Source organism: Schistosoma haematobium, chromosome 6 (genome assembly GCF_000699445.3).
Source record: "Schistosoma haematobium chromosome 6, whole genome shotgun sequence".
NCBI classification, from domain to species: domain Eukaryota; kingdom Metazoa; phylum Platyhelminthes; class Trematoda; order Strigeidida; family Schistosomatidae; genus Schistosoma; species Schistosoma haematobium.
The window spans coordinates 13,136,807-13,272,275 of NC_067201.1; the positions used below are offsets into that span (position 1 = coordinate 13,136,807).

The window sequence follows — 135,469 nt, forward strand, 5'->3', positions numbered from 1 at the left end:
ACAACCTCTGAGATATGAATCATTATATTTCAAACATACTTTGTTTATATACCAATCAAGCATACCACATCGTACCATAAAATAGAAAACAACATTCTGTACAATATTCAACAAGTGAACAGATATCGACCAGTAGGAAATGTCCATTTAAAGTCCAAGGACACCATTGGACTTAACATGATAATTATTGGTCTATTCCTCCGCATCCACAACACCTCCCCTTTTTTTGAAGATCCGGAGTTGATATCCGGATTTTGAAATTTTCTGGGTTCATCCTCCCCACGAAATAATGTTGGGTCCTCATATTCCCAAGTTAGAATTAATTTGACTTTATTTAACACATAATTGTCACATGGAACAGAGAAGTCACTAAAAGTGATTAAGTAGTGTGGACCAACGTCGCTTGATATGAGGTCATCAACGTTCGATTCTTCTGGAGCATTATCATAGAATTCCTTGAAAATCTCATTTGTGGATAGTTGATCACTGAGATGATCAATATCTATCAAAATTGTATTAGATTTCTGATCATCATTTGATGCATCTAACACATTTTCTGGTACAAGAGGATCTAGATAATAAGATTCGTCAGAATCTCCTGTTGTTGAATGATGAGGACCATTTGAAACAGCTGGATTCAGTGTACTGCACGATTTGTTCCCTGTTCCGTTGTGGGCGGGTACTGCAATTAATTTATGAGCATTTAATGAGAGATCTTCCTGTGAGCTGGATACATCATTGTCTGCACACGTTTCAGGAACAGTGGGATTTGAACCCACGACAGGGAATGTTTCCGAATTTGACATTTCTGGACAACTGGGCGGATCATGAATGACTTTCTCGTTTACATCACTGGTCGTCCGGGATTCACAGAGGCTTTTATAGGCAGCTTCATATGTTCTGCAGTTGTTTTCCAGCTCAGTCTGCAGATGAGAAATGAACTTACCAACTTCTGTTGCATTTCCGAAACATGGAAAATTTACCAACAGTGTGCGTAAATTTTCTAAAAAATTTAACTGGCTATTTTTGAAGCACTGCTGTTGTTGCTCAAGTAGAAGCTGTAATTGATCGGAAAAGGTAGTCATTTTTTTTCAGCACCTGCAATGACAATTAACTGTAGGAATAATGACCAATGTTGCTGAAGGACGCTGATGACAATCTGGATGCTGATTGGTTGAAACAATTAGCCTGAATCTCGTCCAATTACAAGGTTCAAAATTTTTCTCCACCCCGTCGCCAATTGTTATGACGGGTGTGACTGCAGGTTTTGATAAGCAGCGTTTATTGATCGATTCGGTGACAGTGACACGTAAACACGAACGGACGGCCTAGAGTCTCGATTGGTCTCGCTTCCCTGTCTAGCCCAGTTAGTTGAGTCCAGAACACAAGTCACAACCTCTGAGATATGAATCATTATATTTCAAACATACTTTGTTTATATACCAATCAAGCATACCACATCGTACCATAAAATAGAAAACAACATTCTGTACAATATTCAACAAGTGAACAGATATCGACCAGTAGGAAATGTCCATTTAAAGTCCAAGGACACCATTGGACTTAACATGATAATTATTGGTCTATTCCTCCGCATCCACAACACCTCCCCTTTTTTTTGAAGATCCGGAGTTGATATCCGGATTTTGAAATTTTCTGGGTTCATCCTCCCCCACGAAATAATGTTGGGTCCTCATATTCCCAAGTTAGAATTAATTTGACTTTATTTAACACATAATTGTCACATGGAACAGAGAAGTCACTAAAAGTGATTAAGTAGTGTGGACCAACGTCGCTTGATATGAGGTCATCAACGTTCGATTCTTCTGGAGCATTATCATAGAATTCCTTGAAAATCTCATTTGTGGATAGTTGATCACTGAGATGATCAATATCTATCAAAATTGTATTAGATTTCTGATCATCATTTGATGCATCTAACACATTTTCTGGTACAAGAGGATCTAGATAATAAGATTCGTCAGAATCTCCTGTTGTTGAATGATGAGGACCATTTGAAACAGCTGGATTCAGTGTACTGCACGATTTGTTCCCTGTTCCGTTGTGGGCGGGTACTGCAATTAATTTATGAGCATTTAATGAGAGATCTTCCTGTGAGCTGGATACATCATTGTCTGCACACGTTTCAGGAACAGTGGGATTTGAACCCACGACAGGGAATGTTTCCGAATTTGACATTTCTGGACAACTGGGCGGATCATGAATGACTTTCTCGTTTACATCACTGGTCGTCCGGGATTCACAGAGGCTTTTATAGGCAGCTTCATATGTTCTGCAGTTGTTTTCCAGCTCAGTCTGCAGATGAGAAATGAACTTACCAACTTCTGTTGCATTTCCGAAACATGGAAAATTTACCAACAGTGTGCGTAAATTTTCTAAAAAATTTAACTGGCTATTTTTGAAGCACTGCTGTTGTTGCTCAAGTAGAAGCTGTAATTGATCGGAAAAGGTAGTCATTTTTTTTCAGCACCTGCAATGACAATTAACTGTAGGAATAATGACCAATGTTGCTGAAGGACGCTGATGACAATCTGGATGCTGATTGGTTGAAACAATTAGCCTGAATCTCGTCCAATTACAAGGTTCAAAATTTTTCTCCACCCCGTCGCCAATTGTTATGACGGGTGTGACTGCAGGTTTTGATAAGCAGCGTTTATTGATCGATTCGGTGACAGTGACACGTAAACACGAACGGACGGCCTAGAGTCTCGATTGGTCTCGCTTCCCTGTCTAGCCCAGTTAGTTGAGTCCAGAACACAAGTCACAACCTCTGAGATATGAATCATTATATTTCAAACATACTTTGTTTATATACCAATCAAGCATACCACATCGTACCATAAAATAGAAAACAACATTCTGTACAATATTCAACAAGTGAACAGATATCGACCAGTAGGAAATGTCCATTTAAAGTCCAAGGACACCATTGGACTTAACATGATAATTATTGGTCTATTCCTCCGCATCCACAACACCTCCCCTTTTTTTGAAGATCCGGAGTTGATATCCGGATTTTGAAATTTTCTGGGTTCATCCTCCCCCACGAAATAATGTTGGGTCCTCATATTCCCAAGTTAGAATTAATTTGACTTTATTTAACACATAATTGTCACATGGAACAGAGAAGTCACTAAAAGTGATTAAGTAGTGTGGACCAACGTCGCTTGATATGAGGTCATCAACGTTCGATTCTTCTGGAGCATTATCATAGAATTCCTTGAAAATCTCATTTGTGGATAGTTGATCACTGAGATGATCAATATCTATCAAAATTGTATTAGATTTCTGATCATCATTTGATGCATCTAACACATTTTCTGGTACAAGAGGATCTAGATAATAAGATTCGTCAGAATCTCCTGTTGTTGAATGATGAGGACCATTTGAAACAGCTGGATTCAGTGTACTGCACGATTTGTTCCCTGTTCCGTTGTGGGCGGGTACTGCAATTAATTTATGAGCATTTAATGAGAGATCTTCCTGTGAGCTGGATACATCATTGTCTGCACACGTTTCAGGAACAGTGGGATTTGAACCCACGACAGGGAATGTTTCCGAATTTGACATTTCTGGACAACTGGGCGGATCATGAATGACTTTCTCGTTTACATCACTGGTCGTCCGGGATTCACAGAGGCTTTTATAGGCAGCTTCATATGTTCTGCAGTTGTTTTCCAGCTCAGTCTGCAGATGAGAAATGAACTTACCAACTTCTGTTGCATTTCCGAAACATGGAAAATTTACCAACAGTGTGCGTAAATTTTCTAAAAATTTAACTGGCTATTTTTGAAGCACTGCTGTTGTTGCTCAAGTAGAAGCTGTAATTGATCGGAAAAGGTAGTCATTTTTTTTCAGCACCTGCAATGACAATTAACTGTAGGAATAATGACCAATGTTGCTGAAGGACGCTGATGACAATCTGGATGCTGATTGGTTGAAACAATTAGCCTGAATCTCGTCCAATTACAAGGTTCAAAATTTTTCTCCACCCCGTCGCCAATTGTTATGACGGGTGTGACTGCAGGTTTTGATAAGCAGCGTTTATTGATCGATTCGGTGACAGTGACACGTAAACACGAACGGACGGCCTAGAGTCTCGATTGGTCTCGCTTCCCTGTCTAGCCCAGTTAGTTGAGTCCAGAACACAAGTCACAACCTCTGAGATATGAATCATTATATTTCAAACATACTTTGTTTATATACCAATCAAGCATACCACATCGTACCATAAAATAGAAAACAACATTCTGTACAATATTCAACAAGTGAACAGATATCGACCAGTAGGAAATGTCCATTTAAAGTCCAAGGACACCATTGGACTTAACATGATAATTATTGGTCTATTCCTCCGCATCCACAACACCTCCCTTTTTTTTGAAGATCCGGAGTTGATATCCGGATTTTGAAATTTTCTGGGTTCATCCTCCCCACGAAATAATGTTGGGTCCTCATATTCCCAAGTTAGAATTAATTTGACTTTATTTAACACATAATTGTCACATGGAACAGAGAAGTCACTAAAAGTGATTAAGTAGTGTGGACCAACGTCGCTTGATATGAGGTCATCAACGTTCGATTCTTCTGGAGCATTATCATAGAATTCCTTGAAAATCTCATTTGTGGATAGTTGATCACTGAGATGATCAATATCTATCAAAATTGTATTAGATTTCTGATCATCATTTGATGCATCTAACACATTTTCTGGTACAAGAGGATCTAGATAATAAGATTCGTCAGAATCTCCTGTTGTTGAATGATGAGGACCATTTGAAACAGCTGGATTCAGTGTACTGCACGATTTGTTCCCTGTTCCGTTGTGGGCGGGTACTGCAATTAATTTATGAGCATTTAATGAGAGATCTTCCTGTGAGCTGGATACATCATTGTCTGCACACGTTTCAGGAACAGTGGGATTTGAACCCACGACAGGGAATGTTTCCGAATTTGACATTTCTGGACAACTGGGCGGATCATGAATGACTTTCTCGTTTACATCACTGGTCGTCCGGGATTCACAGAGGCTTTTATAGGCAGCTTCATATGTTCTGCAGTTGTTTTCCAGCTCAGTCTGCAGATGAGAAATGAACTTACCAACTTCTGTTGCATTTCCGAAACATGGAAAATTTACCAACAGTGTGCGTAAATTTTCTAAAAAATTTAACTGGCTATTTTTGAAGCACTGCTGTTGTTGCTCAAGTAGAAGCTGTAATTGATCGGAAAAGGTAGTCATTTTTTTTCAGCACCTGCAATGACAATTAACTGTAGGAATAATGACCAATGTTGCTGAAGGACGCTGATGACAATCTGGATGCTGATTGGTTGAAACAATTAGCCTGAATCTCGTCCAATTACAAGGTTCAAAATTTTTCTCCACCCCGTCGCCAATTGTTATGACGGGTGTGACTGCAGGTTTTGATAAGCAGCGTTTATTGATCGATTCGGTGACAGTGACACGTAAACACGAACGGACGGCCTAGAGTCTCGATTGGTCTCGCTTCCCTGTCTAGCCCAGTTAGTTGAGTCCAGAACACAAGTCACAACCTCTGAGATATGAATCATTATATTTCAAACATACTTTGTTTATATACCAATCAAGCATACCACATCGTACCATAAAATAGAAAACAACATTCTGTACAATATTCAACAAGTGAACAGATATCGACCAGTAGGAAATGTCCATTTAAAGTCCAAGGACACCATTGGACTTAACATGATAATTATTGGTCTATTCCTCCGCATCCACAACACCTCCCCTTTTTTTTGAAGATCCGGAGTTGATATCCGGATTTTGAAATTTTCTGGGTTCATCCTCCCCCACGAAATAATGTTGGGTCCTCATATTCCCAAGTTAGAATTAATTTGACTTTATTTAACACATAATTGTCACATGGAACAGAGAAGTCACTAAAAGTGATTAAGTAGTGTGGACCAACGTCGCTTGATATGAGGTCATCAACGTTCGATTCTTCTGGAGCATTATCATAGAATTCCTTGAAAATCTCATTTGTGGATAGTTGATCACTGAGATGATCAATATCTATCAAAATTGTATTAGATTTCTGATCATCATTTGATGTATCTAACACATTTTCTGGTACAAGAGGATCTAGATAATAAGATTCGTCAGAATCTCCTGTTGTTGAATGATGAGGACCATTTGAAACAGCTGGATTCAGTGTACTGCACGATTTGTTCCCTGTTCCGTTGTGGGCGGGTACTGCAATTAATTTATGAGCATTTAATGAGAGATCTTCCTGTGAGCTGGATACATCATTGTCTGCACACGTTTCGGGAACAGTGGGATTTGAACCCACGACAGGGAATGTTTCCGAATTTGACATTTCTGGACAACTGGGCGGATCATGAATGACTTTCTCGTTTACATCACTGGTCGTCCGGGATTCACAGAGGCTTTTATAGGCAGCTTCATATGTTCTGCAGTTGTTTTCCAGCTCAGTCTGCAGATGAGAAATGAACTTACCAACTTCTGTTGCATTTCCGAAACATGGAAAATTTACCAACAGTGTGCGTAAATTTTCTAAAAAATTTAACTGGCTATTTTTGAAGCACTGCTGTTGTTGCTCAAGTAGAAGCTGTAATTGATCGGAAAAGGTAGTCATTTTTTTTTCAGCACCTGCAATGACAATTAACTGTAGGAATAATGACCAATGTTGCTGAAGGACGCTGATGACAATCTGGATGCTGATTGGTTGAAACAATTAGCCTGAATCTCGTCCAATTACAAGGTTCAAAATTTTTCTCCACCCCGTCGCCAATTGTTATGACGGGTGTGACTGCAGGTTTTGATAAGCAGCGTTTATTGATCGATTCGGTGACAGTGACACGTAAACACGAACGGATGGCCTAGAGTCTCGATTGGTCTCGCTTCCCTGTCTAGCCCAGTTAGTTGAGTCCAGAACACAAGTCACAACCTCTGAGATATGAATCATTATATTTCAAACATACTTTGTTTATATACCAATCAAGCATACCACATCGTACCATAAAATAGAAAACAACATTCTGTACAATATTCAACAAGTGAACAGATATCGACCAGTAGGAAATGTCCATTTAAAGTCCAAGGACACCATTGGACTTAACATGATAATTATTGGTCTATTCCTCCGCATGCGCAACACTAACTCTTGAAAATCTATGAGAAAATGCTTAGAATAGAATAGATGTAATATTTCCTGCTAATCTGGTTTTTTGCAAAATCATTTTTAACTGAGCTCTATATAATCAAAATGGATAGTGGATAGCAGTGGAATCCAGGGCACAAATTCCAACAATATACTGATAAATTGCAGTCCGAAATAACAATGGGAAGATACAAACAAACAATATCAAGTGAATTTAGTTTGTGTATATGTTAGCGCTTTTCGTGGTGGATTGATATCAGTTGGAAAAGCTTGGGCTACTGGACAGCTTTTTTGCCCTAGTTTCTGAATTTGCAGTAGTGCTCAGCGATGACCTCATTTCGAGATAGAGCCCAACCATTCTAAAGTGCACCTAATGTTTAGTTCAGTAAACTGCAATTCAATGGTCCAATTTTCCATTTAATTTGGTTTGTAATACTTATTTCTTTAAGAATAAGAAAATATCTAAATTCTAGATCGGGGCAATCCCTAGATTCAATTCCTACAGAAGCGGTGACCAGTAGAGTTCCAAAATGTTGGGTGTGAGACAGGTAACTACGGCAGACAATAGATGGTCACGCAATATCTTGAATTTATTGGGGTTGTACATTAATAACCATCGGGTGCCAGTTCAGTGGTCTAGAGGTTCTGGTTTCTCATACGAGACCGAAGCTGCTGGGTTAGATTTACAGGTGCTTGGGAGTGGATACGTGTTGTTGAGGAGTCCCATACTGGAATGAAACGGCCACCCAGCGCTTCCTAGTTTTCAATGGTGGTCTAAAAATAATCGGTTCTTTACTTAAGATCTATAAAAATTGGTAATTATTTTCACGAACGTTTTGATTCAGTTTAATTTTAACCAATAAGATACACCGTATTCCAAAATCGATGTTAACCAGTATGAATATATAAGCGAAAAATAAGATGACTTTTGTAGGTGTATCTTTTATTTAAAGGTACTTTTATCATAGAATAGACAGATAGACATGATCAAAACAGAGCCTGACTTAGATATGCGTTGACTCAAGTTACCATAACAGATCAACACGACGATATGCAAATAACAAAGAATATCGAAATAATGTAGTAGCAGAGATAAAAAGAACTGAATCTTGAGAATATGGTTTGAAAAGACAGAATGGAAAGGTATGTGCTATATCCTGACGAGAATTATGAATGGTAACTTTTGAGAACTATTTATGGACAAATACGATACCTAAATTTTTACTGCATTACTGTTAAGTAGCTAAACTATGGATATTCATGTTCTTCCATTAATTACAGTCTCTCACATTCACAGCCACTTTTGGTTAGATCATGTACAAATGTTGTTTTCTATTTTATGGTACGATGTAGTCTTTTTGGTTTGTATATAAACCCAGTATGTTTGAAATATATGATTCATATAGCAGAAGCTGAGATTGGTGTTCTGGACTCAACAGGCAGGGCTAGGCAGGAAGAAGGATCGATAAGAACACTAGACTCATCGTAAGCGTTTACGCGTCCCTGCTCCGGTCGATAAATCACTCTTCTGTAATTGGCGGTATCATTCCATCACATTGATAGGGGCACAATGCCACAAGATATAACAATTAAAAAAAGGATTGAGTAATTTACTTCTCCAAAACCATTCCCGTTAATCATATGTAACATTTTACTCACAAAAGCTCAAGTTGTTTATTTTAAACAATGAACACAAATATTCACTGTCTATAAAAAAACAGAGAAAAAAAAACGATACGTTGCACAAGTAGTTCCATTTTCATAGGTCACCATATGTACGCTTGTTTGTATGGATCCATGCACGTATGTTTGAGAAAATGCAAACTAACAATCAATAGATATATGTAAATAGTATCAAGACTATTTTAAACTCTGAAATGACAATTGACTGATTATCAAACTCTACTAATGCAAAACAATATGGAGGGAGAAAGTGGGGGATAGTTTGGGAGGGAATAAATTAATGTGAAAATGCGTAATTTGTAGATTACTAAATTGCATAGCTAACTGATATATATGACTACAAAACAGCATAGAAATAGAAATGTATGAGTTGAATGAAAAGGAAGTTCATTCAAGAAGAATAAACAAAGAAACCAAATAAAGAAAGTAAACAAATTTTTAAAAAAATTGGTTAGCAACTATCTCAAAAGGAAGGTAGTAAGTATAAGACGTTATATGATAGACAGAATTTAATGTTGTTTACTGCCTAATTCACGCATTCGATTTAAAGCACTTCCAGCTTTGAACCATTCAATTTGATTCTCATTAAATGTATGCAATAATTGAACTTCTTCAGTTTTACCATTTTCATGGTGGATTACACAACGAACAGGCTAAAAGAAATTATCGCATGTGTGAGTATTAAAAATATATGTAATTAATAATTACATTTATACTCAGAGTTATAAAGTAAAGTTAAATTCATTTGAAACATCATTCAAAATTAAAACAATGTGAATTTTTGGTCATGAAAAGATCCATCGAATGTACTGTATGTGTTATTGATAAACTGGGTCGATCAGACGTAGACCAAATGAGAAGTGATAGATTAAGATTTATTTAAACTTTCTGAGGAAATAAACATATACGCTACTGGTTAACAATCTGGTTTGACTTTCTGAGAGAGAGAATGATATATATCTATGAATGAGTCGTGCAAATATTCTGGATTCAGTAGACCAATAAAAGCTTGTTGTTCATTCTTGGTTTTCTCACTCAAGTAATTAGTTGGGCTAGAGAATAAGCAGAGTATTTCAGCAAGTGGAATCGGATGACCGCAGGACGTAACAGTTATAATCAGCTTGATTAGTGATGTGAGTATGAAACTATCGAGAAGTTGAATGCCTCTAGATTTTCAACAGTTGATGTTAATCTGTTAGTAAAACTACCCTTAAATCGAACAAATTTCAAAAAATTTCAATTTGAAAACATTTAGCAAACAATTGGTTGCAGAGAGAACAGAACCAATCACTCCTTATTTCAATCCGATTTTAACCTACAATACTTTTTGATACATATTTTGTCATTCTGTCTCTACCTTTGATCGCTCTCACTATAGTTATTACTATGATTATTCCAAATTCCTTTTTCAATTCATCTTGTAAATTGTAAATCATTGTACTGATATGATATAGGAACTTGGGCTAACACATATATCAGTGACTAATTGACAAACCATTCATCTAAACTATATTTCTACACTTCTAAATGAATAGATCAAACTTTAGCAGAGTATTCATGATTGATAAGCTTTCATTATTATCTATGATTATGGAGATCTCAGTTACGAAGGATATTTAATAATAGTCACACAATATTTTAAACTAACTGAAGTTTTACAATTCAGAATATTTACGAATTCCAACTTATTTTCCACAACGTCAGGAAATTTCACGGCTTCTGATTTATCTTTTTGCATTATATACAACGGATTGTATATTACTTACTTACGCCTGTTAACCCTTGTCGAGGAGCATAGGCCACCCAACCTTGTCCTGGGCATTCCTTTCCAGTTACTATTCATCCTTTTCATGTCTGCTTCCAATTCCAAGCGCAGTGTGTTCTTTGGCCTTCCTCTTTTCCGTTTCCCTTCAGAATTCCAAGTTAGTGCTGCAGTTCGGTGATTTCCATAATGTATGTCCTATCCAATTCCAATGTCTTTTCCTTATTTCCTCTTCAGTTCGAAACTGGTTTGTTCTCTCCCACAGAAGGTTGTTGCTGATAGCATCCGGTCAACGGACATTCAGTATATTTCTTAGACAACTGTTTATAAATATTTGTACCTTCTTGATGATGGTTGTAATAGTTCTCCACATTTCATTTCCATACGGTAGAACTGTCTTGACGTTCGTATTAAAGATTCTGACTTTGATGTTGGTTGGCAGTCGTTTTGAGTTCCATATGTTCTTCAATTGTAGGAATGAGGTTGTAAGTATGTATGCATCAGTCTATATATATATATATATATATATATATATATATATATATATATATATATATATATATATATATATAAAGAAAATAATAATGATATTCTTTTCACTCACTTTGCCAGGTTGAAGATTTTTCAAATCTAACAGGGAAATTTTATCTGACGGTTTAATTTTATCATAATCTGATGGGTTTGCAAATGTCAATGGAAGCATTCCTTGTTTTTTCAAATTTGTCTCTAAATAATAATAATAACAGATAGAAAAAAAGTGAAATCTTGTAAACTATTATCCATGCGAAGAAAGTTGAATTTCTTCTATAATCTACATTATGGTCTAGAGGCTAAGTGTCTGTATAAGCGCAAGAGACCAAAGTCCTAGGTTCTCTATCCCTACCCCAGTGGTGAAAGGTGAGAGTCATAAATATGTCTTGCTGAATAAAATTCTATACTGAGAACGACGAGAACAGTTGTCTAGTGCTCCCCGGTTTCCAATGTTTTTCTAACTAATATCAATTTATGATGAAAACTATGAATATTATCCATGATCTTAGAGTAAATGTGACCCATTATTGTAGTTATTTTTCGGAAAATTCTGCACTTTGTATTAGTGACCGGTGGAAACAATAAGGAAATATGAAATTTCACATAATCATGACTATGATTATTATTAACCTGGTTCATATAACCTACTTATAAGTAGCTTGTACATGTTTCATTTTTTGAAAAAACAAACAGTAGATTGGAATTACTCTACTGTCCAGAAAAAAACCCATTTTATTGAAAGATGAAAAAAATAAGGTAGCAAGTTTCAATGAATACTATCCATTACATACTTAACAACTCAAATGAAGTTGAAACATAACAGTGAAACTTTACTAATTTTTTGATTGAGATCATGAATCAATTGATGTTAGGACCACCGTTGGAAACCTGGAAACACTGGACGGCCGTTTCGTTCTAGTATGGGACTCTTCAGCAGTGCGCATCCATGATCCCGCTCCCTGTGGGATTCGAACGCAGGACCTATCGGTCTCGCGCCAGGTGCTTAACCAACTAGACCACTGAACCGGCATCCAATGGTGTTAGTGTCTATGCCTGGACGTGGTTGTATAGACCAGATATTCACACTACGTCAGGTTCTAGAACACAGACACACATTCAGACGCCCCACAATGGTAGTATTTCTCGACCTTAAGGCGGCATTCGACTCTGTTGATCGTGAGGTTCTATGGCAGTGTTTGTCACTGAAAGGAGTACGAAAGAAGTACATTAACCTTATAAAGGCTCTCTACTCGAACACAACTGGTAGAGTGAGAGCTTATGGCGAACTGTCATCAGAATTGATTACCTCAAGTGGTGTTCGTCAGGGCTGTCCACTCTCCCCATTCTTGTTCAACTTTGTGGTCGACGTACTTTTAGAGATAACACTCTCCTCATCTAAATTTCAAAGGGTTGAACTTCTACCGGGAGGTTCACTTGTTGACTTAGAATATGCAGATGACATAGTTTTATTTGGTGAAGACGATGACAAAATGCAGAGTCTTCTGACCACTCTAAGCAACAATGCAAGCATGTTCGGGATGCGATTCTCTCCCTCGAAATGCAAAATGTTGCTTCAGGATTGGGTTACATCGACACCCGAACTAGTGATAGGGAGTGAAGTAGTTGAGCGTGTCGACCGCTTCACTTATCTTGGAAGTCTCATCAGCCCTTGTGGTCTGGTGTGTGACGAAATCTCAGCACGGATACAGAAGGCTCGACTAGCTTTTGCCAACTTGCGTCATTTATGGCGTAGGCGAGATATCCGTCTATCAACCAAAGGACGTGTTTACTGCGCAGCAGTTCGTTCCGTCCTACTTTATGGCAGTGAAACATGGCCGGTAAGAGTAGAGGATATCCGTAGGCTACTAGTATTTGATCATAGGTGTCTTCGAAACATTGCTCGTATATCATGGGACCATCGAGTAAGTAACACAGTTGTTAGGAAACGGGTACTAGGTAAGGATGGCAAATCAATTGATGAAGTAGTGAAACTTCATCAGTTGAGATGGCTGGGACACGTGTTACGTATGCCCAACGACCGACTGCCTCGACGTGCTATGTTCAGTGGTATAGGAGTAGGTTGGAAGAAAGCTAGGGGCGGCCAAACCAAAACATGGCACAAGTCCATGAAGTCACTGACAAGTGGACTGAGTCATGTTGGTAGGTGTAGACTACCTGGTTGGGGATCGCGAGATGATAGCAACCGATGGTTAGAGACCCTGAATGACATGGCTCAAAATCGTTTGCAATGGCGCAGGTGCATCCACTCTTTGTGTTCTCCCAAATTCTAATCTTCTGAATTCTTCATGTCCCTTTTTTTCCTCTTTCCAAATTTATTTCACTGGATTATACTCTTTAAATAACATCTCCAAACCCTAATCTTCCCGATTACTGCTTATACTCTTATTACCTCTACCACTATGGGATTTGAATCGACAACTGCATCTCTGTGCTAATGTGGTGTGGCAACTCGAACTGATGTACGTACGTACGAAGTTCTACGTTGTTACTGACTGACTGACTGATACTAGAACGAAACGGCCGTCCAGTGTTTCCAGGTTTCCAACGGTGGTCCTAACATCAATTGATTCATGATCTCAATCAAAAAATTAACAATCTCCACAACCCCTATACTGATGTTTATTAAGTATTTATTATTGTCAATACTAACTCATCTACCATGTGCAAATTCACAAACTAGACTTTGAGCTGCATACAATCTAAGTGTGAGGGTTGCTGAAACCGAAGCGTGGCAGGGTCCGAACCTATGGCTCAATGACTAGAATTAATATTCCTTAACTGTGACCGTTCTAAAAGGTGAGAAAATTCTGATTTTAAATCCTGGGGATATATAGTCAGTCGACTTATCATTATATTAAACGAGGACAATCAGCCAAGATGAGTTGTTTCTCTATATATACATTATTAGAAATATATAAGTAGTCGTAAAGGAGATAAAACATAGAAACAATAAAATCTTATATCAATCCAAGTATTGTAAAAGGGAATGAGAAGAGTATTGACATGTTAGGTAGTCAGAGGGAGTCGGCAGGAAACCTTGTGTTGAAATTCTTCAGCAAAGCGTACATGAAATCTCAACGGGACTGACACCCTTTGTAGGATTTGAACCCGTGTCATCCAGTTTCACAGTTTGAGACCTAACTGTCAAGTTATTCGGGCTGCGGCTGACCTACTTCCAATAGGACAATAAGATTAAGGATTAACAGAAGAGACTTCAATTGAAAGCGAATTCTTCTTCAAACGCAGAATGATGATAGGTAACAGTTTCCAAACACCTTAATAATTCACCTCTGACAGTTTATTTCCACAATTTTACGGTAAAAATGAATACTAATTGATGCATTCAGTGTCGAGATGTTAGCTGGTTAGAGGTATTTGGTAGAAAGCTCCCAAGCTGTACTATGTGATCTCAAACCCCACAGGAAGTATTACTTCCCTCAAGACTGTAGGTATGTATTGCTGACGAGTAAAAACTGGCAGGAGATCTAGGTCAACAAGAGCTTTTTGTATACTATCTGTAATCACCTAACACATATCAACGTAGTAAATGTAATGTCGAGTCACTTAAACTAGTGGCCAGTACATTTCAATCTGATCAGCACTAAAAAGAACCAAACAAATATGGGGGAATTGGTCACAACTACTCAGTCAATCCAGTGATCAGTCAGTTAGATATTTCATTCAAATTCAAAACAATATAATGCAGATTAAATTTAACGGAAAACAAAAACCTACCATGTATACGTGCAAAACTTTTCACAATAATTGCACGACCACCTAAATGTCTAGGCTCCAGGGCAGCGTGTTCTCGACTACTTCCTTCACCATAATTCTCATCACCGATAACGCACCAATTGATACCGTCCGTTTTATATCTTCTAGCTACCATTGGAACAGTATCCCACTGACCAGATGGACGATGTAATACTTTATTCATTTCATTATTCTCTTCATTAATAGCTCTACAGGGGAAATATACAGAATTAAACTAAAGTTATATATAAGCCGATATATAGTAGGAACCAATAATGAAAGAAGCCTAATTGTGTTACACAATCTAGATAAAATGCTATCATGAGTAATAGTGTTTGTGAAGTTGTTTGACTAGTGTAAATGTTTCAATATCAAATTAAATAACATAAACGTAATATAAATAATCATGTCGATCATGATAGTGGAACAATATTTGAACAATGCAATACAACTTGATTTAAGAACACCCCATATAATCAGTAAATGACATCAATAATTTACGACGTGATTGCATAACAGTAACGGATTTCATAAACTTGGGTCATTGTCTATTCTAGTGACTTTCAGTGCGATCGTCAATTAATAATAACAATATCGATGTTACCATTTTCACTTAGGTCAAACAAATCATTTGGTTATTATGTATTGGAGCAATAGGCAAATAGGAAACGAGATTTAAATTCCGAAGTATTTCCGTTTAATAACAAACATGAGTCGCAGAACAATTATGAAAACAAGTGTACTGGATATATGTTTCGTCTTGGTTTAAGACACTCTAGTACATCTATTTTATCCTATTTTTGACATTTATTAGTGGTGTACTTTTGCTGATCATCAATAAAAAAAGATTTACCAGTCAAGTTGAGGTAAAGCAAACAAAATGAAGTGATTACTTTACATGTATGAAGTCAAGTTCTTGCTTTAGTTCAGTGAACACAGACAGACTAGAAATATCAAGAAGAACTGAATGTAAGTACCCCATTAATTCAACTGTAGTTGCTACCTTGACTTGGTGGTTGAGCTTGCATATCGTGATAGCCTGGATTGAGGTGTATTGGGAAGAAGACTTGTTCACTTAGGTCCTGGCGGACCGGGTAGATCGATTGAAGCGGTGCGACTAAAAGCAGTAAACATAAGGTTCAAGGATTAAGCTGTACTGTTAGCTGTATCGAAATGTGACGGTGGTGAGGTGATTCCCTCAAACGACCAGCATCTGGATTGATAGTGCCTTCCCATAAATGAAGGAGGGAATTAGAAAAGGGGAGTTCTAAAAATCGTACACTTTACTTTGATTGTACTAAAAATATTCTGGATTGTTTCCTTTGTACTAGTTAAATTTGTGTTAATTTTATTTTGGTTATTTATTTGCTCTGAAGAAGTGACTTAAAGTTATTATTATTATTATTATTATTATTAATGGCTTCATTCAACATTATATTTTGGTACAATATAGAATTCTCAGCACAGGGTATTTCAACAAGTTACTTACTGAACAACGAACAAAAAGGCAGTAGCAAATACAAAGAAATAAAAAAGGTTTTTTTAAAAAAAAAACTGTACAAACTTTTTAAAATTAAAGACATGTTAAGAATGTAAGTTATTGACTAGGTTAATTCTAACAACCTGTTCGTCACAGAGTGTATTTGCTAGGTAAGGTATTATAGAACCTTTATACTTTTCCTTGCGTGCTTGGATTTTAATGTAATTACGTCTCGTTCTACCAGAAGATATACAAGGAGAAAGATAAGAGTGAAGGGGATGGCTAGTATCTGATAAAATGACACCTGCCAGGAGTTTGCATGATTTTAAATGTCTATCCACAACCATATTAATTATGACCTCGAAAGATTCACCACACACCTTGCTAACTGCCTTCAGCACTCTTCGCAATACAGCAAAGTCTTTTCTCAAAAGCCCGGGAAAGAATAATGGAGAACAGTAAAGAATAATAGGTAATATGCAAGAATTGACAAATTGTAAGAGTAAATGACGAGTAATTCCAAGAGCATGCAATCTCTTTATGTAGTAGGTCAGACGGAAAACCTTCTTCGATAACGATAAAACGTGGGAAGACCAAGACAGATCGGAGGAAAAGGTGACACCAAGATAATTGACCTTCGACACTGAGTTTATCAAAGAGTCTCCGATGGTACAAGCACTATGGGATCTCAAAATAGTGTTTATATTCCGTTTATGTCTCATGCTAAAGTTAACAGCTTGACATTTAGACAGATTAAGTATGAGACCATTACCAACAGACCAACAATCAATACGAGACAAAAACTCATTCATTTCTATGGGATGTAAAGAGGAAGATATAGGCATACATACAGTGAGATCATCCGCATACTTCACAAAAGTGTTTTCTGTGGAAGATGGCAGGTCATGCAGAAAAAAGGAGAATAGAAGAGGTGAAAGAACAGCTCCTTGTGGTACACCTTCATGAGACAGTAGAGACTCTGAACTCTTTCCTCCAAACACAGTGTACTGTTCCCTTCTAGAGAGGTAGGGACATAGCCAGTTGGTTATCCAGCTGTCAGTGTTGACGCTGATTAACTTGTTAAGTAAACGTTGTCTTGCTATAGAGTCAAAAGCTGAAGTATAGTGCAGAAAAGCACATCGAACATACTTCTTACCCTTTTCTAAGTTGAACACTATGTTGTGATGCAGAACTGCAACAGCATCTAAAGTGCTTCTTTTGCGCCTGTATGCAAACTGGTATGGGTCAGTATGCTCTTTTATCGCAGGCTGAAGTGGAAGTATTAATAATTTTTCCATGGTTTTGAGGAAGGGTGAAGTTATTGCAATAGGTCTAAATTTTACATTCTTATCACCAAATGCTTTCTTGGGTACAGGAATTATCTTCATCTTTCTCCACATTTTCGGTATGAGATTAGATGAGAAGGATCTGTTAAATATAGTTGTGAACGGATGACACAGAACGTCAGCACATTTTTTAAAAAGGATGTTTGGGATACCATCAGGTCCCAAACATCGATATGAATTAAGCGACTGGAGACATCCTCGTACATCAGTTTCAGTGAACGTAGGAACACAGCTATTTTTTAAACCCGTGGATAGAGGGAGCATCACATCAGATGACTGAAGTACAAAAGACTTATTTAAGTCACAAACATTCAGCTGGTTATCGCTTCTAAACTTTTTCACCTGTAAGTTCTTTAAAGAATTTCCACATACTTGGAGAGTTTTTGCAAGATAAGAGCTTTTGAGTAAACATACAGTTGAGACGTCTAATCTCTAGGTTTATCAGACCATTTAGTTTACGAACTTCATTAGAGTTCTTCTCCTTGTACATGCTTTCTTTCATCCTTCGTAGTCGTTTTAGTTGTGAAGATGTAAGTCGATCAAAACTTACAAAAATGGTTTCAGTGGGACAACAAATATCAAAACAGAATTGAAGGTAACAAGTGATAACATCAGTAGTGTTTTCGAGTGAGACATCTGTAAATAATTCCCAGTTAGTCGTATGAAACATGTTTTTCAGATTTCGGATATTTTCTTCTGAGTAATTCCTATATTTGACTTTCCTGGTTTGACGTAAGAGTGTACTCTTCCCATGCTTTCCATATACTTTAGGTAGAACACGAATTATACAGTGATCTGAGCTAGACAATGGAGCACGTTTACGAGTCGCATATATACCCACATCATTAATGAAGACGAAGTCTAGATGAGCATCCAGGCGGGTAGGAAAATCCACTACATTTTGGTGACCTAGTGACGTAAGGAAGCTACAGTCACATGAATTGAAATCACCACATACAATTGAAAGTGAATCACTGAAGGCAGTAACAGCGAACTCAGTGAATTCATCAGCAAAAACAGATAGTGCAGATGATGTGCAATCTGGAGTCACGTAGATATTGGTAACATAAACATATTTGTATTTATTCAGATGTTTTGGACGACATCTTAGAGTTAGACAGTCGATAAAGTCATTTGAAAACTTAAAACACACAAACGAAGATCGACACCAGTTTATGTTTACAAACGTAGCTACACCGCCACCACACCTCTTTTTATTGTTCGATCGATCCTAACGATAAATTTTAAAATCACGTAGTGATACAAGGCAGTCATCCTGTAAATCATTCAACCAAGATTCTTGAATTGTGATGACACCACAATTACGATACGTATTTTGACTAAGTAGGAATTGCAGATAGTCCACTTTGTTGATTAGTGATCGGCAGTTAGAATTTAGTAGCTCGGGAATTGACATACGATTAATGTTCATTCTCTTTAACGCATATTGCCAACCACCACGATGCCTTTTATAGTACTTTTTCGTAACTTGTGCAGCGAAAGGTCGTAGGCTTTTCATAAAAGCGCCTGAATAGGTTATGCGACTTAATGGACATAATTATTAATTAAAACAAATGAAAAACAGATAACTTGTTGAAATAATCAGATGGCAGAAACAGGTAGCCCAGATATTCAAGCAGGAAGCGTCAGAAACAAAATTTTCTACTCACTGGGATATCAAAGATAGCATATTCATTATTTACTTTCTCCCTGATGCCCAATTTATTTGGAAATATTAAGTCCAATCTTGGCACTGATACCTACAAACTCATTTTATTTGTTTATCTAACATACATATATACCGGTACAACACCAAACTTTGTCACACAGATTTTCATCTCTGGCAGTAAGGACTCAAAAGTACACAATCGACATATCAAAAACCACTCAGGAATAGGATACGCGTGATCAAACCCACACAATTGTCCCTTGGGCTCGCATGTAAAGCTACCACGTCTATAATACTAACCCTAACCCAGTTTCTTCTTTAGATACCTTAAGAAGTATCCTTTCATCGTATGTGTAACCGGGAGGCGAAGACAACCATCATACGTTGCTTTAACAGCGTTCTACCTCTAAATTAATTTAGGATCAAACCTTTCCATAAAAAGGCGTTGCCTTCAGCTAGTCACACTGTTTATTGATGTTTACTGTGTTGATAGCCTGATGTTAAATAGATACCACTGGTAGTTGTAATCTTGGCTGAGAGATTACTTTCAAGCCAATAAATCAAAGATTGGTGTCTAACAAACAAGTGTCTTAAAAATAAATATTAATACTGATTCACTGGCATAGTTTGCACAAAATCCTTACCCAATGAACAAATTATTTGAAATATTATCCAAATGGCCTCGATATTTTAACCATTGCCCAGCAGCTGAAATATGATCTGTAGTACATTTTCCTTTAATTTTAATTAATATTGGCATTTCAGTTAAATCTTTACCATCCCATTTCTTAAATGGACTAAGTAATTGTAAACGTTGACTTGACGGATCAACTTTAACTGTGATTTTGGAAGTATCTGTCACCGGTGGTTGATATGTATCTTGACCAGGATCAAAACCTTTCTTCGGTAGTGTATCGCCTGATTTTTAATAGTGAGATAATAAAATTACAATAACCATATGGTAGATTTGAAGTTAAAACAAAATCTACTTCGGTCTAGGTGACCGGGTAGTGTTACTGGCCACCACGTTCAGTGCAGCTTGAAGGCAAGTACACGAATCTATGCCTGGTAAACGAGTATTCTTCATTAAGCTATGAACATGTTCATATACTTGTAATAATCATACACTACTTAGCTGTACAAGCCGAAGTTAATAGGACAGAGTACAAACTTGATAAGCGAATGTCTGAGACACTGTGATTAAATCACTTGATTTTCAATCGTGAATACCTATAAATAATAAGAAATATATTTTCTGGGTCCTACTATACTACTACTTCATAATCAGATGGTATTTTAAAATTGGAAAGCACTTTTTGAGTAGAAAGTAGCATCAAATATTATTTAAACAATTTGTTAGGATTAAATACCATGAAAGATATAACATATATCGAATGATTTATTCACCTAGATAATTTCATAGTTAAACCGGTCGTTGAAATGTATTGCATGTGTGTGTACACCCAGTGGGAAGGAGTAACCATGTGATACAAATAATAAACCAAGAAGTACTGTAAACATGCTGCGCCTTCTTTAAGGAATCCTCTTCAGCAATTGTCAGCCAAGAACTTACAATAAGATAAACTAATTAATACTGAGATTTTATGGGGAAATAAAATACACTGGAGAATAAGCTAATAAAACGACGGTTGAGATGACTTGTAGCTCAGGTGGACGATTTTGACGGAATTGCATTTTCTGCGTGTTATAACGATAAGTTGATCAATATCTAGCGAGGAAATTCGCCAATTAGAATTCTGTCATATTTATCTGCCTTGAGTGTACTATTTCGTTTATAGACTAGCATCTTAAGCTTTGAACAATGAAAGACTGCAACTGAGGTCGAAATAACATTAACTCATATTGGTCTACTGATATGTAAACTTTCTTCTATTTCTAGTCATGAGTTCGAACACGAGAACACAGTAGACAAGCTTTTATTACTTATATTTCGGGCACCCAGTGCTGTTGTCTCAAACACTCACTAGTTAGTAAACATTAATTATTAGATTACATGGATCAAAACAAGAGAATATTCTTTACACATTATCATGCCATGAGTGACAGAGAACTGGATAAAAAGTGCATAATTAATCAACAATCTATTAGGTAACAAAAAGTATAACAATAGTTAATAGGTCCCGACAGAAACTCACAATGTAGGGAATATAGAAGCGCAATAACAATTCTGTAACAAGACTATAAATAGTAATAATCTGTAAAATAATTCCAAAAGTTACAACATTCCTACTAATCAGTTCATTATAGCAACGAACTGGATGGTTTAATCATGAAGTTTTAGGCAAACCACATCTATTTGAAGTTTATCCTGACGAAGTAAGGTAGTGAAGACCTTAAGATTAAGTCATTTAGACTTAAAGAATGTAACTCCACCAAAATACAACGATAAGATGCAAATCCATAGACACACACACAAACACATACCTGTTGGTGGTTTAAATTTAAATTTTGATCCATCATCTGCAACTAGTTCATCTGTCAATGGATTAAATGATAAACTGCCACCGAATACTAAAGCTGTGACTAATTCCGGTGAAGTAACAAATGCATGTGTAGCTGGATTCGCATCATTACGACCAGTGAAATTACGATTGTACGATGAAACAATCGTATTTTTATCACCTTTCTTTGTATCCTAAAAAATAAAGATCAATGAATTAACACAGATTCAATAGAATGTCTAAATAATATTATACACAAATTAGTTATTACATTATAAGGTGGTTGGAGTCAATCGGCAGGGAACTCTCTTTGATCCCGATTTTCTGCTAGATGAAATTCGTCAGCAAGATGTACATTCAGTTTTGACGGTCGCTGATGCTTTCTGTAAGATTCTAACTCACTCCGCCTAGCTTTATACTTAGAGATGTTACCCGAATAGTTTTGTGGCAATAAGTCAGATTGTGAAGGTGTATGATATAACATTAGACACCACTCAGTGATCAATCATGGATATAAAGATGTGTTTGTTTATTCCTACTGATCAAACTACAATGTGACATATATATATCTGCACTCAGGTTCTAAACGAAGTATAATATAATCTTAAAACTCAAAAACTGAGGGAATACAAACAGCGAATACATCTTCACCAGTCAAACTGATTCTCAGACATGTTACCTAAGGTCCTCCGACCAAATGTTACAGTAATCGTGTGAACCTCAACTATGAAGTCACTCTGAACCTACCAACATGGCTTAGTTCAATAGTCAATGACTCAATAGACTGATGCAACGTTTTGGTTTGGATATCCTTAGCTTTCTTCCAACCTATTTCCACATCAGTAAAAATTGCCCGTTGAAGATAGTAGTGCATTAGCATATGTAACCCATATCCTTGATACTTCAATAGGTAATAATTTACAGCCTTATCAACCGATTTACCATCCTACGTCTAGCCTGAGTATTGTTAACTTGATAATCTCAATATAGATGAGTAATACTTCAAAGGCATCTCTATCAATGACATCTATTCAATAGTAAGTAAAATAACTAACTAGCCACCATCCATCATGGCTTATAATAATAATAATAATAATAATAATTATTATTATTATTATTATTATTATTATTATTATTATTACTATTATTATTATTTGGAATTACCAGTTTTTTGTGTGAGGGATTGGAGAGGAAATGCCCCCTCCCAAAATAGTAATTTACTTACCTTTCTAGACCACTGACCAATACATGGACCACATGCATTAGCTAATACTACACCACCAATAGATTGAAATATTTTCGTGATACCGTCACGTTCAATAGTTGCACGAATTTGTTCACTACCAGGTGTTATAAAGAATTGTGATTTAATTTTAACACCTTTATCTAAAGCTTGACGAGCTAAACTGGCAGCACGTGCCATATCTTCATAAGATGAATTGGTACAGGAACCGATAAGTCCAGCACTGATATGCAGTGGCCAACCTGCTTTGGATGCATGACTGGATAGCTAATAAGAATAACAATAATATAACAGTATGTATAACAGTCAACAAATATTAAATAAACTGTGTAAAATCTTTTTTGAACATACATACGTGTATGGATTAGAAAATCGCTTTATGTATGATTTGTTTGTTTCTCCTTATGAGTAAAGTTATCCACTCCCCTAATCGCTTAACTCTATGCATTAATGTGTGATTATGTTCATCTTTTGATCTGGTTGAAGTTGTTATTTGATTATTTTGTTTTAGATTAGATCCTCATCAGGCTTTACTCGAATATACAGTAATATTTATATGCATATACGAAATTATTAAATCAATCAAGGTAATTTGTGAGTCAATGATAACAATGGAAAAGATTACACAATCAGTGAAAAGTACAAGTGTGATGACAGGTGTACTAGTTTTTTCTTCGCTTACATATCTTGTTCTAAATTTACAATATAAGAATTTTTTTCATAATTTGTTTTAGCTATTGGGTTTTGATTATTTCGTTGAATCTGTTTCATTGTTTGTTAACTAAGATACTAATCTTAAATTCTGTGGTGGCTCACATATTAGACGACCAAATTCTTAATAATTTTTTAAATTTAATTTAAAGGATTTGATCTATTCATTAAGGATAGAAACTTTGACATTAAATACAGCTTCCCCAGAAAAAGTCAGATTTTTATTTCCTTAAAAAGTAAGATCAAATTCTAACCAACAATGCATCCGTACTAGAACCTCTCAAGTATATTTAACCTAAATATTTGATTGGCCGTGATTCAAATCGTCACTTTTATCAGAGATCAAAATGAGTTTCTCAAAGTTCTGGTAAGGAGCAGTGATCAGTGGCATGAAACTATATCGGAGGTGAAGAATTTGCTCCATAATAACACATGGTGATTTATCCCTGGGAATATATATATATATATATATATATATATATATATATATATATATGATGGGCATTACTTAAACAAGGATAGTTAGATTTGAGGAATATGTATTGATTTTGGTTTTACTTATGAACACTTGCACTTTATACTAAAACAATCAGTACGGTAGATCAATGGTCATAATTACATTAGTAATATTTTGTTGAATTTACAGCAAGTTAGAAATGTAGCATTAATTTGTTGTAAAGGAATACGAAAATCACTTGACAATCAACAAATGACTGATTGTCCAACTAGTAGAAAGAACAAAATAGTACTTATTGATCAAGAAAACAAAAACACGTGAAATAAGTACTAAAAAAAGATATCTAAACACAGATAATTTGAACACTGTTAGTACAAATATTTTAAGTGTTAACTTAGTTGTTAAAACATTCGATTTTCAATAAATAAACCAAGTGTTCGAATCCCTCTTTATCCAGTTTAGTTTGGATAGATATTTGAGAAATGGTATCACCAATTCAAACATAAGAAAGTCTGGCTTAAAGTTGGATAAATATGGCTCTATTTGATTACGTACCTCAGAGTAGATTACATCTTTTTAAAATATTTACGGTTAATAGTGAATAATGGATGAGATAGTTAATAATTGTGCAGTTCATAATATATATGCAAGCTAAATGGTTCGCTCTTTGTTGATGATTCGGTTGACTAACATTAAAACAGTATACATAACACTTTCACTAACGTAAATTAAAAAGCATGGTGAATTAAATCGTCTTACACGGATCATTATTATTATCTAGATAAGCAAATATTGATACAAAGGGGCACCAAAAAAAGCACTACATAGTAAGAAGAGATTGAAGGACGGTGAATATAAAGCAGAAAAAAGCAACAAATGGGTAAAACTAAGTGAATGAGAGTATTAGATAATGAGAGAAGCATTTCAAATGAAAAAAATACAACCCAAAAGAATTCTCCCAGTTGGAGAAGTCCTTTTCTCTTTTATGAAGTAAAAGCAAATTACAAATGTTGGTCCTGTACAATTTTGTTTCATATTCCGGTATCATGTCACAGAGTGACCACCTCTCCGATTTTTTTTAACCAGTTTCGACCTTGGCAAACAATGCACGATGTGAAATCCGCCGGGATGACATTCATAGCAAATGTTCAAGCCACTAAAGTCTTTGATACTAATTGAGTTATCGTCAATGTACCCGAACAAAAATTTTCGAACCTCAGAATTACTAACAAAGTGTTGCCACTGGACTTCAGCAATCTTTCGAAAACAATGATGGTCAGATACCGAGTTACTGAATATCTTCAACTCCAAGAGGCCAAGTTTCACAAGCATGGAGTTAAATTGCTTTTATTGACACCTTGTAAACCCGACCTTTTGCAGCCAGACTAACAACATTACGATGGAGCCAAAGATGGCCCAGATTGGCATGACCCGCTTCAACTTTCACTTTAGTTAAGCTGACCATACCAACCACGTCCTTACCCATACTTACATGGCTACCCAGATACACGATCTTTTCAACTACTTCTAACTGCTCACTACCAAGGGACAGGCTCCTGCCAGTCTTATAAAATTACATTGCATTTAGAAGGCAAAAAGTACATACTAAACCTACGAATACTGGTTATCAACTGCTTAAGTGTGAATTGCAAGGCTTGGGTATCATGGTACAAGTAAGGTAATATCGTCTGTATACCCCAGGTAGAAGTCCTTCTCTAGGTGACAGATTTACGCCACAAAAATACGCTTCCATCGGAGCTGTTTCCAGAGTTTAAAAGATGGCAAAGTTGAAGAGGAACAGTAAGGTCGAGGAACTCTGTCTGACTCCACTCTTCGGATGAAACAATAGGGAGAGGTAGTTATTTTCCTCCTCTGGTTGAGGTGTTTGAATACAGGTACTTATAACCAGGTATTTATAACTAGTTGACTCGATCTGAATAGAGTGAAGAGTGATGCATGTACATGATGTATAAAATTTATGGCTTTGAAAAAATCCTCATTATTTTATAGAAACGAGGAAAAACCCAGCAAATAATTGCTTATCATTTTAATGATACCATAGATAATCTGTACAATTCCAAACGAACATTACATATGTTAATTAATATGAGTACTTTGATCTATAAAATATTGGGGAAAAAGTCTTCGGTAGTATTTTATACAAACTGCAAAGATTATTAATCAATATACGTATATAGCTCACATTATAGTAATCTCTACTAGTTGGGTTATTTTTTCATTTAATAATATCATTATTATTTTCATCATAACATAAACCGACAGTTCACAGGCTCGAATTCCACCCCAGTAACTTCGGTTCTGGCAACCTACCTGGCAGTATGACTAGCTAACACATGAATGAAAGTGTATCTCATAGTTGAGTGCATAAAACTTGAACTCGGTAAAAATTGAGTGGCAGTCAGAATAACAAGCTGATGAAGATTTCAAGTAACATAATGAGTATGTATCGGTGTCAGTTTAGTACTAATTAAAGTTTACGGCAACAAAGTTAGACTCTACAACTAATAAAGGCATTTTAGTTCCCAAATATCTATTAGATGGAATTCTATGGACTTTAATGAACTGGTACCATGGACCAATATCATTTAGTATTTAACTTTTTTTCATGACACAACACATTACGTGTACCATTAATTATAGATACAATTTTTTGCAGGTGATAAAACAATACTACAGCATTGTAATAATTGGTTGAGGATTATACTTACATAGAGTATTGGTTGGAGTTGGATTCCAACCGAGTGATTTGGAAGTATTAGGCACTACCCAGAGTGATAATCGAAAGTTTTTTATTCAATATGGATATGGAGTAATGAGTGTGCAATGTCAAAGAATTACAAGGAAGACGAAATAGACGTATCCAGTACTCTATGGGTTTCCAAAAACTCTCTAACATCCATTCGTGATAAATATTACCGTTTACAATACTATGTAAACAAACATAATTCATTTAGGAATGAAAATTAGGATATACGGAGACTCACTTGTGAAATTGGATGTGCCAGATCTGGTGTGAACGGACCATTTATATGTGGTTCTAAGGTATCCAAATTTATTTCAATTATTTTATCATATTTACAATTTACATCTGATGTAAGTAAAGAAGCCTGAATAGAGAGAAATCAGAATGCAACACAACCAAAATGCATTAGTGGAAGTACATTTCAGATCATATTAATAACTAAAACTGTTTTTTTTGCGGGATATATAGAGTTTTGGTCAGCATTAGAAACCAGGAAACGTGTTTCATCTTATTTGGGACTCGCCAACTGTACCCCCTTGTTGATATTCCTATAAAGACTGGAACAAAGTAACCTTCCGTTTCAAATGCCTAACCCGTTATCCACTGGGCTATCGAGTTCATATATCACTACCGACAATGACATAGACTAAAAATGTTATTTTTAAGTAAAGTAAATTTCATTATATATACATAAGGTTAGCTCTGAAATGATCGATCACCTTATGCTTCGAAGCTAAATCTCCTATATCCGCTCTATTTGTAGCACGTAAATAATCCAGCATTCGATCGTTAAATGGAAAAATTGATGTTGTAGCACCGATCTCAGCGCCCATATTACAAATTGTAGCCATACCGGTGCATGAAATCGATTCAACACCAGGACCATAATATTCAACGATGGCTCCAGTTCCACCTTTCACTGTTAGGATTTCAGCTACCTAAAAAATTGCACAAGAAATGAGATGTGAAATTACAGTAACAAAACAAATATATTTCACATTTGGAGCATTAACTCAATATTAGCTAAAGGTTTTCAATTTTAGCCACTGAACCGTAAGTGAAAACCTCGCTCCATTCATTTCGACTGGCGTAATCCATGTATAGGTATCACTAGTCTGCACGCTTAGAATTCGAATCGAAATCAAGTACACAAGTCTGTAGCTGTCGGATAAGTTTACCAATGGAAAAAGTAAACTTTTGTTATTTATTCACTTATGTTTACTAACTTTGATTATAATGAAAAGATTTAGGTTTGAGTTAGGGAGAGGTGTTTATCACAAAAAAGGGAATATATTCGAACTTCGAATTCGAAAACTAGTTAGCTAGATAAAGCATTCAGCGACGCAGATAAAAATAACAAACTAAACGGCGTTTTAGAAGCAAGTATTTTTTAGTGCAGTCAAGAGATTTGTTAGGCATGAACAACCGCCACCGTCTACCCTGAAATGTCATGTTAGCTGAACAGATGATGACTGAAGATGTCCAGATCAATAAACGGTAATATTTTATGCAGCTCTCGACAATCCGAGAAAACGGCATAGTCACCTAACAAATCAAGAGTGAGGAATCAGAGGAACCTGATAACCTACCAGCTGAAGCACTGAAGTCAGGCAGAAAGGTAACTGAGAAGGTGCTCCACACTCTATTCAGAAGCATTTGGGAGGAAGAACAAGTTCCAACAAATTGGAAAGGGCACCTCATACAAACACCAAAGAAAGATCTGAGTAAGTGTGAGAACTACAGAGACATTACACTACTATCAGTATCCAAAAACGTTCTCAACACTTGTTGAAGCGGACGAAAAATTCAGTAGACGCACAGCTTCGAGACCAACAGTTTAGAATCCGTAAGGATCGATCATGCACAAACCAAATCGCGACACTACGGATCATTGCTGAGTAATCAATTGAATGGAACTCATCAATATATGTCAAATTCCTTAATCATAAGAAAGCATATGACAATATGGATAGGAAAACCTTATGGAACTATCTTCGACACTATGGTGTATCTGAGAAAATCGTCACCATCTGGGATTCATACGACGGATTACACTGCAAAGTCGTGCATGGAGGACAGCTGCATTCCAAGTGAGGACCGAAGTTAGACAAGGCTGCTTACTCTAGTCATTCCTCTTTCTTCTGGTAATCGATAAGATTGTGAAGACTTCCATGTTTCAGAGGAGGCACGGAATACAATGAACAGCTTACATGTAACTAGATGATTTGGACTTCGCAGATGACCTAGCTCTTCTATCCCATACACACCAACAAATTCAGGTAAAGAAAGCCAATGTAGCAGCAGATTCTGCAACATCAGGTCTCATCGTACACAGGGTAAAAAGTGGGATCCTGAAATACAATACACAGCACCAAACCAACCACACATGATGGACAAACTCTGAAAGTGGTGGAAAGTTTCAAGTACCTAGGTAGCATCATCGACAAACAAGGACGATCTGGTGCAGATGCAAGGGTAAGGATTGGCGAATCAAGGATAACATTCCTACAGTTGAAGAACATATGGAACTCAAAACAACTGTCAGCCAACATCAAAGTTACAATCTTCAATATGAAAGTCAGAACAGTTCTACTGTATGCAGCTGAAACTTAGAGAATAACCACAGCCATCAACAAGAATATACAGGTATTTCTACACAATTGTCTGCGCAAGATACTCAATGCCCGTTAACCGAACACCATCAGCAACAACCCACTGTGACAGAGAACAAGCCAGATTCCAGCTGAAGAGGAAATTAGGAAAAGACGGTGAAGGTTGATAGGACGTACATAGCAGAAATCATCAAACTGCATCATGAACCAAATCCTAACTTAGAGTACTGATGGCAAAAGTGAAAGAAGTGGACCAAAGAACACATTATGTCGGGAGTTGAAAGGAGACATCAAAAGAATGAATAGAAACTGGAAACAATCGTAAAGGGGAACTCACAGTAGAGATGGCTGGAGAATCCTGGTGTGAAACATATGCTCCTCCTCGATGAGGTAACAGTAAGTAAAGTAAAACAAATTAAGTAAGTAGACCTGCGCAGCGATAGGTTGTTTTCTTGGCCTGATGTCCAAAATGAGATCTTACTAACCAATCTATGCGGTAAAGGTTAGCTAATCATAGCATGGTTAGAGGTAAATCGAAAATGGCAACCAACATGAGTAAAGAGGCAAATTAAGCTAACAAAAAGTCTGAAGATAACCATTTGCAGGAAATTTTATCAAAACAGGTTGATTTGGTGCTATTGAGTTCAGTAAATATCTCAAATAAGCTCCGATGCTAAATCAACAAGATGAGGTGAAATTAACATGAATAACAAAGGGGTCTAAATAGTAATACCAATGGTATTAAAAAAACTAAAGATATCATGAAGTTTGAAAATAAGTAATGAGTTCGTAAAGTTAACATCAAGATATTATTGCAACTCATAATCTAGGAGAAAATAAATACCGACTATATTTACACCATTATGACTACTTTTGCGCCATTTAATCTAATTAAAATTATCTTATTGGCACTGTCTAAGCAGAATGTACCATCAATTCGTTTAAAACCATAAGAGACTGGTCAAGATCAATGATGGTTTATTTGATACATTTATCATTTACCTAACTTTGAGACTGGTGGAACCTATCATTTTTTAAACTGTTATTCTTTAGAATTTCACTTTTGATATTTGCCTGAATGCCACTTTTTTTCCTAGTTTCTTTGCACTGTGGTTTTAAATGTAAAAGACTTGAATTAATGGATTATTGTGTTAGTGATCTGTATATATTTGCAATTTATCTAATTCAGAACCGGGATATCTCACTCTTTGAAATATACAATTATTCTCATAGTTTACACCACCAAGTGATCTTAGACCACCACTGAAAACCTGGAAGTACTGGACGGCCGTTTCGTTTTAGTATAGCACTCCTTGGTAATGTACATCTACGATCCTGCTCACGGAAGTTGAACCCAGAACCTTTGGTCTCGTGCGCGTACTTCCAAATTTTTAATGGTGATCTAACAACGATCGGTTCGTGACTTAAAGCACGAAAATTCAATAATCTTCACGAATCCTCCTATTCTAATATAATTATTTGCTAAGCCCTTGCTTTTAGCGTTCCCTTCTTTGCGCTGTAGTCTTAACAGTAAAGAGGATTGAGTTTGGACATTATTTCTGTTTTACAGCCACCTAGTAGGCTATATTTTAGCGCAAAATATTACATGTAAAACTAATTTACACAAAACCAATCCTTAAAAAATATATAACGATCATACCTTTAATATGATATCTTTTGGACTTGTCCAACCAGATAATTTACCTGTTAGATGTACGCCAATCACTAATGGGGCCTTCAACTCCCATGGTAAATTGGCCATTACATCCACAGCATCTGCACCACCAACACCAATACACAAACCACCAAGTCCGCCACCATTAGGTGTATGACTGTCGGTGCCAATGATTAATGCACCAGGAAATGCATAGTTCTCTAAAACAATCTGCAGGGGAAAAATGCCAGATAGACAATTATTTTGAAAAAGAGTGTTGGACAGTTGATTTTCTTTATTAAAACACTTCAATTGTATAATATAGAATAGATTAAATATGACTAGCAGCGAAATTCAGGATGTTTTGTCCCATTTGGGATTTGCCAGCTGGAGTACCTGAAAAGCCCGACCGTTGTTGCTACCTTGATGTGGTGGTCGGGCTTGCCTATCGTGATGAAGCAACCGAGCTATATTGGCTGGAACAACCGTTCCTCAAGGTCCTACCATGTCAGACAGGTCGGTTGAAGAGCGGTAAGACTAAAAGCAACAAACCCAAGGTCCGAAGGCGAAGTTGTACTGCTGACTGTACAGAGGTGTGACAGCAGTAAGGTGTTTCCTTCAGACAACCAGCATGACAGCGATGCTGCCTTTCCACAAGGAGGGGTGGGGTTAGAAAAGGTCGACCCTAAAAATGCACACCTCACCTTACTTCACGGATTTCCGTCTCCGGCGGTAAGGCCCTTTGAAGAACGGAGCTAACACGTCAAAAACCTCCCACGAAAAGGCCGTGCGCGACCGGCCTCAAGCAGTTGTCCCTTGGGCACTGCGGTCACGCTCTCAGGTCACTGAGACCGCCTCTAATCCAATTTCCTTTTCAGATACCTCCAGAAGAACCCTTCCACGGTGTGGGCAACCGGGAAGTGATAACCGCCCTCATACCTCTAACAGCACCCAAGACCACTGTATTCATAATCAACCTTCCTCTTCAATTCCTATTATTCCCCCTACATCGACTTTCAACTCTATATTTCCTCTCTCGGCTTCCTCCTCAAGTGTCACCATAGCCAACGATTCTAGTGCTCAAAAATCTGTCCCAGGTTTACTGAAACCTCGCTCCAAACTACACATTAGAGCCTTCAACGTACGCACCCTATGTCAAATCGGTCAGCAGGCTTCCTTGGCTAAAACCCTAGAGTCTCTTTCCATTGATGTATGCTGTGTCTCCGAAACACGCATACAGGATTCCAGTGTGGTCATTCACTTGACCTCACCTCGGCAAAACGGAGAGCCAACGAGATACACCCTCCGTGTATCTGGTGACCCGATGGCCAGTTCTCGTGGACTGGCAGGTGTAGGCATAGCACTAAGCATGAGGGCGGAACAAGCACTGCTAGAGTGGATCCCCGTCAACAGTCGTTTATGTGCTGTTCGGCTAAACGGCTCCGTAAGAACTCGGAAGGATAGGGACACACGTCGTTGCCTTTTTGTCGTTTCTGCCTACGCTCCCACTGACTGCAGCTCAGATGAAGTGAAAGATTAATTTTACAGAAAGCTTTCTGAACTTCTTCAGAAAGCTAAACGCTCAGACATAGTACTCATAGGGGGTGACTTTAATGCTCAGATAGGTAGCTTAAACCAAACAGAAAGGCATTTAGGTGGATATTTTAGTATTCCGACACAGCGAACAGATAATGGTGACCGTCTGTTGCAACTGTGCTCAGACAATCGCTTATTTTTAGCAAACACAAATGTTAAGCATAAGGAGGGACATCGTCTAACATGGTGACCCCCTACACCAAACCAACGATGGACTCAAATAGACCATATTGCCATCAGTCATCGTTGGAGAGGGTCGGTAGAAGATTGTCGCTCATTCTGGAGTACCTGCTTGGACTCCGACCATGCCCTAATACGGGCACGCATCTGCTTGCGCCTCACTGGACGCAAAAAAGCCACATTAAAAAGACCCATTAGAACTGAGTTGAGTAACGAGAAAACCAAAAGTAGGTTCCAAGAACAACTGAGTTCACAATTAGGTAGTTCTGAAGACGAGGCTGACCCAGATGTTGCTTGGAAAGACATACAAGCAGCTGTAGAAACAGCAGTGACATCTATTAGTGACTTAAACCACAGAGTTACAAAGAGCCAGTGGATTTCCTCAAAGTCTATCACACTGATGGGTTCCCGCAAACTCGTCCCATCAGGTTCCGAACATGATGAAGAGCGACAACAAATCAGATCTAGGTTAAGAAAAAGTCTAAGAAACGACCGTGAGCAGTGGTGGGCAATGAAAGCAAAAGAGATGGAAAAGGCGGCGACTATAGGGAACACAAGACAGCTTTACAGACTAATAAAAGAAACTGGAATTAATAAGTCAGGTGTAAGTGAGATTATTTCAGAAAAAGATGATACTCTCATCTGCTCCCAGTCCAGACGTTTAGAACGATGGGCGGAACATTTCGGAGAACAGTTCAACTGGCCTTCAGCTACTCTACAACTACCCTCCATTCCCAGACAGTGTGAATGGAACATTGAAGTAGGTCCCCCAACTCTCGCTGAAGTTCAAAAGGCTATAGTTAATCTGAAACGAGGAAGGGCAGTTGGTCCAGATGGATTGGCTCCAGAGGTCTTTAAGGATGGTGGTCCAATTTTAGCGATTATGTTGACTAATATTTTAGCTAAAATCTGGGAGTTGGAGGTTATCCCACCTGACTGGTCACAATCACTTATCGTCCCAATATATAAGAAAGGGTCAAAATCATCCTGTGACAACCACAGAGGGATTAGTTTAACTAATATAATATCTAAAATACTAGCCTCGATAATTATCAGACGCCTAACTAAGACTCGTGAACTGCAAACACGAGAGACTCAGGCTAGCTTCAGACCTGGTCGTGGCTGCATCGACCACATATTCACCATTCGTCAGATTCTAGAACACAGGCATACTTATCGGCGTCCGACAATGGTGGTCTTTCTTGACTTAGAAGCAGCATTTGACTCGGTAGACCGCGAGATTCTGTGGCAGTGTCTGTCATTGAAAGGCGTACCCCAGAAGTACATAAACCTTATAAAGGTTCTTTACTCGAACACTACTAGTCGAGTCAGAGCTTATGGCGAACTGTCATCTACTTTTGAAACCTCAAGTGGTGTCCGTCAAGGCTGTCCACTTTCCCCATTTTTGTTTAACTTCATCATAGATCTACTGATGGAAATAACTTTCTCGTCGACTGAGTTCTCGGGTATTGATCTCCATCCAGGAGGTTCACTTAACGACTTAGAATACGCAGATGACATAGTCCTGTTTGGTGAAGACGCTGACAAAATGCAGAGTCTTTTGGTAGCATTAAGCAACAATGCCAGAATGTTTGGAATGCGCTTTTCTCCCTCTATATGCAAGTTGTTGCTCCAGGACTGGTCTGCGTCAACACCTGAACTAAGGATAGGGAGTGAAGTAGTCGAACGCGTTGACAACTTCACATATCTTGGAAGTCTGATCAGCCCTAATGGGTTGGTGTCTGACGAAATCTCAACACGGATTCGAAAAGCTCGCTTGGCTTTTGCCAACTTGCGTCACCTTTGGCGAAGGCGAGATATCCGTCTATCAATAAAAGGACGAGTATACTGCGCGCCAGTCCGTTCTGTTTTACTTTACGGCAGCGAAACATGGCCATTAAGAGTAGAAGACACTCGTAAGCTATTAGTATTTGACCACAGATGCCTTAGAAATATTCCTGGCGTCTGCTGGGATCACCGGGTAAGTAATAGTGAGGTCAGACGCAGGGTATTAGGAAATGATGGTAAATCAGTTGATGAGGTTATGAATCTTCATCGACTGAGATGGTTGGGCCACGTGTTACGTATGCCTGAACACCGATTACTACGACGTGCAATGCTAACCGATGTTGAACATGGTTGGAAGAAATTTAGGGGCGGCCAAACCAAAACGTGGCATCAGTGCTTGAAGTCACTAACTTCTAGTCTGAGCCATGTTGGTAGATGCAGACTACTTGGTTGGGGTCCGCGTGACTTTCGTAACCAATAGTTGGAGACTGTTGGTGACATGGCTCAGAATCGATCACAATGGCGTCGGTGTATACACTCCCTGTCTTCCCTTAAACTAAGAGATTAAAATCACTTCATATCTTTCTTTCTACGAACCAATTCTTTCTTCTTGTAATATATCTCTATATGCAATCTTTCTCTTATATATTACCACCTTTGACCTAACCACTGTTATGAATCCGGTGTTCATCTTGTTATGCTGATGCGGTACGGCAACCTGGACCGATGCACATATGTGCCTGGTCCTACGTTGTAGCTGACTGACTGACTGTACCTAAAAAGACAGAGTTGATTTCCTCTCTAGAACTCAAACCTAATACCGTTCGCTTTAAATGCCGACATGTTATTCACCTAGCCACTCACTTGTGGCAACCAAGACTGATTAAATGTCGACCAAAATACCAACAATGGAATGAAGCAAACCACCATAAATTAAACTGGAATTTAACAGTATGAATTGTAATAGTCCTCATGGGATCGAATCGAAGGTTAACAGGTTTTATGTAAGACTGGATTTATGTTGGATTCCAAGTCTGTAGTTTGATGGTTAACGTTATTTTATTTCAGTATATTTACAAAACATAATCTATATGATTGATTTTGCGAGTATGAACGAATCAACACAAGAAACGGACGATTGAATTCAGTTTATGTTGAAAGATTCTAAGTGAAAATCTCATCTACAGAACACCTACATGCACTTTGATTCAAACCTATTTTTATTGTTAGAAAAATTATGAACATTTTACAAATGACCGATAATCACCTCGACATATTCAGTAAACTATACAAGTGAAATAATATCATCCTTAGGAAGAACTGCCTTTCAGCATTATTGAGAATAAACCTTAATTGGAGAAAGAAGTTCAGATTATTCGAATATTGAGTTTAAAATATTGAGGTGAATGCATTAATTAGTGTGAATGAAGAGATTTCTGAACTTGACTACAGTATCTGTTAACCCAAATCTAAAACTTCCAAGTGCAAAGACTTACTGAGCAATAATCTCCATCTGTATATATCACTCATTCTTGGATAAGATGTAACTTTTGAAAGCCTTTGAGAATGATAATCAAATGTACTGAACATTTTGATGTTGAATTTTGTAAACTGGATGGATTAATTATGAAGCATTGTGTTTTTCCGCACATCCTGTAACTGCCGATCGATTTTATCACACAATACTTAGTTTATTCGACAAATGAACAATACAGGAGAATAATAATTTGGAGAAAGACATCAAATAACAATTACCTGGTGAATTATTCCTGATCCAGGCTTCCAAAATCCAATCCCATATTTAGCCGAAGCAGATGCAAGAAATTCGTAAACCTCCTTGTTGGTATCATTCGCACGATTAAGATCTGTTCCTGCACCATCTTTAGCCTCAATAAGATGATCACAGTGGACAGTTGAAGGTACAGCGACACGTGGAAGACCACTGCTAATAAACTGTAATAGAGCCATCTGTGCTGTAGCATCTTGCATTGCAACACGATCGGGCCTAAGCATGAGATAGCTTTTACCTCTTTCAATATTCTAAAAGTAATTTAGAGAAATCTTTTTGGAAAAAAGTGCTTACTGCAGTTTTTGGGTTGTCAAGATGAGAATACAACACTTTCTCGGCTAGTGTTAACGGATGTCCAAGTCTATAAATAACATCAGAAATCGTATCACTCATTACCGATCTTTCACTATATTTAGATTGTGTTCCAATTTATCATAATCTAGGGTTTTGTCTTCAAATTTACTAAGTGTTACCTTCATGATGAGTAAAATAGATTAAAAGTATGAAAGAATAATTACTGAGCGACTTATGTGAGAAAATCGAACGAAATTAACCCTGCCTGTATTCTTCAACAGCAGATTGACAAACGTCATGGTGAAAATGAACCACAATATTGTATCTTTTCTTGTCTAATAGCTGTAATGTCAATAAAATAAGAACAACTTGAATATTCGGTAGTGATTATAAAACAGAAATGACAGTTGTCAAGTTAAAGATAGACAAGAGTGTATGGTCCCAAACTATATAGAGTAGGAGATTGAACAATAAAAAATGAGCGTACAATACACCAACAGATCAATTAGTAGAGCGTATTTTAAAGTTAGGAAAAATCCGTACAGAGTGAACAAAGTAATGATTTACACAACCAAAATAAATATTCTGGACTCTAAGGTTGGTGTAGTTGGAAAATTAGACACATTCAGACAGCTATTCGAGTCTACGACTTTTCATTTACACTATCCTTTTAGCAATAGCTACTCATGAAGATCGCGATGTAATTTCACTTTGTGACTAAATTGCTCCATATTGAAATGAAACCCTTTAAACAACAGTTTTCTTGCCACAATGAGAGTTTAAAGTGCAGGTTTTACAAGGGTGAATGAAACAACTTAACCACGAAAAATTATCAAGAAAATTACCCATGGATAATCTAAGCGTTTGGAGCAATTAGTCAACAATACTTAAGAACGCTTCAAATTGCCTTTCGATGACTCATTCATTTTTATCGTTAGGATATGACACAAATACATCGAACTGAAAATATGCTTTGGTTTGTAAAACCTAGAAATGCGTACTGAAGGCCACTGAATGAGCCTGTATTTGTTTTACGCAAAACCACATACTTGATCTCTAATGCAGCCCAGAAATTGCATATATGCCCTCGGATAAAACCATGACGTAAACTATTTTGGAAAAAGGAAACTGAGATGGATTTCTTGAACAACATACGAAGTAGAGCAATAATTTATTTGATATATGTCCATAAATCAAAATCAGTGGATGTTTGGCGCAGCTAAAAGCCTACTATACTCCAAAAAATAGATTCTAACATTCTATTGGAGAGGATGCTTTTTGTCCCAAAAAATGTTCCCACACTGCATAGCAAACAATAAGATACCTTCCACGTGTGCCAGTCTGGTTTTAAGATGAAGCCTTCTAACTTCAGAATAGCAAGCATATTATAAGCTTGGATTAAAAACTTCGGATTCGAAGACCCAGTAAGGTCGAACATAGTAACATTGGTAGGCTAGAACTGCAGACACATCTAAGTAAATCGGCAAGATTGTCAAAATATTGGTGTTCAAAAACAAAACTCAGTAAAAGTGCACTAATGCACACCATTCACAATAATATTCACCACCACACGATTGATACGACTTCACTGTCGGAGTTTCTAAAACAAAAGAACCTGAGGATACTCGCGACCTATGATTTCTAAGACGGTTGAGGACTGAAATGTATCATCCCTTAAGGGATTTCGAAACCCCGACTAGTCATGATGAGATTGAAACGACTAAAGCTACTATTTCTATCCCGCCGTAAAAACCCAGGTGGTCCCATTTAGTATCTTGAATAATAACCTGGGTTTTGGTACATCCCATTATTTGCTTCAACAGAAACAAATCAAGTCCAAGGCCAATACATATAAGTTTAGTGTCAACCACTGGATGAATGTAGGTACGGATTCTGTTCTCATTGAATGGCTAATACTGTAGTGCCCTGCCCGAATACGCGCCATCAATTCAAGCAGTAAATGCTTTTGAAAAGAGACTAATTAGCCACAGAAACACATCATAACCATTAACTAACATACATAAACTTATATAATACAGCCAAATACATGGATGAATTTCGCGCCAAAATTCGTGGCTAGTTATCTTATACCTGATTGGTTCGTCCATAAATTATGGTCTCGCCGTGGGATCAAATCATAATTCTAGACAGAAGTTAATTGAAAACTTGTAAGAGATTATTGTCGGCATAAAATTTCAACTATGAATGAAAACGGTAACAAAGTAACAGTGGCGGCCTGCTTGAATATTTGGGCTACCTGTTCCTCCGAACTAGATATTTCATCAAGTTATCTGTTTTGTTGTTTATTTTCGCACATCATTATGTCTATTGTGCGCAAAATCTATTCAGGAGCGTCTATGAGAAGTTTACAACCTTTCGCTGTACGGGATATGAAAAGGTACAATCAGCGCTGATTGGTGATATATATTACCATTTGTACTAGTACATAAGATCTCAAAATTGTCCCACCTTGTAAATCTTTGAGATAACATAATATCATTGAAGATTCGTCCTACATCATGCATCATCATGATAGCATCGTCTTCGTTACTTGAAGAATGAACGTTACCAGACATGGTGTGGCTGAACCCAATTCAAATCTAAAAATGTCTTGATTTAACCGCTTCTGAAAATTTCCACGAATTGTCGATGCGACGAACCAATCATCCTGCGGCAGTTTGACCTTCAAGTGCACGCAACCCTCACAGTGGACGATACTTCTGGAGCGTTGCCCTTTCCTATGTATGTTTATTATTATTATTCTTATTATTAGAAGTTTTATTCAACATTATATTTTTGGTACAACAGAATTCTCAGCATAAAGTACTTCGACACGTTTCCTTTTCTCACACCTTGATCGATTGTGACGATAAATTTTGAATGATGACCAGTTTGATGTTAGGAGTTCGGTAATCCACATTTGATTAATATTCATTCGTTTCAATGCATATTGCCAGCCACCATGAAGTCGCGCGACATCATGACGACAAATAATTTAATTAGATCTTATGTTATTTTCAGCCCGCTAACAAGAAGTACGTCATTGTTGACGTCCTCAGCAAAAAACAACTGATGATAGCATCCAAAGAATGGATAGTAGGCAAGGAACTTTGCGTTTTTCCGAACGAGCTGGTCGATATACACCTGCAGAAGTGCGACCAACCGAATAAAAATTGGTCACTTATGAAATGTAAAGTCATTGACGAATTCGGTTAGTAACAAACCATAGAGACTAAATTTTACTATAGATTCTCTGCAGTCGGCGAAAGATGCTTTACTTTCAATGCACATACTGGAATCTCACCGTAGAAACACTTCTACGGATGAGAACATATTTGCCACAAAACAGTGAGAAGCCCAAGAGGTCAGTACAATAATCTTACTAAAATTTACTAGAGTTGCAATGAAGCGTAAAGAAGATTTTCTTTACAATTCAGTCGACATGGATGTGGCTGAGATGCAGGCTGGGAATAGCCGCGTACAATATCCTAAATTCCGGGTGTTCGACAAACTCATATCGTCAATCGCCAAGTAGGTTTCATTATTATTTAGATATTCACGAATTAGTTCGACACAATTAGAGACATCACCATCCACATCGGAATCTAAGCATGTTGGTGGTGCTATAGCGGACCAGTAAGTAACCTGCATCATCTAGTGACCTTTTTCAGCTGTGATAGATTGTATACAGTGGTGCTGAACATGTCATCAGCTATCACTGACTTGACTAAAACGATGAACAACATCGTCGGCTATTACTGACTTAAATATTAATGTAAAGCAATTACTATTTAAGTCTAATGAACGCGAAAAACCGAATCAATTCGATTGCGGCCTCTTGAGTCGGCAGTTCCCTTTGTCATCTGAAGACGAACTGCAGATGCTGGACACTGGTTTGCAGCAGAAAGAAACCAGGGACAGATTTGTAAGTCATTAACAAGAATTTAATAATTTGTTACTATTACAGATGGCAATGGTTACTAGGTTATCAAGTGACGATCCAAAAACATCGATGTGGTTTGTTCTGTCGCATCTCTTGACACCTGAGGTTGCCAGTAAATTCACGTTACTTGGCACCTCTTCAAAACGAGCACTTCACGAAGTAACTAATTTTTAGTATTTAAACTTCAGGTGCGTTAACAAATCGCTTTATGTCATCCTCTGTCAACGAAAAAGACCTTGCGAAGCTGTACGACATCGCGACACAAGGTTGCTTTCACGATATCCGAGACAAGATGATAAAGCGTAATAGAAGAAAACGAGATCAGGTATGTACTAATTTAAAGTGATAACTTCCCTACAGCTCTATAGTTACAGTCAACAATATTAACGAACATAACCGTAAGTTCAGATTCAAGTATTTGGCTGTGCCAAAGAATGTCTTTGAAATATGGTTGTGACTTTCTTTTTTTAAAATTCAGAATTCACAGGACGACTACCTCAATTCTCAATAGCCAAACGAACGTGGCTTAGGGGAATAGTCCATGCAATTTATCGACAAAACGGCGAAAAAGGGGGAAATCCGCATTATTTCCCCCGGACAGGCGAAAAAGGCGACATTCTGATGCGTTTTCCCATTTCGCTACCAAAGCATTTACCCCTTTATTGGTTGTCTGGGATGACTTCCGTGATTAATAATTATTTTTTTAGTATACGCATACTAAGTTCGTTATGTCAGTATGTAAAAAGAAAAGTGATGACCATCTCCAAAGTATTTTTTGTGAGATATGTCTGTACATATGGAAGTAAACGCAGTTTGTCAGAGTCAGATGCTTGCGTTCAGGATGTAGATGATGATAGTGATCATCATTCTTCTGAAGAACACACAACTTCTAACTCGCCAACACAACCTAGGCAAAGAAGACGACGTCGGTCATCTACGTATGCCTTACTTCAAATGAATTTACCCTTCAGGTTGAAATATCGCCATTGTCAATCAGGATTTAGGGTCCGGGCAGTAAATGGTGAGTTGAAACTCACCTTTATTAAAACCGTGCACAACCATCCTTGCACAGAAGCATATATTTCTGTCGATCCATCGAGACGACAGTTGACGTCAAGTGAACGCTTATATTTAAGAACGTTTCTACTGAGTAATACACCAACTCGTAGCTTACAGTATCTGGTTTCTTGGAAGTTCAGTAAACAGCTTTGGAGTAAAACAGACACTGACCTACGTTTGCGTCCATATGACGCTGTAAAGGATCTTCAACGTTTTCCAATTCTTCAGGTAAGAAATATAGTCAATTGTATTATTCATTCCAGGTTCCAATGTCATTTCTGACTCTTCTAAATGAGTTCACATCTTTTGCAGCTAAAATTGTAGCTGTAAATTATAAACGTGTTCGGACAATCAGACACGAATTTATAGAAGGAGAATACATCAGGTGCTACGACAGGGGTATGATGTATGTTCTTGATACTTCACGCGTACGATACCCCATACACTATTGACCGGTGAAACAATCAAAAACACAAATGTGAATAGATAGAAAATTTATTTTCATTTTTTATATTACAAAATGGATATGACGTCCAGGCTTTTTGATTGCTTGGCCTGGACGTTTTAAACATTGTTTGGCATTTTTCTGCCTGATGGTGTGCATCTTCCATGAAAAACCGTGTTTTTTTCTTTTATTTGTTCGTCATAATCAGTAGGTTCTTTTGTAGAATAGTGATAATAATAATAATTACAACAGTTGCAGTAACAGTAATAGTGATAATTGTAGTAATAGTAGTAGTAATCACAATGATAGTATTGGTAGCAGTAGTAGTAGTAGTTGCAGTAGAAATAATGGTAATAGCAATCATTAAGACAGTTTTGTCCACAATCCATATGACTGTCCATAGATATAATCACTTATTTGTGAGCGTTATATGATTAGACCGCTCAGCAAATGCGTTTTTACAAACTGATTATCATCGCTCTAGACTGATATTATATAGACTTGACATATGTTTAGACTATTTCCATTCAAATTTGAATCGAAAAAGCCAATCGAGTCACGTGACTGTAAATCAATCAAGAATGTATGTTCGAAATCAATGTCATTTATGAGAACGATGATGAAAGTAAGGAGTAAAATGACGGAAAACGTTAGTCAGTCAGCCATTTACGTTAGTCATGAAGGCTGATTTGGTGAGCATAATCTCATTCTGGAATAAGAATGAAAAACGTGAGCTTAGATTAAGCAAGTGGTCAGAGTAGAGGTGAAAATTGTACAAACATCTTAGGATAAGAAGGATGATCAAGTTTGTTCATACACTGCTTTCGGACTGGTTGGAATATGACTGACATTTTCACGAGAACTAAATTTAACATCAAGTAGAAGGGAATTCGGTCGACCTTGAGGATTCAGTATAGTCGTCCGTAATAAGAATAATAGTAGGTCAGATGACCTGTGTTAATCCTGGGTGTATGCTTACTAGTGAAGATTCAGGTTTCCTGGTAGACTCCTTCATATCCGTGTATGTTTTCTAATTTTGGTCCGAGTGTAGATTGTTATTATTGTTGCTGTTGCTGTTGTTGTTGTTGTTGTCACTTTGACCAAGGCACCTCTGGATGTGTCCGATGCTATGAGAGTATTTTCGTGGAGTGTTTCTCAACTCATTGGCATCGGCCACACTGTTTTGGCAGTTTCTGTCGAGGTGAGAAAGTCCATCTATCAGTACAGTTATCCGCGCGATTTTGAACAAGTGAGTGTTTAACAGTATCAAAAATCAATACGTGTAACTTTACTAATGCAAGTTTGTTTTCCTTATTGCAGGACAACAGAAAGTGAACATATTAGAAGAAGAAGAACAAAGCTTGCGCAAACTAAACCTGCTGGATGATGAGTAAAACTATTTTGTAATAGACTTCTCTTTTTGTACAAAAACAGCGTAATTCAATTTCTAATATATCTCTGTTGTGCTCGCACGCCGTGTTATCACTTGAGTGGCTTCTGCCAGTTCTCAATGTTGTGTTGTGTTTCAGATTGCTCTTGCCTGCAAGTAAACGCTAATAATACGTGCTACAAGTGGTGATGGATGTGTTTATGTCAAAACATGATGAACCCCCAGCCATCCCTGGCAAGTTAACAGTCAACACAACCCCTCGCCAACCGCCACTGTTAGGAGTCTCATCAGACTATGATATCTGGAAAATTAGAGTAATGACGTGCCTACGTCGAGTTCCAACTTCGGAACACTTCGACTACCTTCTGTCCTACTTAGATAACGAAGCAGCGAAACGAGCGACAGCTAACGGCTTTACTGCGTGCAATTCACCATCTCAAAATTGGAAGATTTTAGATGAATGTTTTTCGTTGAAAGTGGATACCCAGCAGACACCCATCCAATTTTTGTCTCGCCATCAGAAACCTCATGAAAGCCCCATCGACTATCTTCACTCATTACAGCAGATAGCAACCCAGGCATTCCCTAGCCTGGACATCTTGAGGCGAGAAGAAATTACACGCTCCCGTTTTATTGAAGGACTGCTGCCAGGTGCACTGCGAGAACATCTACTCCGAGTGCCACCGGCTGACACAGCCGACTTGAAACGAACGGCACTTCGATTTTTGACTGCTGAAAGACTGTCAGTTTCATTGGCGACCTATCGACCAACCGTGATGACGATCGATGAAGCCACCGAACCTAATCGACAAGATAGCCTTCAAAGTGCCGCGGCTATTAGAGAGTTCCCTGGCCGGGCAGCCGACTTCCACATGGAACGGACGGTCGTCAAGGGACAACTATCGAGACCAGCAAACGGAATGCTTCTACTGCAGACGTTTCGGCAAAAATGCCAAGAAATGCGGCCATAACCGCGTGAAAAACAGAGGTTAGCAGTGTCGTTTGCATATATCGTCTTGCTATGTTAAACATTTGCGCCCTGTTACTATTAGGGGTATAGTGCAAAGTACTGAGATTAATATGCTATTAGATACAGGAGCTTCAGTATCCTTGATCAAGGAAGACCTCTTGCAGAAACTTAACCACAGCACTCAGCGTAAACAATGCTCTTCTACCTAAATTACCGCGAGCGGAGAACCCTTGAAAGCGTGTTCTAAGATAGGTTTAGAGCTAACGATTGACAAGAAGCCTTTTCAACATGAATTCTGGGTTTGCCCCACACTGACTTGGAACATGATTCTCGAGGTCGACTTCATGTTAAAATACCAGGTCTCTATAATAATTTATTCTCAAATAACAGTTTGTTACATGAGGCATGCCAGTTTACAGGCAAGATCAAATTGATACAAATGATACAATATCCACTGTAGTAAATTACATAGTTGGGTTGATAATTTGTAAGATATGAATGTAGATGGTTTTAATCAGTACCACAGTTGGCGCGCTTCATGAAAGTTGTGTTGCAAATGTGCAACTGATGGTCAAGGATAGGTCCATTGAAGGTGGGATCTTCTAAATGTCGCAACCTTATGTCCCTTTGGAATGTCTAAGGCTTTGAGGATGGTCACTTCTTATTTAGTTGTATCCCGATAATTCTGAAGTGATGTCAAAGTCATGGTCCAACCAAGTTTCGGTCTCAGCTGTGATGAGTGGCCTCAGTTCGTCCACTAATACTCCTAGTTCATGTTAGAGAATGCTAAGGTGTGGTGTTTGGATGAACTAATGATTCCTTTGCACTTTTTGAATGCTTGATTTCGAATTCTAAATACAGTACCTTCGTTCGTGCTTATCGAGTACTTCATGATCCAATTGCGTTATTTCTAGGATTCTTAGTTCATACTATAATTCAAATACTCTTGATCATCACAGAAGGTCAACAATGGTGAAGGCGGGAAGAGTTGATCAGTATGGCATGGCTCAGCCTTGTGGGCCTGACCATATCGTATAACTCGTACCTTCCAACATTAAATATATTGTTTTATCCCCTGCCGAAATGTGTTCTTCAAAAGCACTAAACGTCGTATTGCTGACTGTAACCATATGGCTAGTAAATATAGATGATGATATAATTCCCATGTAAGATCTTAGAGATTAGGTATTCATATTAAGAAAAATCTAGGATTTTGGGATCCGGTCTATCATTATAGTGGTACAGATAAATGTGCATATAATTATTTTGAAGGACTTTTTTCAGCTTTCCAGCAAGACTTTCCAATTGTTCAAATTCAATCTACAGAATCAGTTCGCTTGCTCAAGTTGGAGGCTTACGAGAAGCTCCTTTAGCCCCTGGGCCCTTGTATCTTAGAAAATAGTTGACTGGAGTCAGTTTGTTACGAGTGACTGCATCCCACTCTATCCTCAGAACCATCTAAGAGACCTGCCAAAACTATGTTCTAACGCTAACTTTTGAGGGATACCGGGGGAGTTCCGGTCAAACATGGCAAGCTGAACTGTGGGAGCACATTCTACTTCCTTCGGGCGGCCAGATCTTAAAAATAGCAATTTGTTGAGAAGGTCCAAGCAAAGTAATTGCGGAGGGGAGTGCATCTTTAACGATGGGGGACGACCAAGACAGCCGATTATTTCGGGATCGTTTTCAATCATGAGCCACCTATCGAGAAAGGACTAGGCTCAGGACCAGTGTCTTCTCGTGAACTACACATTATAGACTTCTATCGAGACGACGTACTAAATGCATTTATTACTACATACATAAAAATTAACACAACACACAATGCACTGTCCACTACTGACTATCGTATTCAAGATTCCGCTTAGTTAGAGCGACTCACATGAGGACTAGAAGGGTGCAAATCTCACTTTGATCCACAAGACGGGAATAAGACTTCTATCAAACTACAGGCCTATCAGCCTCACCAGTATCGTGGTTACAATACTGGAAAGAATAGTCATTATGGTTGTCACGACCTTCGTGAACATCAATAATTTGCTAGACACTGAGCAACATGGTTTTAGTAGAGGGTTATATTGTAAAACTAACCTTCCTACAACAAGAGAGGGATGGATAGGGTTGCTAGATAATTGAAAGTCAGATGGTGTTGCCTATGTCGACTTTAGTGAAACATTTGATATGGCGCCGCACAGCAGACTTATTTCGGGGCTGGTAAGTCTCGGAATAACTTCAGCCAAAATAAGTCAAAGACTTCTTGGTAGGTAAGCGCAGATTTCACAACTTCTGTATGGAAACCAGCATATGGCAGGACTATTGCAACGGTGGATCCTAACCATAAAAATCGTTGAAGTTAAGCTCACAAGTACTGGAAAGACTTAGATTAAGTTTGGAGAAAATTTAGTTTTAACATTTAACAAAATGGACAAGTTGGGAAATCGCTACAGCGCTGGGGAAGCGTCGGAGCCATATTATCCTGTCTTACAGAGATTTAGGGATAAAAGTGATTCAATGTCTTAAGATCGAGGCCCACTACCGTGTGGCTGCAGATACTTTGAGCTATAGGATAAATATTTGCCAGTTTAGATAAATGTATATTAGTATACACAACATTAGTGAGATAAACACTTTAAAATTGCGTTAAATCTGTGAAGGTTTATCTTGGTTGATGTACTGAAGGCAGCTATCCATGCAACTCCAGAGTTTCTAGGTTTACCAAAGATGGGGAGGTTTCAGATGTCAGACTTCATTACTCTATTCTACCGAAGATCAAGAGGTTATCTGATTATGATGCATGAAATATTCAGAAGTGACTTTGAACCTGATATATCTTTCGCTTTCGTGTCTATCAGATCATTAAAACTCAGTGAATATAAGAGAGTCAAAAAGCCAAGAGTGAATAAACTACCATGGAATACATGTCTCTTACATCGAGTTATCGACTCCTGGAACATACTTCCGAAAGTGGTATTTGGGCTTTCGGGTTATCCATTTCGGAGAAGAACGGACACTTAAAGAAGCTTACTGGAAAGGAAATAACATAAGTTGCCGATCTTCTGTCCCTCATACATATATTTGAACTTTCAATTTGCGTTTTCCAGAGAGAAACTTGAAATTTTCCCAGGAATTGAGAGTAAGATGGTGTATTAATTTACTTCTTTTGTCTCTATTTGTTTTATATACATACGTTATTATCTGGAGACACCATGATCCATTAAATCTAGACACGGAAACTCGTCGAAAAAATGCTTATTTTACTCCATCCATAACCATCTGGATCATTTTAGTTTATATAAATGAGGTGTATGGTGGACGAAATATATCAGTTCCAAAATAATGATGGTTACTAAAAAAAGGTAGAGGGTCGAAAATATGCCGAGATACAAGTTAGACATAAATAAAATTATGAAACGTTACTTAAACTGTCAGAAAGAGGCGTGCCGAAATTATTTTCCGGTTTCATAATCCACAATTGTAAATAGTCAGTTATTCGAAATATGATTGATATAATTCAAAGTGTGTCTTAAGAGTAGTCACATGATGAGAATATCAGTGAGATCTGTAAACTTAAACAGCAAATATATTCGAGTTCTATTATTGTGACGGCTGATAAGTTAGAACGAGAAGTATGTATGTGCAGCAGTGTATTTGTAAGCGATAATCGAAGAGTCATGCCATGATAATACAGAATGGGAACGGAGGATCAGTGTCAAAAATTTATAAAACAGAAGTTCCATAGTCAGTAATAGTAATTGTACGAATTATGTGAAATCGCAAAAAATGAGAATAATGGCTAAAACTAATTACATAACAAGTTGAGGCTAACTGTCTCCACAGATGGTTAACAATTAAAATCTAGTCAACCTTAGTACAAGTATTGATCGAGAATGAACAGACGAAAATAACTACGTAAACTTTAACACTTCTTTTGTGTTTGATGAAGAGGATTCATCAATTTCGTTTGTAATGATTAATATAAGGCCACTCATCGCAGCGCAGTCGTGAAATGATAACGCTACGATTGTCATTTTACTTGTGATTCCTTTTCTTTTCGTTATTCTTATGGGCAAGAATGATCAAAATAAGTGGGAACACTGTGATACCCTTTGTCACGTGGGCACATACTCCACCTGACCATCAAATATCTTCGATTTTATTGTCTGAAGATGGGGAAAGTGTCGCCACTGGATCAGCAGATGGGCATATTATTCTATGGAGCCTAGGAAATTCCTGCTCATGTGCCCCAAGGTGGATGCTAACTGGACACAAGTCCTTGGTTTCCAATCTGTGCATCGCAGGAACGTCGCCCATGACCAAAAATCAGTTTTTCTTTAGCTATTCTATCAATGGGTAAGTTACTGTTTGCAAAGTATTTGATTTATTTGGCTTTGACTAATAGCAAAAGTCGGTAGATAATACTTAGGACGAATTTCATAATGTTTCAAGTCCTTGCTCTCACAGATATACAAACGTTTGACCTGAGTTGTTTCAGTTTAGGTAGCTTTCACTACTTTGACAGTCCTTTTAAGGCAATCCATATTGACATTAAGGTATAAGTTACAACTGCGTATTTCAGTGGTATGATCAAGCTTAGCACTAGATGTAATGACACTAGTGTTTTTCGAAGCCTATTGTTCAATGATTATCTCTGCTACTGAGCTACATTTTATAATAATGCAGTTCAAAGGAATATTTATAGTCTAATGGTGAATGCCTACGAATATTTAAGGTGTATATACTAGTTTTTGAGTCTTTGTTTGGTAGCTACAGCTGACGATCTGACTTTTTAAAGGAAGTATTCTCTTGTGATGACAAGACATGACTTGGTCTAAATAATGTATTTTCAATGATCCCAGCTTCTTTAATCTTCAGATGCTTAACCGATGATGATGTAGTATCGAACCTAGTAAAGCTAAATATGCTTCAGACCTGGCCATAAATTTATGCACGAAGAGTTTATAATTCAACACGGTTTAGAGCATTGTACCTGTGTTTTCACGCCCAAAAGTAGTTCGTAAGCCCATCAATCAAGAGATTTTGCGTGATTTATGCCACTGATATGATAATCATACAGTGCATCAGTTCACTGAATACTACTCAAACACTGAATAACCATAGTTTGCTTCAAGCTGTTATCTAAATTGATTTTGTCAAGCGGCGTCCACAAAAGTTCTCAACTTTTTCCGTTTTTATCCTGTTTTCTCATGAATATTTTCCTGTGGATATCACTTTTCTCGTCTGGCCACAAATTTATGTGTACTCCGGAGATATTATCATTGACTTGAAGTACACAAATGACATACTTTTGTCAGAGGTTTGTTCTTTTGGATTCTTCATTACAATGCAACCATAAATGAGAAACATTCGTTTCTATTTAAAATTTAAAATATTACTTCAGGACTGGTCTTCATCTATTTTTATTGTAATTTGTGAGCTAATCGATAAACCATTCCACTTAAACTGATAGTCTCATCAGCCTTGGTATGTTTGTGGATGGAAATATCTTTACATGACTGACTGACTGAGATAAAACCCACTTATTGGTTCGCAACTTGAAGTAATTATGGCGTACGCAAGACATCTCTTGTATATTGAAGGACGAGTATAGTCCACAGCTCATCACTTTATTACTCTATGGTTGTGAAATACGATCTATGAAAATAGGTAACGTGCATAAGTCGTAATTATTTAATTATAGGTCTTTCTAAATTATTACTGGTGTGTAGTAGAATCATCATGTGAATCATATTGTGGTTGCGTAGAGTAATCGGAAAAATTTGTACCCACCCCATTCTTTTACTGCGAGTATATTCTTAAGCGAATACACATAGAATATCGTTTTTCACTGTGGCTCACGATATATATATATATATATATATATATATATTCGCGTTCTAAACCAGATTTGCTTGGAACTGTTACGATATATTATTTTTCTATGCCTAGAGGAAATGTACTTTCATCAGTTTATTGATCTTCAAAGTATTTGTTCTCATTTCTCTTCTTAAACATTGTTTACTAACGTTTCTAAATGAAGTGTGACACATTCACCAAGTTCCAAATAAGATAGTTGAGAATGTAACTGGGTGAAGTTCCATAAATTCATTGAAATATGGATTGATGGAATGTGATAATGTCATGTTAAAATTAGACATTAAGAAAGAATTTTTAAAATAACTTCCAGATGCCACTATCTTCTGATGAATCCATATATTTTTTCAGGCAACTCTATTTCTTAGTTCATTCATTCTCGCAAGGTTTTATGAAGTTCCAACCCCATATACTTCTATGTAGCATACTCGTTTGTTGTATAATCGTTGAAAGCAACGTTATAAAGACGTAGGTAATTCAAATAATGTAAACACTTTTTTAAACCTTGAAATCTCTAGATAAATTCTTGTTGAAGTGAACCTCTTTTTTGACGACACGTTAACTTTAGGTTACTTCATGGTAACTCGTTGGTTGGTTTTTATGTCTTCTATTCCATATGTACATTTTCGTTGGGCTATCAGGGGATATGTACATACTTATTCACAACGTTGTAGCTTTACTTTTAAAATCGTAGCACTTAGATTTATCGGATGGCTCATTTTTATCAAACATGACAATATTAGGTGAGTGAATCAACTGTACTGTTTTGAAAATGTAGAATTTCGCGAAAGCCTATTTACTACGAATAAAATCTATTAAGTGTTTTGACTGCTGTTGAGGGGCAACTTGATCACTACTTGGAATTCAGTTCTGTCTTGAACGCATTTTAAGGATCAGTTATAGAAAGATTGTACACTTTAGCTTCCATCTTATTTCTCCCTATGAAATCTACAACAGCATAAATGCCGCTTTACCTGCATGTAAGATACAACTGTAACATAACGTCTCGTAAAACTGCTTTGATCTAGAGACTTAGGTTCAACAGGTTTTTAAAGAATAACCTATTACTTGACATCCAGATATCAGATCATAGGAACAAAGCTCTTCTTTATTATGGACGACCGTATTATTCACCAACAAATGTGTTGTTCATCCACCAAATCACTTACTTAAGGGTTATTATTATTTATTTATTTATTTATTTGAGCACATAAATATTGGTACAAGAATGCGCCAAATATATATGCGCCACACAAAACAATGAGGATTTAAGGGGAAGGAAAAAGAAAAAAAGGTAAGGAGGGTAAAAAAGGGAACAATAACGAAGAGATTGGTGTAAGGTAGTGTAATATTAATAATGGTAGCTAGCCTAGAAGCTAGCTCGGTTCGATACTTACTTGCAACAGAAGTTGCAACCAACTTGCTAACATCAATCCGTTGGTGACGGTCACTTCGTTGGCCACTGAAAAGTAAGGTAAGATTGGCGCAGACCGAAGCATGGTCAGAGTCCAGACACGTGCTCCAAAAGGAGAGGGAGTCTTGCACACAACCACGCTAGCGGTAGCTGATCGCGATGTGATCAATCTGAGTCCAGGCTTGAGATGCAGAGGGAGGACGCCAAGTGGCACATCGGCGATGACTGTGCCGAAAGTTAGTGCTAGCCAGAAGCAGGTTGTGGTCTGTGCACAGTTGCAGTAGACGGTCCCCGTTATCTGTCCTGCGACCAACAATTAATTACTGGAATAATTTGTATGGTTTTGATTACTGAATCTAAGTTTTATATTCGCTTTCTCCTCATAACTATTGTTATGTAATTATTCTACTATTTTAGCGAAATGGCTGTTTGGAATTGGAATGACGGCAAATGCTTAGAATTCAAAATGGACACACGTTATCGCCATACATATATCAAAGTGTGTGTTGTTTTATTATTCGTTTGTTATACTATTGGTAATTATCTATCTATTTCTTATACTTTTCGATAAGCTACTATTTTTGTTTGTTTCACTAACCTACTTGTTACTGTCAATAAATATCTAAGTAGTTGTTCATTTAGAGCTTAGGACACTACACGGTTTTTGCCAACTTGCGTCACATGTGTTGTAGGTGAGATATCCGTCTGCCAACCTAAGGACGAATATATCATGGAGCTGTTTGTTCTGTTCGATTTTATGGCTTTGAGAAGTGACCTTTAAAAATAATAGATATTAATAAGTCATTAGTATTTGATCGTAGATACCTTCATTATACTGCTCGCATACGTTTGGTAGATCGAGTGAACAATGGTATGCTGTACTGAGAACTCCATATTGTACCAAACATATATTCAATAAAGACATAAATTGGTAATAATAATGCTGAAGTTAACGATGGTAAATTGGTTAATAAAGTAGTGAATTTTCATCAACTAAGGTGATTAAAACATGCATTTCATATTATTACCACTTCCTACATCGACTGAGAAGTAGAAGTTGTAAGAAAGTTATTTGCGGTCAAACTAAGACGTAACATTAGCCAATGAAGTTATCGACTGTTAGTTTGAGCCGTGTTGTCAGACACAGACTAATTAGTTAGAGTCCGCTCCGTAACTACAGTCAGTGTTTGGAGACGTTGAGTGTCATAGTGTAAAATAAGTCACAACGGTCCAGATGCATTCATTTTTTATCTTCCATTAAGTCTTGAGCCTCAATAAATGCTTACTGATAATATTGATTAGTGATCAAATTCAAACAAAGGAGTTTTCTATTGCCCAATCAGTTGTTTGTTCATTCATCCTCTTCTTGTTCTTGCAGTCACATCAAACATGTTACCTTGATTATCGTCTACTATTTTGTTGTGGTCAATATGCACATATTGTTGTATTACATGCTACTTCACTGGCTGTTCTATTCACTTTGGCTTCAAATTCACAACCAGATTGGATATCTTCATTTGTTGTTGTTACACATCCAAATCAACGAAGTAAGTTCTTGTTCATGATGTTATTATAGTTGTCCTTGTAATTTGTCGCGCTATATTTTTTTTATTTATATTTTTGCAAGTTATATATTTAGTTTTTTAATTAATGACGCTTTATTTAAGAAATATGGCTAAAATCTCCGGCAAAATATTTCAAAAACTATTGTTTTTGTTAATAATATTAAGTCTACTTAAACTAATGTATTCATCTTAGGTAAATAATGTTTTGACTGCTGTATAGATATATACATAGTGTTGTCAGTCATTACCACTATAGGATCTAGCACCAATGTGCACCAATCTTAGTTGCTACTTTTCAGTTCAGAGCAGCGAGAGGAAATCAATAGAATGAGAATAATATGATAGTTAAGTAATGAGAACAGTAGAAATCTAAGCATAAGAAGTACAAATAAGCGACCACTACCTACCTCGACGCACGATGTTTGGTGGTATAAGAGTAGGTTGGAAGAAAGCTAAGGGCAGCCAAACCAAGATATAACATCAGTATATGGAACCACTAGCTATTGGATTGAGTTGTGTTGGTAGATTTTGTTGTAAGAGACGGTTTAATTATGAGGTAAAAACTTTCTAGGCTATTTTTTCTACAATTATATATATATATATAGCATTTTTATTAAGTATTTTGGTTTTACTGTTTTCTTATTAGCCTAGTTTTAAACTTTTATTTGAACCGTAGTTTGTTGCTATAGGAACTTCCGCTCATAAACTAGAACCAATTATTTCTATATCCAGGACTCCGTTTTCCCATCATTAATGTTGTTATTCCGCGTTAATACTGTTACCCCATTGGTTTGGTCTTGTATTTATATAAATGGTTGTCTGGAATTTATTAATCTTAAGCTGGTGAGTATTGGTCTTGCGTTCTTCCTTTTCGTTCGGGGCTAGTTAATATTGAGCCAACCGTCAGGTCCAGAGTATCAGTCTTCCAAGTCCTCGCTGCGCATTGGCAGTTTAAGGTCGTCTACGCGCATTGGTTGGTTGTAAGACATAACTTGTTTAGACTATCATGTTGGGATCCTCACGGTTATTGTAACCAGTGGTTGGGGGGGGGCGTTGTGTCATGGGTTATGACTGGTTACAGTAGCGTAAATGCATTTACTACCCGTTTCTTCTTAGATCCTGGGTTCCAGAATTATTCTGTACCTTTCGTTCCATAAGTTAGTTCTTCTCGAATCCTGTCTACGCCTAATATTTCCGATTACCACTGACAATGCTAGTACTTCTACTACTCTGGTATTTGTCTTTATGATTTCATTTCATTATGCTGTTTCAATGTGGTACTGTCAACTGATACATATATATTCTGATTTACTTATGACTAACTTATTATGCACTAAAGACTAACAAGATCAAAGAATGAAAAGTTCAAAATGACACTAAACTAAATACTTTGAGTAACGCAGAGAATGATGTGCATCATATTAGGGACCTGAATCTTACACTCAAGCTAGTGAATGTTATCTAGTTCTTATCACCTAGTTATTATCCTGTCCAATTTGCTACCCAATGTGTTTCTCGGCTTTTTTAAGGATCCATACTCATTTTATATGAGTTAGCCACATGTTAATGATAAAAGTAGTATATATATATATAATGTAACATTCTTATTATTCTCTTTCAAATGAAATCGAGTTTATGCAAATGTAGTCGTAGTTTTTAGCATTAGTTGTTTTGTCATTCAGTCGATTAAATTCTCCTTATACTTGTAAGTTTCACTCTTATTTTTTTCTTCCGGGTGTTAATTAGTTTTTTTTTAAAATTGAATCTTTATTAACCAAATTCTAAATAAGAGTAGTTAGTAAATTATTTTCATGCACTCTGATTAAATGGTATTACGTATACAACACATTGTTATTTTGAACAAAATCTATTACATGAGTTAAGTTAATTTCGTGCAGAAATAGTGTAAAATTAACAGTATTGAAAGGTAATTGTGAAATATGAACAATTACGATTCTTAAATTCGATGATTTGATGCTAACTGGCACGAGATCTAAGTTGGTTGACGCTTCCTAGCCATTAGCTCCAATCACCTAACGTTTGAGTCCAAAAATAAATAAATACCGAAACTAGACGGATAGAAAAAGTGTACAGATATAACAGAAAGCACGTATCTAAGTATAGCATAGAAAACACCTAGATTATATGAAGTTATCTGTTAGAAGAATCTCATTGTCTTATAGAAAATTTTCAGAATATTGAACTATTAAAAAAATACTGGGATACTTTAGTTTAATACAATTTTTAATCTATATACTCTTTCATTCTTGTTTAGCTAATATTGTATTCAACAGCCAAGTGATTGCAATTTTATTGTTATCCGTACTCCTGAAGTGTAGCCATTTGCCTGTAATGTATAGGTTGCCAATCTTCATCGTCTTGGTTGGTTGGGACATGTGTCACGTATGCCTCAACACAGCCTACCTCGAAGAGTGATGTTAGGTAGAGTAGAAATCAGCTTAAAGGAGTGTAGGAGTGGTCAAATCAAAACATGACATCAGCCTATGTGGTCATCAAGCCTTGGCCTGGGCCACGTTCGATGTAAACTACCTGGCTGGGCTCCGCGCAGTAACCGTGGTCAGTCGTTCGGGGCCCAGGTGCATTCACTAATTGTCCTCCTCTCGATCTTGAATTCCAATATTCCGTCATACACACCTTTCCATTCTACCTTATCAAACTGTATTCCCAGGGTCTAGTCTTTCTCACTATCGTTGATGAACATTATTTCGACCTCTTTTGTTATTTTCGTATAGTTGTGCTATTTAAGCGCGGCAACTTGGGTCAACGCATATCTGTGCCCAGACTCTATGCTGGTCATGTCTATCTGTCCCGTTTGCTTGTGATTGTTGATTTTTCACACTGCTGCCATGGGATTTATTCAAAATATACTGAGTATTTTGAATTATCTACTTGGAGAGTAATCATATATTTCCTTAATTGTGGAATTAGTGGTAAGAATTCATCTTCTTTCAAAAAGATTACACAGAGATAGTAAGGAATTCTTTAAAATAACCTATGTGATTGTATGATCAGTGTTCTGAAAAAACCTGCGTTTTATTAGACATCTGTATTTACTCCTTCAGTAAAGTATGAAGTAGCTTCTTTTCAAATGAGCTTTTAAAAAGTTCGAACTGATCTTCCTGAATTAGGTATGTCAACATGTTTTCATCACGAAAAAAACTTGCAACTGTCTATGCCGACAGGTTACCCAACTTGAACCAAAACACACTAATTGCTACCAAAGACCGGAGACAAATTTGCAAGTTTATTAGCTGATAGTGTTAAAAATTTACTGTCGACCCAAGCCTTCTACAACTGTTACCATGACATAGTGAAGTTCTAGCTTTTGGAGTTCTCCAGCATCATTGTTACCACTATTTGTAGTAAGGTTTTTTTACCTGGTAGTTGGGTCATGTAATGCAGTTAAGCATTTTGTGAAGTTTACAAACTTCATACACGGGGGTAGCGTGATAACATTTCAAACTGAAATACATACATTTCATTTTAAAAGTGCTTATTTACTAAGGTCACTTTTAGTTGAGATTCTTTTTGTACACGTTGAGGAATAATTTTAATCACAAAGAGACTTCAACTACAGAACTACCAGAAACTTATCAGGAAGCACTGGAGTAATGTTTTTTTGATAATCCATACACAGATTATTTGTTGTTTATTTAAAAACATAAACATTGGTAAAAAGGGACACCAAAATATGTATGTGCCACACAAATCATTAAGTTTGTGTGTGAGATGGTATACTCTCTGGGTGCTCAAACCAGAGCAGGCGGTTTTATCAGGGAGCCAGTCTCCGAGCCTTTGACCTAAGGGTCTAATCAACAAGAGAGTTGAGCAACTTCAGGGGATGCGTTCCCATAGCGGCAGGTCACCAAGAATAGTTTCATACGACATTTTTTCCCTCAGCATCCTGTCCCATTTGCACCATACTTTCGGAATTAAGATTTTCCGACTCATTTTGGTGAATCCACTGTACCCACCAATCCGGTTTGAGCGTCGGATATTCGCCTTTCGTCCTCTCGATCTCGTAAACAACCCCCGCCGTGAGATGGCAGTAAGTTAGAATTCTGTGGAAGTGGCTGTGGACGTGCGGTCATATTGAGAGGATTTCGGGGGGGGGGAGAGCAAACTCTCTACATCCTCTATCGTACCAGGGTATTCGGGCGATAAACGTACACATAACCATATGTGGAATCTTACCGAGGTTGTTTAAATTTTCGAATGCAATAAGCTACATTTTCACCTTCAGTGATCTTTGAATCTTTTTGTTTGTCTCTTTTTTGTGTCTAGACGAAATTGTTTTAGGTCTTTCATACTCCAATCTAGCTATATTATGGACGCTGGACGGTGAAGAAACACAAGTAAGTCGTTGTGTTCTTGTTTTATTGAACCCTGACCCCTCGTTTATTGTAATAATTTGTTGAACGGTTGCCTATTGGTCAAACAAGTTGACCTTCACTCAGTAGTTTGTGGGTTTAAACGCCGCTCCACCTACTTCGGTTTGAGTATCCAATCCGTATCACTAGCCTTGATACGAAAAGTGTGACTTAAAGCCAAAGAGAATACATTCTTACTGGTATTAGTATCAGTCAGATATATGGACACGCATTCGTTCATGAAGTTCCTGAAAAAATACCATTTATTTGATATCTGAATATGTATGATACCCATATGTATGGTTCAATAAGATTTTATTTAACAAGTGATTGTTAGTAAGTAGTGTACTCTTCACTCTTCATTCACTAAACATAGAAGCTATATTACTTTGGTGAAATAAGGACCAAAATGGAGGGAGAGTGAGAGATAGATCACTTTCAATAACCCTGTTATAAAGCATTTTGCAGGTTTCTCACTTCTTAATTTTCTTATTAGACAACATCATATCACTTTATTGATATAAATAATTCCTCAGACACATATAATAATTACAAACTATATTGGAGTGCTTAACAATAACCGAAGATCACGCAATACCGGATCGATCGAGGTGAGACTTGTACACCAGTGGATGCCGGCTCAATCGTCTAGAGGTTACTCATTCGTTTACGAGACTTAAATTTTCTGGCTCATATACCTAGAGGCGGGATTGTTGGTGTGCACAGCTGACCCACACACTAGAAAGAAGTGGGTATCCAGTCCTTGTAGGTTCTCAATGGTCGTCTAACGTAAATCAGTTCGTGTTCTCAATAAAATCCAACAATCTCCACAATCCGATACTGATAAAAAGCGAACACTTCTTGTGTTGAAGGGATTGAATTGTGACCAGGGTGGTTTTGAGGGCTGTTGGAGGTTTGAGAGAAGTTGTTTTTTTCTCAGTTATTCATACTGTGGAAAGGTGCTTCTCGAGATACCTGAAGCCAAAACCAATTTAATAGTAGTTTTGTCGACCACAGAATGTGGTCTCAAAATCCAAGGGATAACTGGTTGAGGCTAATCACACACTGACTTTGTGTAGATAATTATTTTAATGGCTGACCCCTATCCTTTGTGAAAAGACAGCATTTCTGCAGATGGTGGTTGTCTGAAGTAAACACTTTACCGTCATCATATCTTAGTACAGTTGGCAGTACAGCTTCGTCCTCGAACTTTAAGTTTGTTGCTTTCAGTTTTGCCACTTTCCAACCAACTTGGGTCAGATGGTAGGACGTAAGTGAACAAGCGTTCCAGCTGATACAGCTAAGTGTTATGTCATTACAGTATGTAAACCTGACTACCAGATCAACGTAACGGCTACAGTTAGGTCCCGTGTTCAACAAGATCTCTTTGTCTCGAAATATTTTGTCTATGGATAATGGATGATGCAAAGTAATGATTTGCTACGTTTGCTTATTTAGACTTAACATACCATCCTTCTAATTAACATGAACAACTTGTAGCAATCATGACTGTTACATGCCTACGCAATTTATCCTAACTTTTGAACAGATGAATTGTTTTGATCTTCCAAGTCGTTTCGTCATTTGTGTATGCGACCTTCAACATATGTATATGATAATGCGTTTGCGTTTATATACTTGGTTGTAACTTTCATGCTTATAAGTGTTGAGTCACGCTTGGTAAAACTGACTAAGCTATGAAGCCTTTCTCAATGCTACACCTCTTATTGTTTGTCTGTCTGCTTGTCTTTCTGAATATCCGTAACATATTCTGTTCGAACGGGGACGGTCTAAATTTGATATCGGAATCAAACAGAGAATTCATATTTCATGGTTTATTCTTCGTAAGCGAGTTATTATGTCATCTTGAAAGTGGTGAGCGCCAACCAAGAACGAAACTCCACTTTAACAAATAACTATCTCCAACTTCTAGAATCGACGAACGAATTCAGTACATAGCCCTACCCCCAAAAACTCCCATTCATGTAACTTAGCAGGAATTTAAGTACCATCAGGCGTTTCTTATTTACTGTTATTACAAATTTTTTGTTTTAAATAAAAGGAGAATATTGGTCAAGCAAAGCATTTATCCTTTTGTCTACTTTGTCTTATTTTGAGTTTAGTATTATATACAAATTGATCATGTGATAATATATATTATTTATTTATGTGAAGGTCTACAATGGGGTCGTGTGATTTATCACTGTATTCATCATACTATTTCGTCGGGATTGGTCGAGCTAACATATCACTTATTACAGTGTTTATCAGTTGACTGCTATGTTCTGTAGTGAGGGGGGGTTGATAATACTATCACAAAGATGAATATTGCGTAATTATTGTAATTATCAGTATGGGGTTGTGGAGATTATTGAGTTTCTGATTGAGATCATGAATCGATTGATGTGGTCTAACATCAATCGATTCATGATCTCAATCAAAAACTGAATTATTGTAAAGCGACCGAGTCACTACATAAAAATCTAAAGATGCACCACTGAATGTTAAAGTGAGAAGAGAGTGCTGGTATATTCATAAGGGAGTTATCCTTATGCCTCAATTCAAGGAATAACTTCTTTATAACACTTTTTTGTGTGTATGACCTGCAGGTGACATCGAAAAGTAAAGAACAAAGTTATGTGTTGCAATAGAGGAAAGCGAAGGTCATTTCAATAGAACACAAGTCTCAGGTTTACTTAGATTTCGGTGTGTGAATACGAAAATTCAACTTATAAAACTTAAAACCACGATTAGTGGGTTAGTCTGGACAGTAATAATATTAGTAAATAGGGATTCTGAACTCAGGTAAAGAATTCCACACATACTTAATGCTCTAAACACACAATATCTTAAAGTTATTTCTCAGAGCGCGTAAGGTTTGTAATCCAGAAGTCCTTGACTTCTCGAATTTATTGAGTTCGCAATCAAAATGTGACCGTTATTTAGTGACATTGTTGAGCAGCTTCCTCATATCAATATTTTAGTTTTTAGGTACAGGTCTATCAGGAAATAATGTAGATAAATTTCATCTTATACATCACATTACTCATGAGTAGTTTCAATGTATTTTGTAAAATGTCCAGTTGCTTTTAAAAACCAACTAACAAGTCTTTCTCAACCAAATCCTTTTGTTATCGCAAATAATAGGAGCAGTTGATCATAGAACCAACCAATGAATGGTTTGCTTTACGCTTATCATGAAAAAGTGACCAATGTCATGTTCCTTTTTTCTTTAGTGCCTATCAAATCTAATTGATAATGCCACAATATGACTACTTGTTTAAGTAGTTTCAGGCTGTTAAGTTGACTAACTGGTCCAAATTTCACGAACAACATCAGTTTCTTCAGGACTACAGGTACGCTTTGCTGATGAGCGTCAAGTAATACGAGAAATACGTCAGTTGATGCTTTCCATCAATTGCCCCCAACTACCAAATTATATAAAACAAGGGTAAATTTGAATGCAACAGATGGAATAAGTGTATAAGTGTAAAAAATGCGTTTGTTTATGTCCTACATAGTAAACACCCAATATATACAAAATAAGTTCACAAAAAATTTTGATATCTTATGGAAATATCTAAGAACACTGATCTGTTGAAATGGAACTGATTAGTTAGGTATAACTATTTCTCTACAGAGCTCACTAAGCTGATTCATCAGATACCATCGATCTTCCTCATAAATCGTACGGTTGAAATGCAAATAATATTACCACTGAACCACAACTGGATGTATATACTTGGTTTAAATAATCTGATTGGTTATATATATATATATATATATATATATCATCTACGACCTCACTGGAGATCTAACTCAGGACCTCCAGGTTTCAGTGTGCGTCCAGATCAGTTATTAGTTGGCATCCAATAATTTTCATTTCCGTCATCAATCGATTCACGATATTGAGCAACCATCTTCGAACAGCGTTTGTCCGTAACTGCCTCACACCTAACATTTGTTGAAATCCACCGATCACAACCTCTCACCATAATTCTATTGCTTAGCTTGTTATTTTATTTGTTTCTGAAGGTTAGTTCAATTTTTGTCATGAGCTAACAATAGTGATCGTAATAACAATAGTAATAGTTATAGTAGTAACAGTTTTCTTTAGCAAAATAGTCAAAGTTAGTCCTTCGAATGATCCTTCGCTAATCATTATTGCTTAAACAGAGTAATCTGTTTTGTACTTAGCGCTATACTTATGTAACCCCCTCTCTGTTCAGTTTAGCTGTCTATCCAGACTTGTTATTTCCAAATTTAATTATAGTTGTATTTAGTGTGACACCGATTTCGCATTTATACATTAATTTTCATTTTAAAACAAGGAACTGGAGAAGAAAGATTTATTACGAAATAGTTCTAGTTACTTCAATGTGGCAGTGAAGCTGAGCGTCACTTGATATAATCCACCGGAGAGCATCCGTTTCCTCAAGTTTACAGGTAACTCTTGCTGATGAGTGCCAAATAGCACCTTTCGAACTGAACTATTGTAATCGTATTTCCAAGGGTGATTTCATCAATCTTTTTGCTGTTCTACTATTTCGGTGTTTACGAACTTTTTTCACTTTCAATAATTTTAGGGTGAAGCAAAATATGAACACGAATCACGATCTATCAATTCTCCATCTACCATAATACAAGTTGATTGTTGTCCACAAACACCACGATGTATATTATTAGTTTGTTCCAATGGATGGCAAGTAAGTATTATAGTTTTATGGGATGTCTGTGTGTATTTGTGTCTGTTCATGTGTGATATGGAATGGTAACTCAGTGCTTATGACATTCGACTTTCAGTCAGTAGTAAGTTATAAGTTTGAGCCTAAATCTATGTTTGAGTAGTATTGCTAGTTCTTACAATCAAAGTGTTCCTCAAAACCCATTACTACATTAACATAACGAAACGAAGTTAACAAGATGAATCGGAAGCAAGTCGAAATAATGTAGTAGCAATGATAATAAGAAAGAATATGTTTTGGGAATATGGTTCGAGAAGACAGAATGAATTTTATTTCTGAAAGAATACTGAAACTCTAGATCTATTGAGAGATAAATAGTGAATGAATCTGCGTGATTGTGTCCAATTTTGATCTATATCACTCAGCGTTACAAACAACTGAGTAGAGTATTGTAGTGAACGAGAACACCAGTGGGGAAAATCAAATGTATTTGGACACAAAATTACAGAATTTCTTGGTAAAATTTGGGAACCATACATTAAATTCTTCATTGTCAATTGTCTCAGACTTGGCTGTTCCTTCGTTTCCACACCAATCACTTTGTTCTCATTGTCTTTTCATAGATCTTTTTAACCTTCTGCCGCCAGGCATTTCATTTTCGATTAGTAATACATACTACTCATATCTGTCGACATCAGTAGCACATACCACAGTATCACTAACTGTAATATAAATTGCGTCACCCAAAGATGACATAAAATCTGTACTTGGTGAATAACTTTTACTTTTTAAAAAAATCATTCAAATATTATAAATATTAAAGGTAATTATGTAAACTGGGTTTAAGATAAATTGCAACAAATTGAAAGAACATCTAAAATTGGAGCTAACAGATACACTTATTTTGATAGCTCAGATCACTACTTAGTCTTAGCTAAAGCATTATTTAAAAAACTGGGAGCACTGGACGGCTGTCTAGTTCCAGTATGGGACTCCTCATTAGTATGTATTCACATAAATTGATTGAAGTTGAACATTAACTCTGTTAAACATTGAGTCAGTGGTCTAGAGGTAATGCGTCCGTACGCCAGACAGAGGGTTCGGGGTTCGATTCCCTACTACCGGGTTGCGGATGTCCAATTCTGAGGAGTCGCACACCGGGACGAAATGGCCGTCCAGTGCTTCTTGGCTTTCGATAGTGATCTAGTTAATATCAGTTCGTGATCTAAACGATGAACTCTCTACAATCTCCGCAAGTCCTCCTATACAACTAGTCATATATTGTTAGCTACGTTGTTCACTGAATGTCCAAGGTTAATATGATAAACAAACCAAATACGGATATTAAGTGCAACTGATATATTAAAATTTAGTTAAATAGAATCAATTTCACAGTAATATTTTGTAGTAAGTTAGATACTGCAAGCTCCTAGTGTAACAAAAAGAATGTCTTCGACAACATGTAATGAAAAGGGAGAAAGCGGACAAACACTTGAGGTTGTTAATTCTTGTGATTGTGCGATCAAGCTCTAACTCGACCGGGTCCTGTTCGGGTAAAGCGCTTATACAATGTTAATATACTTGTTTGGTATGCCTGAAAATCCGGATACTATCAAAGGTAACTTCTCGGTCAGCAGTGTCAAATGCTGCCCTACAGTCAGGAAATGCAACTATAGTCGGACATCGGAATGTATGTCTGTATTTCGGAACTTGATGAAGGACAAATGTTTGGCCTAGAAGTTCACGTCCAGGTCTTAAATCACCCTGGTTTTCTCTTCTCGAGCCCTAGTTAAGAGACGGATAATTATAGAGGCCAATATTTTAGATACTATATTAGTCAAACTGATTTATCTTTGGTTTCCACAAGATTTCTTTATAAATTGGGACCATCAGTAATTGAGACCAGTTAGATGGTACTACGTACATCTAAATTCTGCCTGGTATTTCAGTCAGTTTAGTTACTAGAAGTGAACTACCATCTTTAAAGATCTCTTAGGCCAGTCCATGAGGACACGCTTCTCCCGTTCGCTTTAGATTACCTACAATCTTTTAAACTTCATTATAAAATAGGGGATTTGTTTCAATTTCTCATTCTTGTTATTTTGGAATAGTGAGTAAGCTGGATTCCAGTTAAATTGTTACTTAAAATGTTATGTCAATCAGTGTAATCTCTTCAATGGACAGTGAATAGAAATTCAAAAATGTATAACAATTTTCCTTAAATCACGTAAAACTAACGATGAAGATACCTTTGTATAGTACTCAAAATGTTTAAAATTAAAATGAAAAATTATTGTTTGTTTTCACAGTACAAAAGTGAGTGTTAAACGTAATAAATATGTGATTCTTTATACTTAGATTGTATATAATAAGCAAATTAACTCTATACTTAAGTATTAACCCTTCATTCTGATACCAACTCCAATACTCTTAATCCTAAATCCCCAAACCTTAGTTCCTAATCTTAACTGTAACCTCAAATCCTTATAATTCTTTAGTGGCCCTGGAATATCCGACTCCATTTTGATCGTATGAATAATTTTCATTGGAATATGCATGTCGCCAATCCTCGTATATAATTATCAACTTAACTCGCGTTAGTGAATAACAGAATTAAAATAAGTCAAATACGAGAATAAAGTTTTAAATACGTATATTTTGTACAATCGTTGATCAGAACAATCATAGAGACGGAGCGAAGGTAGCAAAACGGATTGGAGAAGACATGTTAGCCAACTCGATTTAATCAAGCGTTAATTGATATTTATAATCAGACAAAAATAAGTTACAGATATGTGATAAGCAAGATACGAAATGTACACACATACGCTTACATAAAAACAGTAAATGTTGATAAGCGAATAAGTGACAAGTTCAAAATGTGACTCAAGAATAATGGATATATTGGCCTGTCCAGAAGCTAGAATAAGCTATGTGGGGTTGACATAGCAACCGACGCTACAGTCATAACTTTTAATCCTTGTCCAGGAATAATAAATGTATGAACTAATAATCTATTTTGGTGGGATCAATATTCTGCATCCATATGAACGGTTGTATATGTCGTTGTTTTCTTGATTCACAGAAAGAAAAATATGTAGAAGTTTCAATTAATTCATTAACTATGTAATATCTGTTTATTATTGATTTTCCATCAACTCTTCACGTACGAAGCTGTTTTTTTAATGATTCGCTACCAAGTGACTAGAATTTACCGTGGTTCTTTTAGGTTTATTCCTATACTGCATACTTTTGTTTAGCAATTTTTTCTGCTTCGGAAGATTTTAATTCATACTGTTACATAGTGGTCAGAGTAACATTACTGAAGAATCTGTTTTGTGGTTGTTGAACTAATCAGCACACACTATTTCATAACTTTTCTCATTGTAAACTCACCTGATGTTGTTTACTTGTATCTTCCCATTTTTATTTAGGACTGCGTTTGGTTAGTCTTATTGGCATATATGCATCCTGAGCGGACTGCCTCGATATTGCCTTAATTCACAAGCTTTAAAAGCAAAGATGAATAGTGGCTAGCTGTGGAATGGAGGACGCGCGTTTCGTTCTATTTAGGACTCGTCAGCTCGATGTACTTGTAGTTCAGAGTTGATGTTCACTCTGGGACTCAGTAGCTAAGTGGATAACGCGATGGTACTGGGTTAAGAAACGTTTGGTTAGTTCGGAATCAGCTTATGTGTATGAAAATAGGCAGAGTAACGCAAACAAAGAAAGAGAGAGAGAAGCATTCGTATGATGTGACCAACAATGTCACAATTATCCATGCAAAGGTTGAATGGGTTCACATGACGGTTTTTACCAATCGGCCATACCATTACATGATGCGATTTTAAATTTGATTTTGTGTATTATATTTCAAGTATATAAGGGCCACTATATATTCCTGGTTCTACATTGCGTATGACTGATTAATTGATTGACTGACTGACATACTTGTAGCATTTTTTCGGTGTCAACTATGATATTTACTTTTCCTGTGTTTTCTTGTTCAGCTTTTCGATGCAATGACTTGTTCCATTAATTGTACAGTATCAAATCCAACAAATGATGTATTAGTTGGTGGGAGTTTCATTCAATCTAATGTGATAAGTGTCTATGGCCAGTCGGGATTTATTTATTTGTATAGCTTGCCAAAAAGGTATGTTATTTTGTGCGCGTAGGCGTACAAACGAAATAATTTTTTTGTAGCATAAATCACGAACTGATTTTAGCGAGACCACCATTAAAAACCTGGAAGCAGTGGACAGCCGCTTCATCTTAATATGGGACTCCTCAGCAGTATGTATACACGATCCTTCATCCGTGAATCTAGCTAAGATCAGTTTGTGGTTTAAACTATGAAACTTTTAGTTACCACAAATCCTCATACCTATAATGGTTATGTACTCACTAGTAACTAGCTTCAAGATACACCTCCTGGAGTCATGACCAGAGTAGTTCAACCATATCGTATGCGAAACACTCATCCACCACATACTATGCGTGATGGCTACCCGTGATTTAATTGAAGTTTGGTATGTGTAACACTGGATACAGGCTCAGTTGTCTACAATTTAAGCTCTTGCTCGCGTCACCGAGGGTTCCGTGTTCAATTAACGATTGAATGGTCATGGATACCCACTTCTTAGGAGATCTATGCTGAGATGAAATAACTATTCACTGCTTACTCGTTTTTAGTGATGGACTAACTAAGATCAGATTACAATTTAAATTATGAACGTTCTAAAATCTCCACAAATCCTCCTGTACTAATAAATTTGTAACGTATGAGAATAGTGTTCTCTTGACAGAAGACTGGATGCCCATTTTATCCTAGTATAGGATTTCTCGGCAGGGCTCATGCACGATCCCGCACGCGGGATCCGTACACGGGAACTTCGGTCTCGCTCGTGGACCTTTAACTTTTAGATCACCAAACCGGCTTCCAATAATGTTAATGTCCAAATTCAATCACTATATTGCACGACCATCTTCTAGAGTTTCCGGTAGGTAACTGACTCACATTTATGATTATCGAAAGATAACAGTTACATAACAATGAATAATATTGTATTTAATAATAATAATAATCCACAAAATAGTTCCAGGAGTCATCATTTCTTTAGTTTCACTTGTGATACATCAACTACGGATACTGTTAATACAACTTCTACTACTCTTGGATTTGTCTTCAATTAAGCGCAGGGGAATTGAACCTATATATATATATATATATATATATATATATATATATATATATATATCAGGTCCTCTATGTTGCATATAACATGACATGAAATGTATCAAAAATATTCTATCTAAACTATAATCCACATTTTCTTCTGTATTTTCTCTTTATTTAGCCTTATTATCTATTCAAGAGATTGTATTTGCACAGATGTTCCGGTGCATATAGCCACTTTCTCTGTAAGTGTACATGTATTTTATTAATTGGATAGTCATTTTTTGCTTGAAAATCTTTTCCTATGTTTATCTATTCTGGCCATATATTATTATAAAATTTGCAGAATAGAATGAATTAGAACAACATATGTCACCGAACAACGTTGTTTTCAATCAGATCCTCATCAGGCTTTACTTTAATATATTAAACCAATGAAGGCAGTTTTTGAGTCATTGGTAATAGCGAAATAGATTACATCAGTAAAAAGTACTAATTGATAGTGTGATGATAGGTGTATTATTTGTCATTGTGAAAAACTTTCAGATGATAATAAAGGCTTGAACCAATGTTTCATAGTGTGAAATAAATCAACAGCTTGAAAAAAATAGATACTGAAATACCATTCATTAGAATTATCAAATTACGCAATAAGAATCAGTATAGTGTTGTGGTAATTGTTGGTTTTTTTCCGGGGTCATGAACCAATCAATGTTATACCACCTTTGAAAACCCGGAAGCACTGAACGGCCATTTCGTCCTAGTATAGGACTCAGCAGTGCACATCCACTATCCCACACACGGAATCTGGGCCAAGGACCTTCGTTCTCATACGAACGCTTAACCTCTATACCACTGAGCCGGATTACGATGGTGTTAATATAATGGTGTTAACCATTTCAGCTGGAGTATCACTGAAAGCTAGTGGGAATTGTTTCATACTGGTACTAAATTCCTCAATACTGAGCACCACAATTCATCTAATGGTTGAACTCATAACCTTCGTATCTCGTTGTTGCACACACTCCTGATAAGTGCCTACTAATAGAAAAGAGTTATCCAGTACTCCCCAGTTATCAATGGTACCCCAACTGATAATGGATACAACCCACAACTCAAATTAATCTCTACATATCTCTTTCAACTAGGCCATTGTGTTTTGTCAATATTTTTTCTCCATTTTTTCGCTAAATTTTTTATTCTTTTTTCCTATTTTACATTATTTATGATTTGTATAGCCTTGTGATGTTAACAACAGTGGCAATATTACAACAAAAATAGACAAAGGTGTAGTTGATCATCATCATGTAAATTCAATAAATACTACTATGACTGTACAAAAGTTTGGTTGTTTCACTTCAGCATTTATTCATCCCAATGATAATAATCAATATTTATTAGCCGGTACTACTCATGGACAATTATTAGCTTGGTGTATAAAACTAGATTCATTCGTATTGAATATTGTCGATCAACGAAAGAAACAAATGTCATTAAATGATTCAATAGCGAAAAGTAACGTTTTTCTTAGAATGATTATATATATATATGAGAATTATTGTTTCATTAGGTGGTAGCTGGAGGTAATCAACAAGATCCTACCCGGCTCGACCTAAGTTTCATTCTATTTAGCACTCATCAGTAAGGTGTACTTTTAACTTCTACAGAACTAGTACTCTCTGGAGGATTTAATCCTGTATCACCCAGTTTCACAGTTTGAGACACTACCACTGAGATATTATCGGTTGACCTGTAGGACTGAGATATTGTATAGATGCTTGGGCTCTGAGTAGTAACTAGTTTCATGTCTGTCCAATCCTTTTAGTGCTAATCTAAGTAGCTGTTATTCAATCAACTGGGATTCTATTGGAAAAGATAAGCAGACGCCATTGACCAAGATTTAGCTTCATTTTGTGGGGAAGAACACAATATTAGTTGAAAATATGGCTTTATATATATATATTCTCGTTTCAGTCAACAACGCTTCTTTTTCACTGTTGATCTTCTTTCTCAAGTTGTTGATTTGGGTTCATTTATAGAAAGCTAGCGTAATGATTACAAACTCAGATAATTGTACAATATAACAATAACTCTATAACCAGTTTCCAAAAAGACCAATGATGAAACATCTTGAAATCTGTGTGAAGATTAATAAAGAATTCTATACTGTCTATATGAATCATCGACTAGGTATAGGAGTTTCAGGCCGCCAGATTTAATTTTAAAAGTACCCGATTTTCAATATTCAGAATAGTGATCAAGAAAAATTCTTTTTCATGAATAATTTCAGTTGAATTCTTGGGAAATATTGCATTGATTTTCAATCCAATAAAGAGTTAATCAACGGTGCCATTCTTTTAAGCTATAAAATCGTATTTGTAGCTACATTTTACATGTGTTAGTCTATTGTAAAATAAATGAATGTTACGTCATTAAACAAAATTCTCAAACATAATTGATAAAGAGTTTTCGAAAAATGAAAAAAAATGTATAAGACATATGTTGAAATTAGCTGATTACAACTTTGCTCTATCCGTCATCATCATCATCATCACTCCTTGGTCAATAAAAGCAGAGATTTTTATCAATCCCATCTATTCCGTTCAGATAAATAATTGTATCGAAATATTTAATAATGTGAGAAAACAGTTAATTGTGTAAAACAAATTCATAGTTAGCTAATCCACTTATAACTTCTGATATCAGTGAATATAGTGGATTGTATGAAATTGATAGTGTTAACGTTACTCACTCATTTTCTGTATCTATATTTATATATACTTTTTTTTCTACACTTTAGGTATCCCTATTACACCTCCAATTATGTGTAGTGATCTACATACTGTATGGGAAAAACAAGCATTACCTAATGTAGCTATGTTTTTGACAGTGAGTGGTTTATTTGTTTTCCTTCCCAATTATTTTCTGCATCTGATACTTTTGTTTTGAAATCACTTAAAATTTTTTTTTAGTTGAAGTGATTTCTGGAACATATGTATATGTATACATTTTTAGAGATAAATTTCATTAGGAACTGATGTCAGCTAACGAATCCATTGAAAAGTAAGAAGTATCTCAGAGAGTTAATTTGTGATTATATAACGCGAATATCATCCTCACCACTCTACAGTTTGTCATCAAAGTTAAGCTATTGAGTTATATCCGACTTGCTTGATTTCATTAGTCACGATATTCCACTAAAAAGTCTGAGAAATACCTTTTTTCATATTTTCACTCTAATGTGAAACATTAAGTCGATGGATCCAGACTTCATGATTTGACTATCTCCTACCCTTGTTACAATAAGTCCTAAAAATTCCCGGACTTGTCCTACCTATGGTGTTGTGTGAAGATAGTATGGCGCTGAGAAATTTCAGAATAAAACGAAACAGCTTCTCATTATGCTCGGTGTTTTCTAGGCGTATTGTGTTTTGATATCCGACCCAGTTACTGCATACACATCCTACGATACACCAAACCTACTGGCCAGATGAGAAGTGTAGAAATATATATATATATATATATATATATATATATATATATATATAATTGTCTTTCTGGCCTAAACATGGACATGTAGACTTAGATCTTAACTGGATACATAATCGATTTCTTTCAAATGCATGTCTCGTTTGTAATTTTGCATTTACCGTTTAAATTTACGATGACATGTTGGTACTGTGATGTGTCTATACACACTAACCCAGCCTATCGGATATCGATTTGTGATGAAATGAAGTCATCAGTAACTGGTTGATCAGGCGTTGTTTTAAAATTTTCTTTTGAAATCGACATGCTTTAGCTAATAAATATTCGAATTAGTTTTACAAAGTAAAAAAACATTAATTGATACTTAATCTTGTCTTAATAATTGATTTCATCCTTTACATAAATCTATTGAGTTAATTGGAGTGTGTAGTCAGTTCAACGAAACTTAACATCTATAGTAAATGAATAAGATATTTGTAATATCCCAATGAGTAGAAAAATTAGATTTTCTGACGTTTCATGACTTAGCGTAAGCTATTTCTTCAGAGAATAAATAACCGAATTAAAGTTAATCCAAGTTTAAATAGTACACACTGAAATTCAACAACAGCAGAAGAGATGGGTAGAATACTTCGAGGAACTCCTGAATAGGCCGGCTCCAATGAATCCACCGAACATCGATGCAGCACACATAGATCTTCCTATATATGTCAACCCACCAACGACGGAAGAAATTAGAATGGCCGTCAGACAAATCAAGAACGGGGAAGCAGCAGGACCCGACAACATACCAGCTGAAGCACTGAAATCAGACATCGAAGTAACCACAAGCATGCTTTACCCTCTATTTTAAAAGATTCGGGAGGAGGAACAAGTGCCAATGGACTGGAAAGAAGGACACCTCGTCAAGATTCCAAAGAAAGATCTGAGCAAATGCGAAAACTACAGAGGCATTACACTACTGTCAATACCAGGGAAAGTCTTCAAAAGAGTGTTGTTGAACCGGATGAAGGATGCAGTAGACGCCCAACTTCGAGATCAACAAGCTGGATTCCGTAAGGATCGGTCGTGCACAGACCAAATTGCAACACTACGGATCATCGTCGAACAATCAGTTGAGTGGAACTCATCACTATACATCAACTTCATTGATTATGAAAAGGCATTCGACAGTGTGGATAGGAGGACGTTATGGAAACTTCTTCGACACTACGGAGTTCCTGAGAAGATTGTCAATACTATCCGGAACTCATACGACGGACTACAGTGCATAGTGCATGGAGGACAGCTGACAGATGCATTGCAAGTAAGGACCGGAGTCAGACAAGGCTGTTTACTCTCTCCCTTCCTCTTTCTTTTAGTGGTCGACTGGATTATGAAGACCTCGACATCTGAAGGAAAACACGGAATACAATGGACAGCTCAGAACCAATTAGACGATTTGGACTTCGCAGATGACCTAGCCCTCCTATCACGTACACAAGAACAGATGCAGATGAAGACAGCCAGTGTAGCATTAGTCTCTGCATCAGTAGGCCTCAGCATACACAAAGTGAAAACCAAGGTCCTCAAATTCGAAGCGGAGTACAGCAATCCAATCACTCTTGATGGCGAAACTCTGGAAGATGCAGAATCCTTCACATAACTGGGAAGCATCATTGATGAACAAGGAGGTTCAGATGCAGACGTAAAGGCAAGGATTGGCAAAGCAAGGGCCTCATTCCTACAGTTGAAGAACATATGGAACTCAAAACCACTTTCAACCAATATCAAAGTGAGAATCTTCAATACGAATGTCAAGGCAGTTCTACTGTACGGAGCTGAAACTTGGAGAACTACAACAACCATCATCAAGAAGGTGCAAGTATTTATAAATAGCTGTCTACGCAAGATACTCAACATCCATTGGCCGGATACCATCAGCAATAGCCTTTTGTGGGAGAGAACAAACCAACTTCCAGCAGAAGAGGAAATTAGGAAGAGACGATGGAAATGGATAGGACATACACTAGGCAAATCGTCAAACTGCATCACGAGGCAAGCCCTAACTTGGAATCCTGAATGGAAGCGGAAAAGAGGAAGGCCAAAGAACACATTACGTCGGGAAATAAAAGCAGATATGGAAAAGATGAATAACAACTGGAAGGAGCTAGAAAGGATTGCCCAGGACAGGGTTGGATGGCGAATGCTGCTGAGCGGCCTATGGTCCTTCACAAGGAGTAACAGGCGTAAGTAAGTAAGTTAAATAGTACAACGAAACAACAAGAATATTATGTGACTAATTTTAATTTGGTTATTGATTCTCTAAAGAAACGGTTCAAACTAAGTCACGAAACGTCAGAAAATCTGATTTTTGTACTCATTGGGATATTACAAATGTATTATTTATTTATAACAATCTACCCGATGCTCAATTTATTCGAAATTATCAAATCAAATCTTGGTAATGATACCTATTAACATCTTTTGATATAATTCTGCTATGGTACTCATTGATTAGCAGAATATTGTCCCAGTTATTTCTCAGTCAAATGAAGGGAAAATATATTCATTGTTAGAGTAGTTAACATTCAATCACTGATTTGTAAGTTTGTTCCACATTCCATTCTTTTCTGTCTCGGAACGTGGGATTATTTCATCAAGTCGTTGACTATTATATTAAGTCATGTTGGCAGATGCAGACTAACTTGGTTTCGCTTAATAATCAAAATCAGTTGTTAGAGATGCCGAATGATATGAAAAAGAATCGGTCATAGTGGTACTGATGAACTAAATCTGTCTTCTACTGAAATCTTGGTTTCTTCCATGCATATTTTCTCATTTCTTCCACTCATATCATATTCTCAATGTCTAATCTTTCTTCCATGGCTATTACAATTCTTGTAACTTTTTTTATCCATCTTACTGATTTCATCTCGTTGTGCTGATGTAGTATGTCAAGTTGGACTGATGTTCATCTGTGCAAGGCTCTACATTGATTATGATTGACGACCAACTATTAGTTGAAATCTGATCACCAGAAGGCTGATTTCAACATAAACACTATTATTATTATTATTTTTATTATTTATTTAACAACACAAACATTGGTACAAAAGGGCCACCAAAATATATGTGTTCCACACAAATCGTTAAGTTTGCGTGAGCTGAGATACTGTCCCGGTGCCTAAACCGGATCAGGTGGTTTTCTTAGGAGAGCCCTTCTCCGAGCCTTTGATCAAGGGGTCTAACCCACAGGGTAGTAGTGCAACATTATAAGAGGGGACTTTTCCCATTTGGGGATTCGAACCTAAACGACTCGTCCCAGTCAGAGTGATTTGATTACGAATTGATTTACATATGAATATATCCTTATGTTAAAAAGTCTGAAGAAAAAAAAATATTTAGCTCAGTAATATCAATTTATAGTATCCTCGAGTGTGGATAAATACTTCAGTTACAGGCAAAGAATAAAGACTTCTGATACCTGAATATGAACATAGACTCATATAGTTGACATATAAGTTGGTTAGAGGTAGTCGGCAGAGAATTCTGTAGGACCTATGTTGCATACTTGTTAATACTTTTCAGCATTGTGTACCAGTAATCTTGATAGGATTGAAGCTGTCTGTGGGATTTGAACCGATGTCACAGAGCTTTATAGTTTGAAACGTTACCACAAAACTATTCGGGCAGTTATTGACCTCCTCCTGTATGATAGATATTTATAGCTAGCTGGTAACTGAGTACTGATCAATGTCTTTAATCTTTTGTCTTATATTGGTGATCGAATTCCATTGACAGGAAACCTTGAACTCAATTTTCTTGCAATTTGATACTTGTCCACAGGGCGTATGCACAATCTTGAAGGAATTAATGTACCCTATGGGGGTACTAACCTACAGTTACGCCTTGTTGACAAGTGTCAGCTTACTCGAAAACTAGGTGTAAGGTTTCCTTTCAAGCACGTTTCACCACCTAACTTCTCAACATAATGCATGCGATGTAGAGTCATTAAAACAAACGGCCATATTTTGGCTTGATCTGTAAAATTCGATAGGGACTTAAAAGACTGGATAAATATGACATTGTACATTATTCAGTAATAAATCAATTGTACACATACTTGACAAATGTTTTTTTATAAATATTTCTTCAATTTGATGGTATTTATATTGATTCTGGTGTATTCTCTCTTTACATTTTTATAGAGTTCTATTACAGACTCAAAATATCATTCAAATATAATTAGTCCCAATCATTCATTATTAGATGATTCATTGACAGCTTCCACGATGACCAATCAAATATTGTGTAGTGGTAATAATAATAATAATAATAATAACGGTAACGGTAATCTAAGTGTAACTGTTTGTATACAACTTAATCAAATGATCACATATCAACAACGTGTTCAAGGTTCACCCTCTACAATTCATCCATATCGTTTAGCTTTTGGTTTATCTAATGGACGTATTATAATTGTTCGTATGGTTGATTTTTTAAAGACAATTTATTGGCACTCTGATCATCATGATGACAGTTCAGATGATCAATTTTCAATGCAACATCATAATCAATTGCCCAAATTTTGTTTAAATGGTCATATTGGTCCTGTGACAAGTTTATTACATCCAGCTAGTTGTGAAAGACAATTATATCCATCAAATCATCACAATAACAATGGAGATGCTATAACTACTACTAATAATAATATCAATAGCACAATTACAGGTTATCAATTCAGTCCAGATTTTCTATTGTCTGGTGGAATGGATTTCACTGTTCGTTTATGGGATTTAAATTCATGTTATGAATCTACTGATAACAATATTGGTAGTAATAGTAGTAGTAAAAAATATGTTGGCAATAATTATAGTAACTCATTATGTCTAGCTGTATATCGGTGTCATGCATCACCTTGTATTGGCCTAACAATTGGTCCTCCTATTTCATCTGTAGTCAACATGGTTGCTGGGAATCCGAGACTTTCGGTCAGTCGTTTTCATCAAATGTTCAATATCTAATTATTATATGCTTATTACTACTATTCATAGGTTATCGACAATTTAACTTATTTACCAAGTATAGATTTATGTGTACAGAGGAATTGCTCAGTGGTTAAGGCGTTCAACTTTCAATTACTAGGATATGTACTTCGATTTGGAGAGTTGTTTAGTATCATTAGCTCTCACAGTTAGAGCATGGCTTGGAACTACGATCTACATACTCAGTCTTGGACCGCAACCATTTTCATGTGACTTCTAGTGATATAACTAGGCTGTGCAAGCTGAAGTAGATAAAGTAGGGTTCAAACGCGTGGATTCATGGATGAGGGTTTTGCTACGACTTTTGCCCTGTTAATTACCACGTGACTAAGTCGCCAGTTAGAACACCAACTCATACGACCTTGTTCCTGTGCTAAACCAATAACATGTCAAAGTAGCACTAGCAGTCTTGTGCCAACTCTGAATCCTTATTGGTCCTTCTCGCCTAGTTCTACCCGTTGAGTCCAGAAAGCAATTTAGCCTTCATTGTACGAATCATGTGCACGCAGTTTATTTGCAAGCAAATCAGACCGCATCGATAACTAATCACTTGATCGTCAAGATACACAATCTTGGCCATTGAGTTGTAGATCCGAATCCTGTTCTAGTTTGGCCTGTTGATTAACACCATTGATTATCGCAAAAATCTTTTCTCTTAATGCTGAATAAATAAACCCAGTCTTAATATATGAATTACAATGTGAATTCAACTTTAGAAATACTACGATTCCCACAAATCGCTATACTAATGTTAGTAATGTAGAACCTATTTTATGCTATCTTTTTGCCTCTGTCTAATATCATGTAACAAAGCCACCAATCGGAATCCTGAGTTCTATGACTTATTGTCCCTTAGTTGACCAACTAAAGGGAGAAGACCAGGTTCAAATGAGTGAAATGTATATTCCACCAGAAGCACGAACAACCAAATACACAATTCACGCGTATATATGCAGCATAAAAAGGTCCTTTTGAAACGTCACAAAATAGCGTATTAAAGGAGGCAACGAACCAATGACATTTAGCGTTCTTCTAAATGGGAAATACAATCTGAAGCTAAAAATGGGCGTTTCGGCGCGAAAACGTTAAATTCAAATCTCCAAAGTAAAATTACAGGAATAAGACGTTGACCAAGCGATTTCTGGGGATCTAGCATCTCTAACAAGACCAGATCACATAATACCATAAGATAGAAAACAGAAATTATACAGGATCAAGCCAAAAGTATCTGTGAATAGGAGAGACTATGAATAATAAACTTGGAATAGATTAAGGATCGTAAATCGTATAACAGTAGTTAATGCGTCAATCGAAATCGTATGATAAAAGAAATATAAATATATGCAATCTAGTTACTCAATGATTATTAAGCGAGTATATATATAATAATAGTCCATAAATTACTCCTGGAAGTTACCATTCCTTCAGTCTTCATCCTGATATGACATTTTGAAAAGTTTGAAATCGAATATCTTCAACTCTCTTTTGCTTTACTGCGAAAATATATCAATTAAGACAACGTTCTTTATTTGATTAGACATGGATCTAATCATGGAATCATTGTTCACGAATGTCGTTTTGTAGACTCTCTAACAGGAGATGGGTATATACTGACAGTTTTGAGGGAATGCGGATACAGTGAAAAGATTGTTTACCTTTGAGTAAAGATTTAGATAAGCAAAAGATATAGAGTTTTTAATAAATGAGTTTGTACATTAAATATACTTCCAAATTAAGGAGAGGATGAACTTGTAATGAACCATGATAAATTTGTTAATTATATAAAAAAAGTGTGCATCCTTCTTAATATCTTTATTCTGTATAAATTTTTCATCTGTATAGTCTGTACTCGGATTTTCCCAAGTTTTTTACAAGCGATAATCATATTCGTCGGCATATAGTAGAATTTTACCATTATATCTCCCTCTCTAATTATAAATAAAATTCTTAGTACATGTAAATGGAATAGCATCCTTTATTAATTTATTTATTTCATTCTACCGGTAAATGTATATAGTCCTTGGTTATCATGATTATTTTTTTTTTAATCCGAAAATTTGTTTTTGTATCTAGACAACTATTTGTTCATTCGGTGCAGATGGTTCAGTCTGGTTAATTAATTTAAAAGAAAAACGTCCCTTCCTTTACGCACGTAATACAAGTAATTTATCTTCATGTCCAGTTGTAGCTATTGGTTGGAGACTAGCTGAAGATCTTTTATTTATTAATTATTTAGATGGTACAGTAACAGTATGGGATATAACTATGGGTTGTTTAGAACGGTAAGTGTTAGTCAAAAGTTTTATTTCTCATTCTATAAAAGTTATATTATTGGTTATATATATCAAGTTCTGATTTAACAGTTTTCAAGATAACTAACAACAGTTTGGCCTATTGTATTCGTTAAATTAATCTCAGTTGAAGTACCATTGAAATGTAAGGAGCATTGGATAACTTTTTTGTCTTGGTATGGAACTCCTTAGCGCTACTCACCTGCAAACCCACTAGGGATTGAACCTAAGGCCTGTAGGTCTCATAGCATTCGCGACGTTAGTAACCAATCGTGTACACATTTCTAATTTCAGTCAATTCGTCATATGTAGCGACGCTTGTCCAATACTTTAAATAATCCCTGTTTCACTGCCGATATGTATAAACTATACGAGACACAATATTTCAATAAAACTTCCGCCATTAATCTAGAAGTCAATTGCATCTGCTGAGGTTAGTTTATTCTGTAAGTGACTTCATTTGAGACCTGACTTTCATAAGTTCGTTCCCTAGCACGGGGTCATGGGTTATGCACATGGCTGTATCATATACCAGGATGAAACCAATGTCTAGTACTCTTGGATCTTCAATAGTACTACGACTGAGATCAATCAATCTATGACGAACAAAATCTACAAATAAAACCAATCCCTTCAAAATTCCTTTAACTAAACAGTAATAACAGGGTTCTTTTGAGGTTTTCAGTTGATAAGTACTTTTGAAAATATACTTTTACCAAATATTCATAGGTTATTGACTGCGATCATGTATTGGGGCATAAAATTGTTACAACACACATAACGCAACATTTACAAGCTTAGTCGCGGCATCCTACATGTCACTTACATTATTCTATCGTACGTTTATTCCTCGTATAAATGATTTTGCAGAATGGATAACACATATGTGATATCTCAGTCAACTACAGAAAATATGTGGCGTGGAAAAATCCGAAAACATCATGTCAGGCGTTCCTGGTTTTATCATGAGGTCAGCCTTCTGCTAAACCAGAAAATCCAGTTTTTCAATTTTTGTTACCATTTGAATGCTTATCGATATCTTCATCATAATGATGATGGATCTTAGAATTCATGATCAGATTTTAACTTGATCTGTAAAGTGTTAATTATCACTCATGACTAGACATCATCATTATAACGTTTGTTACTATTAAGTGGCTAATTCATGTGAACATTCTTTTTTTGAGATATTATATTCTTGTATGTTCACTGAATTAAAACATTTTAGATGATAAAGTCAACTAATGACAATTTCATGTATACCCGTCAAACTAATGACCATCACCTTGTACAAGAAAATACCATAGTCCCCAAGTGTTTCATTAATTGTACAAATGGAATATATATGGATAGTGGTTAGCAGTGGAATAGAGGACGCGCGTTTCGTCCTATTTGGGACTCGTCAGCTGGATGTACCTACATCCCAGAGTTGATGAAGGTTTGTGACTTAAAGCTATATCGGGGCAATCCTCACAAGATGCACATATGCCAACATGAGACTGTTTAATTGCAGTCCTAAATAACAATCGGAAGATACAAGTAAAACAACAGTAAATGAATTTATATATGGATTAAGTCTAAAAGTTTCATCTTTTAAAAACGGAATATTTGAGGGAATAATTGTTTTCAATAATTTCATCATCAGGCTCTACAGTTTTAAGTCCATAATTATTGTGATATTTTACTAAGGCCAAAATAAGATATGCATCAATGAATTTGACAGTGTTATATGTTAAAAATGGTGAATGTTTGCATTTGGTTACGACATAAATACTTCAGAATTGTGTTATTTGTTAATAAGAAAGATCATTTTATAAAGGTCAGAATGATTCGTTGTCAAGTGTCAAGTTATAATCAATATAATAGTCATATATTAAATCGTGCGAATAAAATGCATAGTAGCAGAATTTCGTCTTGTTAATAGAGGTGATAATAGTCATAGTAATAATAATAACAACGTTATGTGAATATAATATGTATAAAGATGGGCGTTATCAAGGTAATTACAATAAAAAAAGAGCTCATGTGTATTGGGAAAGATGAATGTATAGATTAATAAAGATATGAATACAAAAGGAATTGGGAGGGTGGATTAAAGGTTTATATCATCTAGCTAAGGTATCTGGTGATCCCGTTGTGGACCAAGGTAAACATAGAGGCTGTATATACCTCTTCTAGATAAATAATTTATCTCGAGTTGATCCAAATATAGAGGAAATTTAATCTAGCTCCTTTAGGTAGATTATTTGAAACTTGAAATGAAAGAGAGAAAGGTTCATCTATTTTAATATGATGTTCACTGTCGACCAAGTGAGAAATAATGGGGCTATTAATAGATATAGCTACTCCTTTTTTTCAACCATACTGGTACATGTTCGCAAACACACAAGGATAAAGCCCTATGAGTATGGCCTATGTAACTAGCTCCATAGGAGCTGTTAACTTTATATACACACATGGAACAGCCCAACATCGCTAACCTGTCCTTGATTTGTTTTGTAAGTAGCGGTCTGGCTGAGAAAATTGCATGTAACTCGGCGGCGCGAAAAGTCCTTTCAACAGATCTTTTGAGTCTACATGTTCTTCATTTATGTGTTTCGCTATTTGCACTATCCTCCGAACATAATAGTTTGATTCTGTGGCCAATACATTTAACCAAATTTATTTCGTGTTGAAGAGGTGTATAGTTATGAAATTGGGTATACTGACCTGTCTAAGCATTCTTTCTAAATACATTTCTTTTTGTGAAACTATCTATCCTTCTAGAAAAAAAAGCTATGCTATTATCGTTCTCCTCTTCGCTGTTGAACTTAATAGATTGGTGAACGTTATTGAAACTATTCAACAACTGTTGTTTGTCGATACTTTCTTTACATATGATTAGTACGTCATCTAGGTATCGATAATAATAACTTAGCCTATTTAGGATGTCTTCCAACGATCCATTTTTTCAGTTTAGCTAGAAAAAATATTAGCGAGGATCGGGTCTAGGGGTTATCCCATTGCTACTCTATCTATTTGTCTATAAAATTCATTGTTAAACATAAATCAAATACTCATCGTACATTTCAACAGAAGCTAGTTGATTCTATTTACTGGGATCGGTATTTCTATTTTCTTTTCTAGCAGTTGTTCACATATGTAATCTATGGTTTCTGTCAATGAGATGTTGGTGAACTAAGATGTTATGTCTAGTGATAACACGGTTTTGCCTTTTATATTCATACTTTTTGTTGTATCCACAATTTCAAATACGTCTTTAACCCTATACTTAACCAAGTCTTGGTGTGATGGTTGTAATAATTTCACCAACCATTTTTCTGTTGAATTTTATGGTGAGTGTTTCATGTCTAGAATTGGACGTAAAGGAACCTCTGGTTTATGAGACTTAGGTAGGCTATAGAATCGAGGGGTATGTGTTTTACAGAAGGCTCGAACCCATTGTAGATATACTCAGAGTTATATCTTTCTCAATCTCCCCTTTTAAAAAGTACATTTTTCTCTTTATCTAGTATTGAAACAGAACAATCAGCTAGAGATCTTTTTGAACAAGCTCAATTCATTACTGAAGTTTATCATCCATCAACATTTTTAAGTTTTACATTTTCCACTTTACCATCAATAACCATGTCATCATATAAGTCTAGATCATTAGCTGGCGTACCAAATCAATATTCAATTTATACATCATTAGCTATACCATTTTGTGGTGGTGTCAATTCAACATGTTCCTGTGGTACAATTCATCTTACTGCACCTAGTCGATTAAAGTATTCAACAGTTGATGATTTACAAAAATTATGTACTAATAATTTACCACCTGTACAATTACATTTAATTGGATCGACAACAGTAAAAAATAGTCAGGATAAACTTGGTATGAATAATAAAAATCAGTTGAGATGGAATTCCGGTCCAGCTGCATTTGTTTTTCATTGGGATATTGAATCACTTATTGGTAAGTAGTATGTAATTGTTTAATGATTAATAATGAGAATAATCAGTTTTTGGTGTTTTGGCATTTTGTACAGTATCATCATGTCTACATCAATCATTCTAAATTTTGAACAAACGAATTAATCTCATCCTTTAATTTCTAAGTCATTATGTGTACACACATATTTGACATTGTCAGCTGATTCATTTGTAATGTTGTTTGTTTTTAGATGAGTGTATGTGTTTGTTTATCACTTTATTCATTACAGCTTTTCTTTTTCTTTGAAATCATGAACCGATCAATGTTAGACTACCATTAAAAAGATAGAAGCACTGGGTAGCCGTTTCATCCTAATGTGGGACTTCTCAGTGGTGGGCATCCACTACCTTGCACATGGGGATCAAACCCAGAGCTTCCGATATTGCGCGCGAATGTTTTACCTTTAGACTATTAAGCCGGTATACTAGAATAAAATGGCCATCTAGTGTTCTGAGATTTTAAATGGTGGTCTACCATTGATCGGTTTATTATTTCAATGAAGCTCACCAATCTCTACAACCCTATACTTACAATTACCTTTTTCCACCTAACCATAAATGTTGAGTCAAACGCTTGATACAATTGAACAAACTGAGATTCCTTTCTCTATTCATCAGTTCTTACCGTCTACCTGAGTAAATGAAAGTCCGAAGAAAATTCTTTCAATTCACTTCGTATTTGGCTATTATTACCATTGTTGTCCAAACGTGGTTAGTCTACATCAGCCAGTCGGTCAGTAACAACGTAGAACTTCGTAGGTACGTACATCAGTTCAAGTTGCCATACCATATTAGAACAGATATGGAGTTGTCGATTCGAATCCCGTAGTGGTAGAGGTAGTAAGAGTATAAACAGTAATCGGAAAGATTAGGGTTTGAAGATGTTATTCAAGAAGTATAATTCAGTGGAATAAATTTCTAAAGAGAAAAAAAGAGACAAGGAGGATTCAGGAGATTAGAATTTGGGAGAACACAAAGAGTGGATGCACCTGCGCCTTTGTCAACGATTTTGAGCCATGTAATTCAGGGTCTCTAACCATCGGTTACTATCATCTCGCGGTCTATCGACCAGGTAGTCTACACCTACCAATATGGCTCAGTCCACTTGTCAGTGACTTCATGAACTTGTGCCATGTTTTGGTCTGGCTGCCCCTAGCTTTCTTCCGATCTACTCCTATACAACAAAACATCGCACATTGAGGCAGTCGGTGGTTGGGCATATGTAACACATGTCCCAGCCATCTCAACTGATGAAGTTTCACTACGTCATCAATTTATTTGCCATCCTTACCTAGTACCCGGTTAGTCTACTTATATTGTGTGGAATGAAACTGTGGATTTATATTTCGTAATTCACTCATTGTCATTCATAATGGAGTCATTTCTTATGAAAAATTATCACAAATTAAGAAACACTACATTTATTCCTTGAGATAACTGAATGTTGACATTGTTAGCCTCTATTGTTATGTAATTTGTCCTTTAGAGATTTTTCAGTTAGAGAAGCTTACATGTACAAACGCACCGACTAGGTGTAGATTTGTGTACTGAACGCAGGTTGCTTGGACCGGAATAAGTAGAGTATGGCTTGAATTCGTGACTCACTATGTGAAAGACGAGTATTTAAACCGCTCCATTTAAGTTGATTATCACATGAACATTGTAAAGGTTGAATTAGTCAGTTGAAAAGAGTTCATTATTAATCATATTTTTGTGTGTGAGTTGAAATACAACCCGATTACTCAAACCCAAATGGATGGTTTTCTTAGGGGACCACTTCCCGAGCATTTAACCTGATGATCTAATCTACAAGGCAATATAGCGACGTCAGGAGATGCAGCCCCATGGTATTCAGTGACCAAAATATATTTATTTGGCGTTTATTCACTCGGAATATTCAGGTTCCTTTGCACCATTAATCTGAAATCACTGTTTTCCGGTTCTCATGGGTGTTGACTCGTCATATCCTATAACCCGACTTAAGCTTTTAAGTTCGTAGAACCATCCTCACAGCATAAAAGGAATAAATACACTCCCCTGGAACCGGGTATAAACACGTGGTTGTATTAGAGTAGAGGGCTAACCAATTGCACCTTTAAGGTACTTGTATTAAATTTAACATTAAACTGCCTTTTAGATAAATGCGCTTTTATACCTTTGTCTGAACTAGTGGCTAAGATTGGAAATATTGTGGCCAATGAGGTGGGGCTAGATGGGTATCAACTACCTAACAGGATGAAAGTTGTCTCTTATTTAAAATTCGTCCAAATGGTTAAATGATAAAGAAAGTCATATCTGTTTTGAGGGTGATATATTAACTAAATAAGTAAACCAAAATTATCATTGAATAGACTGATTTAGAATTTAATGCATTTTTGTTTTAGGGATCTATAATTTTTTTATTGCGAATATATGCAGTTTGTCTGACAAGTGCTGTGAAAGTTTTCGCCTGAGTAAATACACACATTGCTCATATTTATGTAACTGTTCACAAGAATTGCTTCCTATGAGTCTAGTTTTATTATTATTATTGCTAGGGTCCATTGAATGATAATTGCACAAATAATTTGATTGGCATTTCCTGTTTCCATGTTCCTCTAACCCTTTGATTTGTAAACTTTGCTTCAAGTTTGTAACTATAAATGACCTTAGATTTCCGGGAATTATTTGAATAAATGTTAGATTCAGTAAGAAATTGTTTATCATTCTGATCAAATTGACAAAGACCGTAAGCGAGGGGAATTCATAAGAATTTCGTAGAGCTTGCCAGGGATGACAATTAGCTGAGGAGTGCTTTTTATTTGTACTGTTTCACCGATTTTCATACTGATTCGAAATGCAAAAGTAAATTTGAAACGTAAATACTTCTCTTTGTACATAATATATACTATGTCGTTGAAGGTAATCATCATAGAGCCCTAAATTTCATGCTAATCGGTGTTCATCAACCAAGGCCATCCACAGTTCTGAAGGAACAGATTCCCCTCTGAATATTCTAATCTATGTTAGTTGCAAATATGTGTTGACTAATTTAACGCTTCACCTTCAATCATCGATCTACATCATAGCTAAGTGTACTCGATATCAAGTTATTTTGACTAGTGAATATACACCAGGAACTAGACCAGCGTGACATTCATTCTCATATTGTAGTCATATCGGGATTGAAAATGTTTATTCAAAGTTCAAATATATTATAACCTATTAGGGTAAATAAATTAATTCATTAATGTTTTTATATAAATGTTAGTTAATCTTAATTACTAGACTCTTAATAGAAAATCAATCATCTGATAATTCATGACCAGATTTTTTCGCTTTAGTAACCTGTCTTCATAGTTAGAAAAATGAAAAACAAACAAACGGTTTTTGTGTATTCACAGAAAACATGGATTATCCGCAAAAGTTGTTCTTAAGTCAACCAATTATGTTTGTTTATAACGAAGTAGCTTTAAGGCTCAGCAGGAGTGGATGCCTTTTGGTGTTATCAATTTAGTTGTCTGTAATAGTTAGGTGGTATTATAATTTACAAAGCTTATTTTATTGCTTTAGACAATATTATCATTCACTTCTTGGTGTATACAAGCGATCTAAGAAATATTGATGGTTACCCTCGAATGTTAGTTAATACTTTTCACTTAGATAATCTAACTCAGAAAACTTAATAACACAAAATATTTGTCCTTTTTTTTCTTTTCTACCGTTTGCTTCATCCTTAACCTTTTGTTTTCTATATTTCTGTTTTATTTTTTCTCTCTTTCAGTTGATATTTTATCACAAAATTATGGAGTTTCAAATGATATTAATGAAATGGTATGATGATAATGATGATGAATAAATTTGGGTCTATGCATAATATGTATCGTTGAATTAATTGACTTACTTATTTTTTAGTTTAAGTCATAGACCTACCTTAGTGAACGAAAAAGTACTGGACAGCTGTTTTGTACTAGTATGGAGGACTCTTAAGCGATGCACATCGACGACCCCATCGAGATTTGAACCTACTACCTTCATTTCTTGTAACGAGCGATTAAAGTTTAGATCAATGAGTTGGCATTTAGTGGTTTGCATGAACCATTATAGATGCTTCTTCACTGATTTTAAATAAATCTTTGTACTAGTTGCCTAAACATTTTTTTACTACAAATGTAGTTTATATAGTTGTGAGGACGGCCCACGGGTGAACTGGAGGAAGCTCTAAGGAGCTCAGAAAGAGCCGGAAATATTCGATCCAATCATCTTTCGGAAGAATATCCCCTGTATGCGGATTGGATGACTATCAAGATGATTTAACTTTTACTAAAAACTACAAATACCTGGGAGTTTTGTATCGTATTTGACACCGTTTGGAATAGCGTTCCTTTTCACTCATCTTCTGTCTTCTCATTTTCGAATTGGAGCGTTTGAGTGCTCAAGTTGTACGCAGTATATCAAGAATCTAAGCTCTAGATATAACAGTAGTGTTTTCAGGAAATATATAAGCAGAAGTCATAAAAACCGTAAATTTCCAAATTTAGTGTGCGCCGATTCTATTCGCATTAAAATTCTCTTTATTTGTGACTTGGAACCTGCCACATCTCGATTGTCATCATTTAAAACACCTGTAGAGGTCTCCCGAAGTCAAGTGTTCCAACTGCCTCACCATCTTTACATCGTCCTAATACTGTTCCCTCGTGAGCACTCTGCCTTTTTATAACTAATTAGCCAAGTTCGGTTGTAAAATCATCAAAAGATTTGTTGAATAAAGATTTTATGATCTGGACTTGTGTATTTATCATATAGACTAAGGAAGTCACAACTCTCACGATTTGGCAGTTGTATCAGGATAGGTCATGTAATTTAGATATAAATAGGTGTTTGATTTTAATGTGGTCGGTTATTTATCGAGTTTACTTGTTCATAACTAACATCTTTGAGAAGTATGTTTTTAATTGATTGACTTTACAAATTATAGCTTCTGAGTAGAAGTTTAGGGAATCCCTGTATTAATTTCATTGCTTTAGTGTTGGATGGGGACACTGTTTATGTTTTGGAAAATAGAAAGAAATAATTGTTCATCAGTGCCTCTTGATTTCAGTCATTCTGTCGTTATGACTTTAGTTCATAAGCAAAAAGTATTCTCTGAACTAATTAACTAACTAATGTCTTCACATAGATGCCTATGTATAAAAACGTTTTTACTGATTTGAAGGGGTTTTGCAGAGATTGGTTTGATTTGTAGGTTATATTTGTCGCAGACTGATCCCATGTGGAATATCATTGAAACCTAGGGATCACTGGACATGTATTGTGTCTTAGTATTGAAATTTATAGCAGTAGGTACCGGCAAAACTCCAAAAGGGATTGAAACCATGAGCTTCAGGTCTGTTGATGAATGTTTTTCCGTTGGAGCCAACTGGGCCGTAATTGAGTGATACAACCCCCTAAAATATACCGTCATTACTTTTAGTCTTTTTTGTTATACGTCCCAAGATCAATATTTATTGCTACATAAATAGAGTTGATCCATTACAAACGTGCCTTCTTTAATATAAGGCTTTTCCTAATCTCTTGTCTCCTCTCCATCTTCAATCGTATCGAGAAATATTATAGAAATGTTGTGTCAGTTGTTAGATTCGAATCTGAATCTCTTAGTTTTTTACAATCTGAAACCTAAATGTAACCTATAGACCAAATATGTGTTTATTATATTACCGGCCATATCATCTGTGTATGTGGGGGGGGGTCGCGACACATGATTAGTTACCCAAGTCAACGTATAGTACAAAGGTTGGTATCTGCAACCTATTAGTAGGAACTTAATTGCTTCAGCTATTACTATTTTAATGTTTATTACTAACTCATTTATCAGGTACAAATTTTTTGCGAGACTGCAGCTCTAAGTACTAGTAATCTTACTATCCAAATTGCCTAAACCTAAGTTAGTGGATCAGGGTTCGAACCTACCACTTGATAACTGAATGGAAAACCCATTAAACATTGGACTGTACTGATCTACTGTCTGCCCACTATTATTTATTATTCGATATATTTTCCTCGATGTACAATATTTTAGCGAAGTACTTTAATACTGACCGTGTATCATTTTTATTCTGTTGATTTCTCTCAAAAACGATTACAGATTAACTATAATAGTTCAACGATGACAACAGAAACAACACCAACTTCGTCAACATTACTCTATCGTGATGATATATTCACAATGGATGTTACACAGGCAACTTTTCTACAAATTATCATTTCGTTAATTCATCCATGGGGTATAGATTTGTCAGTGGATGAAATTACTGAAAAATTATGTCATAACCATCAATCCATAGATAAGAATAAATTGAAAACCATGTTGAATAATAGTCTACAACAATTACGTACACATGAATCACCAATATGCATTGGTCTAATATCCAAATGTGGTTGTATGAGTTTAAGTATGCCTGGTAAGTTGGTTATTGCTTGTTACATGCTTGCTGCTGCTGATGATGGTCGTCATCATTAACCGGTATGATGGGTGTCTAAGTGACACGACAGAAAACAAAATAATAAAAATCAAATTGTTTTGTTTACTGATTCGTTCTTAGATGACGTATAACAATCATTTATTCTGAATTACATTATTTGATATGATTGGAGGTGTACTTTGCTAATGAGTATTAGCTGACAAGCATCCTTGGTGTTAAGTTTCCTTGAACCACCCAACATTAAACCATAGTACATGCAATGTTAAGTTACTTAGATTAGTGGTTGGCACATTGCGATTTGAATGATAAAATTCAGTCAGCAACAATGGATTAGATAAAATCAACATTATTAACTACTTAGTGATCAGTCGATGTAAATTCCTGAGTCCTATTGGGGTAGGCGGGGGCTTCACATAATTAACAGATAAGAATGTTGTTACATTTCTATATCCCACTTATTTAAGTTTCTGGTGGACTGACTAACTGCTGTTGTACGTTGTACTATTCTTTAATTACTGTCAATTGACTATATACTGTTTGCTGCACCCTTTACCGCTTACGGTGTTGTAAACGATAACTCAGGTACAGTAAAGTAATTTACTGTTATATGCAAAACTATACAGTGTTTCCATAAAGTACGGAAATCATTAAATGCTTCATTTGGACATCTTCTTTGAGTTGTCCTTTAAATGCTTCAACACTCTCTAGTCCTGTTGTTGTTCTGATTAATCTCTATTTTCCTTCCTCTTCTCGTTATTTCAATCTTTTGCTGGTAAGCATTCTAATTCCTGTTTTATACTCCGTATTAGTAGCTCATACCACAGTAGTATGATTGTGCTTAGACTATGATTTCTTATTTGGTGTATTGTGCTGTCGGTTATTTCAAGCGTATAATTGTATGGGTTTTGCGTAACGACTGGATTGAGTACAGTTGAGAACTAATCTGCTTCTTATCATCATTTGGTTGGCTACTGGGTTTGAAGGAGTTTGAGGACCAATAAACAGTGAGATCTTGATTGTCATTTACTGACTAGTGTGTAAATTCGTGTAATAGTTCACTTGTCCAGCTGGCAATATTGTACGTGATTTCAATTTGTGTCTTTAACCATAACGAAGTCAGTGTTTCCTCAAAATATCGCATCCACAAATAATTAACCACTATGGCGCAGATTCACCCACTTTTTGTCTTCCTTAGGATCCTGATTTTTATTTCGTGAATCCATTTCTTTTTCTCAAATCATATTCCTTATGTCTAATCCTTCTACTTTCACTGGTATTACTACTGTAGTGAACGAGAACTCAAGTGGAGAACACCAATTTATTGTTTAATGCGAAATTACAGAGTGCTTTCGTAAAACATGAAAATCATACATTAAATACATTATTTGCATATCTTCCACCAGTTGTCCTTTAAACACGTCGTGATTCTTCCAATTCTCTTGTTATTACAATTGATCTCTGCTTCCCTCCCTGTTCTCTTCAATTCAATCTTCTGTTGACAAGCCTTCCTCTTCCGATTGCTGCTACGTACTAGTTATATGTCAGCATAAGTAGAATACATCACATTACTACTACTCTGACGTAGACCTTGATAATCTTATCTCACTGTGGTGATGCATTGTGGAAACTTGAATCAATGTACATTTATGCCATCCTCTACGTTGATTATGACTGATATGTTGCAAACCACCTAGATTGATATAAAAGGATTATTCTAGACATTTTTAAACCTCTTTAATGGTTTTATAAAACAGTAATGCGCATTATTCAAACAGAAGTAAGTGTTTAATAATTGTTTTCCTAAATAAAATCCCATAATCAATTCCAATGAATTCTCCTATACAATTTCGTGTTGTAGGTTATTGTACAAAATCAACTACTGTATCAAAATCTGGATCTATTCAACAAATACCACATCCATATTGTCTTTCTTCAATTATTTCAACAAATTTAATTCTATCAGGAGTTAGTTTAACTGAATTAATGACATCGTTAAATTGGAATTATCTTCTACGTTTATCACATGCAATCTATGGTGATAATGGGACAGAACTATCATTATCATCGTCATCATCAAAATGTTTATCTGATGGTAATGTAAATATATCAATTTTGAGTAATTGGCGCGCAATTTGGTTACAGTTTGGTGCATTTCTATTAGGACAATTTATTGGTTTGATTTTGTCTAAAAATAATAGTTCAATTAATAATAGAAAATTACAACCTATCCCGTCACCAATTGAATTGAATTTATTTGCACGTAAATGGCAAGATCGTTGTTTACCAGTAAGTGTGATTGTTTTTATAATTTTTTAATTGCGATGATGATTAAGCAATAATTAAGCCTGATACTTAGTCAAGGATTAATTATATTGAAGATAGTTAATGATCTATAATGGCTATATTCTTGTTCAGTCGTTTATTTTATTGAGATTAAGAACTGATATAAGTTAGACAATGATTGGAAACCTGGAAGTATTGGATATCCATTTGGTCTTGGTATGGGACTGTTTAGTAGTGCGTATACATGACCTCATGGCTGGGAATCGGACTCCGAACCTTTGGTCTTGGGTGTTTATGTTTTATCTCAGGACTACTAAATCGGGATCAAATGGTGTACAAGTCTTACTTCGATCATTCCACATTAGTGCACGACTGTCTTCCATTGTTTTCGGTGGGCAACTTCATCACATCTGATACGGTTGAACTCCACTGGTCATGACTTCTCACTAGAACCCTAGGAATTTCCTCTCTAAGCTAGTCACTAGTGAGCGCACGGTAATTCTCAGTATTAAGGTTTTGGAGATGGTCGAATTTTATTGAGATCACAAAATAGTCTAGGTTGGATAACTATCAAAAACCTGGAAGCACTAGTTGACCATTTCGTCTTAATATTGAGACTCCTCGACCGGTGATCTCGTTAAAATTCAACTATGTCTACAACGTCATACAGATAACCGTTTATTTTCTGAGTGACTTCCAATCATGTCTTCAGTGTTTCTATAGATCAGCGTGTAATTCGATTAGAAGAAAGAACCCATTCTACTGGGGTAAGCGTTTGTCGTATATTAATTTTTTTCTGAAGGGTCTGATTCAATAATTCTAAGTTGTGAGTAACCATCACTCGACCACACCGCATCGTTGGATATCAACATTATTTCCTCCTTTTTTACCACTCGGAAATTCGTCCTTGAAACTCGAAAATCCTAATTTACAGCAAATATTTTTCGTTGGGACGTCTCTGAAATGCGCGACAAAGCCCCTCCATAGGCTCTAAAGGAACCGAAGAGAACCTATCCAATTAGAATCCGATAGAGCCTTCTAGAATATCAGCGTGATGTGCTATGATCGGACAATTGCATAACTTGCCTTTTTGTAGACTTGCTGGATTCTTATGATGTTATAGTCAATACTAATTACTATAAATACCCATATTTTTGTGTACATTTCTGACTCTTACCCAATAATCGCTTCTCCTGCGTCTTTTGCGATGTGGCTGTTGAGTTTCTACACTTTTGAGTGACGTTAGTTGTATACCGTATTCTGCCGTAACACTTTAAAAAGACAGAAAATAGTATACAGTCTGGAATATGAGCAATAAAATGATAGTTACATGTATTTCATGTTTATTTTGTATACCGACCACACAATTTCCGTAGTTAAATATTCACTGTAAACTTTATAAATGCACATCTGCACATTTTAGCATATTTGGATGAATAATTGAAAACGGGAGACATTAGATAACTGTTTCGTCGTAGTTCGGGACTTATAAACAGCCCTTACTCATAACGTTTTAAAAGATCGAACTAAACGCCTTCAGGTTTTATTGCACTTAAACGATATCACTCAGTCAGTATTCAGTTACTGATTGAATTATTTGATAACTTTATTTTGACTGGGACTAAAAATGTAAACCATTGAATTCCAATTAAATAATTCAAATGTATCACGGTATTTGCGAAACCCTAGGGCTCTGAGTGCAAAGTCCGGTGGTACCTTGTATATACATATATTCATTAGGATGGAGCAATGGTTCAGTAAATGTCCTATCTCTCTCTGTTCTTGTTAGGAGACCATCTGGTAGAGCCGCGAATTCAATCCGAAGCAGGTGGTTTTCTTAGAGGGCCACTCTCGGGGCCTTTAATCTAAAGGTATAATCCACAAGACAGTAAAGAAATTTCAGGAGATATCATCCTATGGTAGGCTGATAATCAAAATTGATTCATAAGCCATTTCTTTTCCTTAGAAATCTGGAGACCTATACATATCATTAGTTAGGAATCAAGGTTTTCCTACTTCCGTAGGTGCAGATGCTTAGTATCTAACATTCTAGTTTAGAAGATGGTCTTCATCCTTTCATTTTACTAAACATTTATTTTGTGGGTTTTTTAGTCGGAAAATCCGATTCATTTTCATATTTGTTGTCATTTGTCGTCTTCCTTTTGTGCTCTACAGATTCGTTATGCTGCTCGAACATTATTACTTTCATGCCTAGATCAATTGTCATTGGATGATCGAAAATTGTTAGTCACTTATTGGTCGGCTTTACTTCCACCATTCGCTCTTACTAATCAAAGACAACAATCACAACGTCAAATAATTCATCAACAAAATTCACTGGATTCCGCGAATCGTGTTAGTTATCAGCTTATAGATATTTTAGCTAATAATAATCATACAGAAGGAAAAATTGTACGTAAGCAAAGTTTGCCATCAATGAATGGTTTAGACAAAAATAACATATCCAATGAGTTAAAGAATTTATTTAATAAAGATGCATTTGTACAGTTGAATAGTACTACTATGATTTCTACTACTACAAATGATATTGTTGATGATGAAGTCAATCAACAATTAACATCAGATAAACAACAAGGTACACCAACTAAACAACAATTCTCAACAGATTCATTACCAAATCTAACTGAATCTGTCAGTTTGTCTAGTCTAACATCAAATCTTAATATGTCTATGGTATTGGATAGTTCATGGTGGATGACATTAAACGGTTATCGCATATCACCTAGAGAACATGCACGTCTTCAGGTAAGATATACTTCTGTTTTTCCTAAAATAAGCTAGTAGCATTCATCTACGTGGCAGAATGTTGATTGTTTTGAATAATTTTGAGTCTTTTTTTCTCGTTGGACTGAGTTTTGTAGAGACTGTTTTTTTCCATTTGTAAATTGCATTTGTCACAGATGATTAATATCAGTTAATGTACTGTAATTAAAAATTAGGGATCACATTACTGAGAAGTCAATCTCATACTAGGATAAAATCAACTATCCACTACTCCCTGATTTTCAATGGTACTTCAATTGAGATCAACTTATGATGAATATAACCTTCAATTTAGAATCTTTCTCAAATTTATTACAATCCGGATCAGAAATGGTTAATTTACAACCTGTAGATCAAATGTGTGGCAACTTATCATTGGATTCTAATTCACGTCAGTCAAATCATTTACAAGTATTCATACAAGAGACAAAAGGCAGAATAATTTGAAATTATTTTAAGTGAAATAGAATCTTTACACTAACATGGCTTCACGACAACACAATGTGTAGAATCAAGGTCCATTTATCGTTTGTAAGTAGATTGAAAAACTAAATTATACTCATTTTTTTCAATATAACTTTCTCAGACTTAGCTTCAATATTACGCAATTTAATGTGGATAAACTAATCGCTAAATTACACCACACTAATGGACAAGTGCACACAGTTACAAATCATCTTAAATTAATAAGGTGACATTGTAGGAATTTGGATTTTATCTGACTTATAATTAGTGTGTACTCATATGGCTCATCTGTAAAATTGGATATTTCATGTATTTATTCAACTTTATGTCTTCCTTAGAAGGCATTAAGCGTATATATCATTCGTCCGATTAATGAGTGACTTTTTTTCATGGAGTTACGATTCATATTACAGACATTGTATCATCCAGACGATTAGAAATCTGTAAACGGATAACAGTTCCCTTGTTATATACCTTACTCATTATGGTCAATCCACTCATAGTTGGAGTTCAAATTCCTAACTCTCTGTTTATTATCTCTAACTTCCTCATCACATAACGTCATCTGGGTGTCTCAGCAATACACATTATGTGATGTGTTATTTCACCCTTTTTTTTTTTTTTTTTACCACCTATTGTGTAAGTTTTCTATAGGTTATGCATGTAAGTATTTTCTATTTTCATAAATTTAACTTTATTAGGCCTATCTTTTACAGAGAGATATACAGAGGTGTCAGGTATGCTGCTTTTGGGTGTGTGTGCGTGCGCGTGTACTTCATATGTATTGCTCCTTTTTTTTTCCCTTTATCTGCCCTTGCAATCTATTTGTACTTGTATATGTGTGTGCGCCTTCATGTTCATCTCTGTGCACTTATGTGTATTCAGCTCTAATCAGCTAGCTGATAGCTTCTATTCTCCCGTTAATTAATTTTATTTTTGCACTATAAAATCATTAAATCTTATACACATTTGGCTTTTGAACAATCACAAATGAAAAGAACGAAGAATATCCCTCTTATTTGTTCATTTGTGAATTTCTATCGGATTCGGCACAGTTATAGATTTAAATTAATGGTAAAAGGAAGGATCGGATATATGGAATGTTTTTGTCGATTGTAGTGTACATCCACAACCTCATCGGGGATCGGTCCCAGGGCCTTCATTTTTCATGTCCAACTCAGTGGTTTAAATCGTTTAGCACTGGGTGAGATTTGAAGGTTTTAGTTGTAATCTGCTGTTGGATCGCGTATGCACACTACTAAAGCATTGCATACTAGGATGAAACTTTTCAATAATCCTGATTTCCAAAGAATGTCCAATATCTAAGATCAGATCATGATGCGAACTGTAAAAAATGAACAGACAGTTGTAAAGTCAGTGAATTGTTTTGATTCAAGCGTTAAACAAAACAGTCGAAACTTTGTTCATTTCAACTGATTCTGTACAGTCGATCACATCGATCAATGTTTTAGAAATTTACTTTTTCGCACTATGGACATATTGGAGATAGTCCAACCATACATGTTGTTACCTCCATAAACGATTCAGGCTTAACAGTTCTACTTGATTCACGAACCCTAATCAATCATTCGTCATAATCTAATGTGTTAAGAGTAGTAAGCTTCCAGCATTAGTGACCACGTTCCAGAATCTTGAAATCAGTCGATGTAATTTCTGTAGAAATATACAGAGAGCAAGGGCTTTTCACGCTAAGAAGTAGATCCAATCTGTTTTCTTGTTTAAATGAGTTTCAAGCACATAACCATCTTTGCTTTAAGGTGATCCTGTTAAAAGAGGACGAATACTAGAAAAGGTTGGACCTTTCAGAACCGTTTTTCAAATTGCTACTATTCATACTTTTGCTACATAATCACTATATAACTGGATTACTGTGTTTTCACATATTTTGTTTTTCGTAAGCTTCCGCTCAACACACTAACTATTATCATACTACTTATTATTCCTTTATGATTGGCAATTGATTTTTCACAGATTGCTCTGTTCACTGGTTTCCTTTAGATATTGTTTAATTCTGGATTAACACCGTAGTCTGGTTACACCTAGGTTATCTTCCAATATACATATGGCATGGAGGATAGTAGTGCGAATCTCAACTTGAACCACTTTATACTAACTCAAACAGGTTAAAGGTTAACTTGCTCATTACGAAGTCTGAAGGTTGTGAGTACACAGTCCTAGTGAGTCTCACTCTACGATGAAATCGGTGTCCATTACTTCGCATTATATTGGTCATTATTTATATTCGTTTGGGGTATTCTATATCAAACTCACTTCATTCTAACTTTCTCTACTACTTTATCACCCTAGTTGTAGATTACGTAGTCTCTCTGACTAAATATTTGACATGTTCATCAGTTCACGTTGGCATTTCTCTTTATTCAACTTTACCTATATGTTTATTTCGCTTACTATCGTCACAGTTTCCTTTGATTCTACATTACGAATACCTCATTTCAACACAGATTAAAACATTCATTTCACTTACAACTCTTGTTATGACGTGCGTTGTTCGAAACTGATACTTATCCTTAAATTTCCTATGCACGATCCCCCACCTGATACTGAGTGAGAAGACAATGAGTAGAAAAGGAAGTTTATTAGGCTAAGCCTAAATCAAATGCATGAATATATATATATATATATATATATATATATATATATATATATATATATATAAACCATGTAACATCAAAATTTTTGTGTGATAATATTGACACGATTAATTCCAACCAATCTTATGATGTATGGTTACATCTCATTTGGAATCTAAGGATGTTATTCAGAATTAAAAACTAGATATGTGTTTACAAAACTGGTATATATACATACTGAATATATACCTTTCGATATATCCTGATATTTTCACTGTTGAATTCACGAATCGATGTAAGCTAGACTACCATTAAAAACGTGGAAGCACTGAATGGCCGTCTCGTCATACTATGGGATTCTTAAACAATGTGCATCCGCATCCTGGGCTCGAGTTCCGCATGTGGGATCGTGGATGCGCACTGGTGAGAAGTTCCATACTAGGACGAAATGGCTGTTCAGTGCTTCCAGGTTTTCAATGGTGTTCTAGCGTACATCGGCTCGTGAATCCCACCGTGAAAATACTACAGTTTCCACAAATCCCCATACTCATAATATCCTAATATATTTAATAACAGAACAACACAAAACTCCGAATAAGAATTATATCTATTGAATGAACAAATGACCTTCTGAACTTGGGAGTAGATACAGGGTTTGAGCTGAACTATTGAACATCAACACAGGGATACAGTTATAACTAACTAAAAAGTCCCAAATAAGCTGAAATGGGCGTCCTAAATTGCATTGCTAGCCACAATTCAATTATACTATGAAGTTTATACAGTCATTCTCATTGTCAGTTTTTGTTTATGCTTCTCATTTATTTGTGTTTATCGGTTTTTATTCTCATAAATCATTGTATAACAACATTTTGAAATAGTATTCACAAATTTCATCTATTTATTAATTCATTCTATAACAACTATTTGTATAGCTCATCAGGTTTAATCGAATTATGTGTTCTTGTTTATTTACACCTACTTATTAACCAACTTACCTCAAAAACCACACCATAATCTCTCTCTCTCTCTCTCTCTCTCTCTCTCTCTCTCTCTCTCTAGCTCGTGCGTGCGCTATGTAGTTGTGACGATGAACTTTAGTCAGTCTGTCCTACTTTTTTGATATTCTCTAATTGATTTATTGGTTTCAAGTGATAGAAATAGTAGTTTTAGTTGATAATAACACTACAATCTACAAAATTCATTCCAATTAAATTTACATATTTAGCACATTTAACTTGTCATCCTAGTAATGAGCACATATGTAAATACGATTGTGCACCTTTTTTTAATAGTTTGGTAAATAGTCTCAAAGTTGAATTTGTTTAAATATCTTAATTGGGTTTACAACGTTCTAATTGATCGACTCTATACTTACTTACTTACCCCTGTTACTCCTTGTGAAGGACCATAGGCCGCTCAGCATCATTCGCCATCCAACCCTGTCCTGGGCAATCCTTTCTAGCTCCTTCCAGTTGTTATTCATCTTTCCCATATCTGCTTTTATTTCCCGACGTAATGTGTTCTTTGGCCTTCCTCTTTTTCGCTTCCATTCAGGATTCCAAGTTAGGGCTTGCCTCGTGATGCAGTTTGACGATTTGCCTAGTGTATGTCCTATCCATTTCCATCGTCTCTTCTTAATTTCCTCTTCTGCTGGAAGTTGGTTTGTTCTCTCCCACAAAAGGCTATTGCTGATGGTATCCGGCCAATGGATGTTGAGTATCTTGCGTAGACAGCTATTTATAAATACTTGCACCTTCTTGATGATGGTTGTTGTAGTTCTCCAAGTTTCAGCTCCGTACAGTAGAACTGCCTTGACATTCGTATTGAAGATTCTCACTTTGATATTGGTTGAAAGTGGTTTTGAGTTCCATATGTTCTTCAACTGTAGGAATGAGGCCCTTGCTTTGCCAATCCTTGCCTTTACGTCTGCATCTGAACCTCCTTGTTCATCAATGATGCTTCCCAGTTATGTGAAGGATTCTGCATCTTCCAGAGTTTCGCCATCAAGAGTGATTGGATTGCTGTACTCCGCTTCGAATTTGAGGACCTTGGTTTTCACTTTGTGTATGCTGAGGCCTACTGATGCAGAGACTAATGCTACACTGGCTGTCTTCATCTGCATCTGTTCTTGTGTACGTGATAGGAGGGCTAGGTCATCTGCGAAGTCCAAATCGTCTAATTGGTTCTGAGCTGTCCATTGTATTCCGTGTTTTCCTTCAGATGTCGAGGTCTTCATAATCCAGTCGACCACTAAAAGAAAGAGGAAGGGAGAGAGTAAACAGCCTTGTCTGACTCCGGTCCTTACTTGCAATGCATCTGTCAGCTGTCCTCCATGCACTATGCACTGTAGTCCGTCGTATGAGTTCCGGATAGTATTGACAATCTTCTCAGGAACTCCGTAGTGTCGAAGAAGTTTCCATAACGTCCTCCTATCCACACTGTCGAATGCCTTTTCATAATCAATGAAGTTGATGTATAGTGATGAGTTCCACTCAACTGATTGTTCGACGATGATCCGTAGTGTTGCAATTTGGTCTGTGCACGACCGATCCTTACGGAATCCAGCTTGTTGATCTCGAAGTTGGGCGTCTACTGCATCCTTCATCCGGTTCAACAACACTCTTTTGAAGACTTTCCCTGGTATTGACAGTAGTGTAATGCCTCTGTAGTTTTCGCATTTGCTCAGATCTTTCTTTGGAATCTTGACGAGGTGTCCTTCTTTCCAGTCCATTGGCACTTGTTCCTCCTCCCGAATCTTTTAAAATAGAGGGTAAAGCATGCTTGTGGTTACTTCGATGTCTGATTTCAGTGCTTCAGCTGGTATGTTGTCGGGTCCTGCTGCTTCCCCGTTCTTGATTTGTCTGACGGCCATTCTAATTTCTTCCGTCGTTGGTGGGTTGACATATATAGGAAGATCTATGTGTGCTGCATCGATGTTCGGTGGATTCATTGGAGCCGGCCTATTCAGGAGTTCCTCGAAGTATTCTACCCATCTCTTCTGCTGTTGTTGAATTTCGGTGATTGGCTTGGCTTCTTTGTCTTTGACCGGCCTTTCTGGTTTACTGTATTTCCCTGCTAGTTTCTTCGTTGTATCGTGAAGCTGTTTCATATTTCCTTCCCTTGCAGCTTTTTCTGCCGTCGTTGCTAGTTGTTCCACGTATTTCTTCTTGTCGGCTCTAATGCTCCTCTTCACTTGTTTGTTTGCTTCTATGTATTCAGCTTGTGCTTGGACTTTCTCTGCTCCTGTTCGGCTGTTGTTTATTGCTGCCTTCTTGTTCTTCCTTTCTTTGATCTTGTCCAGTGTTTCTGTAGAGATCCATTCCTTATGATGGATCGACTCTATGCTTTATTGAAAAATATTTAAGTGATACTACCTAAAATCTGTTTCAGTAGTGTGTATCCATCTACTGTTTTGTTTCGGCTTTCATATTGAATTTTATGGTTTTATTATATTTTATTATTGTTACGGTAATTTGGTTGTTATATTTAGTTATAGAATATGTTACTGTTGAAGTTGTTTTATAAGATTTTAAATTGGTTTATAGTTAATTGTACTTGAAGTGTGGTTCAGTTGATTACGTAATACGTTATTAGCTGTTGTACTCACTCTCCAACACCTAGTCTAAGTAAGTTATACAATGCATCAGTTATGTTCGGCTATCGTCTGCATTTCTGTTTTTAATAATCTGTTTTCAACTATTTCAATGGCACAGCTGATTGGTAAAACTATTGAGACATTTGTTGCTTTCATCTAAATAGATAATTTCTTTATGGAATGAATCTGTAAGTCTCGACTGCACAAATCTTAGAAAATAGAATCATTGTATATCACTGTGTCTTCAACAACATCTGCATATATTGTATTTTAATAGGATTTTGTGGTTTATGTTATTTAGTAAAATAAATATCATCCACGATAAAAAAAAGTGTTCACTAAGCGAAAAATTGTTCTTTATTTCTACGAGTTATTGTCGAGCTGTCATCAAGTACTTGCCTCGTTTATATAGTGGTTAATTATAAAGAGATCAGTAGAATTTCCCGATGTTTTTTGTCACAGAATTGTTAACCGGTCGAATCGTTTTCAACAATTGAAAACCTGTTTCTGTTTAATTTTCATAGTTACTTCACAGTGCATATCTGTGATTATTAGATTCGGAATCGAACTTTTGTCTTTGACATTCTAATTATTTACCATATAGCTGAAAAACCAGGGTTGTTTATAAATTAATGCAACTGTTATCTCTTTACTAGGTACAATAGTTCATTAAATTCTATTTTGATCAAATACACACTCACTGGTTCATGTATTCTTAATTAATATTTCAAAAGCTTGATATCCCCGTAAAATTTCGTTCATTGTTCCTTTTGTCCATTGATTTACAATGGTGTCCATTCTCTTGAACAAGGGCTACAAATTCTTCGTTGAGTTTACACAAATTTTAGTAATTAGTTTGCTTGTGTAGTAACTGATCTACATATCTATAGGTATTTAAACCAGTATGTTTTACAAATGACTTTATGTTCTATGGTTATACCTTAGTAATAATGTTTATCTGAATTATTTAATGTATTTTTTCTTCTAAATTTTTAATTGTTAACATATAACAATGGGTTAAACTAATCATAAACATTATTGTTTGTTTGTCTTCAATGTAATTCACAAGGCTATCGCTGTTATACTAATGGGTATAATTGGTGTACGTTTTGGTTCATCCACTAAACGACGTCATCCAGCTGTTGTTGTACGTGACTTGATCACTCAACCATTAGTTATGACTAAGAATCGAACATACGAGGTAATGAATTATTGTAATTGCGGTTTGGCATCGCCATGTTTCGTTGCACCTGATAATGATGATGACGATGATAAAGAAAAGTCAGAAATGACAAAAATAGTGGTAATGCAAGTTCCGTTAAATCGATCAGAGGGAGTTCCATTATCTGTGCAAAAATTCTCACAATACACAAGTAATCAATCATCTGAGATACAAGATGGTTTCGGATTGGATAATCATTATCTTGCTAGATCCACTTATCAGTGTTTATCAGCTTTATTGTTTAATGGAGGTATGTGTATAAACTTTGTTTTTTTTTGTTTTCTATTTAAAATAAAATTTTATAAATTGGACTTCTTACTTTAGTATTCGCACAGTTTGGTACTTAACCACTGCCCACGTCGTCGCACACAGTTTTCTCTCGCTGTGTTGATGTGTTCTGACAACTTGAATTCGTGTTTTGTTGACACTCCAGATTATACTTTACCCAATTTTTATCTAAAAGGAAACAGATTCCATGCAGAATGTAACATTTACGTATCAGTGATTGGTATGACCTTTCACATGGTGTATATTTTTTTATTCTAACTCTGAATTAGAAACTACAGTGATTTTGGTGTCTTGGATTGGATCACATACAAGTTTTTCAGTGTAATTCTCCGCTCAGATATACTTGATATTTACAGTGTTGGGATTTCTGTGTTAGCTGGATATAAATCGGATTAAAACATGATCCGTGAAGGATTGTGTTGAGGCACACTGGTCGGTTATTTCTTAACCAATCAACGTTAGCGTAGACTTAGAGAAAATTCTAAAATCTTCACATGTAAAAATCGGCAATATATTAATGTTTTTCTTGTTGTGATTCCTACCTCCAACCAACCTTGTTATTCGAAACATAATTACGTTCCTGTCCAACCATGTTCTGATTTGGGGATTCGTCTCGTGAAATGGTGTTCGAGGGTACTACGAAATAAGAGTAGCTAGAACGTAATAAGAGAAAACGATTACATACTGATAATTTCAGAACCAAACAAGTTTGATAATTATGAATTATATTTACTAATGGCGAATGACTGAGATTCTTTGAATACGGTCAGGAACTGATGCAAACTGGATAGTGTTACCACTGACACACACGGAACGCCTCAGTAATAATCCTCAAACAGTGGGATACAAATATAAAGACGAAAGTGCAGAAAGAGCCTGAAATAAAATGAAGACGAAATTGGGGTAGAATAACTCGGTGTATATAAGAACATAATATGACCTTAGCACACAAAAACTAAAAGTCTAAAAGTGATGGCAATCAGTCACAGAACGGGAAGTTCTTTAAGGAAAGCGAATTAGTAGAATTGTACTCTGGTTTATCATTAACCGAAAGAAACTAACATTTGTTTAAAAAAAGATAGATAACCTGTAGTCTTTCTAACAAGTTTCCTTATGTATTCAAACTTTGCTTAGCTTTTCGTGATGTGCTGTATGATTATTTTGATCGGTTGTAAATAAATTTTGGTTTTAATTATTTGAGACATTTCTTTGACTGAATAAACACTTATTGCGCGCAAGATATCTATCTATTTAAACATTGGCTGATCAAACTATGTTTTCATCCAAAAATCAAATGTTTCAATGAGGTTCCCACTGTGAACCCACTTTAAAAGCTGTCAGAATAGCTTATGCTTACTTGTAACTTGAGTTATTTTGGACGGTTGTCAGATTCTGTTCTTGATATATGCTCTTTTTATATACGGACACAATCTGCTACGTGATTCAGAATGAAAGGTTTGCAATTAACCTGTAGGTGGGTTGTTTACGAATTAGTGTAAAAGAAGAAATCATGCATAATAATAAACAGTTCAATTACCCAAAATGAGAATTCGAAAGAGGGAAAAAAAGTATCCATGGTTTAATATTAAGTGACTTGAAATAATTGGAAAAGAACTATCAACCTTAGGTTTCTTGCTAGCCTTTAACTACGACATTATTCAATGATATGGATTCTAGTCTTTCTCTGGAGTGTTGATTTCCTCTGGATTGCAGGTACGTCTTACTCTGAAGAGTGTCAAATAACAGGAAACTTACTCCTAGACCTTCTTACCGATTATATGCACATAGTCTATTAACTATATTGCAATTTAGTCTATATAATCTCAACAGTAATCTAAACTAAACAATCATAACATTGGTTAGTACTCAATAATCAACCAATTTTGTAAATACACGGCTCAAATACTCAGTAAACACACCAGATGCACTTATATTGATTAATAAACACATTTCACATTCGTTTACAATGTGTTAGGTATGCTGAGGAATATACCAATCATTATCATGTTAAGTCTAATGATGTCCTTGGACTCTAAATGGGCATTTCCTATTGGCCATTATTTATTTCACTCGTTAAATATTGTGTAAATGTTGTTTTCTATTTTATGGTACGATGTGGTTTGTTTGTTTGGTATATAAATAGAGTGTGTCTGAAATATAGTGATTCATAACTCAGAGGCTGTGACTTGCATTCTAGACTCAACTGGCTGGGCTAGACAGGGGAGCGGGACCAATCAGGGCACTAGGTCGTTCTTACGTGTTTTCCGTGTCACAGAAGCGACCGATAGAATGCTGCTTATCAAAACCTGCAGTCACGCGTTACAACACAATGAACCAATATTACCTTCAGGTAAATGTTCATTGAAACTAGAAATATAGTGGTGTAGACAGAGATGAAGTCAAGACGTGCTTTTCGTCCCGTCATCTGTATGTGCCTGCATACTAGAGTTGATGTTCACTCAGTTGTTTGAATCATCAGAATTGGGTTGTAGGTACATCCAGCTCACGAGTTCCAAATAAGAAAAATACGAGTCTTGGATTCCACTGTTAGCTAGCATTCAACTCTGCCTAAAATGCTTGTGACTTAACGGCAATATCGAGGTAATCCACACAGGATGCATATATTTTAGAAGAGACTGATTATTTGAGTTCTAAATATCAATGGGAAGATCCAAACAGCCATTGTATAGGAATATAATGATTAGGAACAACTGAAATGCTCTTTTTGATCCGACTTTGTGACTCAGTCGCAGTACACATTCACTACTATTTCATACCGAATCAAACCAAGGACCGCTTATAAGTTTTACGGAGTACAATTGACTTTTAGACTATTGGGTGATAAACCAGAGAATTAAATCTTCATACTTCTAGATTAAACAACTATCCCGTTCTACTTGATTTTCAATGACTCTCTAGCTGATATTAGGGTGGGCCAAAAACTGTCTACAAGTTTCGCATTCATTTACTGATTTATCGTATATTTACCTTGTTAGATAGTTTGGAAATTTTGAACATGTTATTAAAATTTCTTCTATTCACTTTGTTTTCTCTTTTTCTTTGTAATACTACCTTCCAGGCTATCCAGTTTTATTGTCTACTGACACTTATAATCCTGAAATTGATTGGAACAAATTCCATGAGCAAATTGTTGGCAGTCACTCCGAAGTATTACCTGTATATGCAGCCAATGCCTTGATTACATTGTTAACATCTAATATGAATAGTACATTGAGACGAGCTGCAATTGATTTATTAGGTCGTGGTTTTCCTGTCTGGGAACCGTTTGTTGATGTTGGGCATGTGATCAATGTTTTACTATTGTTAGCTGCTGATGCTGAAATGTTGTTATCAAGGTAAGTTACTCTATGCATTTCTCGAAATAATAAATTTTTTTCACGATAAACATTGTTACTTGTCAAGAGATGATGTAACTACTTTGTGAAGTGCTGTTCTGACCTACTTGTTGTCTCGTAAATTTATGGGTACATGGAATTTTGTGTTATTTAATTGGATCCTACTGGTATTTTGTGAGTAGCATGGAAGTATTTTCTAATGATATATGTAGTTATTTATACTCACAAATACTCAGTTAAGATGTCAAGCTCATTATTTCACAATGTGCATTTTAGCTCAAGAAAAGATCTACACACTTTCTTGTTGAGTATGAGGCAGTTACTTATTTGATTTGGCCGCCTAATATCGTGGATTGATTGCAGTTAGACAACACCGTTGGATAACAGTTTACAGTGGTTTAGAGGTTAAACTCTGTGTTTAGTTTCTATTTACGGGATTTTGGATGCACACTGTTAAGAAGTTCTGGACCATAAAGGACCAGTTTTTAGTGCTTCTAGTTTTTCAATGATGGTTTAACAGTGATCAGTTTACAAATCCAATGAAACTCAACAATCTCCACAAGCATATACTTACGATTTATATGCTACTCTACAACCTGTTATCCTAAACGGTTTTTTAATTACCTCGATGTTGAATAACTTACAGAAGTATGGCACGCTTCACTTTGAGTGTTTATTAAATACACTTATATTAACTCATCCATTCACTGTTCGGATTGGTTTTAAAGATATTCCTTTCATTGATAATATTCCCTAATATAAGTCGATTTCAAGTAGATTCATTGTTTATCGATAGTTACTGTTCTTTCGAATAGTAAATACGTAAGCAACTAAAATTGTTTTCAATAAGATCTTCGTCAGCCTCTACCCTAATATACAGCAATATTTATATACATATGTGTAAAATATTAAACTTTCACAGATAATTTATATGATAATGGTAACAATGATAACCAATTACATAACTAATTGTAGTAAGTAATAAAGTAAGAATTGATAGTAAGATGGTCGGTATAGAAAGCAGTTAATATACGAATAATAAACAATATGATAACATGGATAAATATTTCAACTCTGAAAGTGGATCAAAACTTGAGAAAATAAACTTATTAATGCGATAATCACCATCAACATTGTCAGGGTACACTACAAGAAGTGTGCGAATAATCAGTCTATGTGTGTACGTCCTAAAAATGAGGTATATAAGCGTTTGAAGCGAAATAAGTAAACAAATAACTAAGTCTTATCTAAAGAAAAAGGAAATAGCGATTTTTCAAAATTGTTTTGTCTACAGAGACTAGGCTTGTTTGTTCTGCTGTAAGTCGGAAATGAGTTTTAAACCTACTAGGGTAAACGTGATGGTGTACGATCCAAGTACTTTGATCACTCATTATATATGATTGTGTGGTCTTATTGCAAACACTATTGTTCGCCTATATATATTTTGTTCTAATGTACACAATGTAACTTTTTTAATAGTTACTCTTATAAACACATTCTCTTTCTATCCTAGTTGACAATGGTCACCACTTCTCATAGTATTAATTTTATATAATTTTTATACTAAATTTATCATTAAACGTTAATTGTGTTTTACATTTGGTCTATTTTTATTTTTATTATGAAGTAATAAATCCTGTCAACTTATCTCAGATCGTGTTGATTTAGCACGTACAGCACGTGAAGCTTTATGGGCTATTGGGTTTGCACGACCGAAATTGATTACTCTGGTATTATCACTTGAAGTTCGACGATTTGGCACTCAGATTAATGCAGCCGCTTCAGCATTGACATCTAACTCTGGTCGACCATCAATTTCAACATCATCTCCGTTGAATTCTAACCATATTCAATCATCATGGAGTTTAACAAAATCACTTTCAAAAGATTCTGATAATCATCTAGTCACTGTGTCACGTCGTGATTCAATAACTGTTGGAAATGAATTTCAGTCTTCAACTACTTCATCGAACATGGTAGTTATGATGACTAATCCAATTGTAGCTACACCTGTCTTCAGCTCTAATGCTGGTGTTAGTGGTAGTAATACTGGAACAAATTCTAATCGATCTGCTACCACTGCATATGGAGGTAAATCTGCTCGCTTTTTTGACTCTCACTTATCTAGGTCTTTTTTATTCCATATGATTGTCATGTAGTTGAACAACTCTTCGAAAAATGATTTGTTGGTTTATAACTTTCTGGAAAATCTAGATAAAAATAGAGCTTGTAAATACACATTAGATCATTTGTCTTTGTGAAAGTAACCATTATTGCTGTTAGTAACACTACTACTTTGGGATTTTCCCTGACAATGTTTTCTCGATGTACCGGTTAGTTGTGGCAATTTGAACCAATGTACAAATATATCAGGTTCTTCATTGCTTTGAACTGACTGATTGGTCGACTGTATTAGATTTAAATTAATATGGAGAATTGATATTTTTATAAAATAGATGAAAAGTGGCTAGCAGTAAATCTAGTTACATCCAGCTGATGAGTCCTAAATAGGACGAAGGATACAAAAAACAAACATTAAATAGCTGTTTTATCAAATTTCATAGAATTTCCCATCAATGTATACCCACAACCTACCCCCTATCAGGTGTCGAACCAAAAACTTTTAGGTCTAGTGTCAAACTCACGTTACTTTATCATTTAGCTTTAAAATATCAGTGCTAGGGTAATCGCAATTAATGAACCTTATTAATTATTCTTCAACACTATCTATACTAATCACTTAACCCGTCGCCTAGCTGTTAAAAAGATGAAATCGAACATGGAAAAATATCACTCTTTATTTGAAGTGTTTTATTTCTTTCGTTTCTCAGTTATTAATAGTTTCATCTAAATAATGATAACTTATGATAACTAATGAAAATAATTATCAAAATATTGAAATAAATAATAACTAATTCAATTAAAATATAAATGGACATTATAAAAACTGACTGCTTGAATATTTGGGCTACTTGTTCCTCTCAACTAGACATTTCAACAAGCTATCCGTTTTTGTTTGTTTTAACACATCATTATGTCTATTAATCGTATAACCTATTCAGGAGCGTATATATAGAAAGTTTACAACCTTTTACTGTACATTAATCAGATGTTGATTGCTGAACTACTAACATCTAACTGACAATCAATAACTGGCAAAGTGGACTGTCATCAATTTGTACCAAATCTAAATATGTATTGTAATTGTAGTCTAATCACTATTCAACAATCCTGATTAAATGATTTACATGACGATTGCTCAGTATCAATGCAAGATTTCAATATTTATCGTTAGGATTGATCAAGCAAAAGGAAAGGGAAACTTGTTGAAATACTTTTTTGTTGAGGATTTCATATTGCACCAAAAATATAATATTGAATAAATCGATTAATAATAATAGTCAATAAATAAACTTTCAATCATTATTTATCAGTTCACGTTTTTCAACTTCAATTAGTTTTTCTGCGGCAAATTAATCTTATCGATTGAAGTGTTTATGCACAGGAGAATAATCATCTTTTTTTTCAGTGATCAACAGAAGTGCATTATCCAGTGTTTTCCGTTTATTTTACTGGGTGAATACCGCATACAAGAGCGTGATTTTTACCGGAGATTTAATTTCAATCATTTAAAGCCACTGTGGAGTAACTTAATGGTCATTCAGTGCTTTCGGGTTTTCGTTGATGATCTAGTTAATATCAGTTCGTGATTTAAAATGAAAATTTTACAATTGTCATAAATTCCCTGTATTACAATTCAATTCAAATAAACCCCAATAATTTGTTAGCGAAATTATGGCTCACCAGTAAAGGGATCCGACTTTCAACCACAAAGTTTTGGGTTCAATTCCCTCTCCAATTACTCCGGTTCAAGCTATCGGATAGTATCACTGACTCCTCATAATTAGTGTGTAACTCAAAACCAAGTACACGAATTTGCACCTAGTAAATAGCTTACTGTACTAATTGTAAATTACAAGCTTCCAAATTTTAAACAATTGACATGAATTTATTGCAATGTTTTCTCTTAATTTAGGTACAGAATCTTCGGTGCTGCATAATCAACAATATCCACCAATGTTTAAAGCTCGTGAAGAAGTATTACGTTTATTTGAACAACTTTGTATTAGACGACCAAATGATATTAAAGATGTATTACCGGAAGTTGTTGAAGTGATCTTAGCTTGTTCTGATCGTACACGTTTAAAAGAACGTGGACTAGATTATATATTTCCTGCGCTAACACCGTAAGTGCCAAATTATTAAATCATGTGGAAAATACTTATGTTTTTTTAAATTATTATACAATATTCAGTTAGTGCTTATAGAATCGGTGATTTATTTTGTCACTGACAGCGTATTTAGCAATTTATTTTGCACTATATCAGGGTTCCGTTAGTCGTACAGAGATGAGGTGTGATACCGATTGATTTCGTAAAAAAACATAAGCTCGTTAATCACTTGAATAAACTTGATTTTTGGTTACGGTATCACAGTCATTACCAGAGAACCTCTGTTCCTTCAACGTTACAAGGAGGGTTTCCTACTGGCTACCTCCAATCATCTTAATCATCACCGATGTTGGATGAACTTTAAAATGCGAATTATTATGAGATCGTGGATGAATGATCTAAAGCTGGCCTGCTGATTGTCCTGGGTTATGATTCAAACCTCATACTGAGTTATTGTTTACGGGTTTTTACGGCATAAAAACAGGGATTTCCCCTATTAAACTGCAATTATCTTGACCAATGGTTGCAGATGTTGGATGATATGGTACGCAGTCGATTATATTGGTTCAGATTCATACACTGTTTGTTTGTCCTTAGATCTTGGGTTTCAATACTATCTCATACTTTTTGTTCCACAAATTCATTCAGTCGTGGATGCACACTGCTAAATACTATTAGACGAGGATGAAACAGTTATCCAGTACTTGAGGGTTTTTAGTGGTTTATGTAAGTTAAGTCAATGCCTACACGAATAAATTAAGGTAGTAAAACCTACTAGGAATAACTAATCTTGCTTGCTGTTATCTTCAATTCGAGCTTCTTAATCTTCTGCTGCCAAGCATCCCACTTCTGATTGGTGTTATATACTGCTTATGTCAACAGACATAAGTAACATACACCACATTATGATTATCATTATTATGTGATTGTTTTGTTTTCTCTCCCTCTCTCTCTACTTCTTGCCAACTTTTTTTGCCTTAGTTTCCACGCATATTCAAGTCATACACGTTTACAGAAAGCGTGTACAGGTGGTGTTAATGGTTCTTTAACATTTTATGATTTTAAAATTGGACGATACTTTGTAAGTTTTGATAGAGTCGTGCTGATATTCATGTGATCTCATTTCATGAGTATTTCTTTTTAAAGATATTTTATTAACTTCAAGTTATACAAATTTTTAAATATTTATTTATTAGAGGTAATAATGAGAAAAATCCGTTAACATTCAAGCTATGTAGAGTTTGTTTATAGCTTCCAACTGAAAGTATTCACTGCGAAAAATTTTAATAGAGTTGGGATTAACAAACGATTCTATAGAACTGATAAAAGTGACTAAAGTAAAAATTAACATTTTACGGTTAAAAAAAAAAAGACATTCTTGTACTGGAGAACATTTCGGTTCATTCTTGCTACATGATGATCGGAACTACCTTATTGGATAGTTTTTGAACCAATCAGCAGAAAATATTTGGTTTCTTTTCCACTGTAGTTTTATATTACTGTAAATTGTATATAAGGAGTTCTATTTTTCCCAAGTATTGACTTATCATAGTTATTGGTAAGGCTTTAACTTGTGTGATATTCTTACATTAAGTTAAACATAAGGGTAGGGATCATACTTTTGTTGATTCGTATATTAGCAATTTAAATTAGCTCATTTATGTCAGGATCACAATTAATCCCTTGTATGCTGTACATAGTGGCTTTTCGTGCAAAATTGTCTATGTGTTTTTCAGTTTTGATTGTCTGTGGTTATAATCATTTTTAGGCAATTCTTCGCTCATGTACTGGATGAGTGTTGTTTATAAGAGTGTAATTCTCATTGTCGTTTCATTCCGAACATTTGAGGTTATCCATATCTGTCTACTTTGAGCATAGCAATGTAGCATATCCCCAATGTGTTGGCTAATAAACAAAAGTATACTGAGAATTCGGGCTTAAAGTTAGATCTTCAGTAACAATTACATTTTTAAACAGTACTCATCAACTCAATGAGCGGAAAAATTTACGAAAATCTTGGATACCATACAATTATTGAACACTGAATGGTCAATGGATAACCCCACACGCTTTTTCTTTCTTGAAACAAAAAAATTACTACTTATGTAGGTGACTAAGATTACTTTATTATCATTATTGAATATTTAGGTAACAATGGGGCATAAAGGTCCTGTCACTGCTATTTGTTTTAATTCTGATGGCCGACAAGTAGCAACTTATTCATTGACTGAAAGTACACTACGTATATGGCAGGTAAAATTTTGTTTTTATCTTATTGTTTTTGGCTTCTTTTCAATGTTTTTTTCCTCATTTCTGCCTAAAGTCTAGTGAAATCTTCAAATAATTTCTATAATGAGTTTCATTGTTAGTTGGAATAGCGTTTTAAAAGCAGGAAATACTTAATAGTTAATTAGTTTAAGTTGAAGATGTCTACCATTGATTTCGAACTCAATGGTTCGAAAATATCGTTGTCAATGTGAAACTTGTGTTCTTTCTCCTGTTTTTAGTGTTTTTCAGTATGTTACTTACTTACTTACTTACTTACTTACTTACTTACTTACTTACTTACTTACTTACTTACTTACTGACTTACTTACTTACTTACTTACTTACTTACTTACTTACTTACTTACTTACTTACTTACTTACTTACTTACTTACTTACTTACTTACTTACTTACTTACTTACTTACTTACGCCTGTTACTCCCAATGGAGCATAGGCCGCTGACCAGCATTCTCCAACCCACTCTGTCCTGGGCCTTCTTTTCTAGTTCCATCCAATTCTTGTTCATTTTTCTCATGTCTATCTCCATTTCCCGTCGTAATGTGTTCTTTGGTCTTCCTCTCCTCCTTTGGCATTGAGGATTCCATGTGAGAGCTTGTCTCGTGACGCAGTTGGGTGCTTTCCTCAATGTGTGTCCTATCCACTTCCAGCACTTTTTCCTGATTTCTTCCTCCGCTGGGATCTGGTTTGTTCTCTCCCATAGTAGGTTGTTGCTAATAGTGTCCGGCCAATGGATCTGAAGTATTTTGCGTAGACAATTGTTAATAACCACCTGTATTTTCTGGATGATGGCTTTCGTAGTTCTCCAGGTTTCTGCCCCATACAGTAGAACTGTCTTGACATTTGTATTGAAAATTCTGACCTTGTGTTGGTTGACAGTTGCTTTGAGTTCCAGATGTTCTTCAGTTGTAAATATGCTGCTCTTGCTTTGCCGATCCGCGCCTTCACATCTGCATCAGATCCACCCTGTTCATCAATGATGCTGCCCGAATACGTAAAGGTTTTTACATCTTCCAAATCTTCTCCGTCAATTTTGATTGGATTGGTGCATTCTGTGTTGTATCGGTGAATCCTGCTTTTCCCTTTGTGTATATTGAGACCTATTGCTGCTGAGGCTGCTGCCACACTGTTCGTGTTCTCCTGCATCTGTTGTTGCGTTTGGGATAGAAGGGCCAGATCGTCTGCGAAGTCTAGATCATCCAACTGCATCTTAGATGTCCATTGTATCCCGCGCTTCCCTTCAGACGTTGACGTCTTCATGATCCAGTCGATCACCAGGAGAAAGACAAAGAGTGAGAGTAAGCAACCTTGCCTAACACCGGTCTTCACTTCGAATGACTTTGTCAACTGTCCTCCATGCACAATTTTCGCAGTGTAATCCAGTTTTTGAGTATATACTGATGGAATAATTATCAAAGTATAAATCTAGATCCATCTAAATTAAAAACTGATAATTGACTCGTCATAGCGTGCATTATGCCTAAGAAGTCATCGGATTATATACATCAATTATATGACCACAATGCATTATAAATAAGAAAGAACAGTTTGCACATAAGTGATACAAAACTAAATAATGAGTGGACAATGAACAATAATTGAGAAATGGTGAAACGAATAACATCAGTTAACGAGTGATAAGTCTACTATTTGAACACTTATTACTAGCTCCCTTGATGCTTCCTATAATCACTGATTACTTCTACACCTCAATTCGAACAGTTGAGAAAAAGGAGTGAAGTGTAAATATGAGTTTTAGTCCAAGGTTGGGTTAGGTTATGTACAAAAATCGGGCAAATTTCTAGTTTCATATGACCTTGATGTTATAGCACACTGAACATAGTAACAGTATATTTAACCATTGAATTGAATTATAACGTGGGGTTCTTGGTTTTTCTGTGTTTTTAAGAAGTGTGCACTATATACTGAGTGATTAAAACATTTGCTGACGTTTTCTGACCTTCCACTGACTTCTCCGAGTGATATTGTTGAACTCTCCAACATTGAGGGAAATCAAAGCTAACGATAAGAGTTGTACAAGAGAATATCATAGTTCTCAAGTGTATAATAATAATTCAGTCTATCAAACACAACATAAGACCCGTCATATATGCACATCGGTTCAATTTGCCATACTTTATTAGCACAGCGAGAGAAAATTGTCTGGGTGAATTTCAGAACAGTAGAGGCAATAACAATATTAGTTTTGATAGAAAAATTAAACATCGAGGATACGATCCTTGAAATTATAAACAAGTGCAAAACAAAAAAATATATGAGGAATTTAGAAACGTAGGATTTAAGGAAAGAAAAAGATTAAATACACTTGTGCCATTGAGAACAATTTTGAGCCATGTCACCCAGAAGTCTCTCTCACATGAGCGACAATCAGGCAGTATTTACTTAATTAAATGGTTCAGTTGGTGTTTTTGTGGAATGATTCTATGTCTTGGTTTGTTTACCCCTGACTTCCTTCCAACCTACTTGTACATCAGCGATAATTGCGCGTCGAGGTTGTCGGTTAATGGACGTACGTAATACATGTCCTAATCATCTCATTTTATAGAAATTCACTGCCTCATCAATTGATTTGCCATTCTTTCTTAGTATCCTATTCCTAACCCAGGAATTTCTTGATCATTGGTCCCTGTGATCGAATACAAGTAACCTCCGAATATCCTCTATCTTTAAAGAACATAATTTTTAAAGTAGAACGAAGGGAATTATTGGGGAGTAAACTCATCCTTTATATTAGCTAGCGAATACCTTTCTCATTCATGAATAATTGTTTATATGCTGTATTTTTTTAAATAGCTACATACGACTGGATTTTTTGGTATGGGTGGACAACAAGTTAAACCATTATCTATTCATCCTGTCCCACCATTGATTCCTCCTCCGTCTTCTACACCAAAATTATCTTCTACTTCAGCATTATCGCATAATGAATTTGTTAATAATAATGACATGAATAAAAATCAACATCCACTTCCAGATCGTTTAGAAGTATGGATTGATTGGCCAGAATCTCGTGTTTTGCATTTGGTTACAAATATTGGTATTAGACGACGTGTTGCATTATGAATTTTTCTAATTATAAGAAATAAACAAATATTTGTTTATTTATCTGTTCATCTATTTCATTTATTTGTTCATGCTTCTTCTTTCATTTCTGGCTCTTTTGTTGTTTATCATTATCATTGTATTATCATATAATGGTTTGTTATTATTGTTATTAATAATTACAACAATCAAGCATTACATTTAATGCCAGGAAACTACTTTTGAAGGGAAAAGCAAATTGATAAATCAGAGAATCTGATAAATTCGCACACACACATACATACAAACACGCAATACTTCTGCATTCCTTGTAATCAGTATAAAACTGGGGATTAAAAATAGAGAGATAATATATCCTGTTGATTTTCTGTTATTATGATTATTATAATTGTTATTGTGGATTACACAAATTATAATTGCAAATTATACATTCCTCTTATTCATTATTATTATTATTATTATTATTATTATTATTATTAGTAGTAGTAGTAGTAGTAGTAGTATTATTAGTATTATTATTATCACAATCATCACTAATTTATACACATATATTCATGTAGAGTAACCAAATGTAGGTGATGTACAATTATCTGAATTATGAATGATTCATTATGGTGAACAGGAAAAAAATGTTTGCTAATTTGTTCCATTATCTTTTACCTGTAATTATTTGTCTCTTCTTTCTTGATAGGCGTTAATTCTCACATTTTACCGAATCACCAAATTAACGGACCTACCCCCCACACACTTTTTTATCATTTATTTTGCATAGTACTCACAAAATTGTTAGTAGTTTGTCTTGAAAATAATAAGTTAACAGTGAGATTACTGCATAGTATTTACTTATTGACACACTTCTATGTTTGATTAGTGTGTTTAGCTAAATCTTTGTTTCTCTTTTTTTCCTTAGTTTATAAAATTACCTTATTTATCTTGTTCTTCTCATCACTAGCTTGTTGTATCTACCAAAAAAGAGAAGTCATAATAGTGGTGGCAGTATCAACGATAGGAATGGTGTTATTAGATGTTAACTCGTCTTTTTTTAGTTTGAGTTGAACTTTTCTGTGATTGCTAAGCATATTTTCATTATTCAAGTTACATCAGTAAATGTGCAGTAATAGCAGGTCTGTGATTAATTCACCTTCACTATTTATGTTATTTGAGTTTTTCTTTTCTTTCTTTTTGATTGACTTTTGTCGTCAAATGTATACATGGCTTTGTTTTGTGTGTGTACGTTTCAGCCTTTTTTTGTACTTATCTCTCCTTTTCTCATTCTGTTTGACTTCATTGCCATTCCTTGTTCTTGTTTATTAATTGAGTTGTATACAAAATGAGAGAAACATTTGTATTTATCCTATGTCTTCTCTGTATCTTTTCTTTCACATGTTTATTTACATTTACTAACCCCTTTTTTATGTTTATGACAATAGAAAGATTAACTAGTTGTTTTATTCCGTTTTTTGAGTTTGTTCTTGTTATACTTCGTCTCTGATTCTCTCTGCCTTTTTCTCCCGATTGACTTAATTGTGGTTTTGAGTAATTCAGGAAAATATCCTATATATATATACATGAAATATACTCAAGAAATATATAGCTGACAGTTAATGTGTTTTCTCTTCAACTTCTCATTTAAAGAATGCATATGAAAACTGTCCAAAAGTATAAAGGTGTTGATGCTTCTCTGTTACATCAGTCTTTCTTATGCTGTTAATAAATATCAGTTATTTGTTGTCAATACAAAACGGAGCGATGTATCAACGGTTAAGGCGTTCAAATTACAACTACTTATTCTCATGTTTGAACTCTGCTCTACCTATGTTGGCTTAGGCGACCAAATGGTATCATTGGTTCTCATACTTAGGATTTGAATTGAAGCCAAGTACATGAATCTGTACCTCGTAAATGAATGTTATTGCATCCAATAAATTGCACCACAATGTCAAGTCTCTTGAGACATTGTGACTATAATGCATAGACTTCATCTGTAGCATTCGGTCTTGCCTTGAAAAACAATTGAAATAAAAAAAGCATATCCTTCAAATAATAGAATAAACCTTAAAATCAATCTTACTATACCACTGTATAAACCCGATCTCGTATTAATGTCTTGATGTTATTTTGTATTTCGAACTCGAAAAATTCTAAACACGAGTGAATTCTTTTGTTTACAAACTCTCTGAAAAATTATCACTAGAACTGACATATATCAGTTATCAGTGTTGTTGGGTTAGTTTGGAAAAATTACGATTGTTTTATCACTGGGTGGTGATCAATCTCAGGTCCTTCTTAGTGCGGACTGAATCCTATCGACCAAGTTGCAATGTGGTCACCATTGCGTGTACTATATTGAGATAAGATAGTGGTTGGTGGTAGTCAACGGGAAACCCTGGACCTAGGTTACAGGTAAACCTTGCTGACGAGTGCCAAATAGCACGAAACCTAGGTTTAGGGTTTCGAAGAAGAACCAATATACATAATGAATCTAGAAGTGTAAATTACCTAACTAGTACTAATACTAATATATATGAATCTTTAATCCTTAAATCATTCCCATTGAATAATCATTTAAGCAATGAATAACCTTTGAAAAAATTTTCTTCAAAAATAAAATACAAAAGCGAAAAAACATTTATCATTCATTTAAGGGAAAACAATACAACATTTCTTTCACCAATATTCAAACACATTTACTGACCATCCATCCTAATATACGCTACACTATATGATATTGATCATGTTCAAAGGTTTCTTTTATTGTTGTTGTTGTTGCTGCTGTTGTTAATTTAAACACTTGTGTAACGTTTAATTTCAATGGTACATCTGTTTACTAAACTAGTAGAATATAATCATGAATCACCAATCATTTAATACAAGTGCAATTAACAAATGTTAATCTAGTAAGAAAAATTTTAATCTTTATTATAAGTAGTATATATTGTGGATTATTATTAACTAGACAAGCATTAAAAAAAATAAAAAGTACTAGGATAGTTGTTTTGGTTTAGTATTGGGACTTGGCAATAGTGTACATTTACTAATCTAGTAGAGATATTATTTATTTATTTATTTTTATTTGAACACATCAATATTGGTACAAAGGGGTACCGAATACATATGTGCCATACAACTCACTTGATTTGTGTGTGGGTTGTGATACTGCCTGGGTGCCCATACTGAAACAGGTGGTTTTCTCAGAGGGTCACACCCGGAACCTTCGACCTAAAGGTATGATCCATAAGGCAGTGGAGTAACGTCAGGAGATGCAGTCCCATGTTGGCCGGTGACCAACAATTGTTTCATACACTATTCGTTCCCTCAGAATACTGGAACCTATGTGCACCAGTGATTTGGAATCAGGGTTTTCCAACTTCCCTAGGTGAACTGTCCGTGTTCACCAACCCGGTTAAAGAATCAGACATTCACTTTTCGTCCACTCGATTTCGTAAACAACACCTCAGACACAAAAAGGCAGAGAGTAGGACTTCTCTGGCAGTGGTTGTATACACGTGGCCATGTGAGACCATTTCGAGAAGGAGAGTGGACTTTCCCCACCGTTGGCCATACCAGGGCATTTGGCGGCTTCAAATATCAATGCGTTACTTACTAAATTCGTAATCTAATCAATGAAAATTTAATAATCTCTACAAAACCTCTAAACTATTAATTGCAGATATTTGATATTACATATACCAAAAGTGATTAATCAAAGTTGAATCATTAACATCAACAGTTGTCGGATTCGAACACTTGAAAATAAATAATAATCTTTTATGTAACAGAAATTTCAATGAAAATCTATTGCATAACTTGAAACCAATCTATATCATTTCGGCATATGAATGAATTTAATGAATGTTGAACATGCTGGTGTTCAAAGCTTGTAAAAAGTCTTAATAACAATAATAATAATAATAAGCGCTGGTTTAAACCACTGACCTAATTTGGCCTGTTATGATATGTAATAGCAAATTAAAAGAGTTTGTTTGACTAGTACAACTACAACAACATGTTTATTGACATATACATCTAGAATAAATACATATGTATAAGAGTTATAAATATTGTATCTAAGTGAAATAAGGAATTTATATTGGCCATTGAAGTTGTTGCATGAATAATTCAATGTAATGAAGTTAATAATTCTAATTATTTATTTAAACACAATAAAATTATGAAAGTTGAAACAGATTTCTGGGTTGTATGTGTTACAGTAATTATTGATCCATATAATGGAATCATATATTTAATCAATTGGTTAGTTAGTTAGTTAGTACCAATGATTATTTAAGAGAAGAAATGAAATTGAAAAAATAAGACTAAAATGAAAGTTATTCTTTTTTTTTGTATGTTGGGTGTAATCATAATCAAGTTGTTTAGTTGTTAACATTGCCTTCCTGGGTACATGATGTAATAGATAAAGTTTTTAATTTTGATATTAGATAGGTCGTGTTCAAATCACTCAAGGACTGTCAGTTCTCTCTTGTGATCGTAAATCACTTTTGGTAGTAAGGGCCGGCTAAAATAAAGTCTAAGGTCTGAGTTTCCTACAAGATCATTGTCATAAAATAGTACATGTAATATCAAGGCATTTGGACTGATAGCCACATAATTACACTTATGATTACTTACATAGTTACTTACACCTGTTACTCCCAATGGAGCATAGGCCGCCTACCAGCATTCTCCGACCCACTCTGTCATGGGCCTCCCTTTCTAGTTCTATCCAATTCTTGTTCATTTTTCTCATGTCTATCTCCATTTCCCGTCGTAATGTGTGTTTTGGTCTTCCTCTCCTCCTTTGGCCTCGAGGATTCCAAGTCAGGGCTTGGCTCGTGACGCGGTTGGGTGCTTTCCTCAATGTGTGTCCTATCCAATTCCAGCGCTTCTTCCTCATTTCTTCCTCATCTGGAATCTGGTTTGTTCTCTCCCATAGTAGGTTGTTGCTAATAGTTTCCGGTCAACGGATCCAAAGTATTTTGCATATACACTTGTATCTTCTGGATGATGCCTTTCATAGTTCTCCAAGTTTCCGACCCACAAAGCAGAACTGTCTTGAGATTTGTGTTGGTTGATAGTTGTTGTAAGTTCCAGATGTTCTTCAGTTGTAGACATACTACTGTTGCTTTGCTGATCCCTGCCTTCACATCTGGATTGGATCCATCGTGTTCATCAATGATACTGCCCAGATATGTAAAGGTTTCCACATCTCCCAAAGCTTCTCCCTCAAGTGTGATTCGCTTAGTGCATGCAGTGTTGTATCGGAGAATCTTGCTTTTCCCTTTGTATATGCTGAGACCTACTGCTGCTGCTACACCAGTTGTTTTCACCTACATTTGTTGGTGTGCATGCAGTAAAGGAGCCAGAACATCTGCGAAGTGTTATCCGTCCAGCTGCATCCTAGTTGTCCACTGTATCCCATGCTTCCATACAGATGTTGTTGTCTCTATAATTTAGTCGATCACCAGGAGAACGAGAAATGGTGAGAGTAAACAACAACGTTAATGATTAGACAAATATAATAATAGCTATTGCTTATTGATTAATCATTTTAAACATCGACAGAGAGCCAAATAAACCATCAGTAAATGAGTAGCAAAAACCCGGCCCAAGACAAGTGATAATGTGATTTCAAGTTCTATATTGATCTTAAATCCCTTGTAAACTATAGATATTATCTTACCGATGAGTACAAAATGTGTATCTATAAAAATTCCTATCAATCTTCTTCAACTATCTAACATTACCATAGATGATTGTTTTAGTAGTGGCATTTAGATAAATAGACAACGCTTATAAAGATACACATGAAAATCGAATAAATTAAAAGAAAAAGGAGTCGGTGTAAATTTTAATTCATTCATCAAATGAACTTATCAATGTACATAAACACACTTAGCAAATATAGTGAACTATGGTTTTTATGTTACAATATCTAACTAGTTACATAGGTGTTGTTCGTTGTTGTGCAAAAAAAAGATAAAGAAATTTAGCAGTCTGTAAACAATGTAGGCTTGTATCTATATACGTTATAAAATTGTAAACATTCGTTAAGGAAAAACAAAACAATCACAACACATTTCAAAACAAATAAAAAAACATTTTTTTGTTGTGACGATTGAAGAAGTTCTGTAAGTATCATTGCGAAGGTTAGATTTGGTAATTTAATACAACCCTTCATTTTGATGTTAATTAAATCGGATGATGTTATCGACGGGTTCACCAATTTTGTAGCTCGATATTTCATTCCAAATAGACCATATAAATGAGTGCTGTCGAAAAAAAATATATCATCAACCCTCGTATATAATTATCGACTTAATCCGCGTTCGTCTATAACGGAATTAAATAAGTCAAGTATGAGAATGGATCTTGAATACGTATACTATTTTGTCCAATCGTTGATCAGAACAGACAGTCAGAGATACGAAGTGAAATGAGGCGCAGTGAAAAAGTTGGCTGAGCCAACTTCCACTTAATCAAGCGTTAATCAATATTTATAGACAGATAAAAATAAGTTACAGACATGTAATGAATGGGATATGAAGTGCACATACATACGCTCAAGGTTGATAAGCGAATAAGTGACAAGCTCAAAATGTGACTCAAGAATAATGGATATATTGGCCTGTCCAGAAGCTAGAATAAGTTATGTGTGTTTCACATAGTAACCGAGACTACTGAGCATTAAATAAATTATTTATGCTAATGAAATACCATATATATATATTATCGGTTTGGAAAACGAATATCTGATGTTTCGTGATCAATCAGTTCAGAGTACAATACAATGCATATCGTTCAAAATGCTATGAAAAGTTTTCCAAAGCCTTTGATTATCTGGTTGTAAATTGAATATTTTCAAGTTTTTTTGTTGTTGAGAGTTTTTAAGATGGTTATATGCATCTTGTAATAAAATTTTATTGTTTACATTATGCTTAACTGTCCATTCAACCTGTTACTGAATAACTTTGTATTGTCTTGGCTGATAATTTTGAACTTGACCTCATGAAATTGTCGTGAGGTACACCAAACTAGGACAAAACATCTTTTTTTTCTTAGATTTCCAAGTAGACTTTACTTTTTTAATATAAATTAGTTTTAAAATAATTATTGTACTTTGTACTATAGGTTATTAATGATACTAAATTGAAAGTCACCTGTTTCCATTACTATTACTAAGCAGTGTTATGTTTTTTGACCTTCTGAATGATATCACGTGCTCAGTTGCTAATTAGAATCGTAATTCTGATTTGGTCTGTTATTCACTCTATGGCTTAGTGTTTCGGTCCTAACCACTTACACGTCCTAACAGCGCTACTGACCTTCAACCATAAGCTATGTTCCCGCTGATACTCGATTAGCTAGTTCCTTACTATGACCAGCTTTTGAGTTCAGAAGTAGGAACTAGCCTCTACTAGACTACATTTCAAATAGACATGGTGAACCACACCAAACTATAAAGTAAAAATTAATAATTATGCATGAGCAAGCCAATGTTGGCTGTGAATGGGGGAGACTATAAATAATAGACTGGAAACAAAAGAGTAATAACATAGGTTAGTCAAGCGTTTATGATTAACAGAATACATAGACATAATAATCTAGTTTCCCAATAATTATGCAATAAGAAGATATATAATGATAATAATCCATCAATTAGTTTTGAAAGTCACCATTCCTTCAGTCTTCGCGATGACATAACAAGAAGTAAAAATAACACATCCTCTTAAAATTCGAAAGTTAGCTGAGTCATTGATAAGCGTGTACATTTCAGTTTAAAAAAATTTTTATCGCCTTTGTTATCATGTGTCGCCATCTGAGTTCGATTACTGATACAGAAATTTCCTATATGCTAGACTAGCCAGCTACTTCAGTGAGAAAATTATGAATAGGAAGAAAGCATTTACTGTCTACCCGAATCCACAATTCATGTACAACTCATCCAAAAATATATTGGTTTCAAGTTTAAATTCGAATGGTTTATGAAGTTATTGAAATCATCGAAATAATTTTTCCTAATAAAGATCAAAAGGTTAAACAATATCAAATTATAGTTCAGTCATGGGTAAAGTTGTTGTGAACGAGAACACAAATGAGGACAGTCGAACACAAATTACAAAATCTCTTAGTAAATTATGAGAACCATACAGTAGATTCTTTATTTGCAAAATGTCATTCACTTGTCTCAGACTTGACTGATTCTTCTTTCCACACCAATCACTCTCTGTTCTCATTGTCTTTTCATAGATCTTCTTAACCTTCTGCCACTAGGCATTTCACTTTGGATTGATGACACATACTACTTATATCTGTCGACACAACCCTCGTTTAAAGCAGTCGTTCTGGCGATAGTTATGCTCGCCGTGCCACTTTCTTCTTTTCTGAAGTCTATGCCATGCCTTCCGTCAAAATATCGAGTCTGCGGCGCGCTGACCTCCATAGCTCCATCGACCTGTCGAGCCACCAAAATCCCATATCCACACGGCAACCAGGACGTTCAACAACTGCACTTCAGCAACCTGATGAGCCATCTACATCCAATGTCCGCCCAGCAGCTGCACTTCCCACCGCTCCTCTCCGTCGACAGCATCCGCTACAGCCAAAGCCACCCCCCCACGACACTCCACTCGACGTCACCTCCTCTCACCGAACCGCTCCAGTTAGCACTTCAGCTCCAGATCCGCAATGGAGTTTTCAGAACAATACACTTGTTTCCTCCTGATTGGCAGTGACACGAAATGTAATAAACGTGAATACTAGTGAAAACAATCGATCGTATTTCAATACAAAAATTACAGGATCGCTTAATAAAATCTAAGAACCATACATTAAATTCTTCAACATTACTACACTTAAGATTGTAGATACATCTTACTAACAGTTGTCTAATTGGTAACATATAACTTGAGTACAAGGAATTTTATGAATTATCCTTTCATCGTTTAATATTAAAATATAATACATACAATATTGAATAAGTTGTTATGGCCCAAAGCCGCCAATCAGAAGCATCAAATTATCGATCGGACCAAGGACGCGTAAAACACGTGCGAACAGCCTAGAGTCCTGATTGGTCCTGCTTTCCGCCTAGCCCAGGCAGTTAAGTTCAGAACACCAGTCCGAGCCTCTGCGATATGAATCATTATATTTCAAACATACTGAGTTTATACAACAATCAAACAGACCATAACGTAGCATAAAATAGAAAATAACATTTGTACAAAATTTGGCCAAATGTGGCTGTGAATGTGGGAGACAGTGACTAGTAGACAGGGCATAATTCAAGAATGGTAAAACGTATACTAACGGATCATAGATCAAAATCAAGTTTATAAAAAAGGAAGAGGAATATGAATAGTTAAGTTATTTAACAATTATACGATAAAAATATACTCATAATATTGGTCTATAAAAGGATCCCAAAGTTACCATTCATTATGTTTATCGGGACCTAACATAAGTATTCAAATAAAAAACTAATTTAGTAACAATTTTGTAAATTATTTAATTTTCCAATACCTTTTTCTTTTGACAATTTGGGTTATACAGTTTAATGTCCCATTTAATGTGATATTTTCTTCTTTTTAAATAAATCAAACCCAATAAATGATAAAAACAAATATGTTTCCCGATATGATCTGTCAGATATGACAGATTCTTTTTGCTTTTCTTTCTTGTCTTTTTTTTCATTTCATTTATCCCAAATTATTGACTTTATGCCACAAAAATGAGATAAGATTTATAAAATCACAATATGAAGTATAAAGTTCACCATCACCATAATCATCATCATCATCATTCAAGATCATGATTGTTTGCTTAATATTGTTTAAATTAATAAAGTTAGCGTGTACAATAGAAAGATGGCGAGATTTAGAGCTTATTATCAAGGGTTTTTTTTGAAGATTTTAGTAATTTAATAATTGAATTCATGATTCAATTAGGGCTAGATCATCATAGGAAACCTGAAAGCACTGGACTGCCGTTTCATCTTAGTGTGGGATCCCTCAGCATCGTGTGCATCCACGATTACACATTAACACCACTGGACGCTGGCCGGCCTAGTGGTCTTGAGGTTAAGTGTTCTCGCGCAATACCGATAGGTCGTGGATTCGAATCCTGCGGGCGGGATAGTGAATGCGCATTTCTGAGGAGTCCCATACTATGATGAAAAGGATGTCCAGTGCTTCCGAGTTTTCAGTGGTGGTCTAGCTTTAATTGACTCACGAATTCAACTATAAAATTGATAAATTATTAGTTAAAAAATGAAATCAAGCAACTGTATTTCTTAAATATTTATTTAAAATGAACAATAAATTTGTTATCAATGATGTATTCAAAAACTGTCTGAGATTACCTTAATTTGATATTGTGGTTTGCTAAATATAACTATGGATACTTAAGTTAATGACAGTGATGCGTTGATATTTCGAGTATGGATGTAGCAAACTGATATTTATTGAAGATAAATTCAAAACATGAACTTTCAAGTGTAAAAGAGTGTTTCATGTATCTAAAAATTTATTAACAGATGCTGTGCACTTTTCTCGGCTCTGACGGACAATGAGTGGAAGTGGTAATGGTGGGAAGTCTCGTGCTAAGGCCAAAACGCAATGAGCCCATGCTAGTCTGCAGTTCCCATTTGGTTGTGTCCATCGACTCCTTTGCAAGGGTAACTATACAGAGCGTGTCGGAGCTGATGCCTCTGTTTATTTCGCAGCTGTGCTTCGATTTTGGTGCTTTGTATGAATGAATAATGTACTATTTACTGGCGGGAAAGTAGGACGGGAGAAGAACAATGAAACGGTGGATAGGGCTTATCAAATACATTTGTACATTGGTTTTAATTATAATGACAAGAAGATTGCGTATGTTTGTTAGTAATGAACCATAATAATAATAATAATAATAATAATAATAATAATAATCAGCAAATGGTTTGGATGTTGGCTGGTTTAGAAGTAAGTTTGACGAAAGACTTTGGGCAGCTATTGATCTGATCTATGTTGGGAAGTGCAAGTCACTAAGTTTAGGCACCGCAAGATCATGGTAAAAATATTATAATTTCGTGATTTTCACTCTTGAATTTTGTTTATTCCTTCCTAAGTTGTGTTTTAGTTTTTGATTTTTTGATTGTAATTATTATCGGTATTTTCTATTCGACAGAATCAAATAGTTAGATTTTATTTTGTTGCAGGTATATTTTTCGTCAATAGTATAGCATAGCATAGTAGAGTGTTGGATCAAACCTAAAACAACCGCGACTAACTTTCATATAGTTTTTAGATAATCAGAAGACAGTTTTTATAAATAGATTGTTTATGAAAAAAAACAACAATAATACTGCGACGTTTAAATAGATTTTACATATTAAATGAATGTGCCAAAGTTTTATACGGGTTACTCTACCTGTAAATCGGAAAATATGTAAACTCGTCATTATGAACATAGATCAGCCATATTCTCAAACGCTTAACTGAACCTAAATAGATTTTTCAAGTCACCATATGGTTTCTAGTAAGAGTTCAGTACTTAAGTTTAAAGATTGGGGTTTAAGTTTACAGTTTTCATTACGAATTATCATCAGCTATAATGTACAGTTGCTATATGGTCAAATAGGCGAATGAATTTCCCTAAAAAATAGTATTGATCTACTTGTTGTACATAATGTACGGTGACAGAATTCAGTATTTGAAAAGTGTAACACTCTATGATTGCAAAAATAATTTTCATGATCATTTCCAACATTCTGAGCTGTATCCAAAGTTATTTCCACTTCCCATTACGTATGATATTTAAATTTCGCTCAAAAACCTAAGTCGTATTCTCGATTCTGATTGGTTCGTTCCTCTATGATGCTCTTTCGGACTTAATACCAGATAGATTTGATTTGGAGTTGGTGCAACTGATATCATATATATATATATAATTAATATAATATGTTATACTATATCTATTGTCAACATCCTTGAAATTACATAGAATATTCGTATTCCGAATTGGCTAGTTGATTCACAAAACCCGATTTAGTTCAGGAGCTAAAAAATAATACAGTTGCCATCTTGTGTTAAATCTTCATAGATTATCTTTAGAATTGAATGTTTTATTTATTTCAGTACTTGTTGCCGTTTGATTTTAATATTAGATACTGTCAATAATTGGTTAATTGAAGTAAAGTAAACGATAAGGTACAAAACTGCGAGGAATTCTGGTGAGATCAAAATTTATAGACGAACTAATCATATTTAACTTGAGGTTTCTTTGATTTTTGCTCAAAATTCATTAATCTGTTTGATTACAAGGCATTCTTGTGTTTGAGTCGATGTCAGTCGGTAATAAAAACTGTAACTTTAATGGTTAACCCTAAACTTGGATCCTAATTCAAATCCTTATATTTATCACAAGTCTCTAGCTCTGTTTTGAAAATAGTAATTGATTGAGACTACTCAGGATCACTTTCAAATCAACCAAGATCCTTTGTAACTCACAGTTTCCCTGAAATGCTTCACCCTACCGAAAGTACTATCCATAAAATGCATGTATGTATGTTAGGTGATGAAACATAGTCGGCGGAAACCCTGTATAACTTAGGATTCGTACTAGTTGTCACTTATTGGCAAAAACATTTGAAATCTTAGGGAGACTGATACTCCTCGTTGGATTCACCCCTGGGTCTACCAGTCTAATAGTTTGAGATGTCACTACCAAGCTTTTGAGCCATGACTTCCTTCCTGTAGGGCTGAGATATTTACTATTGATCACTGAGTGATGACCAGTGCTGTGTTATCTAGTCATTGAAGGTCTCAACCAAATTATATCGAGTTGCGACCTCTTATTCAAATTTACTTGACACTGATTGCACTACGTTAATATATTAAGTAATTGGAAATGTGTATGCATGAATACATAGGACTGTGAAATGAACAGAATAGTATTAGCATGGAACTTTATTCATACATCAAAGACTGTTGTATCGTATCAGCTCAAAAAAACCTTATTAAATTGAACCAACTATAGTTATGATCAGATTTGCCTCCGTATTTTAAATTTTGCTTTACCAGTTTAAAAGAGATTAAATACATTCCGAGTTATTGACTTTATGATTGGATATTGAATAATCAACCAATTTAACCATAGTAGTTGAGGTATATTTAAGTTTTATCTTACTAGAAATAAAGTGGAACTAAGGAAATAACTTAGGCATAAGGAAATTGTTACAGTCTTCTCGATATTGAAATATTCATAGAAAACTGTCAAAATGTAAAACAATTTGAAACTGAAAAGTAATGAACAACATCTGAGTTTTTTTATGTATTCAGTTTGTGACTTGTTATAAGTGTACAGCCTAAACTACATAGGAAATTCAATACTAATTTCAAGTCTTTCAAATAAGAATTCATAAAACCTAGCTAAGAATTGAAATTTCCACAAATTATTACATTATCAAACAAGTTGATGAATTATGATAGTTTTTTTCTCTGAGATGGATGGTTTGATCGTGAAGCTTTCATCGTTCTTCTGAACAACATCATCAGCACAAACTTTAGGTAGAAGTCAAATGTTCGAATTTCTACACATATGGTTCACAACTTGTCTTATATGACTTCGATGTTGATTGGTTCTTGTTGACCGTAAACCTGTCAGTGATTACTTCTTTGGAACTATGAAAATATCTTCTCTAGTTCTGAGTTTCTTGAAAGCCTTTTTGTTCTTGTGAAGTCAGTTGATGGTTGTTTTTCATTCGTCGAGTTAGCGGTACTATAATTTATCTTACTTCCTTTTGAATTTCTTCCCTTATTCCGGCAGTTTTGAGTGATAAATGATAACAAAAGGAAAAAAAGAAGAATGTTCTTACAAACAAAAAGAAAAATCAATAACAGACTGACATTTCAACCATATTTTTCTTTATTTTTTGTCTACATCATTTGACTTTTTATTAGAACACAAATTTTATGTTCTAACCGGTATTTTTCTCTCCAAGAAACAATCAATCGTTAAATTTCAAACTAAATCACAGCAGTTTTTACCGGTAATGAAGGATTTTCTTGGCCATTTTGTTCTTCTATTAAATTGTATAAATTAATCAAGATGCTAAGTTAAATTGTGAGGTATTTTGCTAAATTCAAGGTAATGAGCTTTAAATAGACAATGTCAATCACTGTTCAGGTGGTAAACGATAACCTTTAAACTGATATCACATTTTGATTGGTTAATGAGTTAGTATTATGTTTATTTCTAGGTGAACTGTACGTTGAAAGTATGAGAAAAGTACAAAAAAAATTTTGTTTCCGACCTAATAGTGATTGATTTAATGACATCAAAAAGGTGTTTATTCAATGATGTATTGTAGTGAACGAGAACATAAGTAGGAACAATTGAATGTATTTGAATATGAAATTACAGAACGTCTTAGTAAAATCTGAGAGCCATACAGTAAATACATCATTTTCAAAATGTTCATTAATTGTCTCAGACTTTATTGTTCTTACAATTCCATACAAATGCCTTTCTGTTCACGTTTTTTCGTCCTCGATCTTCCTGACCTTCTGCTGGCAGACATTAAATTCCTGACTAACGTTATATACTACTTAAATCTGTCGACATAATTAGCATATGCCATAGTATCCATTCTAAATACTTGAAATTAATCAAAGTATTTTAACTACTGAAAGCAACAATATAACTAAGAATTTATTTAAAACTAGTGAATATATATCTACATTAGTTTTGTTTTCCTTTCAGTTAGCTCTTTCTCTCTTGTCAATTATCATGGATATAGGTAGATATAATATGTTTTCCAAATAAAATAATTCAATAAACAGTATTTATCTTTAAATGTTAAGAAGTATTTATAGTTCATTTGTAAAGGTTGTTTGAATCTTCCCGTTGTTCAAATTACAAGTACATCCTGCTGAAGAGTACTAAAATAGGATGTAACAAGCGTTTTGAACTTCATTGTTAGCTACTATCTAATTCTAGATATCTATGACGTTTTTGAAAGATTGCTAAGAAAAATTATTTCTATCCAATTAATGTTTTAGGGAAGTTCCTAGAAAATACTAGAAAAGTTCCAGAATACAAAAGTGTTGAGCTGATATTAGTATTGTTTAGAAGTTTGTAGTAATTCGAAATAATCAACAAAATTCAAAATCTCCTTTGTTTCCATTGACTGATTTAACCATAGAAGAAATGCTTCTTTCAGATTTTCACCTTTTTGTTTTTCTTTGGTTGTATCTCCTCATTTCTGCAGCAATTTGGAAGACTCACCCAGTCTCGCACGTTGTACGGGCATTCCATGTACCTAAATAAATGGTTGCTCTGGTTATCAGAAGGGGCATCGGACTCGTGACTTCCGAAGGAACTCGGCTTTCATCATGAGACGTTACAGCTCTTCTAAATGAAGACCTTCTAACTCCCAAGGCAGAGTTTAGATGTTTTAAAATTTTTTCAAGTTAGCGTTTTCTTTAGCGAGTTAGATTTCTACGGGATGGGGTCGCTAACACCATGCCCAACCCTCCTTCTTTATCCGGGCTTGGGACCGGCAGTAGCCTCCGGAGGGACTCCAGGCGGAGTTTTTAAAATGACGAATGTTTACAACTAGAATGTGGAGGTTTGCTGGTAATTAGTTCAATTTATAAATGGTATTTGTTTTCCAGTCGGTGGATCTGATGCAGATTTGAAGGCGCGGATCGGAAAAACAGGAGCAGCATATTTACAATTGAAGAACATCTGGAACTCAAAGCAACTGTCAACCAACACAAGGTCAGAATTTTCAATACAAATGTCAAGACAGTTCTACTGTATGGGGCAGAAACCTGGAGAACTACGAAAGCCATCATCCAGAAAATACAGGTGGTTATTAACAATTGTCTACGCAAAATACTTCAGATCCATTGGCCGGACACTATTAGCAACAACGTACTGTGGGAGAGAACAAACCAGATCCCAGCGGAGGAAGAAATCAGGAAAAAGTGCTGGAAGTGGATAGGACACACATTGAGGAAAGCACCCAACTGCGTCACGAGACAAGCTCTCACATGGAATCCTCAATGCCAAAGGAGGAGAGGAAGACCAAAACACACATTACGTCGAGAAATGGAGACAGAAATGAGAAAAATGAACAAAAGTTGGATAGAACTAGAAAAGAAGGCCCATGACAGAGTGGGTTGGAGAATGCTGGTTGGCGGCCTATGCTCCATTGGGAGTAACAGGCGTAAGTAAGCAAGTAAGTAATTTGTTTCACAGTAACCCCAGATATAATACGTTTGAAGAGCATAGAGCACTGGATAGCATTTTCACCGTAGTACAAGACTCCTTAGTAATGAAAACTCACAGCTCTGTCTTTACAGGATTTTGTGTTCGTCGTTAGTCGATTTCCTGTATTTTTAATTTATAAATTGACATAATGTATACGATAAAGCCTAAATTTAAAGATAATATTCTAAACAATGGTTCCGTAATTAGAGTGTTGGGAGGCAGTACAATTTTGATTTTGATATACTGATTTATATGCTTCCTAGGCGCAAAACCAACCAGTCACTTGAATGAAATAACCAAGAGTGAGCAGGGAGCTGTTGCTGACTAACTCGAATAGAAGTATCTACACAGACTCATTCGTTAACACATATCCGTTTCCTTTCACAAAATAAACCCACATTTTAAACAAAGATGAATGGTGGCTAGAAGTGGGATCCAGGACGTGGGTCTTGTCCTATTTGGGACTCGTCATCTGAACGTACCTGCATCCTAGACATGATGTTCACTTCGGGACTGGAACCCAGCACCGTTCGCTTCAAACACCATCACGTTATCCACCTAGTTTAAGCACATTTTCAACCAATAGTTTATACCTCTTTTCATAGAAAGTGAAGTCAAATCTTGGCTATTTGTATGCACTCACCAGCATCACTCACTGATCATTTAACCAAGACCCAATACCCCTACTTTGTTCGGTACATAAATAATTTGTTATTTGCCATTTATACTAATTATGCAAACATTACACAATACATAAATCCCTTATCATGAATTTTAATTGACGAGTAATTACCAGATAGTCTTCCGTAAAAGGATAATAACAAATTAGTTATACACTTTCTGTCGAACATTTAGTTTCCAAATATAAATCTTCATCTGCCTGACGTTCACTGATTTGATTTGATGTTGACTTTTTACTATAGATGGAAGATTACTGGAAACGAGTTAATTCTGTACAAATGTCTCGTTTCGGTTAGGGAATCCTTAGCATTAACTATTATATAGAAATAAAACAAGGAGCTGCATATGAGTTCAATATACTTCAGTCATTTAAGAGAAATCCAGCATTTTCCAATTTTGAAAATCATAGCCACTTTATTATTAAGCTCAGTCACAATTTTATTACTGAATGATCCCATATTATCGAGGTTTGAAATGAATCATCAGTTATTGTTATAACTTTCAACCTTGTGTGCTATTAATATATAGTGTAATGATACCGGCAATTAAAGAACAGTGACTTATCGACTGAACCAATGACGCGCAAACCCGCAAAAGCAGTCTAAATTCCTTATCGGTTCTTCTCTCCGCCTAGCCCTGCCTGTAAGAGTCCAGAACACCAATCTCAGCTTCTGCAATTTGAATCATATATTTCAAGCATACCGGATTTATATACAAACCAAACAGACTACATCACACCATAAAATAGAAAATAACATTCGTACAAGATTTAGCCAAAAGTGGTTGTGTTTATGGGAGACTGTAATGAATAGACTGTGCATAATTTAAGAAAGGTAAATTATATAATAATAGTTGTAAGGTGTGATCGATAAACGAACTCACCAATGATAAAGTAAGACGCCCACCACCACATTAACTTTCTTTGATCTTGTATGACTATGTCTTGTTTATTCACCAATCACAATTTTATGTTCACTATAAAACAATATTTGCCTTGTTGACTCATTTTTCCTATACTCTAGCTACTGTTCGAAATAGATAAAGCTTATCAAGCCAAATAGCTTACCTGTTCTGAATTGGGCTAAGCCAAGACTCTGTGCTAGACAGTTTAGAGAATAGCTTAGAGTTACACCTGTAGGAAATTGCTTCCTACATAGTTCATAGGTCAAAATAAAGCTTATAATAAGAGGAATATAAATAGGCATAGTTATTGATCATTATCTTTTATTTCATTTTTTAAATAAGATTCTAATTACATAATAAGATATTATAAATGATGAACTAATCAATATTTCTGACTAAACTCAATCCATCCAACCAATCAGATAAATGCTTAGATAGATATTACTCATACTGGTATAAAGTAATCATATTGATTATGTATCGATCTGCTACTTGATTTAAGAAAATTTCTATAAAGCAACATTAAAAAGAAATAATATTTTACTAACCAAGGGATGATTAGTACCAGAAGGGGTTTTGTGGAGATTGTAGTAATTTCAATAGTTGATTAGATGAGTACTGTTGAGGAGTCCCACAATAGGACGAAACGGCCGTCCAGTTGTTCTAGGTTTTCCATGGTGATCTAGCTTCAATTGACTCATGATCTCAACTACTATAGAATGGTTGTTAATGAGAGTAGATTTCGATAAAGTAATGACTAGACGGAGTTCATCTGATCGATGTGATGTATTTACGCTGTATATTTAAAAACAATCTGATCACATACATACCTGTGAGAGAATTTTATGTGAAGATTAATAAAGGTTAATTAAATGAAAGATCAATTAGATAAAGTAATAAAGGAGAGAGAAAAAAGTTTATGTCGTATAGAAAGAGTGAGCAACATTACCCTAGGCCATAAAATGACTGAAGAATTACTAGAGTAAATTCAAGGTAACGACAAATTGTTTTTGTACACAAAAAGCAGGTGGTGGTAAATTTACGAATAGTCAAGGTCTCAATAAACCTGAGAATTCTTCTTTGACAATTTCTGTACAACGTTTTAAAAGCTGTATTGATGTCGATTCTGTGTCGCGTTTCAATCATGTCTTTTACTATCGATGAACATGGTTTTCTACTTCTCACATTGATCAGATCATATGACGTTAACTAGTTTTGAAGCCATCTAGGCACATGTTCCATGACTCTTGATTGTAATGTTGGATCGAAAGTTTGAAATTTTGATCTTACTACTAATTTTAATTATTAACTCAGTTGGCTATTAAGTAAACGATTGATTTATTCGTTTCTCCAATTAACACATTAAAAACGTGGAACTTGTCATAGGGATAATTTAAAATGTTTTAAGGTAGAAACTACATTGGTAAAACATATATTTCCTTCAAAAGATAACTTTATTAGTGTTAGATGATCATAGGATAAATCACACCCTAACGGATCAATGATTGGTAAATAATGTTGTACAACTTAGCTCTTAGTGCTGACCGGATTCTACGAGTCGAGTTGTAAAAAAAGTTACTTATCAAAGTGATGTAAAATCATGGCACATGAAGTTTTATACATAACATGACCTAGGTTTAATACTAAAAGTTATATGTTAACAAGAAGAATCTGAATTACCTGGTGGTCTGCTTGAATATCTGGGCTATCTGTTCCTCTCAACTAGATATTTCAACAACTTGTCTACATTTAGTCGCTGAAAAATTCCCATTATATTAAAACAAAATTATATAAATGAAGAATATTCTTTTCAATAATTTCTCATTATTATTATTGAAAAGAATATTCATTGTTCATATAATCATGTTTTATCGGTTTTGTTTGTTTTAACACATCATTATGTCTATTAATCGTATAACCTATTCAGGAGTGTATACAGAAAGTTTACGACCTTTTACTGTACAAGGTTGAAAAAAGCACAATCAAAGACAGCATAGTGGCTGGCAGTATGCGTTGAAAAGATTAAACATTAATCAGATATCGACTCCTGAACTACTAACATCTAACTGACGATCACTAACCGGCAAAGTGGATTGTCATCGATTCGTACCAAGTCCAAACATGTATTGTAATTGTAGTCTTAACACTATTCAGCAATATATATATATATATATATATATATATATATATATATATATATATATATATAGTGTCTGCAGTGTCGAGTCACCTAGACTGGAGACCAAATTGCAACATGATTGATAGCATTCGATCTGTACTAATAAGGGCTAGACACGCATGACATTGATCG

At 35.6% G+C, this 135,469-nt stretch overlaps 2 protein-coding genes across 4 annotated transcripts; one reads left to right on the forward strand and one right to left on the reverse strand.

The window, feature by feature from the left end:
• Positions 1-7,035: 7,035 nt before the first annotated feature.
• ACO2_1 (aconitate hydratase) lies at positions 7,036-39,055 on the reverse strand. 3 transcript variants are annotated; one of them, XM_051216880.1, is made up of 14 exons: positions 38,994-39,055; positions 37,198-37,315; positions 37,076-37,152; positions 36,974-37,040; positions 36,646-36,930; positions 31,333-31,557; positions 27,780-27,998; positions 27,302-27,424; positions 23,111-23,395; positions 21,869-22,079; positions 20,068-20,341; positions 14,911-15,137; positions 11,228-11,349; positions 7,036-9,514 (listed from the first exon to the last, which is right to left on the reverse strand). In XM_051216880.1, the coding sequence occupies exons 2-14, from the start codon at positions 37,270-37,272 to the stop codon at positions 9,371-9,373; spliced, it is 2,334 nt and encodes a 777-aa protein (XP_051065511.1). In that variant the 5' UTR covers positions 37,273-37,315; positions 38,994-39,055; the 3' UTR covers positions 7,036-9,370. The 3 variants fall into 3 exon arrangements, with proteins under 3 accessions (XP_051065511.1, XP_051065510.1, XP_051065512.1); XM_051216882.1 differs by having other exon boundaries at positions 8,832-9,514; positions 37,076-37,315; XM_051216881.1 differs by lacking the exons at positions 20,068-20,341; positions 21,869-22,079; positions 23,111-23,395; ... (6 more) ...; positions 37,198-37,315; positions 38,994-39,055 and having other exon boundaries at positions 7,036-11,086; positions 14,911-16,311.
• A 9,719-nt stretch (positions 39,056-48,774) lies between these two features.
• MS3_00008551 (uncharacterized protein) lies at positions 48,775-117,827 on the forward strand. The gene is made up of 23 exons (XM_051216883.1): positions 48,775-49,130; positions 52,483-52,564; positions 53,444-53,612; positions 57,936-58,006; positions 62,608-62,727; positions 66,717-66,862; positions 68,067-68,130; positions 69,124-69,400; positions 70,686-70,774; positions 75,565-76,347; positions 78,475-78,683; positions 82,205-82,650; positions 86,431-86,480; positions 88,792-89,107; positions 90,987-91,414; positions 93,587-94,177; positions 101,940-102,342; positions 105,460-105,736; positions 107,364-107,827; positions 109,773-109,983; positions 110,950-111,049; positions 112,117-112,221; positions 115,069-117,827. Exons 1-23 carry the CDS (start codon positions 48,853-48,855, stop codon positions 115,336-115,338), a joined length of 5,949 nt encoding a protein of 1,982 aa, XP_051065513.1. The 5' UTR covers positions 48,775-48,852; the 3' UTR covers positions 115,339-117,827.
• The last annotated feature ends 17,642 nt before the right edge of the window (positions 117,828-135,469 follow it).

What these genes read in the sequence shown, in the direction of transcription:
- ACO2_1 (XM_051216880.1), bottom strand. Translation starts at nt 37,272, where the DNA reads ATGACGTTTGTCAATCTGCTGTTGAAGAATACAGGCAGGGTTAATTTC. An exon ending in GATCAGGAATAATTCACCAG is followed by an intron (nt 31,558 to 36,645) that starts GTAATTGTTATT and finishes TTTCCCCTGCAG; the next exon opens with ATTGTTTTAGAGAACTATGC. An exon ending in ATTTAGCTTCGAAGCATAAG is followed by an intron (nt 27,425 to 27,779) that starts GTGATCGATCAT and finishes CTCTCTATTCAG; the next exon opens with GCTTCTTTACTTACATCAGA.
- MS3_00008551 (XM_051216883.1), top strand. Translation starts at nt 48,853, where the DNA reads ATGATCAAAATAAGTGGGAACACTGTGATACCCTTTGTCACGTGGGCA. An exon ending in TTTAGCTATTCTATCAATGG is followed by an intron (nt 49,131 to 52,482) that starts GTAAGTTACTGT and finishes CTACTATTTTAG; the next exon opens with CGAAATGGCTGTTTGGAATT. An exon ending in TTGTATAGCTTGCCAAAAAG is followed by an intron (nt 66,863 to 68,066) that starts GTATGTTATTTT and finishes CTCTTTATTTAG; the next exon opens with CCTTATTATCTATTCAAGAG.